The sequence below is a fragment of the Meleagris gallopavo genome, chromosome 1 (assembly GCF_905368555.1).
Source record: "Meleagris gallopavo chromosome 1, MGAL_WU_HG_1.1, whole genome shotgun sequence".
NCBI lineage: Eukaryota > Metazoa > Chordata > Aves > Galliformes > Phasianidae > Meleagris > Meleagris gallopavo.
Window position 1 is genome coordinate 45,575,509 of NC_139404.1, and position 144,179 is coordinate 45,719,687.

The 144,179-nt window shown below is 37.1% G+C and overlaps 1 long non-coding RNA gene across 2 annotated transcripts; it reads left to right on the forward strand.

The window, feature by feature from the left end:
• Positions 1–19,790: 19,790 nt before the first annotated feature.
• Positions 19,791–96,292, forward strand: LOC146545280 (uncharacterized). 2 transcript variants are annotated; one of them, XR_014883237.1, is made up of 9 exons: positions 19,791–20,430; positions 21,346–21,475; positions 44,097–44,260; positions 71,357–71,560; positions 73,851–74,037; positions 88,397–88,494; positions 89,725–89,804; positions 92,468–92,627; positions 92,733–96,292. It is a non-coding gene; the product is annotated as an uncharacterized LOC146545280 (long non-coding RNA). The 2 variants fall into 2 exon arrangements; XR_014883238.1 differs by lacking the exons at positions 19,791–20,430; positions 21,346–21,475; positions 92,733–96,292 and adding an exon at positions 25,771–26,170 and having other exon boundaries at positions 92,468–92,710.
• The last annotated feature ends 47,887 nt before the right edge of the window (positions 96,293–144,179 follow it).

Sequence of the window (144,179 nt, forward strand, 5' to 3'; positions counted from 1 at the left end):
CTCTTTACTTGAAAGTCCCTTATTATCATGTGCAGTCAAAGAAGCATGAGTATAAGCTTCCATGCTGTGCGTATAAATAACTCCTGTAGCATCTCACAAGAATTAAAACATGGCATTATCTGTGATAGCTGCATTAACTGGAATGGTTTTCCCAGGATACATTAACTAATAAACTTGTATCTATTTAAGAAAGAGTCTAATTAGGATACTTTTGTTACATAAAGCATACCACGTTGTTTATTCTAATAAAACCTACATAAAATAATGAATACGACATCTTCTATTTCATTATTTCTTCAAATGAGATGACTTAAAGGTAATTTCTACATTTTAAACATTTAGTTTCATCACATTCCCTAGCAATTCACTGACTATAATGCCTCAAATGTTTGCCATTATTAAGAAACATTTAATGTAAGATTAGATCAGTCATAAATATTTTATAGGGAGAAATATATTCTTTCAGGTGCTTTCTGATGCCTTTATGCCTGTAATTTTGTGCATCTGCATACAAATAAAATGGATGTTTCATTAGCATATTTTACTCCTACCACATCCTTCTGTTTTCGGTGAGTCAGTCTCAAAACATTCTGAAGACTTTCAATTTTGTTTCCAAAGTCAGATAGGTAAATCTCCTCTCCCTGCCAGTGTCATCTCGGCTGCTTTCCGTCAGATGACAGCAGCCTTTGTGGGAAAGTTATGGCTTTTCCTAAGTGACAGCTGATACCCTGTATTATTTGTAATGTGGTTTGTGCCTGGCACTGGGAGGGATGGATCCATCAGCTTCCTTGTTGGCAATGGGCAGGCAGTTGGAAACCACTGCACTGCCTGCCCTGTTGGTTCCTTCTGTAATTAAAAATTGAAATGTTTTCATGTTTAAAGTCAGAGTTTTGGGGGGCTATGAGTTGGAGATGGTTTTGCTTAGTAACTTGTATCACCCTTTGAACTATCACTGTTGGTTTTCCCTTCACAGAGTTTGCAGAATGGTAGTACCATTGGAGTACAACAGGTCAATCTGTCTATATCAAGCCAATGAAATGGAAAAGCAGACAGAAGAAACTGATTTTCATTTTTTATGGTGTGTTCTGGCAGGAATGCTACAAACATAAGCATTGTGCTTTTGTGGCTTGCAGTTAAATGAAAAAACAAACCAGTGTTTCTGAGAAAATGAGCCATGTTCTAGAGTTGGATTTTTGCCTACATCTTTTGCCTTTTGTAGCAAAGGAGATGTGTGCCACCTGCTTTTGTCCCATTAGGTCCATGTCCCTCCTGACAACTACTAGTATTATGATCAAAACAGCCATTCTCAAAGTTTCCCTCTCAGGGGCTTATAATGCACATCTGGGCTGTGATTTACCTGTGGCAGTAGAATATCCCAAGGGCTGGTGACCCCACTTCTGATTGCGTCCTTTCTTACAGCATACGGACACTAATTGAGGAACTGCTGATGTGCAACATGCACAAGAGCTGGACGTGAGCAGCAGCAACCTGGTGTGGACCTTCCCAGGCCATGGCCACAGCCTTGTGAACAAACAGAACACCTCAGAAATTTTGTGTGGTACAAATAGTACGCTGTGTGCTTTAGGGCTGTTCTTCACTGTGGAAGCTTAATGAGCTCGAAGGAAGTATAGTGTCTGTCTTGCAGCCTGTCTATTCCATTTATTTCCTTATTCTGAAGATAAAACAATGCTGTATGTATATTCTGTTATGATCATACATGAAGAAAATTTGTTTTGATCACTTAAAATGGAAATAATACTGGTCACTAAAGAGTAGTTTTTCAAAGAACCATTGAAAACAGGTTAACAAAATGGGATTAACCATTTTTTCTTTCTGAGAGTTTTCTCATCTAGATCTGTCCTTTGTTATCTGCAAAGTTGTGTGCATCTCTAAAATCAGTCAAGTCTAGTTTTGTTGACAGGCAATATTGTTCCTCATTTGGAATTTTGATTTGCTTCCTGTGAGATTTTGTGATATATAGTACAAGTGCAGTTATAATTTAAGCTTGAAAAATCCCACCCTCCAAGTGGGTAGAAGTGAAGATACTCTAAATCATGGGAATATTCCTCCATATACTATATTTTCTGGCTTTTCACTAGCCCTTGTTGGTGAAAAAAAAATGTGAGAAGCTTCAGATTAGATTGATTCCCCAAAGTCTTCTCTGCAATATGCTGTTTTCAATACCCACAAAATTTAGGTACAAGGATGTTAATGTCCCTGAAAGTTTAATTTCTTCTGTGACAACCTTAAAAAGCTGTGTGATGCACATACTACCTCATGGATGTCAGAGAAACAACATTCCTTTAACAATTAACAGAATTGTTAAGAAAGATAAGGGACAAAAATAACAACCCAAAAAATTGTCTTCTTTTGTGCAACATGGGATTTCAATGCTTTTAAAGTAGTTTCAGCTCTATACTTGGCAATAGCTCTTTTTCTTCTCTTTATTTCTTTTTTTTTTCTTTTAGTTTAGCTCTGTGTTATCCTTAATTGTCTTTACTAATGCAAACAGCAGTCCTCATTCAATGCATAGAAATCTATTATTAAGTTGTATGCATATGAATAATGCCTTTGCTTTTTCCATTCTGCTTTTTTGGCATGCAGGAATTAGAGTGAAAGAAAAAGTAGACTGGCAATATCCTTTCTTGCTGTTTAATCTAAAAACATTATAAAGTAAATGATATAACAGAATTTATTTCCTTTCAGCAATTGCAAAAAAAAAAAAAAAAAAAAGAAAAAGAAAAAGAAAAAGAAAAAGAAAAAAAATAAAAAAAAGCAAATACAATAGCATTTTACCATTTACCTCCTTTTTACACTATGTGATATACACAATATTTTGTATGTAGGAAAACCATTTCTTCTCTTCATACATCCTGCAGAAATAATAAAAACAAATAGTTCCTGAAGCACTTGCAGTAATGAAATCTTTTCTGCTGATTTATCTTGTGCTTAATTTTACTTTGGAGCATTGGAAAAATGGAAGCACTGATTGAAACATTTAATAGGTTTTGTGCCTGAACTGTCTCATGGAGGCTTCTCTAGTTGTTATGTTCATGCCACAGCCTGTCTCTTTTTAGGTTTGTTTATTGGAGGGTTCTCCCCTTCAGCAAAAGTCTCTTTCGACAATACCTGTGGGAACAGCATGTTTAGCCCATCCACCCCAAAGTTAATTTTCACCAAAACTAACAATTCAGGAAGTGACTAACAAGAGTGGCAAGCAAGCTGACAGAGCAAATAGTATTGACTGCATAAATATGCTCAGCTAGGAAACTGGGTTAAAATATCTTTCCCAAATAAATAAATAAATGAACCCCTAACTGTAGCTTAATGTTAGCTTGTAATGAATCAACAAAATTCTGCTGGAACTCAGAAACTTGTGACATAACTTGTTCTTAAAACACTCTTTTTTTTAGTGGTGTACTAGAAGCTGGAACTGAAGCAAGTGTGGAAGACTCTTCTTCTTCAAATTCTTTTGGAAATACCCCAACATTTGACTCTCTCCTTTTATGGAGGTATGATGAGGTAAGTGCCTTCTTTCTGGTTGCAACTCCCGTCTTCATTACTTAAATTGGAGGAAAATATTATACAGCGTTTGAGCCCTAAGTTGGGGATTAGCAATCTTGTCTGTGATGATGTTTGTTTGCATCAGAGAAGGGTAACAAATACAATTAAGAGAGCTCATAACTTTTGGATTAGTTTTTTCTAATAAAAGGACATATTTTTGATGCTGAAGTCAGGAAATGAAAAAGTGCAGGTTCTCATGGTAACACTTGGTTAGCTGCTTCACACTAGCGACTTTTTTCCTGTTTCTTGTATGATGCTAACATGCTTTGCTCTGCGTGGAAACAATTACCTTTCTTGCAAGACATAAGACATACATTGACTTCAACACACTGTCTATAGTTGAACACTTAATAGTGATGATTAAATGATGGAATGTATAGCTTAGCTAAGTTTAATTAGTAGAAACACATTTTCATTTCCTGAGTCTTGATTGTTGATGATATTGATGTAACCTTAATTTTAACTGTGTGTAAGCTTTGCAATGTAACTATAGAGCAGCACATCTGAAAATTCTGAAAATGTCATCAATTGTGATTGAAATGTGCTAGACTGTGTACCCACCAACACAGAGCGAAGAAGACAAGGAAATCAGCAGTTAAGCCATTTGATATCCAGTGCTTCACTCAGGTCTGCATCTCAGCCATCAGCTTGTCTAAGTTTACTATGCACTTGTCCTTTTTATCACCTGCAATTACCATTCACCAGCGTACTAAAAGGGAAGTATAGAGCTAGCATGTCTAAACTAAATCTGTCACATGTTTCAAGTATACTCTGTATATTTCTGCTTGTGAGTTGTGCTGGCTAGTGCAAGCTAGAGAGCAAAATCTTGTAGCAGGGTTTTTTTTAAGTGCTTGTCTGGATTTTTCTGCACTTTTGAGGTCTAAAGAGGTATCCTCAGCGTTGAGTGTGCTGCCCTCTGCTGCTGCGACTTCTTCTGAGAACCACTGCTCGCTGTGAACATTGCTCACTCAGGTCAGGAACCTCTTTGCAAGAGCAGAGCTGGTGGCAGCAAGGTCAATTCAAGGCCAGCGGGTGAAGATCAGCAAGATGCAGGCATGCACACAACAAGTTCAGGCAGGAACTAACAGCTGGAGCTTAAATATCTCTCCCAGGCTGCTGGGCAGATGCAGGTTTCTTGTAGCACTTTTCCCAACCTCACATTCACAGGTGCCCACAGGTTGGCACCATGACCAAAGCTAACTTTGAGCACAGGCAGCTAAATCCTATGAGGAATGAGGGGAAAAAGCTGTGGGGTGTCACTGTACCTCACTTAGTGTTCTGACATAGCCTCTGTTGAAATACTTAGGTTATATATATAGAGTTAATAACTCCCTCTGCCTTCCCTGCTATGAAATGCAAGAGTTTGGCCAGGACATGTGGAATTGGAACAAGTGGGAAATTCTCCCCATTAGTATTTGGCTCTATCAGGTACCTTTGAAAATCATACGGTGAGAATTCCTATCATCAGCTGAGCAAACTTGGATCTCAGCACTGAAGAACTGGTGGAAATTCTGGTCTTAGTGACTAATGCTGCTAGAGGAACAGGAGCAGCAGTATTCTGTGAGGCACTGGCAATCAGAGGTGAAGGCAAAAGCTGGTCATCTTCTGAGAATGCCTTAAGATTCTAAAGTCTTGTAATAGAGTTATAGCGACTCTGGAATTGCTGTTTGGATCTCACAAAGAGATCTTCCATCTAATATTTGACACTTTTTCTGATGCCTGAAATAGTAAATTTTCTCTTCTTGACGTAAGTTTCACAAACTGTAATAAAAAACCTAACTAGTTCACTTTTCATTTGTCATCTGTTCTCTATAAGAGTTGGGAAACGGCTTTGTTTAACGTGATGAGTGAATAATTGAAAGACCTTGCTTCCTTCCCTCATTAGTGTGCATGCCAACAGTATCTGATCAATAAAGACAGCTACATTTGTTTGTTTTTAAGGAATAACAGAAAGAAATTAGGAGAAGTGTTTTTTTATTTTTTATTTTTTCCTTTTTTTTTTTTCCTTTGGAAAATAGATTTTGATGTGACCTTATTAATATTTTTCATGGAAGAAGATATATTTCAACAAAATAATTCCAGAAGTTCGAAGATTGTCTAATTGAAAGTGAAATGAAACCAAAAGGTGCCCTCAGGACTTCTTTTGGTCTTTCAGATTGATCATCCAGTATAACTGGTGTTGGAATTTTTTAATGTTATTAGGGTGATCCATTTTATTTCTTAAAACTAAGCTGATGATTTTCCTTTTTAAGCAAAATGCATATTCAAGGAAGGAAACAGATAATATATTAGAAAAGGATTGGTATCCTAGACCTGTTATTTGGTCTCTTTCAGCTTGTGAGAAGGACACCTGCAGTGTTATATTCAGAGACATTTATTCACTATCTTTTTATTCTTTGCTCAAAGATCTAAATTTCAGTTGTCAAAACTTTTTCCTTTCAAGTATAGAAATGGAAAACTTAAAGCTGAGAGAATAACCTTTGACTTGAATTTAAATGCACATTTTCAGGGATTATAAACTCAAATCAGTCTTCTTTCTGTACAACAGATTCTGCAGGTATAATTTAGAAATTCTTTTCACAGTCAACCTTGCCCAATCTTTAATCTTTTTCTCTCACACACAGAGAGTTATAGAGGGAGTGGAAGAAGAAACCTCAGTACTCCAGACAGAAAGATAGTTTTTGTGTTGACACCAACTAGCATTAATCAATCTTTTTTCACCTTATGTCAGTTGGCACACCTTTGGCAACTGCTGCTCATTTCCATCCTTCTCTAACAACAAGTTTCTTACAACTAGTTTTGTTTTGTGATAAACACTTTGGCCACAACCTACCTTCCTTTATCTGGGCACGTTTTAGAATTCTTGAAGTGTGTTTTCATTTGAGAAGAAGAGATCTCAGTGAAAATATAGTGAAGACACCCGAGATAGATGTTGCATGGCTGTTTTGTTGTGAACACTCTCAGAAGAGCTGTAACACTAGAGGTATATGTGTCTATTTTTTATCTGTGTCTATTGTAGATAAATTTGTATAGTCCTGTTTATGACTTACACATACACACGAAAACATGATCGCTATGAACATTTTTTTTATACATAAGATGCAGTATTCTCTAATACAAAAGGATTCTGAAACCATGGTTATTCATAAAGTTCATTAAAAGGGAAGGAACAGAGAGGCCAATGTCTTTAAAGGCACTTAAGAGAGTTTTGTTTCAACAACCTGCATCATACTTTGCGTTCACCTCCGGAAAAGGACTCGGTTGCATTGGCTGGTGTTGAATATCAGACAGAAGGTGGCCTTCACAGATGATGTGATGCTATTAATCCTCAGAAATCTTATGTTCTGGAAGGAGACTTGCTCAGCCATCCAGCTGCAGTGCTACAGTACTCATGCAATACTTCCAAGGTCTAGAAGACCATAACAAATGTGTTAAAGTGCCTATAGAAATGACATATAAATGTCACTTGCTGAAAGCAATCGAACAGTTCTTTTTACACGTGCTGGAAAAGAGCAGGGTACAAGAGCAATTCAGCCTATCATGCATGTACAGCTGTGATGTACTGTTTTAGCATACCAAAGAACTCATCTTGGCCTTGTCTTCCCATGCATCATAATGTACACTATCAACCAGCACACACATTAAAAAGGAAGAGAAACAAAACCAAACCACAAATCCCTCAAGGTCAGTCAGTCCAAATAATGACAGGCAATACAATTGATTTTTTTAATATCTAAACAGAAAGGGAGTGGGCAAGCTCTTATTATGCCATATGGCAGCCTGGCTATGATTTAAGGCATTTGAAATTAAGTCTGTCTTTTCAGCTGTACATTTTTACTAGGTCTGCAGAACAGGTCAGACAGCATGAACAGTTGCTTTTAGTGGGATCAGGGATGGGACATGAAGGGTGAAGTTCTTTGTGCTGGCTTTTCAGTTTGAAATCATCCTTTGAATCCTTGTGTAGAACAATAGCAGCAAGTTTTAGGTGTTTTCCAGATGAGATATTGGACCACATGATTCTACTGGTGTATCACCGCAGAGAGTCTGTAAAGGCAGCTTCTATTTAAAGATCTCTGCTCACTGCACTGGTGAAGAACAATTATGACTCTATAGGAATTTAATCTTTTTCCTTCTTTCCATCTTTGCATGCCCTTAAAGACAGTTAGAAGATTCTTGCCGTTTTTATCACCCAGACAGTACACCACCTGTTCCTTTTTGGATTTACATTATGTGGAACCAACACCTTATTTAATATGTAACCAAAAGGAGATTGCATTTCTATTTTTTTCTTCGGTAACAGAAGTAGTAACTTACTTTTGCCACCTGCTGCCTTATATGTGTGGGTGTTCTTGGCCAGTTCTAGAAACTGGATGTTCATCAGTAGCCAAAATCATGAAAGGCTCAGATACTAGAAGCAGGCTCTAAAGCTAATGATCTTTTCCTAAAGACTATGGAAAACATACTTTGCAACCAGTTCTGTGAACCTAGTATGTAATTTACTTCAATACATACCAGTAAATTAACACTTCCATGAGATACAGAATAACCACAAACATGTTTGGAATGAGGGTTATTGTTGACTAAAAATATTGGAGGTGTGATTTATTATTCTTGATGTGTATAGCTCAATTGCTTAAACTTTTGCTTTAAGGCAGTAAATAATCCACAGTCCCCCAAAATATAGGGGGACTTATACTACTTAGAAGTTAAAAATAAATTGCATTTGATAGAAAGGAGCAACGAGGTAATGAAAAACAAAAAAAGAGTTTTAAAATGCCCTTCCTAATAGTTTTCCATATGCATTATTTTCCTCTGTTCCTCTTTTTTTTTTCTTTTTTTTTCCTTTCTTCTTATAAGCTTTGTTATCTGGATCTTTAGTTCTTCCTGTTTCTTTTTTATCTTAGCTGCTCTTTCAGCAAGAGTTTATGGCCTGCAGGCCAATTGTCTCTTTCTTCTTTAATTATGGAAGCTGAAGGCCACTTTGTTTGCTCTGAGTGTTTAACTGAAGGAGGACCATGCATGCTCTTTTGTTGCTGTCCAACCTGCCAAGTGTATGGTGTACTGCATAGATGGGACCACTGCTTCTTCGGTTATTTCTTTTTAATTGGCATTCTGGAGCAAAGGGGGAACCAATAAGGAGATTATAATACTCACTCATTGGTTTAAGAAAGATTGTGATGGCATAGACTAATTTAGTTTGTACAGAGCATATACTAATAGTTTTGCTTTTACACTGGCAAAATACATGGAAACTGTTTTTTTGTTTTTTTGTTTTTTTTTTTTTTGTTTTTTTTAAGAAGAGAATTGTAAATCTCTTTCATCTTTTCCTTACTAATGTGTTTTTGTTCACAGCCTCCTAGCCCACCTCCAAGCTTACTCTTTTATCACTAATTAATGTTTTTCTTATAAATTTATTTTAGTAGAATTGCTTGTATGGTCACTGCGAACTAGTTGGTTGGCTTTTTCTATGCCATCTCTATGAATCAGTCGGAATGACATTAGACAGTAAATATCTCTATTCACATTCTAGTCTGTGTTTGCCCTTGTCTAATGTATTTGCCTAATTTGATATCCGAATGAGTCATTGTTTTATAAAAGGAATGTCTTTGAAATTATTAAATATAGTGATAAGACTTCTAAGCAGCAAAATGTGTTTGAACTGCTTTTATAGTATTTATGCTAAAATGACACTGAGATGCTCCAGTTCTACCCCAAGATACTTGCTAATGTGGTAGTGGGATTGGGCTTGGCTCTGACTTATCAGATCATGCATATCTTATGAACGAGTCATGAAGGCAAACTGTCATATATCAAAGCTTAATTATTTCATAGACTTATCTTTCAGCCATTCTTCTCTGATCTTCTCATACCAAAACGCAAACATTTCCTGTTGTAATATGTTTTATTTTGCCAAGAACAAATCAAATGATGCCAAAGGAAGCTGTGGATGCATTTTAATGACAAAATACAAAAAGGAATGTGATAATTAAGTTATGTTCTGAATATTGGTTATAAATTATGTTGTCTCATGTAAGCACTTGGGGCTTCTGTTTTCTTTTTCTTCCTACTGCATCATTTTTTTCTTTCACGATATTGGAAGCTTAGCTGTGTGCAGAGATTTTCTTATCTAAGGATACCAGCTGTTTACTGGAGGTTGAAACTAGTTGTTCCTTTCTCAATCAATGTCTGTCACGAGGAGACAAAAATGTGCATATGACTTACATGATTTGTTTTCATAATGATGAATGTAGTTTAGTTAGGAAATTGATTATAAAAATAGAAACCAGGCTCTGAAAAGCAATTTGAAGATACGGCATAGGTCTGTTATGATCATTTTAAGGCTAATGAGTATATTTCACTTACATAGTTAATCTTCTCAATGTCTAGCAACAATGTTAATGTGGGAAGCTCATGTTGAGAGTAGAATGCATGCTTTGCTGATATGCACCCAAATTATATGCTAACTATTTAACGTGTTATTTCCATGGAATGAATACATAGAATGCAAATGCAATATAAAGCCAAGACATTAATCTTCTTCAGAACACACAAGTATCATCATAGGAGTGCAGTAATCTCATTTAGACTTTCTATGGATAATGGTGAGAGAAGATTTTGAATTATTACCAGTCTAGAGGCATGTGCAACAGTTTGAATAGTCAGGTTCTATCAGATCCAAAGTACTCCTGTACTGCATTTCAACTCCCAAACTTGAAATGTAATAAAGTCTGGATGAAAAGGAATCTTCCTTGTATCAAGTGAGTATTGTTTCAGAGTGATATCTTCCTTGTATGAAGTGAGAATTGTTAGTGTGATATAAACAGGCACTGTACTGTGCGTCACACTGTTCCCTCACTCCTTACAGAGCATCAGTTTTGCTTTTCTATTCTGTATTAATTCAGTGTTTATTTTACCAATAAACTTTGCCTGAGCAGAGCAGTTACTTCAGATTCCCTCCAGGCTTTGATTACTTTCTCAGTTCCCTGCTGCCTCCTTTGATAGGCCTTCTACCAAATGAGGAAACAGAACAGGTGTAATTACTATTAAAAATAATAATAATAATAAAAACAGTATATGTTAATTTGCTTCTTAGCATCTCTCATAGGAGAGTTGTAAACTTTCAAGTTCTCTTGGTTCAGTATGGCCTTCAAAGAAGATCATCTGTGATTATTTTGCTCTCTTGTCAACTGTAAGAGGGAGGGAAAAGAGACAGTTACAGCAGTCCTATGAAGATAGCAAAGCAAATTTTAGAATGATGTCCTCTTTCTGTGATATAGCATGCCACAGAAAATCAGTATGGAAGGGCCTATGTTCCTGATTTGAGCTTTATCAGGATATGCAAAATTTTACTATTTCATCTTTTTACTTCCTCTGACATATTTCCTCAAAATATGTCACAAAATCCTCATCTCTAATTTGGAGAGATATGGATTTCAAGGGTGGACTATTCAGTGGATAAGGAATGGACTGGGTAGTTGCAACCAGAGGCTCTATATACAGGTGAAAGTCAATGATCAGTGGTTCCCTATAATATCTCTCCCACTGTCAATGGAACAATGGGATTGAGTTGTACCTTCAGCAAGTTTGAAGACAACGCCAAGCTGAATGGCGCAGTTGATACAACAGAAGGAAGGGATATGGACAAGCTTGAAAAGTGGGCCTATGTAAATCAAGTGAGGTTCAACAAGGCCTAGTGCAAAGTGTTGTACTTGGGTTGGAGAAATCCCAGACATGAGTACAGACTGGGAGAAGATCTCTTTGAGAGCAGCCCTGAAGAGAAGGACTTGGGGGTTCTGGAGGACAAAAAAACTAGACATGAGCCAGCAGTGTGTTCTTGCAGCCCAGAAGGCCAGTCAAAAGAGTAGGACAGCAGGGAGAGGAAGTGATTGTCCCTCTTTACTGTGCCATTGTGAGTCCTCATCTGGAGTACTGTGTCCAGAGCTTCCAGGACAAGAAAGGCATGGCGCTGTTGGAGAGAGTCCAGAGGAGTGCCGCGAAGATGAGCAGAGGGCTGGAGCACCTCTCCTATGATGAAATACTGAGGGAGCTGGTCTTGTTCAACCTGGAGAAGGCAAAGCTCCAGAAAGATTTCATTGTGACCTTCCAGTACTTAAAGGAAACTTACAAAAAGATGGAGAATGACTTTTTACATGGTTTAATAATGACAGAACAAGGGGGAATGGCTTTAAACTAAAAGAGGGGAGATTTAGATTAGATTTTAGAAAGAAACTCTTTACTCAGAGTGCTGTGAGGCACTTCCACAGGCTGCCCAGAGAAGCTGTGGATGTCTCATCCCTGGAGGCATTCAAGGCCAGGTTGGATAGGGCCCAGCTCACGGCAGAAGGTAGGATGAACTCTAATGTCCATTCCAACCAAAGCCATTTTGTGATATATTTTTTAATAAATATGCCAACAGCTCAATGAAGAAAGCTTAATTAATGAGTATTTTCATATCTCTAGAAGCTAAAAAGTGTACATTACCAAAAGGTTCAGTTTTCTCAAGGAAAATAACAAATGACTACTACTTAATTCTAATTCCTAAATATTTTTGAGAAAGTTAAAATAAATACCATATTACATTAGCTTAGAAAATGAATCTTAGAAAAGAATCTGTCTGTAGATTCTTTTTTAGGCTAACTCTTTCCTTTCAAGAAAACCCCAGCAATATTATTGGTCTTTGCATTTCTTAGATAATGCAGTCTATACTGGCCAAGCATTATTTTGAGATACTTGGATGCACAGCTTATGTAACAGATATGTAAAATATGAGTTACGTTGGAATTTTTTCATTAGTTGATTAGTTGATTGGTTTGTATTTTCAGTTCTTGTAATCTTGTTTTTCCCAGCTCAGCATAAGACTACATTGGGTCCCAGGGAAACAAAGTTGTGTCTGTTGTAAAAGAGTATGGGCTTAGCTATTATGATAGCCATTGCACTTAACAGAGTTCTGACAAAGGACCTTGTGAGGAGATGCGAGTGACTGAAGTGAGAGATGATAGATATGATAGATCATGTTTCCTTACATATTAGTTCTTGCCATTCTTTTACATACTGATGCCTCTAAAACAAGCTGAATCTTCAGCTTTGCTTTCAAACAAAGGTTGTGTATAAAAGAACTTAGAGTTGTCATACTAACATTTATATATTTTCTTTCCAGCACAGTGCCACTGTGGGTGTGTTACATAAATTGCCACAATGGAGCGTATTTCAGATTCTTTAGCTCAGAGGCCATCTGTCACTGGAAGTGGCACTTTTACCTGCTCGTCACTTCTGTAGTAGTGTGTGCTCAGGACAGAGCACATCCAGGTGAAGTTAACAAACAGGGCAGTACTACATACAGCTGAGTTTGAAAAGACTTAGTAATCAAGTCACTCTTTCAGATGAGAGCAAGCATCACAAATAGATCTCTCTTTTTATCCAAGAGAACACCAAGTGCTTTCAGCTTTGCTTCAGAAAAGAACAAGCTAGTTCCCTGAGGGATATTTTTCTACTCAGAATCCAGCATTGCCTGTATAGGCACTTCTCTTCGGTGTCTGATCTGCAGGTAATAACAGAACTTTCTTAAAGTTGTCTTAAGTCCTGTGATCTAGACAGGATTCAGTGCTTTCATAATGATCAGTGCTCATCTATGTCTCCTTCTCAGCATTTCCCTGCCACCTTTGTATTTCCTTGAATTCTGAGGAAGTGGAAGTGAGCCAGGGCATGTTGTCGAGTGCTTGTCCTATTATTATTTGTTTGGAATACTTTTTTTGGCTTGAGAATATGTTCACATTTATATGTTTGTCTAACTTTTCTTTGTTCCATGTTTAATGCACTCTATGTAAACTGCTGAAGGATAAATTTAACAGTGTGGATGTGTGCTGACAATTTGCTCTATGAATTCCAACCATGGGTCAGAGATTTTTCTTCCTAATCAGTGACAATGTACATAACCTCTCTGTCTACTCTAAATGTTCCTGTCTGTAAAGTGAGGTTTTGCTTGCCTGCCTTACAGGCATGTTGAAGCTTAATTAGTGTAGGTAATAAATGCTAAGTATTTTTTAAAAGAATCTAAAATGATGAAGCTTGGATCTTAATTCACAGCTTTTATGGGATAGGGTTCTGTATTGATTACCTTAGATTTTCACAAAGTCTGTTCTGAATTTAATAAGGGATTTAACAAAAATAACTCTTGAAAATGATAGAGATTCTAGTTAATAAAAGCTAACCTGTACTTGCAGTACACTAGTCGAGCTGTACCCTTATTCAGAGTTTTCTTGAATGGCATGGACTTTGAAATGTAAATGTTGTATAGGTATTTCCCTTTTGAAGTATATATGCTTATTATTTTAGTAAGATATGTTTTTCTTATGATATTTTCTTAATTGGTTTTCTTTAAGCTCCAGTACAAAGGAACAACATAATTTAAAATCACACTGATTTGGCATTTTTTCAATGTTTCTTATGTAAAAACAAATTACAAGACTGGATTCCATTTTACTAGACTGGGAAGACAAAACAAAAAATGTTGAGGTTTTGATTGGGTTTGAGGGGGTTTGGCTTTGTACCTCATCATGTTTAATCAGATTGGTATCAGCTATGAAAGCCTGTCTGTCCAAGATCCCTCTCTCTCCATTGTTTGGAAGACCAGTGTTGTCAGACACCATTCTGTCACACTGCCCTTCTGCTGCCATCTGTCGCATGGCAACAAAATGTAATGCGATGTTGGTGGGAAGGTTCAGCCTTTACTGTCATACCACAAACATCTGCATTTGAAGTCATACGCCAACAGAATAAAATAGGAGGTATTACTTTTGGAGCAGCTCTCGCACATGTCTCTAGAAGAGAAGTTATCTATGTCTCCTTGTGTATGTAGAATGTGATTTTCTCTTTTCTCTGTTTTCTTCTCGAGACTATTATATACTTTGTGCTATTACGCTATGAATTTAAAATTAACCTTACATTAATCAGAGATTCCCAGTTAATTTCTTCCATGGATTCTTCCAATCTAAAAGTTGCTTAAAGCTCCAGAATGAGAATTTAGCTGAAAGTGTCATTATTCTGCTGTAATGTATGTGTCTTTTGTAGAGTTCAAAAATTGTCTCCATATGACAAAGAATACTATTGGGAATGACCTTAGGACTTCGGAATTCCCCTAGGAGATAAGAATTATCATAAATCTCATTTTAATCCATGCTCTCATTGGTAAGAACATTTTTTGACCTTGTGCACATGCACAACAATATGTAGAAAACAATAAATAAACTAAACTCATAATCTCTCAAACATTATCCTCACCGGTGAAAAAGGACAGAGGAACAAATAATATGATACATGTGAATCATACTGCTGGATACCCTTTTAGAAAATGTTCAGATGTTATTAAGTTAAGGGTTTCAAGTATGTATATTTGTTGATGTACCAGAATCAGTAGTTCTTGCTTTAGTACACGCATTGTGGTAACTATGACAGTTTCATTCACAGCCATCCTAGATGGTTGTACAAAAGTAGTCTTGCATCCCTATGTAATGCACAACATAGCTTAAAAAGAGTTCCTCTCTTGGTAATTAGCTGCTGATTTCCAAAGAGGAAGGGATGCCTTTCTGCCCTGATACAGTTGTTAGCTGCTGCAATAGTGGAATTCAGATCAGTTGTCTTTTAGCAAAAATTTACAATATCTGAAAATGACTGTTTAAAAATGTATGGATAACAAATACAGGATGATTTTCTGTGTAGCACAGTTATGTGTCTCCATCTATTTGAAGAGAAAAGAAATTGTGCAAATTCTCTACCGAACTGGCATAGACAATAAGTTATGTCTTTGATTCAGAGCTGGCACTCTTTAGATGCATCTGATGCTTTCACTCATTAAGGAAGATTTCCAGCAAACATCAACAGTTTTATAGCCACATATTTTAGCAAGTTGAGAAGTCACTGAAAACAAAGCAGCAAAGAACTTTTGTATACTTTAACACTGGCCCAGATAAAGTGCATACTTAAATGTCCTCTAAGAGCTTAGTTTAGCTCAGAAAGACTAGTTTGACCTTTCAGGCTGCATTTTCTGTACCTCGGTAATTTCTTTTCTTGTTAGGAAAGGAATGACTTCTTAGATTCCAATTACTGCACAAGAGAAACATCACTGCAAAAATCTTTTTTTTTTTTTTAATTTTTATTATTTTTCAGCTATATTTTTCAAGGTCTTGGTGTAGAGCTTTGATTGTTCTCTCTCAGGAAATGACAGACAACAGTAGGTAGGGAAAACCTGGTGCTATGTAAGTCTGTACTGTGTAAGCTTTGATGCTAGCTGGTAGAAAAGATGCTACTGAGTTATAGCACTAGTGGGTAAATAAGTCAGGTTTCCATTTTATAATTCAGTTCTTAATTGACTGTACTGGGAATGTACATTTTAAAATATTTTCTCTTGTAGTTCACATCTCATGGTGAAGTGCGGATTTTTTTGTCTTTGAATAAATGCAGTCACTGTTTGATGTTGAGAATTCCTCATGCCATTCTTTCATGGGAGAAGGAGATTCTTGGGAAGCTGCGCAGAGATATGCAGGAGGATCCTGGATATGCAGGAGACTTGCTCTTTTAGGAGAGAGTAGCATATTCTTTCCCCCAAAGAAAAATTAGAAAGATATTAGGTAAGAAAATGATGTTTCTTTCTCTTTTTAAGGAGATGTTTGTTCTGAACTATGTGTCTAGGGATGACACTGGAAGGGTGTTTTTCATGTGTGTTGTGGGGTGGTTTGCAGGTTGATGTGGGGAAACCAACCACTGTAGTCTATTTCTTTGGCTCTCTAGTCTATTGGTTCCCCCCACCCATTCTGGAGAATGGGGAGAATGTTCACATTGCTAGAGAACTGTTGAAAAAGGAGAATTCTCTTTAGATTTTTTTCCTGAATATTTTAATGAATTATTGGAGTCTAAAACTATTTCCTTCTTCTGCTTAAGCTACAAGATAAAAAGTATCTTCATGAGGTATGTGTATGGAAGAAGAGAAGGACGTCATAGTCTGAACTTGGCCTGTTTTTCTTACTTGTTGTAATAAATGAATGTACTGGACATCCATCAGCTGGATGACTAAAGAATAGTTTATACTAAAAGAGATTTAACTAGAAGAATATAGCAACAAATATTTACTTCCTTTAGTTAGCTCAGCTGTATTTTCTCCAAGGAAAATATGCAGAACCATGTGTAAAGGAGCATGAAATCATTTTTAACTTAAACTGTCAGTTGACTCTTCATTTCAAATGCCCTATTTAGTCCCTAATGCTTAAGAAATGTTTAGTTTGTGTTTTCTTTCTGCAAAAAATAATTTCCTGGGGGTTTCCTGGTTAGGGAAAAACAGTGGATAAAATCAGAAATGTTATACAAGTCCCAGAAAATCAACTTTATTGTAAAAATTACAGGAATACTTTGAATATCTAAGGTATGTATGGTTTGGAAAGAAGGCACTATTAGAACATGATTTAGTGTTTGAAGACAAGATGAAACTGGTTTCAAGGCTATTCATATCATGAAAGCCAGATTTTTAATACTTGCTTTTCTGGGACAAAACATTTTTTTGTGTGTGTGTGTATATACATATATATATATATATATATATACAAGGTCTGCTCTGAAAGTAATGCCTCCTATCTTATGATGTCAGCCCACAACATCAGAGTTGGATGTTAGTGGTATGACAGTAGAGGCTGAACCTTCCCACTAATATGCCGTTACACTTTGTTGCCATGTGATAAACAGCAGCAGAGGGGCAGTCTGACAGAATGGCATTTGACATGGAAGTGTGTAAGATCCAAGGTTGTGTCACTGAATTCCTCAGTGCAGAAAAAATGGCACTCACTGGCATTCAGCAATGCTCTCTGATCTTTTATGGAGATCAAACACAACAGTGGATGTGAGCACAGTGAGGTGGTGGGTGGTGCATTTCTTCAGTGGCAACCATGACTGTGGGTTACTGGTGGAGATTGTTACAGCCACGGCATGCAAGCTCTTGTTCATCACTGCTGAAAATGCACAGCTAATGGTGGTAACTGTGTTGAAAAAGAGTGCTCTGTAGATGGGAATTTGCTCTTTCAAATACTGTTATTGTGGAGTTTGTTGTAGTTTTCATGGAAATAAAGAGGAGGCATTATTTTTGGAGAGACCTATGTATATTTATTGGCAAGTTATTTTTACTTAACAATGATATTTCTCCCTACCTCCTAGAATGACTCAACTTTGTGCTAACCATATTTTCTTCTTAAAAAAAAAAAAGAAAGAAAGAGAGAAGTGACGGTGAAAAATTGCAATCCTGTCAGAAAGTTTGTCCTTGAATCACTGTTTAGCATTTTTTGTTGTGAATATTTTTCCTCTACTGGTAAAACTACCAATGATGTTTATCACTGCAAGCCAGATGATGTTGATTACTTCAATACAGTGTTTAACTGGTTGATTAAATGATCCTTGAGATGTCTGTGGTGGAAAATAGGTATGAAGAGCGGGTCCAGGTTCCTTTGGGATTGCTAAAAATGATTGTTCATTGGTTGCTTACAGAGAGGCAACAGCAACTCCAGGAGCTCAGCTAGCCAGCCCACCTTCATATCCCAGGGCAGATCAGATCAGATCCCAACAGAACTGCATCTGTCTGTATTGATTTTTGCAAGGACCACTTGTGGAGCATGTCAGTAATCAACAGAATCTTAATAACTGTCTGCTTTTTATTTTAAATCTCTATTGGTAATCGATTTACATTTAGTTCTTCACTTTCACCATACTGCAATCTCTTTCTTCCAATAAACTTTATTGACAGCAAGTATTAACATACTTTATGCTCGCAGTTATTGCCTGTTTAATGGATTGGTAGTGCCTAAGAGCAGGTTTTAACATTCCAACAACAAAATTCAGTTCCATAACTCCTCTCGTAAACAGATGACATGAAAATAAGGATTATGATAGTTTGCCGTGGATAATTAGTTTGGAAATAAATAATTCACTCTCATGTTCAAAACAAAGTTGCATGATTTTTATCTTTTTCCTAAATTAGACTGTACTGCACTAAATTAACTATACTGCATTTTTTAGGGTTTTGCCAATTTTGTATAAAAAAAAAAATAAAGGTAATGCAAAATTCACAAGTAAAGTCTATCAATATCATGATTTTCATAGTCACCATGAAAATTTCCAGTTCGAAAAGTTTTTGTAATATATCAGTACATTATATGAATTTGGTCTTTAATAACTTTTAATAAGTTAGACTCTGACCTACAAGAATAGGAACTCCCATGAGAGTGAAGCAACTGGCTAGGATTAGCTGTGCACCAACTTTCTATTAAGCTGATTGAAAGAGAGGTAGGAAAATACCATGCTTGCATTCTGTAATCTAAAGACTCCATTTTTAAAGGCGTGATAACTGAATAAGAAATGTTTGCTTAGCCGAGTTCTGTTTTGTTGAGAAGAAGACTGTCGCATTTGTTTAGCAAGGGGTTAAACAGAAACTAATCCTTCAGGCTTACTTTGAAAGGTGGTTATCTTTCCAGCAATAGAGAGCATTGTTTGCTTTGCCAGAAACAGTGTAATTGTTCCTTAAGCCAGTATGTTCTCTGACAGAACAAACTTATTCGAAAGAGGAAAAATATCATTTGCATGCGTGTTTTCTTTAAAAGATTCAAAAAATGAGTGAAATTGCTTTAATTTATCTAACAAACAGGCATCTTACGTGAAATAAGCTCTGTTAAAGGTTTTTATTAATAGATTATTTTGTGTGTGACCAGTTCCCTAATAGAAGTTTCATAGGTTGTGGGAAACAGAACAGTAGTGTGCTTTGCTCAAGTTAATTACATGTATTCATTTGAAACATTATTCTCCAGTAGTGTTTGGGACAAGAAGAGAAAACACTGAAACCTTTTTTAGGCAGCATTTATCTATTTCAATTATTTTTGACAGTGTGTGTTGGTGTGTGCATTAGCATCAGTGCTTTTGTATCGAGAGTCGGTAGCACAAGCCTTTTAAGGCACAAAGGGTAGCAGTACTTCAGCCAATCTGTGATAAAAGGGAAAAAATGAAATCACTATGGAAACTGCAGGAAGAATCTAAAAGCTTTCTTTATAAAGTAAACGTCTGATGTTTGTGACTGCGGGGGCAAAAAATTCATAAATCTGTACGATGCTATCATTTCTGATTTGTTATCGCAGCAAATGCCAAGTCTAAGCAGTCTGACCTTAGCCTTATTAAGTGCTTTCTTTTCAGATACAGTTATTATTTGACAATAGAGAGACTGCAGTGCTGGAAGGGGGAAAACTAATATATTTAAAATGTGTGCGTGTCTGCGTGCATGTATCTGTCTATCTATCGATCTCTCTTTCTTTCCCTATGAAGCTTACGGAGCTGCGAGCACTGAACGTGGGAACTTGGACTGCTATTCTGAGCACATTTCAGAAAACTCTGTTGCGTCCCATTACGTGCCTGTCTTTGATCTCAAATTGAAAATCTCGGAGCCTCTTCCTCCAATCCAAAAGCAAATAAATAGCGAAAGAAAGAAACCTCTCTCCTCTCAGCACGTAGGGCCTCCAAGACTGAAAAATGAAGGTGACAGTAATAGCTCTGATGAACCTGTTTGGACAACAGACAGCAACAAATACCTGTCTCTGTGGAGGAGTTTAAGAGCACTGCAGAGATCCTCAGACAGTGCAGAGCCTCTTGGCTTACACAGGCCACTGTCTTTCTCTCCAAACAATACCAGCCAAGCTTCCTCCATACCTACAACTGAAGAGCTGCAGGAACAGGACAGTAACTAATACAGCTTTCAAATTTGAATCTCCTGGTCTTATTAAAAAATAAGAAATGATAGAAAGAAAAAAAGAAAAGAAAAAGACATGAATTCTAAGCAAGATGAGGGATTTGGTAAGTATTTCTTTTTCATTTGTTGCTTTAGCCTGGAGGTTACTTTTAGTCATGTGTAACTTGCAAGTAGGATTAGGGCTTTGAATGAGTTTGTGGTTTTGGCTAAGTTTTTTGATTATGGAAAAACATGAATGTCTGTTGCTGCTTTCCCAACTTTGTTAGCTTTTGAATTGCTTTGTCTTGTTGCTTTGCTGTAATTAGTCTATTAGCTTTGCAAGTCTGATGTTTTAAGATGCTGAAAAAAGCACTGGTATTCCTAGGCTGTTTGAATATAAACATACCCAGTGGTAATACACATTACTAGATATTACTCATATATACACATTAAAAGACTTTAATTTAATATTTGTTTTAATGTTTTAGTTTTAAAATATTGACCAAAGCCAGGTACGTACTTTCCAACTACATGGCTCAAGCTCTGAAAGTAGTGTGAATGTTTTAACTCACATTGAGAAAGTTAACACATGAAGATTTAATCTGTGACAGATGACAGCATGAAATTTTTTGGCAATAAATGAGAGAGATCAGAAGAATTCCTGGTTATATTCAAATTTCATGGTACATTGGTGAATGTTGCTATAATATGTACTTACGTTACTAACAGTAAGGTTTTTCAGGTGAACAGTAGAAAAAGAGAATATAATTCTTGTAAAAGCAGGTCAATCTTTCTGTAATAAATATAAATCCTAAGAAAGATATAGTTTGACTTATTGGCTTCATTGTAGCTTTTTATACATATAATGGAAACCAATTATCTGTGGAGAAAATTTGACTTTGTGGAATGGAATTAAATTACTTTTTAAAGGCTTCCTTAAACAGCACTAGCTGGAGGGAAGTCCAATAACATTTTTTGCTCTGAATCATAATGACTTTGCTGCATCAATAAATCATATTGTATTCTGACTTTTATCAAAGATTCTGAGGAAGAAAACTACACATGGAGGCTTGAAGCTGCAAGGGCACTCCTGACTGTTTTTTCTCCAACCAGCTACTTTACTCATGGCCCTTTGAAAGCAACAATTCCTGTGATTCAGCAATTGAAACGGTAGGTCCACATGGGCTTTGAGCTGATGAGAACTACTGCCAAATTCCTGATAACAGGTGAATTGTCAAACTGGAATATCTGTAATGTAGTCTGCCTACTTAAACCAGAGGAACTCTGTTCCTTTTCATCCCATTTGTATTGTGTTTCATTTTTAGGAAAAGTCTGATTCAAGTTTATTTCTTGTCTTGATATGGAACTGTGTACAAAATTGATTCTAAAAATAAGCTTCTAAAATTGTTTAATTTACTCTCTAATTCACAAATATAGCCTGTGGTTGTAATTCACATACCAACAGCTAGGTAAGTGCTGGGGCTCAGTGTTCAGTGGAGGGAGGTTTTGTGAAGTGTGTATTTGGGATTCAGAATCTGAAGAGTTACAAATGAAAAGCCTTATTTTGAACCTTGATTCATTCTGCTGATGTTAGCTCTAAAGTAATTGTGTGCTGAGGGGAGAGTGGGTTTGGAGGGGTGGGGGGAGTACACTGTCAACTACCTATTTTTCCCAACAGATCATGTATCAAAAGTGTAATCTGTGTGAGGAACATGAAGGGGTGAAATGCATCTTTGATGCTAGTTTCCTATGTTGTTATGTAGAATGTTTGTAATTATCTTGCTGAGTCCTAATCCCTGACATTTGCTATCACAAAGCATCTAGTGGAGAATGCAATACTCTAATTAATGTTTCTGTGAAAAGAGTCAGGGGGAAGAAAGGTTGTGCTGTTTTAGCAGAGCATTTTCAAGAAAAGCGATTTCATTAATGATATAGATGTAAAATGTTGGGAAGCCTAAGGACACTTTATCAACTGTAACACCTCGTTGTTTTCTATGACAGTGTACAAATACAGTTAAGCATATGTTAATTGTAAGTTATTTTCTAAACTATGTACTGTACTTTCCTACAGCAGAAGCAAAATAGGCACTTGTTCCAGTTTAAATATTTCTACAGCTTGGTATTTCTTATCTTATGTTTTTAAGTATTTTCTGTGATAAATAATGCCTAGTTACCACATTTAAAATACATTTATTAAAAAAAAAAAAAAGAAAATATCAGTGCTTTCATATATCGTGTTTTACAATGACTTTTATATGAAGGAAAAGAAAATCAAAACAAAGTCAGTAAAATTTGAATTGCAGCTCATAAAGATTGCCTTGTGCCATATTCATTTGTACAGAAAACAAACCACAAACAATGTGAAGCTGTAAACCTGATTTTTGATCACAGTGAGAAATCACTTTTTATAGTTTGTCTGCAAACTAAGGCAAAAGGTTAATTGAGGTTATGTGCTGGGGTACTTGATGTATATTTCACCTGTATAGCAGTTAGTTACTGAAACTTGTGCTTTTTTATATCTGGTATGAATAATCTCTTAATACAAAGCTAATTACTAAAGAATTATTAAATTGATATTTCTGAAGGAAAATGGGTGCACAGTGCTGGCACGTGGCTGTGTTCACACAAGTGTGACTGTGTGGATTGGCTGAAAGGAATTACTACAGTTGTGTGGTCACAAGCAGTGTCCTCAGACACAGGTTGCTATGCAGGGCAGGCATGCCTTTCTTTCTCCTTCTGAGAAATCTGTTCAAACTGTTCAAATATCCTATCTTATATGAGATGAGATATTCAACATTGTGCTCATTACACGCACCTTGCTTTTCCTCCCACGTTAGCAAAAGATCTGTGCCTTGTGTGCATTTCCTGTTAAAAGAGGAACAAACAAACAAACAAAAACTTAGTGCTACTCAGTATCAAGAAACTTTGCCCTTTAGAGAAATCACATAGCGCACGCTTCACAGTAAGGTGGCTGCTATCAGCTATTTGTGGTAGACTTGACTGGAAGGCAGGATCATCTTGCTGCCAAGAGGGAACCATCAGAAAGTGCAGAAGGTCTTTGGAAAGTATTTTTCCTCCAGTATTGTCTCAAAACCTGAAGAAAGCTGTTTCCCTCACGGATACAGCCTGGGGATGATTCCAGCAAAAACGGCAAGGGTTTCTGGGGAGGAAGTCAGACACTCATAGAAAGCACAGATTTCTCCGTCCTCCCACATGGTGTCCAGCTCACGTTATCTCACTGTGGAAAGTTTTCCTCCTCATTCTCTCACAACCTCTTGTTTTTTAATAATGTGTTGTTTTTAGATGGCGCGTGCATTTGTGTAGCTACCCAGCTAAGAGGCAATCAAAACAACATTGGAAGATCTGTGGGAGACTCCATTCAGGGCAGAATATCCCAGGGTATTGCACTGAGCAAGGCCTCACTAGAGGCTGACACCAGATATGGCCATGCTCAGAAGCCTCACATGATCTACAGCTGTGCTTGAGACCTTTCTAAGGGCGATGTGGATGGTCCCCACTTTGCAGTGCTGTCAGCATGGTGGAAAGAGTAGAAGGGACCAGGCTGTTTTCCGTGTCTGTTGTAGTTGTGGCCTTGCAGCCAGCTTGTCAGCTGGCTTGACTCCGCCAGCACCCAGCAGCACAGAGGCTGCCCAGCAGGCAGTTCCTCAGCAATTTTTAGTTATGTGTTAGGTTTTAATGGCCACTTTTACTGGTTTGCCTGAAAGAGAAAGGACAGAGATGCAGAATGCTTCAGAATTTGTAATGAAATCATATTTTATTGAAGAACACCATTGATTTGTAAATATATTTTTAAGTTAGAGCTTTCTTTCTGCACGATGCTAGGCACTTCTGTAAGGTGATGAGGAAAAAGTACAGTCCAATGGATATCTCAGCCTCTAATGACTGATATTCCCATTGACATAGATCAGGTACTGTGTGACAAAACAGCAGCAGGGTTTGCAAATGCTGAGTCCTCCTTCTTTAAAATGCATCTGCTGGTCCAGGGGTACTCTGCTGCACAGAGTGCATTGCCCTGAATAACACTGATTTGCTTTCTTGCTGGTCTGCTCATTTCCTTGCTGCACTGTAAGAGCCTGGAAAAGCACTGAATGCCTGGCAGTTTTGTAGAAGTCTAACCAAATTCTCAAAGAATGAAGAAAAACTTACTCTGAAGCACTATAAAATGACCATTGGCAAATTTTCAAACAAAGCACATGCAGATTTTTATGATGTTACTGATAAAATGATTATTTATGTAATTGTTGGTGAGGCTTGTCTGAATTGATAGCATCTGCCAGGTTAAAATATGGTTTTTGACATCATGTCTCTAATTTGCAATTCTGTTAGCAGTCTGGTTATTCAAAACAAACCCACAAATCTGTATTTCACAAATCACATTTTATTGCTGTGGGAAAAAATAATGTTGTAATCTTCTACCATCACATTTCAAAAATTGCTTTAGAGCAATCCAGCCAACCCACCCAAAAGAAAGTATGCGCATTCTACTGCAACCTGCTTGAAATGAAGTAAGGACTGGCTTAGAGTGAAGAAGGGAGAAAAGTGTGTTTAAAACTGAGGTATAAATCTAGGCTGAGCTTATCCAATATTTAACCAGGACACGGAATCTTTAGTCCTTCAAATAATAACACATTACTTGCTAAAAGTCAAGCACCAAGCATAAATGTCAGGATATTTTATCTAACAGCTTCCTTGATTATGTTTTTGTGAATACGTTCTTAAGCTCCATGTCTTACTAAAGAAAAATCTTTTCTGTGTAAGTAAAATCAGCTTACAAAAAAATAAGATCATTGCAAGACAGGCATGAGTATCTGCTTCCTCTGGTGCCAACTAATTGGCTGGATATGCCCGTGCTCTAACACACTTCTGTGTCGGAGACCCTATCTTCTCTTCCAGTCAGTGCTGAAAACCAATTGCTGGTAGAAAATCACCCTGCCTGTGATGAAGCACTTGCACTAAACTACTTGCTTTTTTTTTTTTTTTTAAATAACTGAAGTATTTGTGCAAAAATGAATGGTGTCTCTTCAAATTCTTTTATTTCCTTGTGAATTATGAGAATTCAGAAGGTGTCAGAGCAGGAGTAATTTACCCTACAGAACTGGAATCCTGTTTTACAGCTGATGTACTGTTGCTGTATTGTCCAACACTAGGCTAGATCAGATTCCAAAATAAAAATCAATGCCTCTAAATGTGTATAGGATTTCTTCCCATGTACGTGAAACCTGAAACACTTTCCTTAACAGAACCAGAATGATGTACCAATGGTCTCATGGTTGTGTTTTTTTTTTTTGCCTTCCCTGCCCCTCCTTCTCTAAAGCAGAATGAGACCTTTGTAAAAAAGTAAAGCACTAGTAAATAAAGAGTTAAAATGAAGGCAGGCTCACTGGTTTGTTGAGATCTGTCAGAGTCTGAGTGGCTGGCTACATATCTGTCTGAGGAACAATAGCTACCTGTATTCTGCATGGGCTGCTGGGCAGGCACTAGCATGCGGGAGAAGGTCTGCCTCTGCTAGAGCCTCGCTAGTGGGAATCCCTACTGACAGCCCTGCGTCGTGCTGCGGAGGGGGGGAAGCAGAACCTTCTCTGCTCGTTGACGAGGGACAGAGCTTTGATCGCTCTTCTGGAGCCCCGGCTTGGCCCGAGGTTCAGATCCCCAGTCCCAAAGTCAGCGGGGTCTCCTTGCTCCCGCACGCACCCACTCGCACACACCCCTTTGCCGGCAGAGCCGTGTCACGGCTGTAACTGAGGCACACAGCAATAAACATAGCAGAACCAATCTCCATGGTGGCAAGAGGGGGCACTGGAGGTGACAACAATGGAGAAGGATCTTTCTGCTGACAAGTTTTAGGTAAGAGAGACTATTTATACCCTCAGACGCGTATTTTATAGCCTTCTAAATAAGTTAGAAATTGTTAGCTTTCAGATGTGCCAGGTTATAGAAGTGTTTCAGTTTACTGTGGTATCCAGGCTGTTACTAGCTTGTAAAACTGTGCTTGCATGCTTTGTGTTACGAGACTGTTTGCAGGAAGCAGGCAGGGGTTTTGCATAGAAGCGGTGGCTACTATAGTTACGTTCTTAAAAATAAAGCATTTCTAACATTTGTGTTTTTAAAAGTATCTATGAAGATGTGTTTTGACTGAGTTAAAATTATGCTTAGCTGTAATAGATGTCCATATGCAATAAAATGCTGTGTAGCTGATAGTACACATGCAGTATTAAAACAGTGCTCCCTCAACCCTAATTTGTAATTATTTTTACACTCTTAACTGCACTGGGGTCAGAGAGTTTTAAAAATTAATGAGGTTCCCTGCTGAGTTCAAATAGTATAATCTACATGAGTTGTTGCTGCAGAGGACTGAAATTATTTCTGCATATTGTTATTGTAGGTGTAGAACTCTTATTTTAATCTACCGCTTGTGAACATTTTCTTTAAATGTCAGTTTAGGCAAGCTGCAAGAAGAGGGGAATGATTATCCATTTTTAGTAATGACAAATTGTGTGCGGGAAAAACAGGGCATAGAAGGACAATAAAATTCAAACATTTGTGAGGTATGTTTTCTGATCTACATCAAATCTGTGTTAGATTCCTGCAGCTGTGTGCAGCGTTACCTATTTACAAATAACTGCTGCTCTAAGGAGAGGAAGAACAACAATACCTGCTGCTTTGTGTACAAAGGATGTAGTTAGTAGACTGCCTATGTGTTAGCAATGTTAAAAAGTATTGTTGGAGTACTTCAAAATATATATGAGAGAGAACAGCAGTAGTGTGAAAAGAGACAATCAAAACAAAATGATGCACCATGCCTTTTCCTGGAAATGCCGGACAGATAGTATCATCGGCGCTCCTGGAAAGTTGAATTTGCTGAATATCCTCAAATGGATGGACTGGAAAGGAAAGGGGGAGGGAGCTGTTTACTATGTGATTTCCATATTGAAATAATGACAAAGTTTCATCCCGCAAGATTTAAAGCATTGTTTATATTTATTATAATCTACAGGGCATTATGTTTAAATGGGAATCATTTTGAAGCTGAACATACTGCAATCAGCACTAAAGGTGCCTTGCACTCGGTATTCCATTTGTAAGACCCACTCTGAGCTTCCTGTGATACATTGTCATGTAAATACGGTGCAGCAAGGGAAAGCGGCACTATGGAGATTCAATTTACTTTGAAAGTTGTTCATTATGGAAGGGATGAATGTTATTTATTTGATGTGAATCAAAGGCTAGAAATGACTTTTTCACTGTGAAGTCTATTGTGATGGGTGCAGCGTGATCTAATCTTTTTAATTTTGGCTTTCACACCAGTGGAGATGAAAAGAGATCTGAGCTCATTTATTGGTTGCTAAGTCTTACTGGAGGCCTAAGTACCATTCTTGGTTGCTATGGCCAATCTGACCTCAATCTATGCAGTTTTAGGGACTTAGCAATCCCTTTTTTATTTAGGAGCATGTACCTTGATTTATGTCCAAAATTGTGCCTGAATGTCTTTGTCTACAAGTGATAAATGGCGGTGTACAATTCATCAGCTCTTACAAGTAAACACTGCTGTCCCACTAAAAATATGTTTTGTTCTGAGTTAATGGTATGGAACAAGCCAGTCTCCACGAACAGCTATCTTTTATTGTAGAGAGCCTCTGAAACTTGGAGCAAAGTGAAGGAAATTGGCATTCATCTTCTCTTCCATTAGCATTTCATTTGTGCTCTCTAGTGATGAGACTGGATGTCAGCTGACAATGAAAGGCTAGCATTCTGTTTCCCTGCTTGAATATATAATCGTTCAATTATGAATTTATTTATTCTGTACAGATATTAAAAAGTCAGGAATGCAATTTCTCATGCTGTTTGTCTGCTGCTTCATTATTACTAACTGTAAAAACATTTGCAGTCAAATAAACTGTAGCTTGGCTCTAGGATATTCCCAGTTTCCTAGACAAGTTCCTTGTACTCAAATAATGTCAGATATCTGCTACTATCAGACATGTCCTGCTTGTGTGGTTTTTACTGGCACTTAGTCTTTCACATACATTAGACTTTCTTTTGCTATGAACTGTTCTAACAGGTAATTAAGAATGTAGAGGAGTTTTTAATAATCTGAGCAGTAATAATTTTGTTGTACCAAAATTTCTGGTAGTCATTTATAATGTACATACAACAGCAGGTTGTAAAAATGAATACAAAATAGCAGAAGCTATTTTTTAATGAAGTATTAACAAAAAAAAAAAAAGAAAAAATATGAAAAGTTTGTTAATATGCTTTCTACTAAATTGGCTACTACTCCATGGAGAGGAAAGTCAGATAAATTGTTTATCTTAGTACTTGACACTTTACTGCTTGAACAAACAAACAAACACAAAGCCATTTGCTTCTAAATATTGCAGAATATATTTCTGCAATAGAGTTCAATGTAGCTAAGCAGCTGTGGAGCAAGAATAATTCAGTTTGCTCATGTTTAAACTATTACACTTGAAGTAAAAGTGGTATTTCCCCAAACCTATTTTTTTCATAGCTTACTTTCAAGAATAGGATAAGAGCAAGCCTTAGGATTTTTATTGAGCCCACTGTGCCATTTTTTTTTGTCTTCCCCAGGTGACTTTTAAAAATTTGAATCTACAGTGGTGACAGATTTTCTCAGTGTACTCTGTAGATAATAATTATCAGATTAAATTCTCAAAGAAATGGAATTTGCAAAGCTTTTTGGAACTACTGAGCTGCCTTTCAGTGTTAGATTGATAGCTGAGTTTGCAGAGGCAGTTCCTTGGGGTTTGTTCACAATAGTGCTACTGCTTCAGCTCTTTGAAGAGCAGCAGTTATTACTAGCTATTCCTACTTGTTTAAGCGACAAGTGACAAAACTAACCTGGATGTTTCTCTTGAAAAGGTTCTTTAGAATAGTCAGATGTTCATATACTGGCTGTTTATTTACAATCAGAAACTGTTAAGCAAGTACTGCTCACTTTGCAGGAGACTTTTTTAATTTTTTATTTGAAGGTAACCGGAAGAAAAGACCTATAGACTACTGGATGTTTAAAAAATGATTTTGAAAGAGAAATCCTAGAAAAACACGTAAAAATACTAAGATTGTATTTATTTTGTCTTTGACATTATTTCAATGCTTGGTGTTTGTTTTAATAGAGTAAAGAAAAATAGCTAGTTTTTTAATTTTATGAAAAAAATAATTTGATAGCATAATGATCAAATAAGTTGTGTTGAATGGTACATATATTTTGTCTTATTTACACCAATATTTAAGTTAGCTAGTTTCAGCACACACAGGCAGGCACTGCTTTTGGAGTAAGTGTAGAATCAGGAGACATTCCTTGTCCTTGTTCTTTTCAAATTTTGGTTTTCTATATACAAACATAATATCTGAAACAGTTTCTTTGGAGCTCTTGAATTAAACTTACAAAAGGAGAATACAGAAATTATGTCTTCTTATTTCAGTCACACATAATACAACAGCATTAGCCTGCAAAAATATCAGCGCCATCTCACTGGAGAACAAAAATGTGAGAGAAATATATCAGTGCATTTTCTGGGACTCTCTTCAGCTTATGAAACAAGTTTCCATTACTGGTGTTACAGTTCAATTTTTGTAGCAGATTTTCCATGTATTAAACATTATGTAAGAAAGATGCATGAAATTGCGAATTGTTGCAGGAAAAGAGGAAACCTTTTTAAGCTTCTTTTACGCTGTTGTCCCCTGTGAATAAAGTTAATCATCATTCTTTCTCATCAACAGCTACCTTATTGACTATCATATAGTACAAGTTTTGAAGTAAAGGTGTAAGACTGGAGAAATCTCTATTTCTTCTCCTTAACATGCATGGTTTTGCATGTAATCTTGTAGATAATTTGTAGAAGGTTTGGATATATACAGTGTAACCTCCTTGACAATATTAACTAGTCATATCTTGGAAGAGAAGTAGGAGAAGAAATTATAACACATAAATTGATGCCCATAAATCTTTTTTTTTTTTTTAATTTCCCTCATGTTCTTCATGAGATATGCACACGTTCTTTTGCATGTACCCAGTGTAAGCTAGCTGTGACATGTAAAGCAGGTCCATATTTGTTTGCATTTTGGATGAAGTTAAAACTGTGTATGAATTAATTTCTTGATTCTACCTACTTGGTATAGGGCTACTAATTTATTCCTGTGTCTGTCCACTAGACTTCAAGTACTTGTCTATCTCTTGAGATTTCTCATTGATTTAAATATCATGGGAGTTGGAAGTAGAATCTGAGTGACTTGGCTGGTTTTTATTTTACTTGCACGAAAAGGCTTTAAAGTTTGATGCCAAATGGCAGTAGCTAAAATCTTTTTAACATCTGACGGTATCACCAGCATATCATCCATCTTCTCCACTGGACATCTTTCCTGTCTTTGATATTGTCTGTATATCACTTTACAGGCAGAAGATGCCTGAGAACAAGTCACTGGAGTGAAATAATCCGTTACTCAGTATAAGTCTTGCAGACTAATTGAGAGAGGGGTCCTATTAAAAATAAGTATTAAAAATATTAAAGATATTATAAATAAAGAGGTAGTTTTGTAAGTAAGTCCGATTCTGAGCTCACGATCAGCCTTAATTTTTGGCACCTCTCCTGTTTGTTATTTAATTTTGTGCTCTCATAACTTCTAAGATTAATATCTGTGCTTTTATATATAAGTGTAGTGTGTGTGGTCAGTATACATTTTGTGAGAATTACAGTTTTAAATAACATCCATTTTGTTGAAATAATAGGGCAAACAGAATGAAACTCTTAAGGTTGTCTTGAATATTGTTACCCGTATTGTTTGTTTGCTTTCAATCAATAGGTTCTGCCAGAGCCTGGCTGAGTGAGAGCAGCGTTCTTTGTCTCTGTGCACCAATTTCATCATCTTCAATCATCCTGATGATACTATTGACCAATGATGTCAAATGTTTTCAGGCCCCAAACACTGAGTGATGTGTGGGTCTCCATGCCAAATGTGAGAATGAAGCCATTGCGATCTCTTTGGCTGGAGACCTTCGGGGGCAGCTGCTGAGTAACATGACTCTACTTGAACTGAGGCCCGAGCTGTCCCACACTAAACTGCACGCAGATGGCTGCTGGGATCACCTGGGCGAGTCCTCACTTGGCTGCCGGGTGGCTGTGTGCCTGGAGCAGCCAGAGCTTTTGAAGTAGCTCAGCTGACCTGGGCCTGCAATGCCCCCCAGAAGCACTGGTCCTCCCTCCTCTTTGTTGCAGAAATGACTTCTGAAGCTCGCAGACCAGCTGAAAGCTAATCTGTCTTTTCTTTCCTTGGTAGGGTTGGCTTTCAGGCAGATCAATCGCCTGATCCAGCTGACTGCATGGCTGCTCAAGCCCCAATGCAAGAGGCAGCTGTGTCACACCATGGTTTTGGGGAGGGCTGCTCAGCACCTTGGCATGTGCAGGCACAGGACATCTGTGAGCTGGGCCACTGCTTGTGGAAATGCAGATCTGGTGCACTGCACTGCCCACCTTGCCTCTAGGCTGCCTGGGAAAAGAGCCACTCACCTCAGTGGTTTCCTGAATCAAATACTAATGACTACTGGGGTGATTTTTTCTTTTATTACTATTTTTTCCCCTCTACCTTTGCGTCTTGATAGGGTTCTGATACAAATTTTCTTGCCCGAGTCTGGAAATATAATTTCTTGCAAAACCACATAGATTAGCCTATAGATATGTCTCCTAGACAAAGATACTATTCCCATTGAATCCAAATAAGCACTAAGACCCCCTTGATTCCAGATTCAGTTTTTAATGCTGTCAGTGCTGTTCTCTGAGTAAACTGCAAGCAAGCTGCTGAAATGAGTAGGCTACGTCTTCCAGAGGTGTGTCTGATCTCTGTGGGCTTTTCTGTAGCTCATCAAGGTATATCCTTCAGCTTCGTTTGCTTTTATTCAGTCTGCAGTTATTGATTACATGGATTCCATCCTTCTCCTTTAGAGAATCAAGTAAGTTTGCACTTTCATTTCTTGTTGGTAATTCCTCAGACACTTCCTCAAAATCATCTTTATCTTCAGTAACAGCTGTCATCCTTCCTCTAGGCCTCTGGCATCAGAAAATGGTAGCAGTGTATTCATTGCTGATGGCACAGACTTGAATCTGAAGAAATTCATTTTTGCAATGTTATTCTCAGCTTCTGGCATTACATTTTTAAATATTGCTGCATAAACTATACTATTTAGGCAGCAGTGTCATCTGAACCAATAATCCGTATAGCAATCTTATTTTCATTACTTCTTAATTTCATCATCTCAAAATCTAAATTCTGTTACTCCTCCAGGAAAGCAGAGAACTGAGGCCCCAAGGCCTTGACTTGGCCATCAACTGAAAACTGTTGTTTTGGAAACAGCTTCTTGATGAAAACTGCACCAGTCTACAATTTGTCATTTAACTAGTACACTTACCTAAGTTTCCGTAACTGAAGAAATACAGCAAATTAAAACAGGGAATGTGGTGAGGGCACTAAGTTTCTCTGTCAAACAAACACATTCTTATCTTAGCATATCTCAGTAGGATTGTTGCATTGTCCTAGACAGGAACTGCACTGTCCTGTACCAGGAAAACTGATATGAGAAGAATTTGTTTTTCCATCTATGATGAAAATGCAAATTCACACTTATCATTCAGTGAAATGTGAAAGGCATTAAAATATAAAAATCCATATTACTGGGCATTGTTACACCACAGATTATATCTTTGAAATGTTTTATTGGAAAATAAATTATTTACTGCTAGGCCAAAGAACACAATTTTAGATAATTGCTTTCTGGAAGAAGGAACTATTAAGTGCTTTGAACACAAAATTTTGCCAGTGTAAATATATGTATACTGATATTGTCAAAAAGAGCAGTTTTCCTGAGAAGGACCTTGAGATCACTGCTATCTGTATTCAGTGTATTGATTTCAAAATTGTTACTGAACAAAACTGACATTCTTCTTTTCAGTTCATCACCTTCCATATCCATGAAATTCACTTAAAATCTAATATTTGTACTCACACATTCTTCATATCTAGAAATCCTTCACAGCTCTAGATATTACAAAAGCCTGTAATGCATAATGCATTCTTGCAGTATGGTACACATTTTGATTTTCGGTTTGTTCTAGCATTTCATTAAAAACTATAGATATGGAGCATCTGTAACATGCATTGTGGGCGTATCCCACTCACATGTTAATCATGTATGTTATGCAATCCCTTGGCCTACCCACACTTACCCAACCTCACAAGCTGTTCTGTAATGTATAGTTTGATGTTTTAATATGTACATGTTTCATGCAGAGCTTGAGGCTTTCATCCAGAGGGAAAATAAAATAAAAAAAAAATCAATTGTATTTCTTCTAGATTGTCAGGTGAACTGGGGTGCTTTGAGAACATCTCTTGAATGGAAACGGTGTGGAGGGCCTAGTAGGTACAAAGAGGAGGAATAATGTTCAGGTATTATTGCAGCCTGTTTCAGACACGTAAGGATAGTCCCTCCTTTCTTTTGATTTCCACAGATTAGATTTTACCACTTCTTATTCCACAATGATTGAGTGTTTCCATAGGCTCCCTTGTTGTTAGCAAGTTGGTAGCTGCCTTTATTGTGTTTTTGTATCCATAACCAACTTCTCCCTATCAGGGTATGCCTGAGAGAAGATGAGATTTATTTTAAGAACAATTTGCTCTAACTGAAATGAAATTAGGTGTGGTTGACAGAGAAACCATACTGAGTGACTGTCTCACTGAACATGCCTGCTCCTTTAGATCTGAGGAATTCACCATCCTGCAGTTTTTAGCAATCCCCTTGGGCAGTCTGTAGGGAATAATACTTTCTCTTGCTTTTGACTAGTCAGTTAGGGTCACCAGATGACTCATGACAGTCATCTCAATGTCACTTTTTTTGTATTCTGATAGGGATAAAGGTGGTGCAAAAGTGGCAGCAGGTTTTTATTTTTAAAAAGACAGCTGGTCATTAATTTGCATAACATTTAAATAAAAATAATGAATAGCAAGTACTTTCCCTCTATAAAATGAATGATTGACATTGGAAGGAGCTTTCTTTCCAGATGAACTTATTAAATAGAAAAATAAGGGTGAAAGGCCTTCAAAGTGTATCTTTTCTTGGTACACATAAAGCTAAACAATACTACTGAATATTCACTGTCATGTGTTTTTTTCCCCTATAGTCCTTCCCTGAGGAATATGAGTGGGAACCCCCACTATACTTTTCCAGAAACAGAAAACATGGTCCAATGAGTGGAGAAGTCTTCTGTTTAGTAGACAACTGCCTTTTGCTACTCTGATAATGTACATAAACACCTTCCCCTATTTAAATGATTTTCCAACTTTTGCGGGTTTTAGTTTGAGGTCTTCATCCCAACCTACCTATGAATTCATCTGGGTGTGATGGAGAAAAGGGAAGAGCTTCTGTGGAAGCAGCTGCGGTTTGGACCAGCTACTGCTCCAGTCTGGTCAATATAATATAGGTGACTTTTCTGTTTTATGTATCTGCTTTCTGTATAGTGAGACCAGCATCACAAGCCTTAACACTTAAGCAGTGCTGCTGCTATCATCTACCCGCGTGTCCAACGGGGTTTGGTATTGACTGAATTTGAAGACTTTCTGATAGAGGCAGGCAATGCTGCGCTGATGGTTTCTATGGAAACAAGTGTGAGATGAGAAGCAACTAATAAGAGCTCAACTCAGCCAGCTCCTGGATGGTGATTTAAAAATACGGACTTTTAAAAATAACCCTTTACCTTATTCCCCCCCCCATCTAATCTTTGTTTCTGAAGAAAGGGATCAGAAAGGCAGTGGGTTGCTAGCAGCAATGAATGAGAGCTCTCACTCATCTCTTTCATCTGTTGGCTGTCATGCAAGAGCTGTAAGTAGCAGTTTACTAAAACTGGCTGCGGGCTTAGAAAGCGTGTAGTAATTGTAATTTTGGACTGGAAGAAAACGTGAAAGGCATTTTAAAGGTGTACTTCCATTCCTGTTTTCATCCCTTTGAATTGAATGACTTCAAGGGTGGCACAAAGGCACTTTCTAAAGCGTGCAGTTACACTGGATGCTAACTCTGTCAGAATGTGTGTGTATCTTGCTGCATGCAAAATACTGTTTTGTATGTTGTACCTGTATTGCAAACAGAATCTAGGTCTGTTATTCCTTTTAATCTGTTTAGTTCCTTTTTATTCTTCCCTCCATTGACCTTTCATGGACAAGTTCTGACTTGTACACACATAATGATTCAAGATAAATTATGTGACCGTTTTTTTCAAGAAAGATCTTGGAAGCAGGTTATTATGTATCAGTGAAAAGGGGAAATATTTATTTAAATGGCTTAGATTATTTGTATCCCCAAGGATTTAGGAGATGGAAATTTCTTATATAAAATTGAAAGCAGATACAACAGGTCATAGATGGCGTTAAGGATGAATTTAGTGCATCCAATCTCATGCTGCATTGATTTTGCTGTTATTCTATTAATCTGGCTCTTGGCTTTTTGTGTTAACCTTTATAAAACAGGAACTAGATCAGATGGTAGCTTAATCAATTTTAAAAATCCTGAGAATTTTAAACAAAAGACATAGTGATGCCCATGAGAGATAGGAGCTCCAAAGCTCAGCATTAAATGGCAGGTTCCATACTTTCAGATGCTGAACCGGAAAGAAGAATCCGGATAGGTTATGTTCTTGTGCATCTGTGCAGTCTCTTCAGGCTCAGCCATCCCACCCCATCTCGTCCCGTCCCATGCCATTTCTGTGGCTAATGCTTTGGGAATCCTGGCAAGTCTTGGGTAGAAGTACTGAGATGCTGCCTTCTCTGTCCTGCTGAACTTGCACAGAATTGTTTCCTCTCTCACTGTTGTAGTCTGGAGTGCTATTAGCTCTCCACAGCCAGTAGTCCATCTGACAGGCATATCTGTGACCACACTGTGTGATGTGGTTACTGATGCTGAGAAATAGCTCAACAATCTGGGGTAACTCAGTGATCTGTCAGAGGTAAAAATGTCACTGGTGAAAGTAATTCAGTTCTGTGGAAAGGAAAAAAACTCCTGCACCTCCAAAAATAATTCGAAAATCTCTGTATGTCCCTAAGTGAGGGCAGAAGATATGCTTAAATATAGGAGAAAGTTAGTTTGCTGGGAAAGGCTGTGTTTTCTGTGCCCATTTAGTAAACATTTTTTTACATAGGGAAAATTTAGTTACTTTAGACAAATATTAGCAAAACTGAAGCTCCCAGTTATTGTGTATGATGGCAACAGAAGGAATTTTAATTTACCTCCAAAAGCAAAACTTAATGGATTTTAAGTTTACATTTTACAGTCATTACAGTCATTTCTAATTTTCTGAGGTTGATTTTTTTTTTTTTTTTTTTTTTTTTTGTAGGGCAGGAGGAGAAAAGGGAATAGGGAGGAGAGAAAGGAGTAGCTATGGGTTTTTTTAATTAATAGTAATTTAAGTATGAGCAATTTTCAGCATCTTAGAATTTTTCTAAACAAGAAGAATGTAGTTACTACCTACTATAAGTTTTATTTTTCCCTTTGAGGTACTCCGCATTCCTCTAGTTGACTATAATGTACTTAAGAGTAGTGTTTGCAGACTTAGAGATGTAACACATGCTGATTTGTCCTCCCAGAGGCATGGTAGACTCACTGTGCAATTTTTGAAATACTGTGTTTGTCGCTATTGAAAAAATTGAAAACAACGTTAGTTCCTAAAAAAGACTACACACGTCAGTTTCTATAGTTAGCTGTTTTTTGCACGTAGACAGAGGTATGAATGTAGAATATTCATAAAAAATGTTGAGTGCTGGAATTATTTAGACACCATAACATTAGAAAGCACTTTACAGTAGATGTTTGCAGTTATCACTATGTTCATAGTAACTGCCTTCCTCAGCACTGTGCTCAGAAGGACTTGTTTGGGGTCCTTCTTGGAAATGCCAGGACAAAAGTAGGGTTATCCTACTGGCAGTTCAGAGAGTAGGTACTTTCCAGGGACACTCAATGACGTTTAGTCTTGCAAGTGTGAAAGATCACCCTGGAATTTGACCAAGGTACTTTAGCTCTTTTTAATTTTTTAGCAAATAATAGACTTTCCTGTATTGCCTTTTAAATCTTCTACCAAGTGACAGCAGTGAAAATATTGACGGAAGGATTGGTAGACATACCTATCCATTTATTGAAAATACCTGAGACTTTCTGGAAGTCTTGTTTTTATTTATTTATTTATTAACACTAGTCACCACAGCATCTGAGCATGATTTATTGAAATAGTCTTTTTTTTTCCTTTTCTTCTTGTTTGCTATCCTTGCTGGCATGAATTAATGTTGAATATAATATATTTAATGATGTTTATTAATATTTAGACTAGTCCAGCTGGCATGAGTCACACTAAGGAAGAAAATATAACAGTTTTGGTATAATTTGCTTAGATAGTAGTGTAATAGGTCCTAACACATGTCTGTAGAAATGGAAATGCTAACTAATGACAGTGCTGTCGCAGGACACTTCGGGGGTGGAAGCAAATATTAGCATTTTCTCTGAATGTTTCTTTGGGAATGAAGAATTAGAAAGCAATTTTACAGCCTAGGTTCTGCTTCTTTGCTGTTGTTTTTTTGTTGTTGTTTATTTTTGTTTGTTTGTTTGTTAATCCATGCTTATGAGGCTCCCTCTATCGCTTCACCAATTTCATTGATCTTCTGGAATGTTGCTGTCATGTGGGGTAGTGCCTATAGAGGGAGAGAAAAGTACCTTGAGCTAACCCCACTTATCCCTCATATTCTCATATTATTTCTCTTCTGCGGGGACATCTATCCATGAGTATATGATATCCATCCATGAGCATTTGCAACTAGGTTGTTTCAGACTGGTCAGATTTGCACTGTTTTTATAAAAGAATCACTGATGATAGAGATGAAAAGCAGCCTGACAGGTGGATATTCCTGTGTGATTTTTTGTTTGTTTTTCTTTCTCTTCCCTATGAGTAATCATATCTTTAAGTGCTTTTTCCACTGTTTAGCTCTAGATGTTCTTAGAAATTTTACTTCTTGCCACGAGGGACGGGACTGTTTCTTAGCTTAACACATCTCACTAACTGATGGTGTCTTCTACTGTTCAATCTTAATTTTTCTATTCTTAGTGTTATTTCATTAAAATTAACATACCTCTGTGCATCACACTAAACATCTAATGAATCTGCTGAAATACAGACAGACAACTGTGTTCCAATGGCCATTGTGGCCAATGCTCAGTTAATAACAACTGTCTGATTTAAAAAAATGTTGTCGTGTTTTGAAACTTTGCCCTTCTCCATCAATTTCCATTCCTTTGATTTTGTTCTTTTTGATAGGGCTTAGGGAAAATGCACTTCATTTCTGTGGAGATTTTATTTTTTTTTACCACTTTTGAACAAGATCTTGAGCCTCCAGCTTTCTTGGGACTATATGGATAGTTTGGGCAGGTTACAGTTACATTAAAATAAAGGAATTGATTAGCAGGTGAAAGGTCTTCTGAGTGTTTGTTTTAATGCTCACAAATACTACACCTAATTTAGAAACCAGCCATAGCTAGATACAGATGTTAGTACAAGAAAAGAGAAACCGAAAGCCTTATGGACCAAAGTGATGTATCAGTCATCTACTGGAGCAGTTCTGGATCTTCTGCAAGGCATTGGGAGAAAAGAGGTTTCCCTGAAGAAGAAATTACCATTGTGTTCACAGCAAGTGAGCAAGTGGGAAAAAAAATGAAACAAAGGAGAGAGTGTGATAGAGAGAGAAGTGTGTCTCCTATGGCAAATATGTTTGGAGCTGGCTCTTTCCACCAAGACTCTTGCGGAGAAGGCAACCAAAGAACATCTATTTAATGTTTCTTTTGGCTGCCCAGTAAAGGCAAGTTTTGAAACCCTTCCTGGCAGCTTGAACCTGGGTTGTGGAACTCAGAGCCAGAGGACATTAAGGGGGACTAAGTTTTAAATCAATTAAAAATGAGTAACGTCCATGGTGGCTGTAAAATTCAACTGTTCAGATGTGACCTGCTCCTATCAGTTCTCTGTAAATCATTGATTTGATTGAAAGTAGGAGGAGTATGCCCTGTTCTTACATTCTTCCTAAACAGCCCGCTCTGTGTCATGGTCAAGGACAGCATCCTTGACTAGTTTTTTGCACATTGGAGGCTTTAGATTTTTCCTTTGGATAAGTGAGGTATCTGTTTCAGGGTATCCTTAAATAGATTTTCACATGATATTATTGAGGCTCTGCTCTGGCTTGGTTAAGGAGGCAATAATGCACAGATGTTCAGTAGGAATCTGTAATGAACAGGGAGGTCAGGTCTTCCACTAGTGTCTTCCACTCTTTGAACAGCTTTGCAGGTTTCTGGTAGAAATTGAATTATGAATTTGCCATTGCAAACTCAGCTTCCAGAACAGATGCGACTGATGTTTCCGCTTCGTATATCTAGACACAGTATGCTGCAATATTCTGTACTGCTTCTGTGATGGTTTGTGTATTTTAAAGTTATATCATAAACAGCTTCTTTCCATACTGGTAAAAATAGAGTACTTTGGTTGAATAGACTGTGTAGATTTTGATTTCATATAATTAGGGAAGAAACAAATACCAGAAGTTACCTCTTACACTGATTATTTTTCTGAGGTTTCTTAATAGATGGCAATCTCAGACACGTTTGGAATTAGTCCATTATAGCATATTTGAGGCTTACATTTCAGGCTTATGGTAGTATGTTGATTGTTCATGAAAAAATGTGTCCTACACCTAGTGAATGTTACTGTGTAGGTCTTCAGGATGAAATGAATATTTACAAGTGCACCTTAGTCCATTCTCCACTGCTTTTAGACTCTTCTAGTCTTCTTTAGTGGAAGAAGTAAGATAAACCTGGGAGAAGCTGGTGGAGGCAGCGGGGGAGTGAGGAGAGAGATTAGCAGTGCTGAAGAGAAGTAGCTATTTGACTTTTCTTTAGAGGCTTAAAATTCCTAAAATATTTGGGTTTTGAAATCTGATGTATTTAGTAAGGAGAAAAAATGCTAATGATTTTCATTTATGGATAATTCTGTTTTAAGTTCTCTTTTCCCAAGAGTAGCTTTAAAATTGGTGCTATCTATTCCAGGAGAAGAAAAAGCAAAGATTGCTTTCAGATTGGGGGTTGGGACTTTAAGTAAAGACAAATCCCTGAAGAGCAGAACCACTTGTTCTGTTTAACTCTACCTTAATTGTTTTGAAATGTTTCAAGAGATGTTATTTTATGAAATATCATTCATCACATAAAAATGCATGTGAAATTATTTTTAGAGTATCAGTCATAGGAGTTCCTTAAATTACTAGTTCTCAATTCGACTTGTGCCAAAAATTTTCATAAATTGTTGGATGAGCATTAGTTCTTTGGTGAAGTAGCCAAATCATACTGAAACACATATGTAATTGGAATTATATCTGTTCAGAATAGTATAATTTTGATGGAGTTATCCCAGGTGTATACTGCTTTCTCAGGTTATATGCCTTGATCCCAAACTACTGAAAAATATTTTCTGCTTATATTAAAAAGTGTAGAGATATTAGAATTCCAAATCCTAGGAAATGTGTGTTTAATCTTTTTTACAAATCTTCTTGGTACACAAATGCATGTGATGTGTATTCCTTGTCTTCTAGCATTCCAGTAGCTAATGAAAACTGTTAAGAAATATCACAATCAGCATTTTATATCTGTAAGACAAAATTCAAGTGAGTGAAATATATAGATTTATAAGGTGTAAGTTTATATGTTTGGTCAAATTACATATTTGGTTCCTGAAAATTTGTCCTCTCTCTGGAAGAAGAGCTGAAAGAGTGTGCATCGGTCAAAAAAAGCAGAAGTTCCCTAGTACCAAAGATCTTAGCATTTTCACAGCTCTTCCCAGCTGGATTTCAACCTAATTTGGCACACATATCATAGTTGACCTCAGACAGAATAATTCAGATGTTTGAACCTCTTAGATGTGTAGCCAAAAGCGAGCTGTCTTGTTGCATGTATTTTTAAACATCTGCAAGCTGAGCTGGAAAGCAGAATGCAAATTCTAGGACTTGAAGATACCTGTGAGGTTATGAGAATCCCTTCAGGTCTGTGGGGAACCCTGGAGCCTATGAACACATGCTTTTTCAGACACACTCTATTTAGAATTTTAGTATTTGCTTTTGTTTCTATTAATGCAAGCACAAATGACAATAGATGTAGCTCATCAATAATTTAAAAGTAAATGCACAATCTGACATAATATCTTTTGTTGAACCTTTTAATGCATATCTCATGAGGACTAGAGAAATTATCTCCTGCAGCTTATATTTCTGTTATATTCTGCGATATAAATAATTTACTGTTCATGTATGCAAAAAAAGGTTTAATTTGGTAGCCAGTTTTTTCTCTTAGTAGCTCTCTTTTACTCACTGAAGTATATTACATGGACAAATGACATTTGCAGTACAGCGCAGAGGAATTCCCATGCCACTTAGTTTTAGGTAGGTAGGGTCTAACTCCTCCACTCATGGTCACTTGGGATTTAGGTGGAGAGTCTGAGGTTAGCATTTTGAAACCATAGGTAAATGAAAAGGTATCCTTATTGTTTTAGCTTGGTTGAATATTGTATATATGTCCTATTTTCACAGCACAGTATTTTTTTGCTTGAGATGTTCCGTTCTCTGACCATGATTTTTAAACACACTGTGGGGATGCTTGCATTTCAACAAGGTGTCCCACACTCACCAGTTAGTCTTTTGAGGCAGAACTGAATTCTCTAGACATTGATTTTTCAAATGCTTAAATTGATTGCAGTCACGTGTTTTATTCCAAGAAGGGAACGTTTGGTCCTTTATAAAGCCCCCATCCTAAAGCACTCAGTGTGAAATCTGTTGATAGTTTCCTGTGGAGGTCATTCTCATAAACACTTGCTAGTTCAGGATTCTCTCTGTTACAAAAACATGTTGCTGCTTTTTTTTTTTTCCTTTTCTTTTTCTGCCCAAAATTAATGCCCACCCTCTTCCATTAGCTTTGCAACGAAGTTGCATTTCAGTGGCTAATGAGATGGCACACCTCTAAAGTGATTCTTAAGCTACTCTCAAAGCTTTGAAAAGTTGCAAACTGCTTTCAGAAACATTACAGACAGTGATTAATGCAAAAAATGTCTCTCAAGGTAAGGAAATAAATGTATGCCATTATAATTCAGTTGACTTCTCATCACATGCTAAAACAGCACCACATATTCAGTAAGTTCCAAACTTCCCTTAGGTTTGCTCAGTCCCAGTCTATAAGGTCCTTTGCGACAAAAGCAGAGGTGGAGGTATAAAATTACATGAAATCCTACATGTTTGTGAATTCACTTAGCATCCCCATTGAGGATTTGCTACTACTATGTGTTTAAAGATGGAGATGCGCTGTCATCTCTTCATTGCAAACCCTCTTCTTCAGAAAAATCTAGTGCTATTATTATTGGTTTTCTTAAAGTATTTGAAATAGAAAAATGTGTTAACCTGGGAAAATGGATTTTTTCGGCTTTGATTCTTACAGAGGAACATAGTGGATAGCTTCAGGAGGCAAAGTTGCCATGTATATTGTTTCATATAGCACTGGGGTCATGTGTGCCTCAGTATCTTCAGTTATGAAGCACACAGCACCTGCTTCTCTGAATAGTGACCTCACTGATATTATTTGACTGAGCTATGCTTGATAGCCTGGCAGTGATAACTGAGCATGGTATTTTTGCAGTCAGTGAACACGAGGATTTGTGGTTTTGATCTTTTTCTCATCTATGTCATGGGAATTATCTGTCTTTTTCCTCATGAGTAAAATGCTAGCCTTGGGTTTGGAAGCCTCAGGTGGAGTAAAAGGAGAGAAATAATTGAGTACCACCGCATAAATCAAAATATCCAGGAACAAGATTCAAACAGAAATTCAAGTGCATACTGCAGTACCAATACTGCAATCACCATACTTAGGAATAATGATTTGGCACATCGGAAACCCGTAGTAGGAGATGACCTTAGGTGCTAAAATTTCAATTGAGGGTGGTATGCTGTATTAATTTTCTGATTACGTGTGTTGTAGTAGGTCCATACACAAACATCTGATCAAGAAGAAGTCTATTAGAATGGCACTCTTATATGGCCAAAAAGAAAAAGAAAAACAACAACCATTTATGAAAGTTGTGTCACATTTTGGAAAGTGCTAGTGACCAACAAGGCTGTACATCATCTGGGAAAATGGAACTTCTCATAGACTGACAGTTCTGCAATATTGAACTGAGAAGCTACTGCCTTAGCAGTCTTTTAGGAGAAGGGACTCAAGGCAGAGATCTGTTGCAGTTTTTCAGAGAACTGTAGCTGTTCATTTCATGTTTGTTTATGTTTTTGTTTTTTTTATTTCCTCTCATAATTGTGACATTTGATTAACTCAGAAGTTTTTGTTAGTGTCTTATGATAAGGTAAACTGTTTGCCTGCTTAAGTGTAGAGGCCATTAAAAAACTAATTTGTCTATAAAGAGAAGAAAAGCTTGATTCATAACAAGCTTGAAAGGAAACTGTATTCTCTGTGGAAAAAAAGAATTAAGCAGAGGACTATCAAGTGAAAGCTTTAAGTTGAGTCTAAGTGTATTTGGCAGGATGGCTGTTCTGTGAGTATATTTCTGTCATGTCTTAACATTGTGCTTGTCACAAAGCAGCTCCAGCACAACTTCAAATGATGATGTCACCCGTGGTGTGGAAAACAAACTGTATGCTTTCTGTTTCACAGGATTTGCTGACAGAGCCCCAAAGTTGCCAGAGGCCATCCTCGTTTTGCCACGCGCTCTTTCTGCAGATGGTTGGGGCTGGTGGGGCAATCGCTTCCCATCCAACGTGGCCTGCACCTCGAGGGACTCCATACCAAGGGCTGCAGGCCTCCGGGCTGAGACACAGGTGTGTGATAGCGCAGGGAATGTGACGTGCTATTGATTTTATGGTAATGTTTGACACATAGAGTGGGGGTCACATTCTGGTGTCAATTACCCTTAAGACGTGCACCATGATACAAAATGCTTACCTTCCATGGAGTATGCAGTCTCATGCTAGTACGCATCGTTTTAATTTGAAGATTTTGAAATTTTAGACTGTCTCCCCCTCTTTCCTTTCAGCATGGCCCCAAATAATTATTGAAGTTATAATATAAAGGTAATTTTTCTGCTTTCTGTTGCTTTTTGTGGGAGTCCCAGTATAAGAATAAATTCCTGGCTGACTAGCAAGGCTGAATATTTAAGTCCACTCTCTGCATTCTGTGGCACCTTGCCATATCTGCCTCAGTCTCTCTGATGACTTTTCAGTGAAGGCCTAGTTTCAGACAGTATGTATATAAGAGAAAACACTAATAAATAAGTTCACCACTCCTGATAAACAATTAGTAATTGTCCACAATCAGTCAAGTTCTGATAAAATGTAAGTCAGGACTCCTGCTTGATGATGGATATACATGTACATTTATTTACAAATTCCAGTATGTATGTTGAATTTTGATTTCTAAGCTCCTAGGTTTCATTCTGTTACAAGCTGAAGCTTTTATTTGTAATTTTATTGTCAGTGAAAACTACATGCCTTGTAGCTAGACTGGAATCCTCTATTATTTTAGCCAAATAATGGTACATAAAGGGAAAAAGACTTCCCCACTCTATTCTGTCAGCGTATAAAGTTTGATGCTGTGGGAAAACTCTGAGATTTGCAGAGAATTTGCTTTGTTTTGGTCTGCTACTGAAAATGACAACTGTAAGCTTCACTGTGCAGAATGCTGTCCATGGAGAGAAACATCTTATTATCATATTTTATTGCCTGACAAATAATTCATGTTACATGAAATAATTTGATTGTTGTTGTTCTGAGCTTGAAGGCAGGACTGGAAGAGTCTAGGGCATAAGATTTTCATGGTGACTGAGATAACCCATAGTTACATGAGTTGAGCACAGCCCCATGCCTGTAGCTCGGGCATGGGATGTCTGGGATGAGACTAACTCTCACTGAAACTTCTCTGGAGATGTCTCTTCCTGCCAGTAGTCTTTTCCTTCTTGTAGATTATAAACAAACAAACAAACAAATAATAACAAACAAACAAAAAAATCGAAGCCAACAAACCAACCAAAGAACACAAACCTCAACTGATGTTCCAGGTTTTATGACAGGAAGTGTGCTATTTTCATAAAAACAAATATGTTTTTAGAAGCAAATCCTTTCCTTTGGCTGGAAAAATGATGATGTACTTAACACTTTCAGTTTTCTTTGTGAGCTATGGAAACATAAAAATGTATATTGTGCTATGATGGTGTATCGTGTGTTTTAACCTTAAAAAAGTTACTTAGTCCAGTCATGCTAGAGTAACCAAGAAACTTTAGAAATACCAAATTTGCAGATTAATATAGACTGATTCTTTTTAGACAATACAGAAACAATGACTTGTTTGCTTAAACTCAAGTGGAGTTACTTCCTAGTGTTTTTCTCAAGTTTTGAGCAGGTGATATAGTCCTGCCTTAAATAACACAGATGTTTGTCAAACATCTCTTCTCATTACATTCTTTTCAATTACTGCATATTGATTTATATAAGTGACTTTTCTGGCTCCTTTAATGACTACTTCCTTTTCTTGCTGTGTTGTCTTACATAGGATCACAGGTTAACTATCCAGCCACTTAAGTGATATTAGTAATGGGCTAGAGATATACTGAAGTATCTATTTCTACACTGAAATATCTCCAAAGTATGTTAAAAAAAAAAAAAAAGGAAAAAAAGGAAAAGAATTACTCTTTTCATTCTTGAAGAGATACAATACTGACAAGAATCACTGTCATTAAGACTAAGACAGTGGACAAGTATCGCATGAAAGTATGTTAGCTTTTCATATTGTACCATACTGTAAAATACCACTCTAAAAACCCTCCTCCTTGACCCCCCCAAAAAAAGAAGAAAGAAAAAAAATAAGAATTATAATATGGCTATGTACTTTCAATGCTATTTGATTCACAAATATTTTCATCTCTTTTCTATTAATCTGCCAAGTCTAGAAAAATAGAGATCATAATTCAGAATAAGTTACTGCATATGGTTTTAACAGGGTTCTATTCTAAAAGTACTATTTATTTTCTTACTGGCGAGATGCATTCCAGGCATAAGTTTAAATGTTAAAGCAATCTAATTGAACAATATTTTTATATTGCTGTTGAGAACATATGATATTTTTCAACAAACTCTAAAATTTGTGTCAAGTTTTGGTTACACAGAAAGTCTCTTATCCAACTTTTATTTAATAGAATTCTCTGGTTCAGCATTTTTCAGAGAAAAAAAGAAATCTTTAACTTTTTTTTCTTTCTTCACCAAGGAAAAACAGTAGTGAGAACAGTAGAAACTTTATCTGTATCATAAATTTCTTTTCTGTTCATAGGAGGTGCAAATGCCATTTGTGTCAGCAAAGTCATATTGTGGATTATAGTTTGCTTGCAGTTTCTGATACAGAAAATTATTTTAAGGTGCAGTTTAGGCAGTGAGCCCGCAATAGTTTATTATGTTGTGTATTTCTGTTGCTTGTTCCTATTGTGCAGGTAATGACTTTGGAGGCGGAGAGTAAAATGAAATTCCCTGTTGAGTAGATAAACATCCATTTATTACTGCTTCTCTAGGTGCCAAATTATAGACTAGTTGATAGTGAGAACCTCTATCAGTTTTTAGCCTTTGACTCCAGATGAGTGAGATAATCACATGACTCATATCTCTTCCAAAGAAAAAGCACCTCTTCAGAAAGAGTGGTTGAAAGACTGTTGCTGCATTATTAATAAAAATAGAGGCAACACAGAATCCCTGATGTCTCAGGATGATGAGGTGAGACTTTGAATTGTCCCATAGGAAACAGCTTTATTTTATTTATTTTCTTCCAACAGGTTTTGCATTTTCTTTGTTGCCAGAGGCAGCTGTAATGCTTTCAAGTGTGGAGTATAAAATGCAAATAGCAGCTTTACAGCTGATAAGTGGTTAGAAATGTTTGGTGCCACAGAGTGGCAAACCTGCTTGGAATGTGTTAGCTCATACACACATTTCTACTTTGTAATGCACCAGTTTAGACTTCCTGGGTAGCTTTGGCACATAAGGAATAATGTGCAGTGATGCTCACACTCTGCTGATGTCAGTGCTGGCAATGAGGTGTGGTTAGTATGGTACTTAGGGCAAGCACCAAAAAAGTGTTATTACTTCAATTATGTAATGTAGAATTAACAACTAGGAATGCTTAACTTGTAATATCAGCACTTGTATTTTGAAAATTTGGATTCGGTGCTGTAGCAGCTCTGCCCTACGAACAATGACTAGTGAGTTCGTCTGGTAATGTTCAACAAGGGGATTGATGACCCCTAACCTGTGTGAGTTACAAAGAGCTTACAACTGCTTGTCACTGATATCTCTTTCAAAACGGAGAACTTCTCTTCGCAGTGTATTGCACTTATATTTTTTTTTAATGGAAGTAACTTAGTTCAGGTGCATGAACACATCAGGTTTATTTCTGTGCCCTGTTTTTGAATACCAACTCAGGATGACTATACATGAAATGTCTTTCAACCCATTAAGTACTTTGCTACTTCAAAAACAGCTTGCATTCAATAGATGATGCAGTATTCACACCAAAAGCAGAGTGAAAATTATAAATCAGTGAAGGTTTTTTTCTTTAAGTAATGTTCATTTAGGAAGATAAATTTACTTATTGCCTTTTCAGTGATTTTATTAGTAAGAACTGCTTATTTTGAAACCAGCAGCACTCCTTAAGTGCTAAGTGCAGTAGGCAAGCACAGGTTTGGTATATGGGCAGTAAAGAAATTAGTGTGGTGGAAGTTAACACTGTACTGTTGTACGTCACGCTCCTTTAGCTAGTCTGACTTTCATGCAAGTCCAAAAGAAGAGAGCTGTAAGGACCAGCAAGCCAGAAAAACTGCACAAAACCCACAGTTTTAAAAAATTAGGGTTCTTTGTGTGCCGAATAAAAGATTATTTAAATTCAAATACATGAAAGCTTGCTGCAAAGAGGAAAGGAGTAAACTTTCCTATTTGTCTGTGGGGAATCGGACAAGAATTATAACGGGCTTAGATTGTAGTGAGGGATATTTAAGTTAGGCATTAGGGAAACCTTTTAAAGGTAAGGTTAGTAAAGGATGGCATCTGATTATTTGGAGATACTGTGGATTTTCTACCGGAGACTTTGGGAATGAGGCAGCATCCATCACAGGCAGGTTGGTGCTCCGTGATGGGAGAAGAAGGATGGATGAGATGGCATCCTGACATTACTTCCCATCCTACCTTACCCAGGTCTGATTTTACGCTGTTCTGGGGATTCAGTGAGGTCCGAAAGTCAGAAACAGCTAATCTGCCCTAAGCTGTTTTGTAGTTGTACACCTTATTTTACCCCCCGTTAGGACATAAGATATAGCTCTAATATACTTCTCACCAGTAAGTTTCCATAGATTACTTTTTACGAGAAGGGTGTTAAGAGGATAGTCAAATCCAAACGAGATTTGTATTTGACTTGTGAAAATGCAGCTTGTCTCTTTAATACTATTTAAACCCTGATTGTTGTGTTCTTTCACAGTATTCTTGGTGCTTGTGTTGTGAATTAAGTCTTTTTTATCATTTGAAACAAAATTTGCATATAGTCATTGGGTAAAATTCAACCTCAGAAATTCATGGGTTCAGTTCCAGCTTTATTTAAAGAGGATTTGATAAGATTAATTAAAATGGGTGTTGTGGAATACCCTTCTGGTTTTGTTTTGTTTTGTTTTGTTTTCTTGAATATAGGAACATAAATAAAGTCTGAGTTTCTTTATTCTGAGTTTTTGTGGCATCACATCATGTCCCACATCAGTTAAAAATTTTGTTCTCTGGAGAAGGTGTTATTTGCAACACAATCCTACAGTGTTCAAAGTAATATAAATTGTCTGGTCACAGCTGATGAAGACATTGTTTTCTAGAATGGATAGCAAAGTTCATCGGAGCATTAAGGATGGTATTCTTGTTTTCTCACATGTAGATACAGTCTAGACACTTGAATAATCAGCAGAGTCATTAGAATGTCTGCCTGTAACAATACCAGTGTTGATGGTGAGAAAACAGAAATATTTCTTGCTCATCATTCTGTCTTTCACATTTGTCTTAGCAACTGACTTTTCTTGCTTAGATATTAATTTGCCCTACTTATAGTTTGTTTTTCCATGCCGTCTTTTCAGTTTGATTCAAGAGCTGGAATGGGAAAATAGTTCTGGAACTGCATTGATGTATGTCCACTGAATGATAAAAGAATTAAACTAATACTCCACTGTCTTAATTAATTCTGTTTACATCACTGAAGAATAGAAAAAGCAAAAGTCTTTCACAAATGTTTATTCCTGCCTGCTCTGAAATTTGGAAAGACCAATGCAGTCTATCAATGCTTTTTAAATAGATTGCATTCTCAGGCTTAAAATAGAGCGGTGGTCTTTCTGAGTATTAAACAGTGGCTTACATGGCTCCTGCTTCTCTTAAATCTGTTCTTTAAAAAGTACAATTAAAAGTGTACTTTTCCTGCTGCTGTCACCATGCATTTGTTTTATGGCAATTTGAGAAGGGAAATTTGCTTTGAGTCCAACAGGATGGGGCTGAAGCGCTACACGTGAGAGAGAATACATTCTAGTGGGTTTTTAATAGATTGAGAAAAAATACTGTTTGTCTTACAGAAACAAGTAAAGGGCCTCCTGTGACACATAAGATTTTGTAAGCACACTGAACTGGCAATCAGCTAATCTCCAGTGTCAGAATGATATCAGTAATTGGATCCCCTATGAAGCAGCAGCAGTCAGTGGTGGGTGGATTGTGTATGCGCAGTTCAATGGAGGCAGCTGAGTTCTCTGTGCTCAGCTGTGAGGTTGTGGGAGCACAATTGCAACACTACCTGGAGAATTGAGGCAGGTTTTTAATTACTGTTTTATTGAATTATTTGGTATTATTTCTTGCAAACGTGCAGTGAAGCACCATTTGAGAATACTAATTTCTACTCCATTAATCATGGATGGTAGCACCTCTGTTGCATGCTTGTAACCTGCTAGTGTACTTTAGTTTTACATCAATCACAAAAGATGCCACACTTACATTTTTATAGTTAACACAGATTTTTGAGTCAGAAATGACTTTTTAACTGTATTTGTGATGTTATGATTGAAAGTCACAGGACAGATTTCAGCTTTACAGTGCAGCACCATGGGAATGCCTTGTTGTTTGAGAACAAAAACAACCCAGAATGTAGAAGGCAGAAATACGAAAGGATTTTATTTTTTGTTCTGTTTGTAATGTGTAGGCCTATTTTGGTTCAATTAATCATCAAAAGTCTCTGTTCTTCTGTAAGTATTTTCACCGAGAGCAATAACTCCTACAAGACAAATGTCTTGATATTTTTGAAAGAGTGTTTTAAATATGTATATGTATGGTTTTTGCATCTATTTGATGTTTAAATTAATTTTAGACACAGACATGGATGTAAGGGATATAAGATGCTCTTTCTCTCTTAACTGCCTCAGTCCATACTCCTGTGAAGTAGTCTAGCATGTTTTTCAAGTCAGCTATGGCCGTAACAGGACAACTTTTTAAATCACTGAAGTGCCAAATAAAGCCAAGCCTTTGAAACAGTATGAAAATGGTTACTGTCATGTGATGTATTTAGCATCTGTGAAATGAACAACAGCTTTTGAAACTGATTTTCTTCCAGTTTTGACATAATTTCCCCTACCTCATCACCTGCAACTGTTCCTGGCACTTGAATGAGTCAGAACTCTCAGAACATGTTTTCCTATCTTATGTTAAATCTGAAAGACCTCAAAGTAAGTCTCTGTTTGAATGATTTCTCTTGAGTGGAATTAGAAATTGAGAATGTCCCTGTGGGATAAGCAGGGGAAATAGGGAATTTATGGGCATGGGAATATACAGAGGGAACATTTTAAGTGAGATTTTATTTATAATAGATGATTGTGTGTTCTACATTTTAAATCTACTTTAATAACTTCTTATGAAATCAGCTTGGTTTTGGTGTTTGGCCTCCAGCTTCAGTGTCACTTTGTTTCTTACTTTGCAGAACAGCAGCAGACGAGTAGGGGTAGAACGGAATTGAGTGTTCTCAGTCATGTGCCATAGCTGTACACACTAACAGAAGAAAGCTGTTATTGCGCACAGTTTAAGAAAGACTAAAATGACTTTTTAAAAAGATGAAGGAAGGCTAGACAAAGCCCAGTAAGTTTTAGTAAATTCTGAGAAGGCAAATTTTGATCTAATTTGATCTAATTGGGCATAGAAAAGACGGGGTTTCTTCATGACGAAGGGAAATTCAACTGTTCCTGAGGTCACTCAACACAGTGTTTGGGTTTGGTGTTTTTTTTGAAGTATATGTATTTTTCTCTTTCAAACTATTAATTCATTTTTCTTACATAATGTTTCAGAACTGTGTTGTAGAAGTTCTTTAACCAAAATCATTTACTACATGGTGAGCTCCATCACACTTGTCTTTTCTGCCCTCTGTAGCTAAATAAAATTAGCTGTATTGGTCTAATTTTATTATCTACCCAGTGAATGCTACACTGTGTAAAGCCTCCTCTGTCAGACTTCTTATGAAGCAGAGCATTTCTCTAGCCTACCTTTTCTGGGATGCTCCCAGTGGAACATTGCTTCAGACTTTTAATTTTTCTTCTTCCTTTTCCAAACTCCTGCTTTCGCAGATGTAGTTATGTGATTTCTTTAAAACTTGTTTTTTTCCAAGCCACCGTGGGCTGCCTTAGTTTCCCTAGTCTTATTTTTTCTCTCCTGACTTTCTTCCCTACTTAGAGCAAATTTTCTCTGAGGTGTTTTCTGCTACAGCTGCTTTTCAGGTTTGCTGAGTACTGTTCTTCTGGCCTATTTTTGCAGATAGTGAGAAGTAATAAAATCATTATATAAGAAAGTTGAACAATTACATTAACACTCTACTTGGCATCAATATTTGTCCTTTTCCAAATACCCTATTTTCTTGGTGATCTTTTTCATTTTCTGTGTAATCCCTGTATCACAGTTTGAAGGTCTTAATCAGATCCCAAATTAGCAATTAGCATTTCTCTTTGGTACAAATTTTTCAACAGTTTTAGACATAAGATTCGTTCTTTCCCCTGATTTTTTTTTTTAACGTGAGAAATGCCATTTAGGATTTACTTTACCCAAATATATATTTTTGCTCCTGCTGTTTCTGGGGCCTGGTGTGCAGTGAGACAGCTTCTTCATTCCTGATGCTGGGTTTCTCTGACAGGCTGCCTTGACTAATTGGTCTCTGCCATTTTCTTGATCTTTATCTCCTTCCTCTTCCTTTTCCATTTTGAGCAGACCCTCACTGAGAACAGTCCACAGGAAAGTGCTCTCCTTGAGCTTCTGATGACCACCTCATGCATGGTGCTATTATTAACAAAACAAAAGTGAAAGTCCTTATGTGGGATTCATGGAAGTACTGAGGAACCAAACTGTGAATTAAACATCTCCTGCCTACATTTAGTCTAAGAAAGAAACAGAAGAATGATGTTTTTGAGGCAGCCTTTAAAAAAAATTGAGGACACTTAAGATTTGGATGTTATGTTTTCTTTTAAAAGAAAAAAAACTACAGTGAAATAGTATGATTTCACATTTAGTAGGGTAGTAATATTAAGAACTGATTTATCAGTTAGGTATAATATAATTATAGTACTCTATTCTCACCTGTTATACATCACTTTTAGTGTCCTTCCACTCTTCAGATTGATTAAGTGCATACAGTAATAGATGGTATTACCAATGTTCAGAAAAAGGAAGTAAGTGGCCATGAGTTCATCTTGTATTTGCTTGCTTTGCTCAAATTTTTATTCACTTTGAAATTTATAGGGTGTATATAATGTGTTTCATTATATTATTTTAAAAATAAACATTTTCTGGTGAATTAAATGCCACTGTAGAGCAGAAGAATAAACTTTATAATGTGTAATTCATGTTGAGAATTCTCAACAGGTACAGAAGCATAGAAGATATGATGCATTCATATTTAAAGTTATGCTCCCTAAAAGGGTACTGAGCTCAATACAGGAGCAGCTAAACTGTCTTGATGCTGCCCCATATAAATGTCCTGAAAGAATAGTATATTGGTGTTTTAATAACTAGAACATTCATGAAGGAATGAACAGCAAGTTGACTTTCTTTCCCCCATTTTCTTTTTTCTTCAGACAGACATGATCCAAAATTAAAGCTTTTGAGGCATCTTAGGTGATTAAGGGCCCGGAGCATCCTGTATGAGGAAAGGATGAGTAACCTGGGTCTGTTCAGCCTGGGGAAAGAAGACCGAGTGGGGACCTGATAAAGCTTTATAAATATCTAAGGGGAAGTGGGAGGCAAATGGATGAAGTCAGGCTCTTCTCAGAAGTCAGCTCTTCTCTATCTTGTGATAGGACAAGGAGTAATGGCCTAAAACTTGAACATAGGAAGTTCCATACACATGCAGAAGAACTCTTTTATGATAAGGAACAGGCTGCCCAGAGAGATTATGGAGTCTCTTTTACAGAGATATTCAAGACTCATCTGGACCCCTACCTGTGCAGCCTGTTGTAGGGAACCTGCACTAAAGCCACCTTGAACATTTTGTCAGTAATAAGCAAAGCAAAAGTTTTGTCAAAAGAGTTTACTAAATTATGGCTTTATGTGGCTTCTCAATTTCCCAAGGAAAGAGATTACAAAGTGCAAGGTACTATTTTTTATGGCATATGTAGCACTTGTTCCTGCTCAACACCTGTAACTGGGCAGATAATAACATGATGCTTCTCCTTGCAATGCTTTGTTTAGTCTTGAAGCTAAAGATAGCTTCTGCAGCAGAAATACTATTTATTAAGGAATTCTAGAGGCTTAGAGAAGATCAGGCAGGGGGAAAACATCCTTTGAAGGTGAAAGAAACAACAAAAATATCTATGTTCATTCTGTCATTGCTTTGGTAAGGAAGAAACTTCACCATTTGGTGTTTCCAGGTCAGGCAGCAAGAAACTGATAACCTTGTTGTTGTCTCAGCTGGAAGCGAGTAAACTGTTAACTCCATACTTTTTCTGCCTGCTGCTTTGCTATGTCCTGATGCATTCAACATTGTGTTTTTCTGCTGCACCATATGTCAAGTCAATGTTCATTTTGTCACATTCTCTACAAAGACATGAAACAATTTATTTTCATAGATTTCGTGATTCTTTCTTTGGTTCTTATTTTCCATCTTGATACCTCTGCTATGACTTTTGAAGCTGGTTGATCAAGCCTTGATCTTGTTGCAGAAACCAAGCTATAATATCTGATACAATAAGACTGCTCCGTAACCTCTTTCTCCAGTAAGAATGAAAACAGTTTATGTGCTCCCTGTCACACTGGAAGTTGTGATAAGGACTTATGGGAATGAGAAAGAAAGCAGGGAGCTCCAAGAGGACTGGTGACCACCTCCTTCACCCATCTGTGATATAGGAGGAGTTGAGGTCATACTGATGAATCCCTCTGTGTAGATACAAAAGAGGCAGCAGATGGCCTTGCTGAAGTTTGTCCCTTCTGCTTAGTGGTGGTGGTATGCTTCTGTTGATCTCTATGAAAGCTGTCCATTTCCTTGTAATACTTTTGACCAGAAGTAAAGATGATGAGGAAATAGAAGGCTTGGACTTCAAAGAAAACGTGTTTTTATGTCTACAACTGAAGATGAGAAGAGAAGCTTAGGGAGGAGATGAAAGGGTGTTGCCTCATCCATTTTGACTTCCTGCATTTTCAGAGCAGATGTTTTCCTTAAGAATCTAATGGGTAAAATCCTGGTGTACAAGAACTTGTTATGCATCAAATATAACTCTCAAGACCCCTTGACTTCAAAACCCACAACTGAGTAGGCTTAACTTAAAATGAAAAGAGTTAGCACTCTTTGTAAGAGTAAATAAAGCAGACTTAGGACAATCTGTTCTTCACTGAAGTTTGTCACTGCTGCGGGTATGTGTGACGACCTTTGCTGTTATTCTGCATGAAGCTTCAACTTAATACCCCCTGCAGAAGAAGAGAGTAGAAATGGATGCTGTGGAAAACCAAAGACTTTTCCTAAAACTTCAGTATCTCAGTCTTTAAAGGGCATACTATGTAAAGTATCTGTCATAATTGTTCTTAGAAAAGAAGGTGAGATTTTGAGAGGGAATTAGAAGATTGTTTAGATTGGTTATGTTTTTTTATTTAATATTGTATGAAGCCTTGTCTGTTGATCGATTAATTTTATTTGCAAATGTAAAGGGAGGGGAATAAGGGGATTCAGAAGAAAATCTATGTCATGTAAAGCCCTTCATTAAATTACTGAAATCAAAATCCCAACAGTTTTTATTTGGTCACTAGCAATAAGTGAAAGGAACACGATATCTACTTCTTGGTATTTTGAATTTTTTATCTGAAGTCAAGAAAAATGCATTTATAATGCTAAAGGACACTGTAGGTGTAAAGGAAATTAAACTGAAGGCATCCTTTATTTAATGGCCATGACAGGTGCTTATGGTAAATGAGACCAGATGCTAAGTGGATTATCCTCTATTTTGGCTGCACGTTAGTTCTTTGACTTTTCTTCCTGTACTGTTTATACTACTGCAGATTATTCATTAACTTATATAGATGTAAAATCATGCCCTTGCATCATAATTTCAGTGAGTCTTACTAGCAAAAATTTTCACATAGACCCTAAAAGTCTTTAATATTTCTGAGAAAGCAGACTGATACGATTGGGCTTAGAGAATTACGAAGAAGACTTAAAAGTTTATAATAACTCTTACAGATGGTATTTGTATATAAATGTGTTTTTTTTTAATTTGCTAAGAACATTTTTGCAGTTTAGTTATCATCGATGACTGGGGAGAAGAGTAAAGAAGGAAAGCCCTCCTTCACCACTGCTGTTAATTCATTGGTCTGTTCTGTGGGTTCAGCAGAAGTTCTTACTGTTCGTATGGAAATGACTGAAGAATATCTGTGAAATTGAGAACAACCATCTGAAAAATTACTGTATTCAGTAAAATCTAATTTCCTTTTAATACATGCTGTAGGTTAAAATTTATACCCCTTTGTCAGTAAGCTAATATAGGAGTTGAATTGGAAATACCTTTCACTCTTAAGTGGGATGGTGCTTTCAAAACTGTTTGAATTCCTCATCATCTCCTACAAATCGTCTCTGAAAGCCCAAGAAAAAGTCAATGGAGTATTTCTCTCAGGGTCCACCATACTGATTACAAAAATATTCATACTTAACATTGAGTTTATTCTTGTCATTCCCCAAAAGATCTGCATGAAGCAGATCTGGTGTATACATTCTCATGGAGCCAGCGACATTTGCAAGTACTTCCAGAGCTGGTAAATTCGCAGTCACATTTCCTCTGATCTGTGCTTTGCTCTTCTGACTTAAATATACAAGCAATTTCCAAGATATAGTACATGCATTCTGTAACATTCTGTCATCTTTTCTAGTAACCTTTTAACTTTCCTACGGTGAATTACAAATGTTTGCATTCACACAAGGCATAAATATAAATGTTGACAGTGTCATGCAACAGTGACTTCTGTCATTCATGCCAGCTGTGTGGATCTATATTGTACAATAGTAGTTGGAACCTGGTGATAGAAAAATAATAATAATAGTACAGTGGGCTTTTGGGAACCTGTATGTTTGTGTTGCCAAATTTCTATAGAGTTTGGCATCTTTATTTTATCTCATTTTAATGACTTGGTTATTTACGAAATGCAAAACTTCTGCAAATTGTATTACTGTTTCTTTTCTACTAGGCTTGCAAAATTTTGTTTTGTTATAAGTTTATTTTCCTTTTATTTAGTTTAGGAAACTCAACCTGAATTTTGTCAGTCTAGAGGGTGAATTCTTTTACAAATGAGTACAAATTTGGATTAAATTGCCTATTTTGGGAGAATCTCAGTGAAGTCAGCAATCCTCCAGTTTCTACTGCAAATTTCTGATGGCTAAGAATTGGTTCAGGGTTAGCACCATTCTCATTGGAATGAGAACAGTAGTGGCAATATAAGTTCTAATTTACAAGGATATTTTTAAATATCCATGACAGAACAGTGAAGGCAGTAGGAGATACAGAATTTCTTCAGTTTCCACCTTGTTAGAGACTTCTGTTGCCTGATTTTATTTCAGTTCTGTGAGTAGAGGCAGGAAGGTGTTAAGTTGCCTCCCTTCTGTTCGCCAGTGTTTGAACATGAGTATTGGACTGTTCAGAAGATATGTAAAATTATTGATGTCCTCAATAGCCCTTCCTTTTACTCTACAATGCTATTTTGCACGTTATGAAAAAAGTGTTGTTACTCTTTTCCTCTTTTTCCAAACAGCACCTGTGTGATGGGCTCATTTGCTCAGTCTGTGGAATTAGAGCATGATTGCATTTCACCATGAGCAATTGTCTGGCTGCATTTTCAGGCATTTAGAGGAGTGTTCTCTTTGCTGCTCCCTGATCTGATAGGTACCTCAGGTTTTAAAATTCACGCTGTTGCAGCTTGCTAGAAGCTTCAGGCAGGTCACTGAAGAGTGTCCCACTTACATCCAACCCAGAATCAGGGCACCTTCTGAGGAATAATGGAGTTAAGAAAGGAGACAGTCTTTTCTTGAAGCTTTGTTAACCTTGCATGCCGGATGAGCAATGTGGTGATAGTTTTCATGCTAGGATTAGCTGTTGTTTTCTATAGGTTTCTGAAAGACTTCCGTGAAGTAGAACTGAAAATTTCTCCACAGTGAAGAGAGTCAGAAGTGGTCCTTCCCAAAATGCAGCAAGTTAAAAATGAGCAATTAGCAGATTAGTGATTTACTGCCAAAACTTTTTCAGGTGCACTTGGCAAAACTATAGCCTTGCAACAAAACTCCACGACTGTTGCCACCCCCTTTCTTCCTGCTGTTGGCAGTGGGATGTGTCTGTTGTCAGTGATGCTCATGTGCTTCTAGAAGGATGGATAATTGCAGCTTGTGTGTTGGGTGCTGTGTTTGCTGAGCCCTGCGACTTTAAAGAGTTGTTTATTAAACCAACCAAACAAGGGAATTAAACAGATTATAGGCTTATCGTAGAGCAAGTGAAAGACAGAACGCGCGTAATTGGAAGGAGGAGTGTTTTGACAGCTTCTGCAGATGGCAGCAGACAGGAGGGAAGATTGCATTCCTAGCATGTAACTTTTTACCAACAAGGTTCAAATAATTTTAGCAGTTCTTTTGAGGATATTGTATTTGTCATGAGAAGTATGATTGAATTTTTTTTATTATTTTTTTTTTGTAGATACCAGCTATGACACTTTCACTATTTTTTAATGGTTCAAAAAAAAAAAAAAAAAAAAAAAGTTCTGAACAATGCCATTGTGAAATTTATGTACTCATTTTTGAAGCAATGCTTTGATTTTTATTTATAATACTGTGTTCTCTGGAAGTATCAGGAGTTCAGTATTACCTCAGAGCCTTTGCTCTATTTGTCACTTAGCAGTCAACAGTGCTTTCATATTCAGTATCATCTCTGGAGCAAAACATTTAAATATAAGATTATATCAGATTTTTTTTTTTTTCCAGAAACATATATAATTACAAAAATAACACAGTGAAGAAATTCTTTTTGCACATACTTTTTGGCTTTTGTCTTATTAAAAAAAAAAGAAAAAAAGAAAAAAAGAAAAAGATTTCCTTGGGGATTTGCTTGTCTAAATCTATTTTCTCTCTACCATGTGAAATGACAGGCTATACAAAATGCCCAAGTATTAATTTCTGTGGCATGTCTGTATATTCATCTGTCAACCTTCAGTGAATTTTCTGGTTTTCTATTAGCTTGTCTCAAACTACTGGCAAGCTAAATTTCTCTAACAGGCATCAATTCACTGCATTAAATGCCTGTTCTGCCCTGCAAGATGTATTGATTATTTTTTTCTCAGCAAAGTGACAAATACCATTTTCATGACAATAATAGAGATTGATTACGATTTTATGGAACAGAGAAGGAGCCAATATTGCTGAGAGAACCTTGGGGCGTCTAAAAAATTAGAAAAAAAATCGTTTGAATTAATAAAGATATTAATGAATTCATCTGTTGCTGATGAAGCTGAAGCATTTTTGATATAATGAAAACTATGGTAAATGCATGATCATTTCTGAAGTGTGGCAAGCTTGAATGCAGTTATACCATCTAGTGCCTGAAATCATTCAGAGAAATGCTTATAATCCATTTTGAATAGTTCAGACTAGAAAGGACTCAGAGATCTATTTTTCTACAGATTTAGGTACGTGTGGTCATGTGCAAGTGAATGCTGTAGTGCTGTCTTCATCAGTGAAAGCTGAATCTGAAAAGCTTAGGAAATATTACCAGATTTTGCTTATGAGTATTTTAAACCTGAGAGAAAATAAATTTTTTTAGGGCTTTTTTGGTTCGTTTCCCTTTGCATCTTATGTTATCTCCTTTGCTTGAAGTACAAACTGTAGGTCAAAACTCTTTTACCCTTGTTCTCTTTGTGTATCACCTTATCCACTATTTAAATGAAGCTGAACAGACAAAGTTCATAGACAAAGTGACGTTTCAATATGAGACTGAATATCTGAATTTAACATGAAGTTGGATTATTCATGACACTCTATCAAGGAAATTGTAAAAGCAGAATTCACTCTGGGTACAGTAGCATTTACAATATGTATGTGTTTTTGTATATTGTCTTAAAACAAAACCTGTGTATGGAAACTTTCCTGTAAACAGGGTTTCATTTGTGTGATGTGACTGTAAAACTCACCTGTCTTATTCAATGTGATTGCCTTTATCAATTTTAGTACACTTTTAACTTCAGGAAATATATTTCCCTGATTGAAGTACAATTGAAATACTTCGATAAGAGTATAACGGATGTGAAACTTTCAGACAAACTGAATGGTGAGGTGGAAGAAAAAAATTACGCTGATAATTGTAGTCTCTCTGAAATGGTACTATAGTTTGCATATACTTTATTGTCTGATCTTCTCCTTCAGGAAGTATGAAGAAGAATGGTGTAGAAGTAGGAAATTGAATCCAGTGAGCTAAGTTTACAAAGAGAAGCCAGAATGATATGCAGAACTGATCAGTTGTATCTGCTGTACACATAAATCATCATCAGAACGACTTGAAAAATAATTGTCTTGCCTCACAAAAAATAAATAAATAAATAAATAAATAAATAAAAATTAATGAATCGCGCCTCTAATTTTCTGTAAAGGCAGAACAAAGTCTGGTTTGAAGCCAATTGCAAAGAAGTTTCAGAGTTGTGTGCAATTTATTTATTTATTTATTTATTTATTTTTGTTTGGCATACTTCAAAGTATTTTCAGATGGTTTTTTTTTTTTCTTAAAGTTCTAGGTTGAACTGTGAAGCTTAAAAGGAATTTTTCTTTCTTTTTAACTTGAAAGAATCAGATAACGTATTGTTTTCCTTCTGCTGAATCTCTAGATGTTTATGGGGGGAAATCTGTTTATTTTAGAAAAGGAGATTGCAACAGCTGACGGTTTCTTATTCAGATTAAAAGCAAAACAAACATGTAAATAAACAAGCACATCCTACGGCAGATCTTGAATAGAGGTTAATGATTAAGATAGCAACAGAGCCAATTTCCTCACTTAACATCAGTTTTGAACTTTTTTCATACTGCCTTTTCATTTACATACTAAATATTTTCATTGCAAAAGTTACTTCAAGAGTATCTAAAACTGTTCAGGAGTATTTAAAGATAGAGGAAGAAAAACAGTGCCTTCATTATGAAAAGGGATGGCTCTGACCTTTTAAATGACAGCTGTAGTACCGAAGCAGCTGGGGAATCAGGGTGAAATTTTTCAAGGTGGCAGCTCTATCTCAGGAGAAATGTCTTTGGAATGTCTCTATAGAAATGGTTGCAATTTAGTCTTAAAGTGGTGTGATTTTCACATGTGCAGTAATATTTTATTAATGGTGTATTCACCAAGTTTTTTGGAAGAAAAGTTGGCTAAGCCTCTCCTTACATATCTTAAGTGGTTTCTGCAGGACGTGCACCTGGGATCTGCAAGAGTCCTGGTGTCATTCACTGCTGGTTGTAATGTGTAAAATGATGGGCTTCCTCTTGATGGTGTGCTAACAATATCTGTGCTCCAGGAAATCAAGGAGTTCTACTGTTAAGGATTTAGGTACCGTCTTAGTTTTCTTTCTGTTTTCCTTCTCTTGAAAAGAGAGTTCTGCCCAAACTGGATTGAGAAATGCTGCAGATAACCTTGCGCAGAGCCGAAGGGGATCCAGCAAGGACTTAGAGCAGCCACAGTGCTGCATGAGCATATCAGCTCTTCCATTGGCATCATGTTTGGTCCTCCAACAGGTGCATCAAACTTGTCTGGCGCCTCAGCCGGTCACCCTGTTCAAACCCATTTGAATTTTATACAGAAGTTACTGAGAATTCTTGCTGCAATACTCCCTGAAGGAGCTGCAGTGATGATGAAGGACCAGGGATACCCCATGCCCTCCTGCATACCTCAGCCTTGCTCCTGAGCCATGGTGAGTTTCATGCAGTACTAATGGAGTGTCTTTCCACAGAGTGGAAAGCCTTAGCCTTAGCACCTGGGTCAGACTATGTCCACGATGGTGTTGTCCAGCAGTGTATGAAAACCAGTGACATATTTCATTACTGTTTTCTGGTTCCTATGCTGCAAAAGCCTGGAATATAAGGCTTAAGAGTTTTTCTGTTAGCAATCAGTGTAATCTTACCGGTATTGTGCTTCCACACCATTTTGTGAAACAGTATAGTTCAGTGGCCATAAAATGGCGTCAGCAAATAAAATGTGCTCTGTGACTTTTTTCCTAAACAAAGTATTACCCTGATTTATTTATAGCAAAGTCATTCTCTTTGACTGCTCGAGGCTAGAGGAATTTTAGAAAAGTTGTTTTAAATGTTATCCACATCTTGAACGTATGCAATCAGGAAGCAATGTATTACCAATGAAACAACACATAAAATTCCTTATAGGAATACTTGCTGAATTTGCTTTTAATGTTCTCATTTTGGATTAGTTTGCTGAAAGAAGCACGTCGAAATCTGACTTAACGTTGTATAATACATACTCATTTTTGCAACCGATTTTGTAAATGTAATGAGAAATTTGAAAATACTTGCTTCTTATGATAATTTTCATTTTTAAATACAAATTCATTTAAAACCATTAAAATTATATATAATGCTGGCAAGCGATTGATGATTTTAATTATCATAGCGTTTGATATTTTTTTAATATGTTATTTTTGTATTGAAATCTTTGAGAATTTAGCCAGATGAACGGCTGTGGGATGAAGCCCTACTTTCATGCAGTAGGTGAAGGACTCTTAAATCAGTCTTTGGAGTTATTTAACTGTTACCAATTACTCCTGCATTGTAAACAATCAAAGTGCTTGTATCTGCAGGCAGTAGATAACCTGCAAATCAAATAGATCAGCTCTGCCCAGATCCTTGAAGAGATTGTCCTGTCAACTAAAACAAGAATAAAAGACGTGATTGTAAATAACATTCATGGGACAAGCGGGTTGGTAACATTCATTTAAAAAATAAATAAAGAGCCACCTGTAGCAAGCAGCTGATGTTAATTGAACATCCAGCAGAAAGCAGAGCCTTAAGAAAATTCCAAACGTATATGTTCAGTCAGCTTTTTTTTTCCGATTAAGTTATGGTTTGCTGCCTTCTGATGCAAGGATTTCTTTTGTTGGTCCCTTGCAGTGAGGTGTAGCATATAGTTCTGATCCTTTCATAGGTTTTCCTGGGCTCCTTTGAGTAATGAAGCGACTGAATTGAGAGTGCTTGAAAGTGTAGTGCTACAGTTTTTTACTTACATAAAGGTTGTGCTTATGGACCACAGGGCTTTTACATTAGTACTAGAATCATTCAGATTAGTAAGTTTGGTTCAATTGCGTTTCTTGTCTATGAATGACTTTTTTTCTAGTTTTATTTCTTGTTACTAAAGATAATGAGAGGAAAGAAACGAGTCATTGCGTATCATTTTTGATTGCTGAAGTGCTTCCACTGCAATCTATTTAATGAACAGGACAAGAAAACTGAAGATTTAAATGTTAGACTATTTAACACGGCATCAAGTAATACAAATAATATCAATTTTAGTGACCTTCAGACTTATTTAATACTGCCGTACTGTAGTTATTAGAGCTTTGACCATTTAATATGAGTGATGGAGTACAAGAAGACGTCCCAAAATTGTCCTATGGTGACAGATATTTTCATTGAGAATCCTAGGCTGACCCTGTTGTATATTCATGACTGTGTTCGTAGGTTAGGTATGCACTGAGCCTTTTTCTTTTATTTCAAGGGAATGAGAGGGTTGTTGTAGCAATTTCTTTATATCACTTTTGACAGAAATATTTGGGAAACAAACTAGCTGGAGAGAGAAGAGCAAATCTGTTAAATGTCATTTTCTTGTATCGACTCTTCTTTTTTTCTCCTAAAGATAGCTATTTAGTGCATTAGTGGATTTCTTTGCCCTTCCAGACTGGCTTCCTGTAGGTTTTACTGTGAAGTAGCAGGTGTACAATTCCAAAGTGTCTTTACAAGTGGCTCAGCAGGGCTTCCTATGCCATACATTCACTGGAGACAGCTCATCTGTTTAATCCTTATGTTTTAGTCAACCTTTCTTATTATGCGGACAGAGCTCCCATGCTCAGCTGGATTTTGACTCTCAGAATGAATTGATGGAGCTCTTTGATCTTTGCTGTGTATTGCATCTGTTTCATCTTTCATCTTAATGCATGATCTTCCTAACTCCTCGCTAGTGATTTATTTATTTATTTTTTATTTATTTTCCACTTGAGTCCATCAGTTTTACTTTGTTCCTTCTGACATGCCTTTTTACGTGCTATGAACTTGTTTGTAGAACTCTTACTTAATCATAGTTAAGTTGGTATGGGTATTTAAAAACACAGGCAAATATCTAGCCAACAGGTTTTATTTAGGGCTGGCACCTAGCATCTTAGAGACTTGATCAGAGTTGTTACATGAGATTTATACATTTACTTACAAACTTGAAGATTTTTGTTCCTGGTGAGTGTGATAAATGAGGGAAATATCAAAGAATAAGCGGATGTCACAGTATATACATTTGGAGTAGGCTGTTACTGGGTATTGAAATCTGAACTACAGCAGCACTGGGCAGTGCCAATATAAAGCAGTGCTTTTTTGAAATGTAACACATGAGCATATATTGAAGTTCATGCCTGCTAGGGGTACTGTCTAAATTTCTATTCAAAATTAGCGGCTCCTTAGGTACCATGAAGCAGGGATAATCTGTGGGCTTATTCTGCTTCAGGCTGTTTTGATTAAACCTATTCAAAGTTCTAGTTTTTTTTAAGTGGAAAGTTACTGTTAACTTACCTTCAGTTTAACTGTGATAACTAGTGATGAATTCTTTTCCAAACAAAACTTGGAAAGGAACAATTTAGATGATATTTTTATAGCTTAAGGTAACAGTATCAACAAAGCATTTTGCAATGGTATATTTGATTACAGCATTTACGCAAGAGAGCTTAAATTCCCTTCTCAAAAAGATTTAAATCAGTGTTCCATTTTTGAGTGACAGTAGCAATTTAATTCCTCTAGTGATCATTAATGCTAAAGTGGAAGCGCGTTTTCAAGTGAGCGAAGAGCTTTTGGTCAGCAACAGCTAAAATCTCAAGGAGTCCTTGTTCATAAGAGGTTTGATATATTTTACTGCAATGCAGCATCTTTAATATATGGCATTGCACAAGGCTATTTCTTGTTTTCATCCATAAACCGGTCATATTTTTGGCTTAAAAATGCTTAGGGAATAGGCATCATTTGGGTGCTTTTTTGTTTGTTTGTTTGTTTTTTGTTTTGTTTTTGTTTTTGTTTTGTTTTGTTTTGTTTGTTCTTCCACAGGAGAAGGCTCCTCATGTGGAACTTCTGCTTCCCTGTGTGGTGGAGCCTGGGGCAGTTGATTGTTGTGTGCTGGAGAAACTGGAGGAACTTTCATGTGGGACTGGAGAGGGATTGTTGAGTGATGCTTCTTTGGCCAACTAAGTATGATCATTTTGGTCACGTTGCACAGGAATCCTTTGATATTTTCCTGCAAACACAATCTTATAAAGTGGAGGGGAAAAAAAAAATAATAGAAGACGGTAATTTCTGAGAAATTGCAATATTTTACTTTTGAGCTTGCTGGGATTTATTTAAAAAGAACACACAACCATGCAGAACAAACTTGAACATGCAGAAGATTAGAGTATCCATGCTGTTCTGGCAGCTTGGAAAACTTCAGCAATGTATAACACAGCCATGTATTCCTTATCACAAGAATTTGCAACGTTTGTTTTGGAATTAGTCTCAAGAAATGAGTAACATTTCGCTTTGTTTCATGGTGACAAAGGTAAATAGGAATGTACATCACAATAATTTACATAATGAAACATTAAAAGACCTTGATGTTGTACAATGCAATTGCATCTGCTGCTAGAAAATGTATTTGTTGCCTGTTATAATAAGTATCTATCTTCCTCCCAACTATATTTCTCTTACTGTTGTATTTTCTTTCTTTTAGCTACTGCTTGATGTAAGACTCTATAGGAGCTTGCTGTCCTCTGACACTGAAAATAGTAACGGAGATGAAATAATAACGGAGATAGGACATATATGAAAGAAACTGAGATTTTGATGAAAATGGTTGCACAGTTGACCAGCTTGTCTTTTATTTAAAATTATTATTTTACTGTATTTGTCTCTGGAGTTACAGCTTTTTAACTGTTCTGAAACGAAACAGGTGTAAAACATTATCTGTCAGGAAATAAACTAATTGTATTGAAAGCATCTCATTAATGCAATCTGAAAATTAATGGAATCCTGAATGCCCATATTGGGCAGTTTCATGATTTGAGATCTACCTTTGGAAAATCCAGACCCAAAGCATTAACTATAGTGACCACTTTACTTTTATTTAAATAATAAATAGGTAGGCAATAAATAAAAATCCTACCTATCATGTATTTTAGGTTATTTTGCTTTGTTTGGAACACTATGCATTAGAAAGGCTTATATCTATAAGGTACTAGAGTTTGATTCAGCTACATCATTAGTATTTTACGTGCTTTATTTTTGTTCAGAAAACAAACATACTTTTAGAATACTTTGATTGAAAACTTCAATTGTAAGTGCATTTTTTTACTTCTGGAAAAAAAAAAAAATTACTATATGACCTAATGAGATTGCATTACTGTAACACAGCAATATGTTTTCACCAACGTGTTTTGCACTCATTTTTATCTCCAGAGCAAGCATTTGTTGAATTCAGATGTCATTTCTGTGTTTCCATGTGTCTGTCTGTCATCCCATAAGCATAATGAAATTCGTTCCAGTTTAGTGCAGGTAAGAACTTTTTGCTTTAGAAAAGTCTTTTTAAGCGCAAAATAGAGAAGGAATTTCTGCACACTAGTTTCTTGCAAAATGGTGCCTTCAGGGAAGAGCTACTGCCAGCTTCTGGAGCCCTGGGGCTCCAATGTCTCACTTGACCTAATGAGGCCCTCTTTGAGAAGTTCCTTTGTGTATGGAAAAAAAAAATCTTTCTGTTAAGACAATGCAAGATTTTCTTGCCTTATCTTCCAGAGTGATGGAATGTTACTAATAAAATTCTTTAATCTAGAATTGTGCAGCGTTGGCATTCTGAATGTGAATGAATGACTTGCTTTCTTTTTAATTTTTAGTTGTTATTGTTTAGAAAGATAGAATTACTTTGGTAGATTTCATTTTACTCTTGACTTCTTATTCACATGAGATTTGCTAATTGCCAGGTATGTTGTCATTTATCTCACTGCATTCTTGGGTTGATTTCTTTTTTTGTCATTCTGTGTCACAGAAGTTGCCGAATATATTGCATTAAGTCATCCTGACATTTATTGTACTAAGTAAGCCTCCTCCTCATGGATAGGCAGTAGTTGGGAAATAATACTGGGAAAATTACTCTCTCTATGCCCTTGTGCTTTTGCTAGGATACCTGCTACTGAACTTTGACAAAGATGAGATGTTTAGCTACGAGTGTGGGAGACAATATTGGTGAAAGAAAAATCGCTTTTGGGGCTTACCTAAGCGCTGTTTAGAGCAGAAGTCCTTGACTCATGTGTACTGATGATGTTATATGGGAAGAAAACTGAACCTGTTGATCATAATGATTGAGAAAAAAATAGGCTGTTACCCCTTTTCTTCTTTGATCAATTCTTAGAATATACAAAAGGTCATTTTTCTTACAATGCGTTAATATTTCACTTCTATTCATTCTGTTCTAAGAATTGACACAACATGTGGCCTCTTCACATCTGCCTTGAGGAGCTTCCCCCTGGAGAAGCTACACATGACCTTTGCAGACATTGTTCGGTGCTGTGAAACTTTACGTTTTTATTCTATTCAGTGAAATACATGTACAATTTATGACAAAGGCAGACTCTTGATTTGCGCTGCTAAAAATACAGTAAAATAAATCCGTTGCTATTTTTGTTGGGTATGACATGCCAAAATGAGAAATTATACCAGAAGCTCTCTGTCTGTAGCTACATATGTTCTTTCTTGGAATTAAGAGGGAATCAATCAGTGGGTGAGGGGATTTGTGGGTTGTTGCATAACTGAGCATCTGAAGCTCTTGATTTCATGAAGAGGTTTACTGCAGGAGGACACTGTCTCTCGTACGCTTGCTCTGCCATGTGTGATTCCTTAAACTTGCCAGCCGGCATCTGTGCACTGTCCTGCATTGACTTTGTGTAGTTGTATTTGGCCTTAGTTTCTGTGTTCTTGTCACCAAATGTACAGACCCTCTGTTTATTGGGAGCCGCTGAACATTAAAAAATAATGTAAAAGCCCTCTTCCTCACAAGGTGAAGAATATTTCTTTCATTAAGCTGTCCATTATTTTAAATGTAGAATTTACATCTAATATTGTATATTTTCACTTATTTGTTTTAAAGAAGTACTGAGTAGAAGATGTGCAAGGTTTAGAGTACAACTGGAAGTTTTATCAGGCTGACATTTTTAAGGTATATGTAATTTAAAAAGTAAGTTGGCTAATGTCAATCTGAGACTGCAGTGCAATTATGATGGTTTATCAAAACATTTCAGAATATTCTTACAGGTGTAATTCATGTTATTGGGTACATCTCCCATAACCTTTGCAAACTCTGGTGCTTTTTTTTTTTTTTTTTTTTTGCTTTTTTTTTTTTTTTAAACCGTAGCCAATTCATAGATTAATAGAATAATTCAGTTTGGAAGAGACCTCTGGAGGTCAACTAGTCCAGGATCCAGCTCAAAGCAGGGTTAATATTAAATTCAGATCAATTCAGTACCCTTCGTTATAACGAACAGACAGAGCAGTATATCAATGGACCAGTCATTCCACTGATGTCTAGGTATGGAAATGTATTCTTGCCCAGTAGATATCTATCATACCTGTATCCCTCATCCTGGTGGTGACAGAAGTGTGCACAGATGACCAACCTAAAAGCTGAGAGTAGAGTAGGGGAGACTCATTCTATGTCTTAACACAGCGACCTCTGAAGTAAGGAGAAAAAAAGTGTGAGAGAAAAGCCTGATGTATTTATTGAAAATTTGAAAATGTACAAATATAAGTGCTGCTCAGGCACCAGACTTTATCCTTCTTTCATGCTGCAATTCAAACTTCCAATTTGGATGTTAGAGACTATCCTGTTTGTTTCCCAGCTGCACCAGCTCAGATCTGCTCTGTCAGCTTAGAAACATAGTCAGGTCCATGCTGGTCGCTGGCTGGAGATACTGCTATAGGCAGGCTTATATGGCTGGTTTGATTCACCTTCTGGAATCAATTTTTACTCAGCCTCCTATTCCTATGTACTTTCCAAGACTCTCCCTCATTTGCTATATATGATGATTTCGTCTTGCCTTACACTCTGTCAGGATATTAGGATCAAGACTACTTCTTAATTTTTACATGCTATCGATAAAAGCAAGATCTGATTTGAGTAGAGCAATAGAAATGAGAAAGAATAATGTACAATGGTCTTCCTTAACTTCTGAGTAGAATTCTCTTTGTTGTAAATATTTTTACAAAATGAATTAGTCATTCTAGCTGGGCTGGGACTGATTTTTCTAACAGTGTCTGCCATTGCATTGACAACAGTAGGGTATGAAGGCACTTGAGATAGATCTCAACTTGTTAACAACTAGAGTTTAGGTAGCAGTGCAGAACTGGTGCAGTCTTCAATATCTGACTGAGAAGCTGAGAGAATACTTGGTCAGTCGCTCAAAATGACTGGATGGAGGGCATTACATTTGAGGGTGAAATTTTCCTGCCCTCATCCTTTTCAACGTATATCACAACTAATTGTGTGTTTTGACCAGTAACAAATATTGTAACCTTTCTTCTATATGGCTTTGTAAGCTTTCTAAATGAGACAGTTCCATAAAAGAAAAATTTGACTTTTTAAAGACAAAGCAGATTCTGGCAACACTGTAATTTCAAGAAATGAAGTCAAGTATAATTGATACTCCTACAAGCTGCTGTTTTCTGACTGTTGCTATTTTGTTTGGTTCACAAGAAAGTGCGAAAATTTTATCAGAATTGTATGTGATAACAAGGAAGAATGTATTGTTTTCAATTAATTTGCTAAAAATATAGTTTTTTGTTTTTGTTTGTTTGTTTTTAACGCTGTAAAGTTGGGAGAATCATCTTGTTTAAGAAAAGATGGCACAAATGAGTAAGTGTGGTGTTCTGGGTAGAAGTTTTAATATGAAACTAGCCTTAAAGTGAAGTAAATGTAGGATCACATTACCTGACAATATATGGCTTTAGGAAAGCAACCATTAGTCCAAATGCTTCGTTAACTAGAGTAACACAAATTTAAAAGTGGGCATAAAAATGTTTGCGAGTTCTTATAAATTAGAATTAGTTGACTACCGCACTTAGCTTTAACTAAGTAAATGGAATTGTCAGAACGCATTTCAAAATTACCAAATTTTGTGCTGGAATGCTTGACTGTGATGGCATTTCTGCTATTGCAATGTTTTTTTCTACTTTATATTAATTACCTTACTTTGTTGTGTATTTGGTTTATATATAAAAAAGTCTTGCACCACCAACACAAGATTGTCAAAAGTTGCAGTAAATGAAAAGATGAAGTGTTGTTTTTTAGAGCAATGTTGAAATTGTCTATTGGCTTATATTTTGTTAGCATGCTTTTATATTTTGAGTGTATTATATATTTGCATTTTTAACCTTTTGAAAGTGTAGGCTTTGCTTGTTGGGATTTATAGACTATCAGACTTGTTGAGAGGAAGATGTATACAGAGAAGCCTTTAATGGTAGCTAACTGCTTCTGTGGGCCCAATTAAGACTACCCAACTGTGAAACTCAGTCTCTGGAGTATCGGTGCAGTAGGCTTGCCTGGATTTTTTGAGGTGGAAGGGAAGGAGGATTGGAATAAGGGAATATCCACAGAAGCTGTGCAAGAAAAAAAAGTACTTTAAGACCTAGGATAAAAAAAGCCAAACCTCATAAAAACAGAACAATGACCAACCCTCAAACTTTTAGTATGTGGTATTAAATAAAGGCTGGGGTCAGCTTTATGTATGTGCCATATTTTGGACTGGAAGCCGTAGTAGCTGTGCCTGGGATCTGGATGTGTTGCTGGTCCAGAATCAATCTTGTCTTCCTCAGAAAGCAATGAGAGATAATAAGTACTATTCACCTGATTGCCTTCCTGCTCTGAGACAGCTGGTGACGCTTGTCTTCCTGATAACCAGGAGTTTCAGATCTAAGGCAGGGATAAAGAAATGCTGGGAGCTTGCTGAATCTAAATTTGACAGTCGATGGCTGTGTAGAGGGTCAGGAGGGATAGAATCTCTGACACGTATAAGAAAGGAACAAAATTTATCTGCTCTGGTTGCAATGATTAGATGTCTCTTTGTCTGGCTTTCTTACAGTGGATGATTGATTGTACCCGCCAGCTGGCTAATATCATAATTAACAAAGTTGCTACCATGTCTGAGAAGTTTAATCGAAAAAATTGCTGGCAGTATGATACCATTGTCACAGAGATCACAAGCACTGCAGTGTCGACTTTTGTACTGTTGGAACCGCAGGACTATGTAGATGTGCAGAGAAGTCGTTCACTGGGATAACTAAAGGTATGTTCCTTTCCCCACACCTTTCTCCTGTGTCTGTGCACTTGAAAAATGTAGTGAATGGGTCTTTGATGATATCTTTCATTTCAGGATGACATATGAAGCTATTCTGTTGTATTTTAAAGCAGTGGCAATGGCAATTTCAAATGTTTTATCAGTGCATCGAAAGGTAGATAGCCAAAACTGTAGTTCAGTACTACTCACCTTTTCTAGGTGTTCTTCGCTGTCTTGTCAGACGGTTTTCAAAAAAACAGGGATGCAATATTTTTCATAGTTAATTTTCTTAGTCGTAGGAATTATAAATGCTGTTGACAGCTTATATTGTAGGAACTTGTAGTTTAATTCAGTTTTGTTCCTTTATGCTTCTTTTCACTCAATTCTTCAAGTTAGAATGCAATTTGAAAGGCAGAAGAAAAGAAGGAAAACCGTCTGCTTGCATTTTTAATTCAGTCTTAGGATATCCTGTTAAAATATTTGTCTTTACATATACATAATTGTGTGTGCATTTGAAATGCGAGCAGCGTCAGTTCCATCGGCTGGAAAGCCTCTTCATAGCACTTTTATAAAACATTGCTTGAGAATGTTACTTATTCCTTTTGCATGTTTCTGTAGTTTTCCAAGTTAAAAATGACTCCAGTGAGCTCATCTTCTTTGCGATTGTATTTTACGTGTGTGTGTGTTGTGTGTGTGTGTACTCGCTCTGCGTGGTAGTTCAGTTTTGCTCTGGAGTATGTGTTGAAAATGCCAGCCTGACATATCGCTAATGAGTGTGCATATTGACAGTGACGGGGGCGTGTGTCTGTCTGTGTGCCATATATTAAAACAAAAAGAGGAGAGAGACGGAGACAGAGAAAGACAGAGAGACACAGAAGGAAATATTGGGATGGGAAAGAACAGTTTATTTACATTACGGTATGTCATAATGTTATTGTGGCTAAAAATCCATTTTAAATAGAAATGAGATAGCATTTGACAATTCCTTCTCTCTCTCACAGGAGTTAATATGACCATGTTGAGAGAGTAAGCAAGGACCATTTGTTTTAGTATTATTGGTTATTATTTTGCTCTAATACTGATGTCTATTTGGTGCTAGATTCTAAAATTTGGGAAATGAATTCTTTGCATTGTGTTTCAGTTCTGTAATGAGCTCTCCCTGAGTTTTCTGTTGCTCTTCTTTGTGTCTTTACAGGTAAAATAGTTTTGAGCATTCAGATGAAATTGTTACAGTAGATGTTCAAAGGAATGCTTTGCTGTATAGCTAACATAGTTGATGTTTATTTAAAAACAGCGTATTTGGGAGATGTACTCTTTTCTATTATACAATTCACTGTTTTGAGTTAAATAAGTATATTGCTTTGAACTGATGGAAATGTCATAGCAATTTCAAACTAATCCTGGCTTGTGTTTTTGAAAAAGAATTTGCAATTCTCAGTCACTTTAATTTCAGATAAATTATTTTCAAGTAGTAGACCAAATTGGAAGTGCCAACTGAAGCCTTTTTTAAAATTATTATTATTTCTCTATTTGTCAATAGTCTATGCCTTAAAAGACAGTTCTGTTTTGAGGAAGAAATACTTTTTTTTCCAGGCCGTAAAAATATTTCTATAATCATGATTATTGCTTCTATCAGTAATATATTCCAGGTTTTAACTTAGCCTCCTGAATCTGCTGGTTTTCAAGAGGTGCTAAGCAAAATTAAAAATCAATATTTTGTTTTGAATGGAAAATGCTGAGAACAGTGGCAAAATAGATTAGTATTGTAATTGCAGACAATAGGGAAGATTAAGTTACTAAAACAGTATATTGTTATTCTAAACTAAACCCTGTAATATTTGATGTAATTGAGACTGTGCATTGTTGGAACTCAGTTGGAGTATCAAACGGTTGTGAGGATTAGAGCAGACAACTAAAGCAATGTCAGATAGATGTGGCTGGATTTTAACAGGATTATCTTCTGAGATGTGTAGAAATGAGCTCTTGTAATAGTTTCAGAGGAATTAATAATTTTAGTAAAATGTTAATGGCAGATGTTCTAATATAAAGAGTTAGAAGATTAGCGATGCATTCTTTTGCATGGAAATAAGAATATAATAAATGTCCTGCAGGTGACTGAAGCTGCTGCAATTTTATTGGAGATTAAAGTTTGATTGACCTTTGCTGAGGTGATTAACCCTCCTGAAATTAAAAGCCGGTGCTAAATTATTCTGTCCAATTTAAATGCAAACACAGAACAGTGCGCTGTGTCATTCAAGTGTAAGGGAAAAAAATGTTTTAATTTTCCTTTTGCACTCAGCTGTGCTTGCAGAAGGTGCGTGACTGTGCTCTGCTGGAGTTGCCCAGTGGCATCCTGCCTCTGCTCTGCTCTGCTCATCGCCACTGGAGCAGCAGTGCGACACGGGGACGCCGAACCTGGGAGCAGCTGCCTGAGACAAACCTCGTGCAGGGATGACAGCAGAAGCACATGGAGCCACGTCAGTAAGGTAAGTCGTAGGAAGAATAATTGAGATGCTTTATCTCCTGGTTTTGACCTCAAGCTGGCTGGAATGTGTGTGAGCAGTAGCCTAATACAGGTGAGGGGGTTCTGCTGAGCCTGAAAGACAGCTTGAGGGAGCTGGGCTGCTTAGCTGTGAGAGCCATTGCGGAATTAGATGTAAAGAGGCATGTGTTACTTTTTTTTCTTCTCCCTGGCCTGTAAATGTTGGCTCTATAAGCATGCAGAAATGTGTATTTTGACTGACAAGCACTTCCTTGAGAGCAGCTCAAGTGCAGGTGCGGGAATGGTTGCACCACTTGAACATACTGATCCCACTCCTTCAGACCACGTGTGCACATGTACTTAGATCTGAGCCAGCATGAGTAGGATCAGACCGTGGGCTTAGTAATTGCCTGAAGACTGTGGGAGATTACTTGCCGGTATCAAGTCATCCAAATAGTCTTTAGAGTCACCGTGTCTCCGTTTTTGAGCAGACATGGAGAACCTAGCAATCTTTGAATTAATTTGTAATAGATTGCGTGACTTCACAGTGTGGTTGGTAACTGCATGCACACTGTATTAGCTAATAATAAATTTTATAGACCTGAGTGATGTGTTCACTCTAATTTTTTTAATGGATCTTTCATAAAAAATTGAGTATCTTTAAATTTCTCACAGATGACCTGTCTTGCTTGTATCTTGTTAAAACAAAACAAAACAAAAACAAAAACAAGAATGCTAGATTTTTTTTGTAGTGAAACAGTTCTGCATTTCCCAGAATAAGAGGTCGGTGTGTTATTATAAAACGGCATACTTAAAAGCAGTTCTTGAGGATTGCAGTGACTTCAAGAGCTTAAATTTACACTAGCTAGAAATACTGTAGTTGGATTCATTTTAAATTTGTATGTTTCTGTGGCTTTTGGTGAGTAATGATGGTTAAACGTTCATGACAAAATAGCAGAAAATTCAAAGCAGGTTAGTTACTTGAGGCTGAGCTTGCATAGAAGTACTTGCAGAATCACTGCCTCCTTCCTTTGTCCACTAGCCCAAGCAAGGGGGCAAGTGGGACAGGTCTCAACTCAGGAATGCTCGTGGTCTTTGGTACAAAGTGTTCTGCATCAAGCTACATGGCACTGCATCCCAAGACCGCTTCTCTCTGACTGTCTGAGAAGTGATAAAATGGCTCTTTGAAGCTTTCTTCTTGCATGCCAATAGCATCAACTTTGGGACTTGCAGAAGGGCTGCTTTCTCTGTTTGGCTTTGAGTGGACTTTCTGCCTAGTAAAATTCCCTATTTTATATAGCCACAAAACATTAAAAAGACAATGAATGTGCCATTTGGATTCTATATTCTTATTTTTCATCAAGAAAGACTTCATATTGCATATGTCAAGGCAGGGAAGTCCAAGGAATTGTAGTTAAGTAATTAAGGACCCTGCAGTTGTGGCTCACTTCTGTCTAGGCTTTTCATTTACACTTTAAACAGCCTTCAGAGAGATGAGCTGCTGCTTCTGGGACCCAGTGAGGAAAGTGAGGAGTAGATAAAAGCTAAACTTGTGGTGGAGTGACCTAAATGGAACAGCTGGCAAAAGCATAGAGGGGGTTCTCCAGGGTACTGAATTATACCTCCAGGCTTGGATTAGTGGGATGTTTAACAAAGAGATCCATTTGCCAAAAGGATCTCTGCCTGATTTTTAATTATGGAGATAGCACTCCCTTCAACATTTGTAAATTACTGAGCTTTTTTCCTGTAGTAAGGTGTAGAGTACTAATTGTTGGCTTTGGGCTCTTACTTCTGCTTTCTTCAAAATACAGTTTTTGCACTGTCTGGATTAACTCTATAAATACTGGAGAAATGAAGTGTTACCATAGCTTTTGTTAGGAAGAACAAGATGCATTCCCTATATAAAAAAAAAAAAATATGAACTTTAAATATGTATATGTTTGTTACAGTGCGAAGAGTGCTTGGAACATACTTTTTTAATAAAAATTTAGAAAGCCAGTATTTCATAGGATCTTTTTATTCATAATTACCCATCCTATTTTAGTTAACTATAAGAATATATACATCACCCAGTATTTTTTTCAAATTTTTGCATCTCTCCATCTCTATGTATTTTACAGTAGAGCAGTGCAGGAGAGGAAAAAGAGTGGGGCTGCTTGTGTGAGAAATTCCTATTTTACTAGCCAACTTTTGTATGACTTTCATGCTACATATGCACTCTGCTATATTTTATTGTTGTTTAATCTTGCCACACATTTATTATGACTTCACATAAAATAAGAAAGATGCAAGAAAGTATGATACTCTTGGACTCCAGAATCTGTTCAAATGGTGGTGCATCAGGACAATTCATGAAGTAATAATGTAAGCAGTACATGTCTTCGGTGAAAAGAGGCTCCTAAATGTGTTTTTGTATTAACTGATATGGGTAGAATAGACAGGAGAATGTAGTAAAATATTTCTAGAAATTTAGTAGGCATATTTACTAAATCTGATTACTGTAGGCAAAAAAGTGAACAGGGTGATGGAGGGAGGCAAGGATGTTGTTGCTGTACCCTTCCTACAGAGTATAACATGTAGAATATACAGTTGGTCAGTACACCTTCTGTTTTGCTCTTTCACAAAAACATTTATCAAGTATACGAAGTTCTTCTAGAAACAATTTACGTAAGATTAAGGAATATTCACTCTATGTCAATTTAAATATGGCATATGAGAGACCAAACAGCTGCTTAGCCTGTAGTATGACACAGCTAATTTTCTCTTGCAACAGAGAAATTATTACATCATGTCCCACTTGCCCAGCCACAACTGCACACAGAATTACACATATTTCTAGGTTGACCTAGTGATTTCTTTTAGAAACCATCTTTTTCAACATTCCAACATTTAACTACATTAGCAATAGTCATTGTGATTATTTGAAAACACTTCAAAAATTTTTCAATATTTTTTCTGTAAGTTTTATTTTTCTTCTGAACTCTGTCAATATTCTGCTCTGCCAATAGCTAAATGAAAATTGGAGGCATGGTAACCTTTAACTACAGTATATGTTAAGCATTTTCCATATATCTTTAATGACAGTACAAATTACGCTTTTCTACTTAGAAGAAACTTTCTAAATAGTGATACATGCACTGTAATGTGACCACAAAATACACACCAAAAGAACCAGGACAGAAGATGCAAGCTGACTAGTCTGAAAAAACGTATAATATGAGTTTGGAAGTAAAATTATTTTGTCTTATTTATTTGTTATGGGAATAATAGTTGGCTATAAGCAACGAAAATGATAAGTTCCTTTTAAGCTTCTTTTAAAAAAAATCAGTAATTACCTAGGTGATCTTTTAATCAGTCTTACAATTTATGGAAAATTAGCTACAGGTTGATGATGGAATTTTTACCCAACAGACTTGTTTAGCTTTATGGAAGTGTGGATAAAGAGAACTGAATCTGAATAACACAAATATCTCCATATGAAAACTTTTGGAAAACAGTGACTGATCCTTCATTCAATTTATGTACTGATGAAAATTCTGTTGTAAGTATACAGATTGTTATATGGCTTATATGGCGTTAGTATTTTTGCTTGTTTGCAAGTTGCCATAAAACTTGGTAGGTCAAAGTGCAATGTTTTAGAAGTATTTACTATTTTACATTCTTATAATAAGTAGGAAGATAAATTTCTAGAAGCCTTTCTTTAAAGTAGACTAAAAGATATCTTCTTTGAAGAAATTAAATTGAAAATTAAATGAGGGAGTTTTCATTAAAATTTGCCTGAGTGAAAATGAGAACTTGGACTATCATGTTCAACAGTTCAAAAATTGCTTGAGAAGACATGAACTTTTAAAGTCCTGTCTGAATGATCACTAAACTTTTAGTCAGAATTGAATCCACTTTTCCATGTAGAAATGTTGAGGCAAACATTTATATGAAAAGATATAGTCCAATTTCTGCAAATACAGACCAATTAGTGAGATTTAATTTAGTTATTTGTCACTGAGTATGCATCATGTATATGTTAGAGATGATTTACCATTATTTCCTTGTCTTATTTGCAAAAAGAGACTCCTACTTATTGAAATATTGCTGAAGAATCTAGCTTTCCCCACAAATTACACACTTTTTGCATAAATGTGCCTAATTACCTGAATTCAGTTTTGATTAGCAGTGTTAATTGATGCAGCTGTGGATGGGCTCTGTTTACCTAAATTACCATGTGCAAACAGCAATACGTCTGAAAGTGAATATGCTAAACTGAAAATACTAATTAGCTAAGACAGATTGTTATTCAAGTCACATCTCGGAGCTTTTTAATGAAAGCCTGAATGTGTCAGGGCTTTCTGATGTTCAGACAGAAATGTCTATATTACATATGATTTCTAAATTTAATTCATGGGAACAGATGGGATGTCGTCCGGGATTCTTCTCCATCACTTCCAGTATTAATGTGAATATTTTACTCTACTGGAGACATTTTTGTGTGTGTGTGAGAGAGAGACAGAGAGAGAGAAAGAGAAAGAAGTGTAAAAGAGGAGGGAGGAGCTCATTGTGTGCACTGACAACACGCCAGCCAAGAACAGCTCACTGGTCTATTTTTCACTGACATATTTGTAAATTATAGCCACCTACTTTCCAAGAATGAAGATAAACAAACTATTTTGCAAATTTAATAAAGCTAGATAGTAGGTGCAATAAAACCAAATAACAGAAAGGTTAAGCATATCACAGTAACAGAGAGATCTTTCACAGCAATACATATTTTTCTTTCTGCAACTATAACAAAAATGCATCTACTTTTTATAAAAGAGGAGGATTGGATTTGTACTTCTAAATTTTGCAGACAGGCTTTTAATTACATTGAACTGTGCTGCAAAATAAAATGACAAAATGGTTTTCTCAATTTTATTGAGATCAGGTATTCAGATAGAGTCTGAATCACTCTTAATAGTTCTGTTGGATGAAAAACTGTAAATATATTTGAGAGTAGTAGAAAAGAATATTTAAAGCATATACATTGGCTTAGATGTTCTTAATCAAGATCAGCAGCTGTACCACATATGCCTATTCTTTGGTCTGTTTACTCTTTTGCTCTAGAGCTTAAATATTCAGAGGTCAACTGCTCTGTGAAACTCAGTAATTCCATCAAAAGCTTTTCCCACATGTCTTGTCAAAACGCAAAGCAAGGATTAGAAATACTGTGCCTAACTATTTGTACCAAAATAATGGTTATAGTTGTAATGTTCTAATTTTCATATTTATTCAGTTCTTGCATAAACATTAGGTAACATTTAAATGTTATAGAAAATGTTTGATTTTTTGACCTGAATTGGTCATACTCTATTCTTGTGTTGTGTGTATTTTGCAATGGGAGAACTCTTTTGGATCTACTATTCCAGAATCATAGATAACATAATGAATAGAATTCAGTCTGGTTACTTAATTTCGAGAATACAATACTTTCCTTTTCAAAAGATTCAACAATTCTGTTTTTAGTAGCCTGACATGTAGAATAGATTGTATTTTAAACACTTTTCTAAACTCCTAAACTTCATACCTGAGTCTTTTAGTCATATCTTCTTGTACTTCACTTGTGTAGGCTTTTCTGGTGGAACATACTTCTAAATAAATCAGCCACAGATATCTGCATTGTTCAGCTGGCAATTAACTCTGGCCAGAAAGAACAGCAGTACTACACATCAGTTTTGGACCACTTTGGTGAAAGAATTTTTCCATTCCCATTACTGTTGCAAAATGAAAATGATTCAGTATAATTAACTGTCTGTCTCTTCAGTCCAGACATCTGACCTAGTAAAGAGCTTTTGTCTGAAATAAATCATATTTAACAGAATTCTTGAGTCAGAAAATGTCATACTAGACCATTTCATGGCGTGTAGTCCTCAGCCTTCAGTAGGGCTTGACTTTCTTGTGCAAGGTGTAGCTGAAAGAATAAATGAGAAAGAGAAGAATTATATTCTAGGGCGTAGAAGAGGCAGAGACAGAAATCCATGCTAGTTTTAGGAAGCTCTGGAGGTGCTATTGAGTGACAATACAGCTGTGTGTCTCAACATGGTTTTCATGACAAAACTGAAGCATAGCATGGTATTAGCTACCATGAAACAAGTGAACTCTATCCCAGTCAAAAACATAATAAAACTATCCTCAAATTTGGATGAAATATACCTGTGAAACATACTTAATACAAATTGCAGACTTGCATCAAGGGGGGAAGAGAAGAAAAGGAGATTCTAACTCCTCCTTGCTCAGTACTACCTTCACAGGGTTTACATCCCCCACACTGTATAGTGACATTAAAGCTGTGTGTGATTAGGGGGAAGCCCATTGAAGAATAGAAATGGTTTCCAGCTCCACTTCTTAAATGTACCAATTTTTACTAATTGCCTTGCTCCCTACGCAACAGTTTATATCAAATTCCATTTTACTCTTCTACAGTAGAAAGATCAGTGGCTATAGCAGAAAATCTCTCTTCATCTTTTTCTTAAATTCTTATGGTCTTTTCTTTCCCCACATGCAGTCTATGTTATTGTAATTCTTGTAATACAGGGTTGACTTGGAAAGAAGGCTGAAGTGCTGTATTTTGTTGGATACTTCTCTGTGAACACATTGGGTGGCCACACATATTCAACTGATCTGTTTTGATATTTCTGCAGGATTTAAGATCTCTGCTGTTGCCAGCTCAGTGCCGTGTTTCTCATCTTCACATGTCAATACTGGGTCTGTTAGCTACCTCTGATTTGTCACGGTGATTCTCAAAACAAGTGGGATGGTATCTCTGTATTGGAAAAGAGGCTGCAAATCAAAAGCATCTTATTTTTGCCTTAATAAGTAATATTTGGCATATTCATAGATTAGCTAATGTAATATGATGTATTTTCCAGATCTGATTTTCTTTGGTTCTGAAAATGTAAGTCTAGAGAAACAGCTTGGTGTTCACTCACAGGACAGCAAAGTTCAGTTTCTTGCATGAATCTTTTTATAAAATCAGTCTTAATCTAGGTCAACTGCACAATTTCTTGTTGCTAAACTAAGTGAATATATTTGTTCACCAGTAAATCTATACAACTGAAATCACATTAATGCTTCCTACTGTAGAAGTTAATTGCACAATATTATGCAATTAATACTAAAAAAAAAAAATAAAATAGGAGAAGCATTTATAAATCTTTTTTTTTTTTCCTTTATATTTCATGTTCTGTCTCCGAGTATCCATTACTCTCTAGGGTCTATGTTTCAGAAAATTCCTCCTTCAGGCATCTGTCAGAGTTGAAGTCCATTAGTCTCTTCCAGATGCCTTCAGTTCCCCTCCAGGTTTCCTTTCTCTTATAGTCTAGTTGCTATTTTCACTTTCACTCTGATTTCTGTTTTCGTACAATGATTATATCTTACCTTATCCTGAACTTCATACCTCTCTTCGTGCCTTTCTCCTTATTGATTTTTTTTTTCTTTGATAGATTAATAGAAAGTGTTAATCTAGTAGACCACTGTAGACATCTAGAAATACTATGCTCAGTGATGAATAATGTTTCTTAAAAGTCTTATGTCAGCATAGATTTCAAAAAGACTTGCAATCAATTGCTTAATGAACTAGTCCTGTAAACTTCTCCAAACGCTTTTCTCTGCTACACAGCCATCTCTTTTCCACCTGGATTCAACTTCAACATACTGCTTTTCATCTATTAATTTAGTTCATATCTAAATTACAAATCATGTGTATGAAAGAAAAAGGAAAGCACAATAATCATGTGTTATCTGCGGACTTCATTAAATAAAGACTGATCACCAAAAATTTATTATTTATGTTATTTTATTAACCTCGCTGTCAGTTTGATTAAGTTGAAAGTTTTTGTCTTCTTTCCTTTTGTTCGTGCATGTTCTCTACTTATTTTTACACCATCTCAAGTCTTTGTTATGGTGTTTCCTTCATCCACTTAGGGCACTGATCATTGAATCAGTGCAACTGCAACCATCTTTTAGCAAAGATTTTGTATATATGTTTGTTTGAGCATGCATGTGTGTCAGTATGCATATGAACATATGAAATATGTGTACTTGTGACTGTTTCAGATAAAATCGTGCTGAAATGAATAAACCCTCAGATAACACATTAGTACCTACTGATGAACTATTTGAGGTGTCAAATAAGAAGTAAAATAAGCAATGTGCATGTTTGCATTTCATTGGGATTCTTTCCAAAGTGAGTATACCTGTGCTGACTAACATCTGCATGCTGGATATGAATCAATCCGTGTGCGACACTTGTATGTCGTGATCAACTAGGACATCCAATTTGTGTGACTAAAAAATGCATAATTTTTGGATCGTGTCTTTTCTAAGCCTTCAAACTCAAATTGAATACTACATGACTAAATAAAAATGTGCTAAAGAGCATATAAACTGATAAAAAGAAATGTCAGAAAAGTTGTGTTTTCCATAGTAAAAGTGTGCTTCCATCTGTATTTTGTATATTCATATGCATGCACAAAAGGATTGTCCATCAAAATGTCTGTACATAGGAATTTCATAAAAACTCTCATCATTTTAAATTTTTTTTTTTTTTTTTTTTTGCCAATTCCACCACGGAAGATCAAAATTTGGAAGCATCATCCAACAGAAAAAGGACATAATGTGTGTGATTTTGCAAGTCCTTGTAAAAATTCTTTTTCTCTGTTAGATGCGTTTTTAAACTATGCTTATTAGTATCAAGAGTAGGATCAGGTCATCTTTAAATCAATTGCTATTTTAATATTAATTTTCTCTCTGGGTATGATAATGAAATGGTACTTTTGGAAAGAAGGCTTATCCAGATTCTTAATGGAACAAACTATTTATTTTCAGGTGTTGAGATCTAAGATGTGGAAAATAAAATGTTGATATTTTAGTTACCTGGCTTTTTCTTTCAGTTATATTTTATAATTATCGTAAAATGTTTTTGCTGTGGTTATACTTCATGCTTTAGACCTACATAACACATGAGTTCCAAAATTTTAGGCACAATCTCAATTCTTTTTCTATTTCTTCATTATAATACAAACTTCAATTGCTTGCCTGTACAAAATATTTCTTTGTAAGCTCACTTCCACCTCTTAAAAAAAAAAGGTATGTGTGGATGAGGGATAATAGGAATTTTCGGGACAAATCATTTCTCTTTCATTTCCAACTTTTGCTTCATCTGAATTGTCTGCAAGACAATTGAGATAACAAGCTGAAGAACTTGGTAGCTTCTAGTTAGCACTACCATGTGATACTCCCATTTGGGGGGCTCCAGGCACTACAGCAATGAAAATGCTTAGAAATAATAATAAATTCATCTAAATAGGACGTTATGAAAGAGTGATATGAAGCTATTTAAATAACTGAAGTACCATTTTAAGCATTGCTCTTGCTTGTCTTTAACAAGTGTAGGCAAACAAACAATAATGTCATAAGACTGTCATGGATAGCTGAAAACCAGTCAAAATGCTAGAGACTTAGTGAAAGGCATTTCAGAGCAATAGGCATATCCACTCTTCATTGTGTAGAACCAAGTACTGTAACTCTTTGGTAATAATTATTGGTTCTAGGTCCTACTTGTAATATAAATTCTATATATTTACAGACATACATGTCTTTATATCCATATGTTAAAAAAAGGAATTTTGGTTTCCTTTGATGAAAAAAGGAATCCAGGAAAAAAAAAAAAAAAGTGCATGTTGGTTTTGTCTATTTTTTTTCTTCTATGTTTCATTATGTGAACTTTAAATTGCTTGATTAGATTTCGGATAATATTAGGAATTTGGCTGTATCTCCTTCATACTTCTGTAGAGTAGCCAAGCAGTTTACTCACCCATATGTTTTTGGTTCCAAAATAAATTCTACAATATATTCTACTATATATATAAAATTGAATTATTAATTGTGGTGTGTATAACTTGGATAATATTCAACCACACACTGAAGAAAGATTCTTTCTGGGCATTGATTTAAACATTGCTTAAATAGTTGGAAGGCTTAATGATTAAAGCGTAATTCCCAAATCATTAAGGACTGTATCTCAGGGAACAGTTTTAAAACGATTACTGGTTGGAAAGATATATTTACTTTTCATCTCATAAAGACAGAGGAGTTCACATATTAACAGCTGTTGATGACATGATTGCTCTCCACATGATCAACTAACATATTCTTGCTGAAATACTGAGCGAAAAAATCTGTTATAAATTCTTGTACATATATTTATTTTAGAGATCCTTTCATTAGTTAAGCAAAATAATTTTTTTTTGTTTCTTTTCATTTAGCACACATAAAAAGTTATGTTTCTATTGTGGTGCGTATTTTATTTGCATTTCATTGTTCTCAAGCCTAATTTGCTGGAAGTTAACTTTAATGATATTAGAGCTGGGAGCAGAATCAATGTTCACAACAGAGAATTTGGCAAGATGGACTTATAAATCCACTTTTTTTTATATATTATGTCTTTAAGGGGGAGTAACTCCTTTTAAGAATGAGATGATATTTAAGACATAAACATTACATCTAAGTAAACTGAAGTCTTTCTGTAAGAGTGTTTTAATTGTTCCAAATTGAAAAAAAGAGATGGGTTCAAATTCTGTACGTCACAAAGTAGATTCTAAGATGGAGAGCATTATTAGTAAATGTTTAACTGATACGCTATGAAGGGTGCAAGAAATGAGCTTAGCTTCCTAGTATGATGTAAGATATTAGAAAATTTTCTGTGTTGTCTTTGAAAACTTTTGTATGTTGAGTTAGATACATAAATAAAGAAATGAAGTTAGCTAATTCATTCAAAAAGGAGAGCACCTGTTGAAATACCAATAAGTAATAGAGCCAGTAGCTATCAGCTACCTCTGCTTGTTGGAGTTAATCTTAGTAATGATTCTATTCTCATATCAATCTCTCAAGCCTTTCCTTCTCTCGGTAAAATAGCTACCCATTTCTTTTGTGTGCGCTAAAGAGATGAGCAACGTGGCCTGCTGCAGGTTGAAGTGACAATGGAGCTCATTTAAAACTGGGATTGTGTCTAGAATGTGCTCCTACACAATCTTTTTTTCTTTCTTATTCTTTTAATGGGCCACAGCTTGGGCATCTTTGCTGATAAAAATAAAATTCAAGAGTGCCTGGACAGTCTTAAGACTGTGTATAAAAGAAAGGAGAATCCAGCTCCCTCAGGTTCGGTGAAGGTTCTGGCTGTGGGTCAGAGCTGAAGAATGGGATTTCACTTTTCTATTAGATGTATGAGGAGAAGAGACTTTGCACCAGAAATGAAGAATGCTGAAGCATTCAAATTAGTTTATGGAAAATGGACAGGACATACTTGTCTTGCAGCCTCATAGGGATACACATTCCAAAATCAAATAAAATTTATTCTTTGGAATTCCATTTTTTGGTTGGCTACAGTTAAAACCACATGTTGAATGGGTTCCAGTAATCTAATGTTCACAAGACAAAAGTAGCTACAATTTATAGAATCATAGAATCGTTAATGTTGGAAAGACAACAAAGGACATCTAATTTGACCATCCACCCATGCCTGTGACCATTCTAGAGAAGTCACTCAGTGCAACATATATTTATTTCTTGAAAACTTCCAGGGACGGTGACTCCACCACCTCCAGGGGCAGCCTGTGCCAGTTCATCACCTCTTACTTTTTCTGAAAATAAATTTTCCCTAATATCATTGTTAAGTTACAGGACTGGAACACATTTATTTTTAAATTTATTTTTAAATTTATTTTTAAAAATATCACAATCTTCTGCTCACATACAGAAAGAAAACAGAAAGGAACTAGATCATAGCTGTGATGTACTTTTGTTGCACCAACTGGAATTCCAGGTGGACCCTAACCCTGTAGACTGAAAAGATGGAAAGAAGTGTAATTTCTACAACCAAACAACTTATGGTTGAACAGCAGTAATACAGTTTAAAAATAAATTCTGATTAGATACAACTCGAAGTCCCTCAATTTTCTGACAGATGTATTTTAGTAAAGTAACCTTATTGTTAAATAGTGAGAGTTAGCAATAGTTGGAATTCTCCATAATTCTACCACCAGCATGACAAATATGCATAGGAAGAAAGCAATCTGACATAAAGGAGGAGGACATTGCCACCGATATATGAGGGTTAGATAGAATCAGTTTGATTTACTCTGGATAGAGGTTCAAGAACTGGTTGTCTTATCAAAGTCCCAGTTTCTCTCACATGTTAATCTGGCTCAGATAGAGCAAGAAAGATGTCGTGCACAGTGAAAATCTTAAATGCATTCTCCTAGTTTTTTAAATGGTCTTTGAATGCTGGCTGATTTGAGAGAAGGAACAATATGTAAGATCATACAACATCACCTGCTGTTATTCAGGAGATGGGAACAATAAGGAAACAAAAGCAGTAAGGGTTTTGCAACAGTTAAATGAGGTGTCTTATTACCGTGTTGTAAGTGGCACCAAAATATGTTGGAGGAATATTCATTGGAAAACTGAGTCTCTAACATTAAATATTCTTGTCTCAAACATCTCCTATTTTCATAATCCGTAAGATGTGTGTTACTTTATTTTTGATATTTGGGGGCTAAAAGACTCACAGGGTTCATAAGTTAATTTTTAAGATTAGGATAACAGAACTTAATTTCTCTATAAGTCTTTCTTCTGGAAAAAAAAAAAAAAAAATAGAAGCAAAGACGCTGTCTTGATAGCCCAGAAACTGGATGGTTTCTTTGTATTTACACATTTCTTATCTTAAAATATCAAATTATCATTCTGATTCAGTATCATCCTGAAGATGAGACAGTGAGAGCCTGATTAATAAAAAAATAAATTTAAAAAGAGTTGTTGAGTGTAAATCTATTGTGTTGTTCCCTTTCCCTACCATCCTTTCCATGGAGGCAGATTTGCTTGTCTTCTTTTTTGAAACCATCAAGAATTGTTGAAGATATAGTTCAATGAACTATACATCTTTTGTACTGGGGAACAGTCCCACTTCAGTTGCAAATATCAGCTTTTGTGAGTGGAACATTTCCCCATGCTTTTTGTTCCCCTCTATGGCTAACACTTCCTGATCCTTTTACAGCTATAATGTTCTGGAGGAGTGAATATATATATGCAACAATTCTGCTGAAATTTCTTCTTACTCTGAACGTATGGTGCTTAAAGGGAGGGAATACGACCATACAGAAATGGCTTTCTTATCCAAGTGGAAACAGTTTTAGTCATCTTTCAGACAGGTTCCATAAACATAATGCAGTGGAGGAAATCATAGAGCTATACTTTAATGGCCATTAAAATTGTCTCTGCATTGCATTCAGTGTGAAAATACAATGAATACCGATGTTTGTGTTATGAATGGAAGACAAATGTCTTCTGAGTGAAAGGAAATCTAATGTTAATTAAACTTTTCTAGGGGCTTGGATGGATAATTCTGCTTTTGTGTTGTTAAATCTCCTTTGATTTTAATTGCATGACAAAAAAAATTGACTGTTAATGTAATGTTAGCAAATGTTCAGATTGATTGCAAGCCTCTGTGTATGCTAAGTAAAATAATTAAATGCTTTTAATTGAGGTGGTTTGTTTTGTTGATTCTTCTTTTTTTTCTTCTTTTCTTTTTTCTTTTTTTTTGTGTTGGCTTTTTTTTTTTTTTTTTTTTTTTTTTTTCCACAGGACAGCCACACTGATAACAAAGCTTTTACTGTCAGTATGTTGAAGGTCATTCTATAATCTGTTCAGAGAGAGCTGCTTCCCTTTAAGTGAAAAGAAAAATCAACTGAGAATACCTAAAATTGTTTAGAAAATCCTATTACACTTACTGAATTCCAGTCAGATTCACACAAAATTCAACGAACTCTCATATCAAGTATGAAAAATTGTAGCAAGTTTTCAATGATATGCACAATTTTTTCCCCTTTTTGTGCCTGACGTAGACAAACAAGGCACTTGGTGAAAACAAAGGACAAACTGAAATTATTAAAATGTACCTAATACTGTGATATGTTTTAGAACTGGAAACAAAGGTAGGACATGTCTTACACATCTGTCTTGTTTCCTTGTGCATCTGTCTGTCTCTCCACAGCAAGTCAATAAAAATGATTAGAGCTGGCATCTCACAAACGTACACCCTTAAACCATGAAGAAATAATACTGTGAAGGAAATTTTTTTTCTGACCTTTTCAAATTACATCCAACTGCCTAGGGAATTTCTCAGTGACTAGAGGTAATAAGGTTCAATCCGTTTTGCTGGTTGGCTTCAAATTTAGCTCCTCAGAAGCCCTAACTTATCTATTCTTTTTATCTTGGCCTTGGCATCTATTCAGTACAGTAATCCATGCATCTAATCTACTTTTTTTCTCCCCTCTCAGGTTTAGCTGGTGGATCACATTTTGAAATCTGCAGCCATGAAAAGACCTCCATTTATTGCACCCTTCAAAACGAAATATTAGCATGGGAGGCTAAGCTGGTATGTTGCCTTTGAGAGGCTCTTGTTGAATTTAATTAGCTTTTAGATTTCATCTCCATCTCACATCTCAGCTTTCACAATATCGTGTGTAGTTTAGGCTTCAGTGATTTTCATTATTTAAAACTTTTCCAACTTAGCTGTGCCACTTTTGCTCCATAGAGTATTGAGAGAGAAAAGTTTGAACTTCATTGTCTTAAATTGATTTCTGTTTAGTTTTTATGACATGAACTCAGAAACAATTGAGACATATTCTCCCAGTAAGTTAGCAAATCAGCCAAGTGAGAAAGTAAAACAGGTATTCGTGCATGTCTTATTCCTCATTGTACTCCATGAAGCAGAACTCGAAAGAGGTAAAGAATATCTTTTGCAAAATATTTATTAGAGTATTTTGATGTAGCCCTGTGCAGAAGGACCTAGGTGTCCTGATGGATGAAAAAACTGAACATGAGCCAGCAGTGTGCTCTTGCAGCATGAAAGACCAATGGTATCCTGGGCTCCGTCAGCAGAGGGGTGGCCAGCAGGTACGGGGAGGTGATTGTCTCTCTCTACTCTGCCCTCCTGAGGCCCCTTCTAGAGTACTGTGTCCAGGTCTGGTTTCCCCAATACAGGAAAGACATAGAGCTGTTGGAGGGGGTCCAGAGAAGAGCCATAAAGAAGGTTAGAGCACCTGCCCCGCAAAAGCAGGCTGAGGGAGCTGGACTTGTTTCAGCCTGGAAAAGTCTACAGGGTGACCTCCTTGCAGTATTTAAAAGGATGTTATAAAAAGGACGGGAAACAACTTTTTACAAGGACAGACAGTGATAGGACAAGGGAGAACGGTTTTAAGCTCAAGGAGGGAAGGTTTTGATTGGATGTCAGGGGGAAGTTCTTTACAGAGGGAGTGGTGAGGTGCTGGAATAGGCTGCCCAGAAAGGCTGTAGATGCTCCATCCCTGGAGGTGTTCAAGACCATGTTGGATGGGGCCCTGGGCAACCTGGCATAGTACCAGATCTGGAAGTTGGTGGCCCTGCCTGTGGGAGGGGATTGGAGTTTGATGATCCTTGGGGTCCCTTCCAACCCAAGCCTTTCTATGATTCTATGATTCTATGGTTCTATGATGTCAAATACTTTTGCTTCTAGGAAAAAAAAGCAACACTTTCTTTAAAACTCAGTATAAAAATGATATAACGGGGCATATACAGTAACTTACATCTTTGGATGTCTGAAGTTTTATTTTTATGATTTATGCAGGGTGTTATGGAGTAATGACTTCAGGTTCTGCTTCAGAAATAACTCCATGGCACTACGAGGAGAGGTGTGAATGAGAAATGGTAAGATCTTGGTTGTTAAATGTGCAAAATCTTACTTACTCCCCATATAGTTTGGACCTAGAGTCTCCTTTCATTTCAGGCAAAGTAAAATCATTAAAATTTGCCTTTACTGCTGTAACTTCCTCAGAGTATTATCTGTGTTTAGTTATACTTGATGTGCTATTGAACCGTCTATAGATTACTGAGAGTGTATGCATATCAAAAAGCACCTGTAAACACTTTCTTTAAATCTTGTGAGAAATATTTAGGAAGAGATATGCAACTCACTTTATATATAGGCTCAAGGCAAAACAGTGCCTATAAGGAGTTTTGCTAAAGATATGTGGTAAATTTTTTCTTTTTCCTGAAACCATCTTCATGGTACTTTGATTCTGCTTTCTAGCATAAAGCTGGATAACGTACAGAACTGAGAATTTATAGATATTGTCCCTGTATGGAAACAGGCCCTTAATAGTACTATAATGTTTGCTGACTATCTTAATCATTTTTCACCATAACCATCACTTCTAAGGAAAGCTGTCTGTCACTACTCAGGATAAGATGAGCTGTAGATGCCACCAATTTCATTGACCTTGACTGTTCCAGCTGAAACAAAATAGGTTCATTTTTAATCATAACAAATTGTTCACTACTGAGTGTTAAAGATAGGATATTCACTAATCTGAAGGCGAGTAGGCCAGTAACTTGCCTAGAGAACAACCACTAAGTGGTTGAGAATAGCTTTCATTCAGAAATTAATTTAAGGGAAACAGGGAGACAGTCTTCCACATTGCTAAACCTCATTTCCACTGTTCTTTGATGTAGCACAGTGTCCTAGATAGTGCCTTTGTTTTGGAGGTAATCTGGAAGGATGTATTTTGAATGTACAAAAACGTACAACTTTGCACAAAATATAGCCTTTTTTAAACAGTAAATTAACTGGTGAGATCTCTCTCCTTTAAAATAGTATATATAGAGTGTAGTCAATTGAGTTAATCTTTGTCTAGATGTTCGTTTACTTTCACATCTTCAAAGTTCTACTGATACGTATAGTCACAACACAGTAGAATAGATTTGCTCTTCATTATACACAAATTAGGCTTCTCCTGGAATTCCAGCATTTGGCCTCCAGATAATGGAGACCAGCAACTCAAAAGCATTCATAGTTTGTCAGGACTCCCAGAGGACTGAGAAATTGTTCATGTAGCAAGGTTTAGCTTCACAAAGTCATATCAGTGTTGTTGATTTTGTTCATATATCTTCCTGCAGTATCTGCTTTGAAGAATGTCTAATAAATGCCACTTCTCTTAGTCTTTCAAGCAAAAATATGTAAATAAGGATGGGATTATTCTCAATGAAAGTACGATATTAAGATAGTGGCTGTGTAAACCAAATATATTCTTGTTTCTAGGATTGTTACTTATTTGTAATTCTGAATGCTGGACCAAAGTTGTTCAATCCATTCTTCATATATTTCTACCATTGGATTTCAGATCATCAGTACTGAAATGAATTTGAACTAATAAGCAGAAAAGATTTTTCTTTCTTCTTTGTCTTCTCCTTTTTTTTTTTCAAATGCAGTTAACCACAGTGTATTTTGCATAAAGGCAATTATGTGGAAATACCTAAGTGTTTGCATCTCATTTGTTGGAGTGTTTTTGTACCAGTAATTATAAACTATTGACAACAGTTGAACAAAATGTGTTGTGCTCTTGGAATGTTGTTAAAACCTTTTCTTTGTCAAATCCAAGTGTTCTGAATCACTGACAGTCCTAAAAACCTCAGAGCTGTATTCTACTTTGTGAAGACTGGGGAATATCAAACTCTTCTCTATAAACTATTTTTCAAGTCAAACACAGTAGATTATGTTTTATGGTGAAAAGAGTAATAATACAAGTCTGAATTTTTGTCTGTTTTAATGTCTTTGTAGCTTTGGCTTCTATTCTATTCTTTCTGATTTTTTTATAAGTTGAAAGTCCAACAATAGGAAAACAAAACGGGCACCAGGGACAGGTATATGAAAAACTGTGTTTCAGATTTGCCTTTTTTCCTCAGTTCTCATAAAATATCAAATACGGCTATATATCACTATAACAAAGCTTTATGAAAATTCTGTAGATCCAGTCAAAATAACTCCCATTCACACATCAGTGGTGTTGAAATGGGAGGTTGCATTGTGCACATCAAAGAGACTGTGTGAACGTTATTGATACACCATTCCTCATTGCTCTATGTTATTTATGTTTTCATCATTAGTCTAGAAAGTCTTAATAATTAGCTCTCTAATTTCCCAGAAAGAATGTATTAATTTATTGGACTAGCTGAAGCAAAAAGTAGCTGATCTGGCATTGTAGGTTAATAGTATAGAACAAAACATACTCATAATCATTTGAGAAAAGGATTTGTTCATTCCAGTTTATAATAAAAAGTCCCTTGCCAAAGTGACTTAGAAAATAATGCATTCAGACTGAGTAGAATTACCGCCTAGCAGATTCTATTTATCTGTAGCTTAAAAAGCAGCTGCGTTTTTGTAAAAAGCAATGAATGTGGCAGTCCTACTTAAAGGTAGAAGAAAAAGAACACCCCTTGTTTTGTAATAAGGGGATTTTCAATTTAAAAGAGAGAGCAAGCCTGTTGTGTGAAGTATGGTTATTACATTCGCTGTATTCTATCTCACCCACCAGGAGGCTAATAACGAAGGAGTCAGTGAAGGAGACCAATGCCACGAGGGTTATCTCGCAGCCCCAGATGCTGGATAAGTTGGAAGAGGCAGAATCGCTTTTGGATGACATTCAGGAAGGCCTTGAATGATTATTTGGGGAAGAAAAGACTATTCTTTCCAAGGTAAACAGTCCATTGCATCTGTCTGTTGGTGCTGGTGGTGTAAAAAATGTTTGTATAAGTGCCTATAAAATTCTTTTTTAAAAATGTTTCTGTTTTTTTTTTCAGGTTTTTTTTTTTTTTTCTCAGTGCAGCAATGATCTTTCAAGAACCCTTCCTGAGACAAAGGATCCACTCCACATCCAGCCACACCTAAAGAAATGCTTTGAAGGAATTGCCAAGCTCACTTTTAATCATGAGAAAGAAATTACCCACATGGAGTCAGCAGAAAATGAAAAAGTAGAGCTCGTGCTGTGAATAATTCCAGCAAGTGCCAAGGGGCTAGTTGAGCAATGGCTTCATGAGGTGAATATCTTTAGCTCTTACTTAGGGTTTACTTACTGTATAATCATTTTCTCTTTTAGGAGCAATGAATATCATAAGCATATTTCCTACCTAAACAGCCCTTTGAATATTTGTCAAGATGTTGACAGATTTCAGCCTTATTGTTGTTATTTATTGCAGCTAATATAGCAACTGCAAGTGTGCAAAAATTAATTTTAATAAAAAGCTCTCCAAGTCAGGCTGTCAGCAGGATCTGTGTCTGAAACGATGTTTGTGAACATATGTCTGAGTCTACATGTATGTGTTTTTGTGCTTTCATTGTGTAATGTCTATAGTAGAGGAGGAAAACATTTTAAAATCAATCAGAGAAAAATAAGATTTCAAATGCATCCCATCCTGTACAAATATGTTCTGTTATATTGGAGGGATTCTATTTCCAGTGTCTTTTAACAAAAGGGAAGAGAAATTACGTCACTGATAGCATTCTAACCTTTCCCCTTGGAGTCTCTCATCCAAATTCATTGTTTTCAGCGTGAAATTAGTTTGGTGACATTTTGTTGTTGCTACTGTTATTTATTTCATTTAATCTTCCTTCGTCAAAGGTTGGGAATGGGCTCTTTTGTTGTTCTTTGTTTCTGGGCCAAAAGCCTTTCACCTACACCTCCCTTTCTTCTAGGGCAGGACTAGCCCTGGGTAGGCAGGAGTTAACAGCTAGTGAGATGGGGCAGTTGGAGGAGACTATTTCCATCCCCAGCTGATTTGCTAGACTCCCTGGGTGCCAAGGAACAGTGAAGCCTGGTGCAGGCAGTGGATTGGAGGAGTTTTTTTTTCATTATATGTTGCTTTTCTGCTGTCTGATTGAATAAATTTGAGCCCCTTGAGCCATCTTGTGAGGCCTTGTTTCCCACTACACTGAGTTGTGTGGCAGCAATGTGCCAGACTGTGGCTAAGCCACTTATTACAATGACTTCGTGGTATTTGAGATGCTCCATCAGCAGTATCCTTTGGAGTAAGGGAGGAAAACATGACAGGATTTAGACAAATAAAAACCCTTCCACCCTGTTCTCTGTCATGTGTCTAGCTTGATGTTTGGACAAATTTTCAGCACAAAGTTATCTTCCTGGGGAAAAGTTTTTATAAAAAGCTGCAGTGGGCAAATGGCAATTTTGAGCTCCCCAGGAAAAGCCTAATTCTCAGTTACACTAAGCCTGCAATATACTTTTTAGTTTTTGATTTTTCCCACAAATGGTAGAGATTTGGGGATGTGAGCAGCTGTGTTTATTTTAACACATCTCATTTAACCTTCACCTAAAAACAAATTGGAAGGTTTGGGAGTGCATTAATCTGGACCCAATTAGTGTCTCTTTCTCTCTCAAAAGTGCAACCTGAGATTAATGAATATAAACTAGAGTTTCATATGCAGTCTTTAAATCATTTGCATGTTTTATGCATGATAATTGAATTTATTTATGCACTTCCTTTCATTTAATGATTTCTTGCTCTTTTCTATCCTATCAACATCATATTATGCAAGAAACTGGATTTGGTAGACAAGAAAGAGTAGCAGTATATAAATCAAACCTGAGTTAATTTTTAGTTCTAGTGTCAACAGTACATCACTATTCATTTTGGTATCATGCAAGGGGGTTCTTGGCTGGAAAAATATAAAATATTTTTGGTGAAGGCTTTTGCTTAACAAGACATTTCTGATGCAGCTTAGTTTTCTTGCAAGTGTGCAAGCAAAATTATTTTCAAATGGCAGTTAAATTATTGTATTGACTTTTCAATGACCCTGGAGACTTGTGTTTCAACTTGGCCAATTAGTAGTAATAAGAAGATGAACAGTAATTACATTAATAAATAACTGTTTTCAGACCAGGATCTCAGTATCAGTCTGGCTAAGAAAATAAGGGCATATTATAATTTGTATCATTTTGTCTTTGATTGGGAGTAATAGGGACTTTGGAACTATAGTAAATAGCTCATAGCCCAGACTGTAGGTCCTAGGGACTAGTGAGCCATATCAGCTAGCACTCTGTGGTAGTAGCTGTTTCAGTGCCATAAGTAGGAAATTTTGCTTTGTTTCTCTACTTTAGCTCAGATGTCTTAAAGATTTCTTAGTGATTGTCTCTGCATCTTTTATAATGCATGCCAGGGTGACACCATGGCAAAGACTTTTAATAAGATGCTGGTAGTGGTGCTTTCAAAGCCTTAACCTATACCAGATTCTATTTTGTCTTGTCTTTCCTTATGTGTTGAAAGATGTATGTGGAAGTGACATTCTTCTGTGGTGTCTTGTCTTTTATCAGTGGATTAAATGGTTGTGTCTTGTGATTGTTTCTTGATTCTCATAGGTAGGAATGTTTAAAGGCTAAAGCTCTGTTACTTTGTGATGTAACCATTTCAGTGTGTTTCTTGTCATTGAAATGAAGTTTCAAATGTTCAGTAATAGCATGAAATTATTGGTTAGTTTTGGAGTGGTGGTGAAATCATGTGAAGAAAATAAGTATTGCATCTGATCAAGATAAATTCACTCTAGTGTTTTATGGCTTTTTATTCCTATGTGATAGTAATAAAGTCTCATGTAGGGATGGAAGCCATGAAATACATTGTGAAAAATCATCAACTCAGATGGGGCCATCAGGATAGCATGCTGTAGTTGCAGAGTTATTGAGAATGATTGGAAGATGATTTAGTATGCCACCATGTTGACTACCATGTTATTCATTTTGTTTCTTCATCCCTTACTCATGTAGTTTGATGAGAGGAAATCAGTTTCTAATGAGCTGATCCATCTTCACATCAGTGTTCAGTGTTTATACTGTTCATACATCTTTCATTTTCTGCTAAAGATAACACTGTATATGAAACACTAAGCTAAGAATTTCATGTATATAATTAAAAAATGCCAAAATGAATATCAAGAAAATCCAATGAATTCATAAATGCTTGAAAATTAAGGACAGAACAAAGCAAGGTCTACGTTATTAGCTAGTGATCCAGGTTCTTTATTTCCATGTTCAAGAGCAAATTTGAGAGATGTTCTAGGGATTCACAAAGAATTCTCTTTCCCCACTTACTTGTCTTTGTGAAAGTGCATGATCTTTTCTCATTCTGTAACTGAGATAAAGGCTAATAGTGCTGAGAACAGAAAACAATCCCCGACAATTTCTTTGTATTGCTGCCATTCCACATAGTGCCTTACCACTCTGCTTGGCTCTTGAGTACCAGTTTCCTTTAGGAATATTTTTGAGTAGCTTGTTTGTTCTGTTACAACTATTTACAATTTTTATTCTGTATTTTTTCTCTGAAAAATATACTAATAAAACTATTGATTTTTTGTACTTTGACTCCTTCATTATTTCTCTCCTGTGTGTTTTTTGTTTTTTGTTTTGTTTTCTTTTTTGTCTGCTAATAAGTACTTTCTCATTATAGTTACTCAGGGCCTCATTTGGTGAAAAGTTCAAAAAATAATTAGGAAGGAAGTATATTCCCCTTCCTCCCCAACCCCCAAAATTTAGATATCTAGATTAAATCAAATAGCACCCAGAAAAGTTGGTCCTTGACAAATTCACAGGCACAGTGTGGCAATTATTTCAGTCTTTGGCTTACACACGTAATGTCATGTGAAGTAAAATGTGTAAAAATTTGTAAAAAAAGTTACTTGCAGACTTCTGTTAGAAAGCAAAGTATTTGTCTTTTATGCTTTAACAGAATTGCTTCCAAGAGTATCCACGATGTACTGCCGAGAGAATAAACCAGTCTTGTGTTTCAACTTTGTATATGGTTAAGATAAAAACTGTCTTCATCATTTGCCCCCAGATGTTTTCAATGTTTACTTTGAATATGGTGATTACTCACCAGAAACCTGGAACAAAGCTCTTTAGACAGTTTCAGGTGTGCATCTGTATTCTTTTTCTCAATTTCACCTAGTTTAATGGTAGATGGCAGTTAAACTCTATTTTTGTCACTCCTGAACAACATGCAATTCATCGTTACTGCAGAGAATACAATGAAAAATGCAGTCCCACTTGCAAAGTATGCTTTCAGTACTGTATTGTATTTTCAAAGTACTTCCAGGTTCACATGTCCTCCAAGTTGTACTTTTAAATGCAGAGCCAAATAAATGGTTGAAGGTGAGATCATAAAGGAAAGCTGAGCTCTCTTCCTACATGTCAGTGCCTGTTTGGAAGGACTCAACTGACCAAAAATTAAGTGCTCAGTTTCACCAGTGCCAGTAATCCTTTTCGGTTGTTTCCTTTGCAGTGCTTTTGGTTTCTGTGAAATTACACAAGTTCCATGGGAATGTGGTAAATAACGTATTAATTGTTAACTACTGATGAGAATCCAACTCATTTTCCCATAGTAGATTTAGTTCTGCAGCAGTGAGGGCAAGTTAATAAGTATTATGTATTCTGTCAGAAACTACACTGAAAATGTAATGTACGTATTTTTGAATATATTGATGCTGTTTATAATCCCTCAGATAATTTGGTGTAAATAGGTTGAACATCTTGCTTTTTTAGCATAGCATAAACCTCACCTCAAATGACTGCCTTGACTTCGGATAAGAATAAGGATTGAAGGGGAAACAAAGAACTGGGTTTCAAAAGACAGATTTTATCACTGGGGCCACTGTCATACCTGAACTTTTTGTAGGAAACATTTAATAGTTCACTACTGTGAACTGTTTGGAGAAAAATATATGTGGTTTCAAAGATCCAAAAGAGGTTTGCCCGGTAAAGAAAAAATGATTTATTTCTCCTCACCTCTGTTAATTATACAGTGTTTACCTGACCTTTTGGTCACTGAAAAGGACTTACTCAACATAAGTTGAGGTAATGTAAGACTTGGCTCTGTGTTGTGCTAATGTAACTACTTCCTGTGTGCTGGGAGCAAGGTTTCCTTGGAGCATGAGCAGGACCTGTTTATGTCTGCCATAACAAGGGCAGTCAGCATACCTGAAGGTTTCATCTTCCAGCAGTTTTTTTTATCCCATTTGCTTAATGAAACTAGGCTGAAATTTTAAGCATGCTTTTTTTGAAACTGCAAATTAAATCACGAAGTGGTGGAGTAAAACATATAGAAAGAAATGCCAGGAAAGTTGCAATCCTCTGAACTATCATTAAGGTTAAGATATCTCTGTAAACTAGGCACCTACATGCACTATTTCACTTTGGTAACTTGTTTTGGTCTGTCTGCGGTAGCAGCTCCACTGACTTCAGTTTATAACCAAGTGCCAACGGGTTTTTACCCGTAAATTATTGAGCAATAATATATCCTAGTATAGTTACATCTTAAATATGTTTCTGTGTTTCTAATGTGTTTTTCTTGTGTCAATGAAGATGAGAGAATAGGTTTGGGATTTATTTTGTAACAGTTCACCGAGATAGCGTAGATCCTTCTTTAACATCTTCTTTCCATAGAACTTTATTATTGCTACTCTAATTGTTCTTCCATCTGCCTCCAACGTGGAACTGATCTGTTTCTGTTGTTTTTGTGTTTTTTTTTCCTGAGCAAGGGATATGCTTTCTTACAAATCCTGTGACATGATATCAGAAATCCCTCTTTGAATTGTACGCTATTGTTATAAGAGTTTGACAATCAAGCCTTACGTGACATCTTGCCTTGATGACTGAGTGTTTTTCTTGTCAGTGTCAATTTGTGTAAGAAGAGAGTGTGTGTGTGTGTACGTTTAAAATGCAGTCACTTGTCAGAAGAAAGCAAGGTCTTGTCACAACGATGAAATGTTAAAGTTACTACTTGGTTTAATGTTTTGCAAATGTCCATATTTTGTACCTTCTTTATTTATTAACAGCCTGAGTCAAGAGCAAGGCAACATGCTTCTTATGCCTGGCACTACTCTAAATAATCTTAGGTAGTGTACCAGCTTTCAGGAGAGGCAACCTCTTTGCAGTTGTGGCAAGATGGATTTTTTAAGTCTTTCTAGGAGAATGCAAACAGCTTGAATGTCACCTGTGAAAGTGTGTAAGCCTCTGAAAACAAGTATAATGTGTTTTCCAAAGCAAGGAAATAAGATGAAGGGTAGTTTTATTCTGTCAGAGCCACTGTTTTAAATCAGCCTTCAAAGGTAGCATCATGGAGAATAAATAACAGCAATTAAATCCTGACGTATGAAATGCTTTGTTAACTATTGGGAAGGCTGTGCCACTGGGGTAAGAAGAGAGGTTGGCAATAGCTGTCTAAAAGTAGAATCAGAGATGTTATTTCTGGACACTGGTGCTTACCTGTTCTCCTAGCACTATCATTGCCTTGCTGATGGAAGCATCAGTTGACTTCATCCACAACACTATGCTGGACTTTGGAAAAAGAAGCTTAGCATTATGTGACAAGAAGTCGAGGTGCTATTTCAGTTGACTAGTCAGAGGTAGAAGGATCTATGTACGTAGAGATAAGTAAGTTTTTCTGACCAAATAATTCAGCATCATTTTAATTCCTAGGGTTAGCTTGAAAGTTGTCTTGTCAATGTGGTTGATTTCTTGATTTCTCAAGAAATATTTTACACAATGTATTTATTACTTTCAATCCTTCTCCCTTATACTCTTTTTAATTACAAACTGTCACCCATAAATTGATCATCTGGCAAATGTTATGTGAGTTTTGATATTTCTCTCTCCCTTTATAACATGGGTGGCAATTGTTTATGGTTTGAGTTCAGGCTCCATATTACTACTTACTTGCTTGAATAATTGAACTTTTCAAGAGGATTTTTTTTCAGGTTTGAAATGAAAATGCTTTGCTTGTACCTAAATTTTTAGTTGATTCGATCAACCTGAAGTAGCATTTTGAAGGAATTAGCTAGGTTACTTTTAGAACTCTAGCAAGTAGGAAAACCAGAAGAATCATTACAGAAAGCAATAGTTCACTCTTTAAAATATTTTGGACAAAAAGCATTTTTATTTTTCTTATTTCATGTATGGTTCCAAGTCTTTATGCTAATTCTTCCTGTCCCCACAAGGAAATGCAATGAGGAGAACGCTTTCTTGTTTTTTCAACCCTGGAAGCACTTGTGCTCCAGAAAGACATTGGAAGGGGAATGCAAGGAGATATCCCAGCCCGATAAAATCTGAAGACCAGCTGTAGTCAATCGTTACCAACTTGATGCTTACTCTTTGGCTAAAGTTCTTGAATTTTTGAAGAAGCTGAGTGCACCCTGAGGAGTTCTCAACTTATTTCAGTTCATTTCTGCAGGATGCTTCTTCTATCTTCTATCTGTTAGTCTTTGTCCAGTCTTTGTCCTGGGAAATACGAGGCAGGGGGACAGATAGAGGTTGGTAAGCAGCAGAGATAGAGAACCGAAGAAAGGATCAGTGAGTTAAAGCTGCATGACTCTGGATTCTTTCCAGCCCTCCTCTGTACAGATGCTTTTGTAAAACTCACTATGGCTTCTGAAAGGAAGGTCGCTATTCATCCGGCCACTGAAGGAGATCATGCTAATAGGCTGCAGGATCACAAAGACACTCACCCCCTGCTGTCATGAATGCAAGTCAGGCTTTGTTTGTTACACTGAATGCTTATTTAAAAAAAAACAAAAACAAAACAAAAAAAACCCACAAAATCTGTAGTGCGGATATATATTTAATGGAGTTTGTGATTCTTTCCTGTGAGCATTTCAATTTTAAAAAATATGGAGGAAAAACAGATATTGTCCATATTGTTACTGGTAAATATAAGTGCATCTCTTTAAAATAAAACAAGATAACACTCAGAAAAAAAAAATAAATCCTGAAAATCTGTATGCAGAACCAAACCTAAAATAGTCTGATTTAAAATTAAGGCCTATTCAACTTAAGCTGAATTTAGCCATTTTTACGCAATAGTAGTGAATTATTTTGGCTGACAATAAAAGTATTCTCAAGTTTTCCAAAGCAATACAATGCATCTAAATACTCATCAAAACTTTTTTTTAAATAACATATTGATGTTTAACTTCACATTGATGAATTGGATATGTGATTTCATTAGGACTGCTAAAAGCAAAAATCTGCACTTTTAACAGCTCTGTCAAATTTGTCCTTTGAGAGGGATAGAAAAACACAGTCTACAACATAAAAAAATGTTCAGTGTAGCCTGTTTCACATTTTCAGATCTTAACTGGTGATAATCTAGGATTCTTAAGAGCATTAAACTCAGTTCTGAAACAAATAATCAAGTTTGAAAAGCAAACATTATAAAGAACTGCTATTTGAAACTATAGGAGTTTGGGTACTGGTATCAGAAGCGTATAATGAAACTTCTATGTAAATCAACAGATAGAGCCTTCCTTTTCTTACTCATGAAGGTTATCTCATGAAGACCCATTTTAAGAAATCAATTTCTTATTGTGTGGAGATAATAGGAACTTTTTGAAGGATATAGTGTGATAAAAATTAGATTAAAGCAGTGTTTGAAGTGACAAATGTAAACATCTCCTGAGGTACTGCAAGCTGTATTCATATAAGATCACAGCTGCAAATAATTTGAAAACTAAATTGTATTTTTACATCAACGTGGTTAGACAAAAATTACTTATTAAGTAATTGCTATTGTGACATAAGCTTTATGCAGTAGCTGAATTACTTGGCACTGTTAAAACCTCAAAGTACCTTGGGAATTTACCACATTCTTTAATTTTCTGATTGATTAAATGGATTATTTGACATTTTGGCAGAGCTTTGAAATCACAGCATAACAAAGACTCCTTTCATTGCTCATTATTTGTTCTCTTCATGCTTAGTACAGATTCTCTGAAATGAAAGGTTTAAGGTGCTTCTTTCCAGGGTAATTTTTGTTCCAGTTCACATTTTTACTAGCAGTGTCACATTTCTAACTCAAATTCCCCTACTGAGTAAATGCAGCTCCTTATAAGACAGTGTAACCTATGGAGATATGTAATCTGGAAAACACTTTTATATAGCTCACAGTGCAACTGATGCAATCAGCATGGCCAGTTTGCTATCACAGGCTCTTAACCCATACAGCCCTGGTATTTTCTAGGCCATGGAGTGCAGGGCACTGCTCTAAATGGTGGGTGTTTTGTTCAGTCCCAGGGGGAAGTAGGCAACATAATGCCCCATTTTGGGGCACGGCTTAGAGACAGCCAGGTAGTTGAAAGGCGTTTATCAGCTTGATACCAGTGAATAAATAGATTACCTAACTGTATGTCATTACCAAGCAAAAACTGGATGAAATACTCCTACTTTGGAGGAAACTGCTTGACAAAAGCAGCCCATGAGGTTACGTGGAGTGGTGGTGACTGTTCTGCTCCACACTGCTTCTGAAACACAAATTTGGTGAAGGTAGGTAGCAAGTACATACAAGGGCTGCTACAAAAGTAATGCTTCCCATTTTATCGTGCCGGACCACAGTGTTAGAGATGGATGTTGGTGCTACAGCAGTAGAGGTTGAACATTCCTGCCACTATTCCATTACACTGTGTTGTCGTGTGGCAGATGGCAGCAGAGGGGCAGTCTGATAGAATGGCATCTGACACAGAAGTGTATATGAAGCAAAGGTATGTAACTGAATTCGGCCCTGAGGTATTGCACCTATTGGGATTCATCAACACTTGATGAGGGTTAATGGATACCAGACAGTGGGTGTGAGCACAGTGAGGCAGTGGGTGCTGCATTTCACCAGTGGTCACAGTAAGAGTAGGTCACTTCCACAAGTGCAGATTTTTACAAGCAAAGCACAAAAGCTCTTGCTCATCCGTGGTGAAAAGGCAGAGCTAATTGTAGTGACTATGCTGTAAAATAGTGTTTTGTAGCTGAGAATTTTCTGTATCAAGTGACATTACTGCGCTCTTTGTATATCTTGTATTTTCCAAGGAAATAAATAGGAGGCATTACTTCTGGAGCAACATAGATGAAGTGAGACCATTGTATTGTATTCACCCTTTTCAATGACAGAAATTATTGGCAGTGCTGAATAGGAGAGTTCTATATTTTTTCTAATAGTGCAAATGCAATTGAGGTGAATTGCCTTGGCATTTGTCCCCAGAGGGGATGGTGTGTCCTCTCTCACAGCTGTGAACAGCAGTTTGGGCTGCAAAAGCACAAGAACATGGCTCCAATAATCCTGTCACCATGGCAAGATTTCTATTTAAAAAAAAAAAATCCCTTCAATGCTTCTATGTAACTGATGGAGCACAGATCTCCAGGAGAAAGTAAAATATTTGTGCAGGATTCTTTGAGCTCTAGATGGGGTCTCTGAGACATGGTGGGTTCACGAAAAGCTGGGGCTATTCAAACTATTTGCTATTCTTAAAATACAACTTTCCCTGCAAACCACCACTTACTATGTCCTGCTTAATCTCTCGTGCTTTTCAAAACAGATATGTACTTTTGAGTGGGGAAAACTGGATTTCCAAACCTTGCAAAGGTGAAGCTGTGATTCCTTCCATTTTTCTATTCCGAAGGAAGAGAGAAGGCTGGGGGGTCCTATTCAGCCCTCAAGCACTTAGGGATGTATTTCCAAGGAATAAAATTCTACTCACATCTAAAAATCCCAGTTTGTTTCCACATATAAGAACTGGTTCAAGAGTGATGCTCTCATCTTCCTTTCCTGAGAGCAGGAGCAAGATCACAGTTAATAGCAAACTTTTTCTGAGGCTATAGTTTGACTGGAAGTTGTATGGTAATAAAATATGTCCCAAGTTTGGCAATTTTTCAAGCTGAGGTAAAGCCAATGTTTCTGATAGTTCTCTGTTATGAAGTGGTCAGAGCTCTAAGATGAAAGCAATCTAAGTCTATATGTAGCCGTAAGTTTACTCATCTGAAGTTGTGATTCTTGAAATCAAGATTGTGCAGTGCTTTCAGAGAATCACAGAATCATTAATTTTTGAAAATACCTCTAAGATCATCTAGTCATCATATGACAATAATTGCTTTCAATTGCTGGTGCCTTGTTCAGGCTAAAATTTTATATGCCTGGAATGTTCTCCATGCAGATTTTAAAACAAACAGAAAAACTCAAAACAAAACCCCAGAACCACAATCCATTTAGTGAAAAAAATATTTCAATATCATGCTGGTAGTTTGGTGTAAGCATCCATATGTTTCTAATGATGTTATCTGCTGTTTCGAAAAGTTAGGAAACAGCATATGCAAAATAGAAGAAAGGAAAGGTGCCCAATTCTGACTTTAGACAATGTAAAACACAAAAAATGTCAAAAGGAGATGTATTCTTTTAAATGTATGTAGTCCAAGTTTTCAGTAACACATTAATTTTATATCCCACTCTACGTAATAAACCCACTGGCAACTGCACTCAGATCCTAGCTTTCTCCACTCATCCACCTATAGAGGAACACCATCAGACAGCAAGATTTGGGAATTCCCACTTTGGACATCCCACCTCAATTATGTGGTGTGAGAGAAATAAGTTCAAGATCTTTACGCAAAGTCTTGAGCATCCTAGTTGCTCATCAGCTAAATATGAAAATGTGACCACCAGTACTGTCTTTGGGATGTGCAGAAGGCAACAGCTTGTTCATGAAGTTTAGGAATAAGGAGGTTCTCAGGACCCAAAAGGTAAAGTGCCTAATTCCTAGTGAGCACATAATTGAACAGAGATTTGTGGAAAACAGTGTGATTGTGCAACTTGTAAATAACATGGAATCCTATTGATTAATTATAGCCTATCTCTCAATGCACTCTTAACTATTGAAGTTTTAGATATGTGCTTGAATTATGGCTGAGGTAAATGTAGATGGAATGATTGCAGCTTTCCAGCTATCCCTGTGCATACTTTTAGTCCAATGCAAATAGGAGGAAACGTGACTTAGCACATTCAATGAAACACATCATGCCACCTCGATCACTTCAGTTTACATTTGTTGTGAGCTGGCAGCAGTTTCTGAGGCTCATCCTGACTGAGGCTCATCCTGACTTGTGGGACTGAACCTGGGGCCACAGCAGAGCATTGAGTGCAGACGTGATTCCTGCATATGAAGCAAGATTTAGCTGTGACAGTCATTACTGGTTGATTTAAAAGGAAAGAAACCAAAACCCCCAAAGGTTTTACATCTTACCTATAATGAGACCATACAGCAGTTTTATTTAATACAGGACTGCTTAAGCCATGGCTCTGGAGCTAAAGTCATCCCCTTTGGGCCATGTATCTGCTTCAGCTCTAGAAAGAGTGAGACCCTCCACTTTCATTATCCTCAGAGCAGTGGCATTTATATGATCAGCCTTCTATCCTACTTAGAAAGCCCTTGCTTGAGCACTGGTCTGAGCCCCTTTGGGCAATGTCACCTTGTTGTTGGTTTAGTTCTGGCTTTATTTTGTCATTTTTATATTATAATAAAGTTTTCTACTACCCTGAAAATAGCTTATAGTGGGTGGTAAAGTTGTTGAAGAAAGGTGCATGATTTTAAATCAGTATAGCCACATCAATATTGAATGTGCCACATTTAAATTTTCTACAATTCTAATACTGTACTGAGGCCTGACATTCATGTTAGCTGGTTACTCTGCCATAAAAGTTCCAGTTCCTTTACATTTTACAGTGCCTACCACTAATTAGCTCAATATAGAAATGCATGCTCTATCACTACAGTACGGCCTTAGAGTTAACCAAGATCAGCATACATACCACAAGTTTTATTTAAAGTTGACAATAATGTTTTCATTGTCTTCTGCAGTATTTGAGTTTGAAAGCTCTATGGGTTGGTTCCATCCTGTATAAGTGGTAGTTAATGAAACCTTTTATTAATAAAATTTAGATAATTACCTGAGTAATTTTACAGACAAATAATTCAGTAACATGAAATGATTTATTATGTTTTTAATGATGCTCTTACTCTCTTTAAGCTGCACTTAACATATTAATTGCAGGCTCTCAAGGGACTTGTGAAAAGTTATTTTAGTGATTACGTTATTAATTCTCCAGGGACTGTTTTGGAATAGTACCTACAGAGAGATTCAAATGTCAAGATAATGTACAATATTGTCATTGAAAGTTTTTTATTAAAAAAAAATAAAAAAATCACTATAGGATTTTTTTATGCTTCTTTTGTTCTTTGGATTTTTTTTTTTTGTTTTGTTTGTTTGTTTGTTTTTGCTTTTTGCTTTTTTTTTCCCCCTATAGAATTGAGGCCACTTCAACTCCCTTGATAATGAGTCTCTACCTGGAATCAAGATAGATGTTGTGTGTCTTCCTAGTAATCCTGGTATGAAAGTACACCATGTCATTTGATCCTATCTTCTCCTGTGACAGTTCCAACAAGCTGCAATTCTGTCAGCGCTGTTAATATGTACCACTACTTTACTCTGATAACATCTTTTCTGTTGATGCCTCAGTGATGTCTTTTGCAAATGCAGAATACAACAGTCTTGCAAGCAATTGTTCACTCAGAGTTATGTGCATTTGATCTAGGGTTAGGTGTGAGAACAGTGCCATCTCTTCACTATTTGACACCAAAGGTCAAAAACCCCTGTGATGTTGGGATTATTGGTACCTGATATTTTTTTAGACAAAAACATGGAAATGCTGGACTGAAAAGGTTTTCTGGTTGGTTGACTGGCTGGTTGGTTTGACAAATCTATGATTTATGAAAGGCAGAATTTCCTGAAAATCCTGTTTGGGGCTCACTGATGAGTTGGTTCTGGACAGTTGGTGACAATTCTTGAAGTACCGATACTCTCTATTGTGATTCTATCCTGCAAAAATCTGAAAGCAAATACTAAAACAATTACAGCTTCTTTTCCTCATCTGGCTAACCTGTGATTCAGATAATTCCTATGAGGAACTGTCTAGCTGTTGGCAACTCTGACTGCAGCGTGGCAGGTGGAACTATATGATCTTCGAGGTCCCTTCCAATCCAAGCTATTCTATGATTCTATGATCTGTCAGCAGTGCTATGTCTTGCCACATCATATTCCACACAGAGGAAGAGTGTAAATAATTCTGAATGGAAGCAGAGGGAGGGAAATGTGCAATGACTTGTAGCAGATATTGGAACTGCAGTCATGCACTCTGAAAGTCCAGGTGATAACATTTCCACCTCAGTCCTGCACATTTTTCTGATGTCTCTCTGGATCAAGTTATAGATAGTGCTTAGGTGTCTCAATAGTTTGTGCTGTCCTACCTACAAATTATTCACATTCTCTATATTTTGACCTGCCATGTAGCTAGATGTGCAGAGATATTCATCCCACTTGAGAAAGTATGCTTTCTCCTTTGTCATATTACTATAGCATGGACTTCTCTGGTCTTAGGTTTTACGTTGGTGAAAATTCCATCTTCTCCAGATAAAAATATGTAGTTCTGAGAAGCAGTGAGTATATTTTATAACTTCTAAAATTTCTCAGATGTATTTTTCTCTACACAGAATCATAAACAATATTTAGAATACTGTAGCAAAGATTAGGAGATTCCAGCTAATACAGAGCTGATAGTGACATTAGGAGAAGTTTCAAAAGATTCAGCAAGAAAAATGACACTATAAAGCAGCAGCATGAGGAACATTATATGTAATTCATTCAGTAAATATATAGATCACCAGTGGCATGTGCTAAGGTGAGAATGAATATACTGTACTTACATCATTAGAAAAGCTTAGTAAGTTTGTGTGTAATGGTTCATTTGGGATTATCCCAGGTATGTGGATATTTATCATGATATTCTTGCATCTATGTCTAATACAGTAAAGAGATGTGCCTCTGATTAAGCTAGGACAAATTTTAATAGCTGATAACTTGTGTTTAGGTCAATAAATCAAGGGAGCCTCTCTAGCCAAGCATAAAACATCAGACATTGTAGCTTGAGAAGTAACAATATTGATCTCTCAAAAAAGTGCTAGGAGGGAACAGCTAGGGAAAGGCAGAAAATCTCCAAAGAGATGGGAGCTGTGTCAATTTTCCAAACCCTTGCTTAAAAAGATTGACTACAGCAGATAAAAGAAGATAGAAACAGATCATGTATTAATTGTCAGATCGTGAATTCCTGAATTGACTTCCATCTACTTTCAGGTGGTTTGAGAAAGACTCTGCCCAAAACTGAATGAAGAAAGAATGAAAATACCATTTATGATATGTTTCTTTCAATGCATCAACTTGCTTGTGGGAATATACTTGTGGGAATGTGCTAACATGGGAGTGTGCAGAAGTAGTTGTCCAGAAGACAATCTGCTCCTAGGCTGTTTCCCGACTGATTGATTGTGACTTATCTGCTGATTTTCCTCTGCTGCTGTTGAAAGTTTATGAGAATGCTCTTGGTGGGGAGAACTCAATGATACTGAAATGAGGAATAAAGATCACCATGAACTTATACCACAACAGATTAAAACATGAATGTAGGAAGTAATTGAAGAGCTGGTGCATGGAATTATGGAGGGGAAAAAAAAAAGCCTAGAAGTAGCCTGGGATGCAAATAACTGATTTATTCTAAGGATATCCATGTTTATAGCAATGTAGGATTGTTCATCTCAGTGTCTAACATAATACTGTGTTGCATTACTGAACTGTGTTATTTTCTCATGAACCTCTTCAGCTATAGCAATATAGGTTGGATTAGGGGAAAAAAACTTCTTTTTTCCCTCTCAGCCACTTTTCATCTCAAGGCCTCACTTTGTCTCCCATTTTTTATGGTCTCCTCTTGCTTTGCAGTTGCTTTAAATCAGGGACAACTTGGAGGAGACTGCTGAAAGCAATAAAAGTACACAGCAAATAATAACACTAAAGAGAGTCTTGTTTTCAAAAATGTTATTTTCTTTGAAAACCTCTCAGGAAGCAAAATTGGATTTCTTTAAACAACATTTTTGAACAAAATTAAATTATTTTTTTCTCTAGTGTTTGGCAAATTACCTTTAGGCATTCTGTTCAGCAGTATTTTTTCCGTGAAAATTCAGGAGAGGAGTTGCTTCCTGACCAACTTACCCATAAAACTATTAGTCCTTCTGACCCTGGAGAAGAAAACTGGAAATAGAAGTATAACATCTGAGAACTATTTCGGCATTTAGTACACAGAAACTTCAATTGATTCATGTTGTGAAAATTTATATATAATTTATAGCTTTCAGCCAGGAGTATTTCTTAGCATGCCATGTGCATTAAAATATTTTGAGAAGTGATGAAATTCATAAGAATTTGTTCTCCTGATAGCCAAATCCCTTTGACATTCAAAGGGACATGCACAAGCACGAGAAGTGGGCCTATGTGAACTGAATGAAATTCACTATGCCAAGTGTGAGACGTTGCTGTTGGGTTGGGGCAACACCAGATACGTTATTAAGGATCATGGTTTAGTGGGCAAGTTTAGTGGTAGGTGGATGGTTGGACTAGATTCTTTTCCAGCCTTAAAGGTTCTATGATTCTATTCTGTGATTCTATGTATGCAAATTAAGAGAAGAGCTTAATGAGAGCAACCATGCAGAGAAGTATCTGGAGGTTCTGGTGGATGAAAAACTGGATGTCAGCCAGCTGTGTGACCTTGCAGCCAGGGAGGCCAACAGTATCCTGCACTGCATCAAAAGAGGTGTGGCCAACAGGATGAGAGAGGTGATTGTCCCCCTCCACTCTGCCCATATGAGGCCACATCTGTAGTACTGTGTGCAAGCCTGAGCCTCCAGTACAAGAAACATGTGGAGCTGTTGGAGTGGGTCCAGATGATCAGAGAGCTGAAGCACCTCTACTGTGAAGAATAGCTGAGGTTGCTGAGCTTATTTATTTTGGAGTTGAGAAAGCTCCAGGGAAACCTCATTGTGGCTTTCTAGAACTTAATGGAAGCTTATAGTCAGGAGAGAGATTAACTTTTTACATGGTAAATAGTAATAAGACAAGGGGAAATTATCTTAAATTAAAAGAAAGGAGATTTAAGTTTGATGTTAGGAGGGAACCTTCACTGAGAAGTTGGTGAGGCACTGGAACAAGATGCCCAGAGAAGCTGTGGATGCCCCATCCCTGGGAGTGTTCAAGGCCGGGTTGGACATGCTCCTGGGCTGTGTGATATGACAGGTGGCAGCTCTGCCAGTGGTGGTATTAGGTGACCTTTCAGGTCCCTTCCAACCCAAGCCAGTCTGTGATTCTATGATATGCAGTTGCAGAATCATTCTTGGTACTTCATGAGGCACAGTAATTCTCATAGGACTCCAAGAGCTATAAAACAAGCTCTTACAGGGCACTTCCTTCACATTATTCTGATAAGAATTTCTGATGTGACAATCTATTTTTCCTGATCGTTTTTACAAACAAATATTTGCGTGGTGAATCTTGTTTCTCCAACTCTCACTGGAGTAAATGAAAAAACTGAAAGATCATTTCGTTAATCATTGTCACTGTAATTGTCCATAATTTTTACTCTTCTGCTGTCAATGTTAGAACTTCAGACAGTTTTCTTTTCTCACTTTTTTCCATTCTGTTGGATAGTGTGATTGATTTAGTAAAGATTGCTGCCAAGTCCTATGAAAATCTTGACGAAAGCAAAATGGGTTTGACACAGCTAAAAAACGTTGTCCGGCTTCATCTTTTGAACTAGTCTTTCCCACACAAACAATGTGTAACAGTGTATGATCAAAGATTTGCAAACAAAGACAGTAGCATGGATACCCTGGAGAATTCCACTTGTGCTGAATTCCATCCTACCTTACATTGACAACTGTGCACTGCAAGGTTGGTGGCAGGGGAGCTCATGGAATGGAAAAGGTGCTGGAACGGGTTGCCTAGGGAGAAGGTTGAGTCACCATCCCTGGAGATGTTCCAGAAATGTTTAGATGTTGTACTAAGAGACATGGTTTAGTGGGGAAATATTGGTAGTAGGTGGACAGTTGGACTTGGATATCTTCCAACCTTGGTGATTCTATGAAAGGCACAAGAAATGTACACACAGGGAGGCCTGTCATCATGCCTTTGCTCCTCTTTCACTTACATGCTGTGAGAAATCCCAGGTCTTTATGACCATAACAGATACGTATAGATATAATAATGAACAGATATAGCATTATGCTATGATGCAGGACTGGTCTACACATTGTGTGGCAGAGCCTGGGGAGAAAAAACTAAAGCTCTTCCCACCTATATGTGCACTGTCATCCTCCCCAGATCATTCATGACAATATTCATTCATGTTGAGATCTTCCTCTATGAAATAACCCTATATCTGTAGGACATGAGCATATACGGTTAGTGAGCATGGTGGCGGTGGGCTGATGAATGGACTAGATGATCTTAGAGGTCTTTTGAAACCTTAATGATTCTATGATTCTAACTCATGAACAACAAAGCCCCAGCTGTCAGCTGTGCTTCCAAACAACCAGATTTCCTTGCCTCCTCCAAAAAAAATCACACTTCTTCTGAGACAGTTAGATTGGGAAAGAGTTAGAGAAAGATATTGTTTGTAGATTTTGAAGATTCGGATAAAATAATTTGAACTGAAGGGGTAAGGGAGAACCTGGACTAATCCTTCTGAGAGAGATGAAAATTGAATGTAATGAAAGCATTCTGTTGAATTTCTGTAAAAATTTCCGAAGGATAAAAATTACTTGCCCTTGGAAATGTATGGTAAATTGAAGTTCTTCCTTCAGAGGAAGTTATCCACGTGCTATTATTCTTGTGAAAACAACTTAAAAAGATATTAATGAACAGGAATTTTACACGAAGAAGACTACAGACTTGAATATTGTATCGGTTTGCCTCTGCTGCAGGAATGTAGATGAGATTTAAAAGCTGCAGTAATTTATGAGCTGTACTTAGAACCCATAAAGAGATATCTTGGATTCAGAATTGTTTCATTCCTGATGTGATTTAGAAGATTAAACTGTCATATTTTAGCACAGATAGATGGCCATCATTCCTATAATTAATCATGTACAATAAATTCTATTATTTAAAAGATACTTCATATAAAAGTTGGAAATATTTTTTATATAATGCAAAATGAAGTAGATTAGTTAAGTTTTATAATTACATTTTCTAGATATATGTTGATTTGTTTCATATGCAGAGGCTATTTACAAAATAATCCAATATACTGAATGCATACTGCAAAACAATATAGTAATGAAGTGTTTGCTAATGACTTCAATTTAAGGATAGCCTGTCTAATAGCTGAGATAAGATGTTACTAAAACAGTGTGCTAATGATTTGAAAATTGCAACAAAAATTGTGTTCAGTCTATGATGGGTTGCCAGCATAATTGTGCTAATAAATATCCAAGTCAGCCCTGATTTTCAACTCATACCATGATTATTAGGAGTTTTAGGAATCAGAGGGGGCTAAATAACGCTGTTGTGCTCACATGAATAGCATCTTTGGTAGCACAGCTCATTTGAGTAAAGTGTGCAAGAACACTCTTACTAGACAGCAATGCCATAAACTTTCAAAACTGGATGATCAAAATTGCTTAACTATGCTCCTTGAAATTCTCTATCCTGCAGCTCTGTATATATACTGTCCTGAATATAAGTTTATGTATATATATATATATATGTGAATCCATTGCTACCTGTAACTGTAAAATGTCATGCGTGTAGTGATGCTGGTATCATCTTTTTATATATTATTTCAGTGTTCAAACTCTCATAGAGGATAGAGGACAGCTGAGCTGTTTTCTTCTCTGCCTGCATGGCACTGAAGCTTATATGTTCCATTCTATGATTCTGTGATCCTTTATGAAAACATTCTAAAAAGGTGCAAGTTTCTTCAGAGGAATGGCCCTAGGAAGGAATGTCCTTTGGTTCAATGGCTCTGTTTGTTTTCTATGGGCCTGCTTATGTAGTTTATGCAGTTTAAACAGAAAGAGGATAATATATATTTACTAGATTTTGAGACAGAAATTGAACCTTAATTTGCTGTTTTCAGTTAGTGGCTTCAGCATGGAGCCACCCCAGAGGAACCTTCACTTTGACAACCAGGTTGTGAGAAGAGGACTGTGTATTGTGCCTTTGTGACCACTGATGAGGTGTTGGCATGGGATGGGGTTCAGCGGCCTTATCAATACAGAAAAATTTCCTCAGGCAAAGTTCCGCAGGAAGAGTTTTGTCTGGTTGTGCCATTTCACAGCTGGGTCAATAGTTATAACAATATGAGAATTTATGCACAGAAACCCTCGAAGCTTTGTGCACAACCTCCTATTTCAACGCTGATAAAATTTCAGTCTATATTCTTCACAAAAGGCTGAAGCTCTGGCAGAGAAAATTTTTCTTTCTTTCTGAAACAGAATGAAAATCTGTGTGCAGCTACTTGTAAGGTGCAACACTTGAAAGCGTTAGTCCAAAGCTGAAGATGTGAAAAACAGTTTATCCTCCAGCTTTCTGACAAGGCAGGAATTAGATGTTCCCCCTGCTTTTTGCTTCAAGGTAAGGCAGTGAACCAGCTAACCTCATGTCAAAAAGTGGGGGCTGAGGCTGCCTCCTAAGGCAGCTTGTCTAGGATAAGTGGTATACAAGCATATATAAAGATATATAAGGCATATAAGGATACCGTGCTGGTGAGACCTTGGAGGAAACTGGGAAGGTGTGGAGGAAGGCAGATGCTTTTTTGGAAGAGCAGAGGAGTTGCAGGGGCAGGGTGTGCCCCTGGTGTGCCTGCATAGTGGTGCAGCCCTCCAACTGCTGACCAGGAGGGAGCTGAGAGCTTCCTGGCAGCTCGGAGCTGTGCAGCTGCAAGCCATGAGGAGCAGTGGGAAAGGACTACACTGAGCTGGAGGTCAGGGAGAGAGAAAGAGGCAGGCTAACTAAAGAACATGGGAGGCTTAATTCACTTGGCTTGCTTTCCCCTTGCAGCTGTTCTACTTCAGGTTATTTATCGGGACTGAATTCTTTCATTTACTTCATCATTGTTGTCCATAGTTAGCTTGCTTTGGGGTTGAAAGGAGCTAAGAGTCAATTATGTCTTGGGGAGCTTCTGAATGTTTAAAGCAGATAGCTGCAACTCCTACTGCTCACATCTAATGAGGCCAGGCAGACAGCTGCTAGCCCCCGGTCCGGCGCGGGCCCATGGAAGTGGTCCAAACAGCCAAACAAAAGGGAAGGAAGGGCAGCACGTCAGCGGGACTTTACAGGGATTCTGCAGCTACTGTGCTGTTTGCTTGGCTTCTCTGCTTGTTCTCAGCCTACCCCTTTGCCCTTCTGGGCAGGGATGCATCTGTACGCCTCACATTTGGGGGACCCTAATGTGGAAGGACTATTTCAGGTGTCTTCCAGACACTGGGACTGTAATGAACAGCAGTGGGCCGCAGGGGTGGCACTATGTGAGAGCTCCAGCTAGCACTTATAGTCTCAGGCATTGGTCGCTATCTGCTTATTTTCTGGTTCTAACATCTTGCCTCTGCTCATGACTGCTTCTGCTAACGCATGGTGATATAATGACGTATAGTGTACAGCATCAGTTACCTCACCTCTGCTTCTACTTCCCAATCTGTAGGACTGAGCTAGAGAGTTCACTTTGCTGTTCACCTCCTTTGACTCCCTCTGCCTTGTATCTTAGTTAATTATCGGTAGACAAAGCCACACTTGATGCTTTATCAACTAGAAAGACTGAATTAATCAGCTTTGTTAGGCAAAGGTTACAGCAAGGGGGTGACCATCCTATCCATCTGTTCACTCATCTCCTGAAGAGTAACCATAGCAGAACTCTTAAAAATCCTATTAATGGATTATAGGTCAATAGCCTAGACACTCCGATATCACTGCGAGCAACTATGGACAAAATGTCTGGGATTAATGGATTTTCTGAAGACTTTTATAACGTCTTTTATAGATATTTTCCTCTCAAATGCTAATATGTTCTGTAAGTAGAAAGAAAATGGCTTTTTACCACTGTATTCCCTTGATGTGGCAAAGCAAAGCAGGGAGGTACCTTAAAGTATATAAAATGCATTGAGTTGATCAATTCATATGTAAAGTTCAAGGAGAAAACTTTGGCCTTTTGCCTTCAGAAGTAATCATCCAAGTCACAGAATTATCTCATCTTGACGCATGAGGAGTCTCATGCATTGAAATTCAAAAGTTCACCCAATTTACTAGTGGTGATAAAATTGGCAAAATGTAGTGGAGAAGCATCAGACAATTTGCTGTGCGGCATACCTTGCTGAAGCGAATCCAATCTCCCCGAAATCCTGTCTTATAGAAAAACGTTATATGAGTAGGCTCAGAAATTCTGTCAACTTCTTTATCCTTTAATTATAGAAGCTTTCTTTCATTCAGAGGTGTATTGCAACCTATTCAAATGTTAGTACTCTAAATACCGTGTTTGTGCTTAGTTTGCAGTAAACATGGCTGTGTGACAGGGCGACCATTTGTCTCTGTTCTTTCTTGCCTTGACAGTTAGACTTGACATCTCGAATTGCTGCAGCGTACACTCACATCCAGAATAGGGCACAAAGGGTGCAGAACTGTTTATTGAATCTTTTGTCCCTTCTGTCCTTTATTTTGCAGCATTGAGGAAAGCAAAATGATTAAATAAAAAAGATTTATGCCAATGCTGGGAATTTGCTGCTATTATCACTGCTGAGATATCGTTTGAGGTTTGTACCCTTCCCCATTGTTATTCTGTAAAAATGAAGGGATCTGCAAAAGCTGAGGATGACTGGTCCCAATAAACAATCCTCATAATTTCTGATAGAATCGGTAATCACAATGTTTATTATGTTTATGCACTGGAAATAACAAAGCATCATTTCTGTCTGGATTTTTTCTTTCTTTTGAGTGTATCAATACGTGTGATTACTAGGAGAGCAAATCTGACATTTCAGTAGGTCTGCCAGTTTCCTGAGAATTCTTTGCACTTCTTCCAGGCTCTCAGAAAAGGATTGAGTATTGTGTCACACTCTTTTGTCTCTTAAGATGAAGGTCTGGGCTCTTGCAGAGAAAGATTTTCTCCTCTGTGACGTGTATCCCAGAGGAAAGGAATGCTCAGATCTCCTCTTCTAGAGCTCTACAATGAGGCTTCTTCTGCCACCCACAGAAAAAAGAAAACAAAGGAGTTCCTTCCACCCTTGCCCTCCACAGTGAGCTGGGCTAGCAGACAACCCTGAAGGCAGAGAACTGGAGAACTGCTTTTTTTTTTGTTTTCAGCAACAACCCCAAAAGAATCTGGCAAGCAAATCTGGGACTGAGGGGAGAAACTGAGGACACCTGTCTGAAGTGGCAACAGCCCCTCTTGATCACAGCAGCAGACCCAATGAATGAGGGCAGCCACCATATACCAGCACGATGCAGGCTGGGTGCTTTGGGAGGTGCCTGATCCAGGAGCTGAGCACGAAGGCAAGATTCAGCTCTATCGTGTGAGAAGCTCTCAGCAGGGCTGGCCAGGCCAGGTTCAGACAGGGTGCTGGCATCCCGTGCCTCCTTATTGCCCCAGCTGAAAAGTAAGCACAGCCAGAGAAGCACTTAGTTCTCTTTACTCCATGTGTCACTTTAAAACAAAATATATCAGCTTGCGAGCATTTGGACATCTTTATGAAGGTCAGGATTTACACACGAATTGTCTCTGAATATCACAAATTCTTTCCTGCCTTCTCATTTCTGGGAAAGCAGATGTAAAGCCTAAGGGATGAACAATACAGGTATTGTCTGAACATTCTGTGTAAATCTTCCTTGACCAATTCCCCAAAAGTTGTATCAGCAAGATGTTTTGTTTTGTTGGTGTTTGGGGTTTGGTTTTTCTTTTTTCTTTGTTTTTAATCCAAACCCACAGACCTGAATTGGTGTTTCTTCTTGCTGCTTTCACATCTTTGGTGGTGTCTGTCACACATTTAATCTGAAAACCTATGAGTAATAGTTTGGCGAGAGAGTAAGACAAAAAAGAGAAACCTGCTTGTAAAGGAAGATAATTGACACAGTGAGAGTCCAGGCCAAATCCCCTCCACAAACAGTCTCACTGTAGTCAATGTGATTAGTTGTGTGAATAAGGCAAAGAGAATTTGGCTTTTGCTCTAGTCCCAGCCACCTTTTATCGTTGGAGAGAGAGAAAAACACCATAAAATTAAATAGGTATCATCCTCCCCACATTCCTAGTGTAACTATTTTAACTGGAATGCCTCATAAACAGATAAAGGCACTCCTGAGCTTTGGGAAGATCATTTTTTAAATGACCATTTAGAGCTGGATTATGGTTTTACATTTTCACCTTGGAGCATTTAAGGGCTGTTTGGGACATTAAACGCTAACCTATCAAAGCCTAAACAGAAAGGCAATGTTGCTTGCGGTCGTACAGCCCACTGAAATAATATACTGCTGCTGCTGTTCATACTTTCATTTGTGGAAGCAAAATGGTGATTCAAGAACGTTTGATGCCCCTAAAACTCTCACAGCAGCTGGATATTTTACATTGGTTTCTATAATATTCTTATGATAACGTTCCTGTCCCGCAGGGGTCTGCTTGAATATCAGAGCACTCATCTTTTTTAAGTTTTGCATAATGTGAGATATTAAAATTAAGGCTGGTGTTTACTGTTCAGTTCTTATACACGTATTCCCACATTCACAGCTAGATATTATTTCCCTTGGAAATGCTTTCTGTCCCTGCCAGTTACTGAATGCAATCAGATAGCATTGCGTGGGCCAGCATACCAATTAAGTGCTATGCCTGGATGTGTGCAGTTTCCTCCATCAGCAGCTTGATGGTTCATCAGCACGTAAGCAGTGTCTATTGATAAGAAGAAAGCCTGATTCCACAATGGGAGCAGAATCTATTTCTTGAAAATGCTTTAAGGATGCATTTTGAGGAGGAGAGGGGAAAAGGGACAGACAACACGTAAAACGGTTGGAAAAATGAAACAGGAGGAAAGATTAATGAAAGCAGAATCAGAAAAATATTCAATTAGAACTTGCAGGCCCAGTCATATTACTCTGTGTTACTGTACATCTTGTCATTATCCAAATCTGTTGCTAAACTGTTGGCGTTTGTCTTCATTATGCAGTAAAATGGTATAATGAATAGTTACAAACGTGATGGAGAAAATGCTCTGGAATTATCACAATTCCTGAGAATAAAAAATGCCTTAATTTAAATTATTGGTGTGCAGCATCTGCCAAGTGCACAGACAGATGTGAAGAGTGGAACGTGATTTTGTTCTGATGCAGCCTTCAAAGTTTCTGTTCCACTTCAAAGCAGTTTTCAGCCTGAATCCTTCCTTGAAAGCCAGTGTCAAGCATATGATACAACAGAGAGCGGCGTTTGACATGTTTCTCAGCTGAGAGGATCTGTACAGCCTGATATCTTAAGTCCAGTTTTGGAGACTTTTGCAAGCAGCACTCCCCCATATTTCAGCTGAAGAGCTGGTTAGTGTAAAGACTGTGACTTCTAACAATGAAATGAGGTGGGAAAAAAGCTGCTATCTCAGTCTACTTAATTAGACATAATTTACTCTTCAGAAGTGTTCTTATTCACACTGCTATGTTAACTTTCAAGCTCATTTTCACATTTGACTGATTATTATGTTCTAGAAAGACAGTTTCAGGGTACTTAAACCCAACATTTGGCCTACTTTGAAACTGTGAGCTTGAAATTCAGAACCACTACATAATAAAGAATTTTATATTAGTATCAGGATATGAATGAATATTTTACTAAAAGTTCAAATAAAATCATAAATAAGATGAAAATACTATTTCAGTAACCCAATCTGTATGTGTATTGACTTAAATAGAGCTTCCTAATGATGGCAAGGACTGTCCACCCAATGTGAAGTGTAAGCTCTCAAATTCATTAGGAATTGCGAGTCGTAAAAATAATGTGTTTTGCAGAAGGATCATGAGAAGTCATATGATCTTTCAGCAGGAAGTCCCGCCTGGAACTGGAGAAAGTTTATCAGCAGGCATTGTCAAGTGCCTTTGTTTCTCTGTCTGGAGAAATGGTAGGAGGAAGGAAGCAAAAAGGAAGGCAGGAGGGGTTACCTTTGCAGGGAGTGTTCTGGCTAAGCCAAAGTTTGTGGATCACTCAGCGTCTATCACAGTGAGACTGAGAGAAGTAAACTGTTTGAAACTGTCCCTCATGGCTATAGTGCATGGCACAGCATACTAGTAATGCAGTGCATGAGAAGCTGTTTTCTACCTCGTGTGTGAGAAGTGAAGTACTCGAGTGGAAGTTTGTACCTACTGTTCTTACTAGTTTATCTTGTGTTTATATTTTTATCTTGATTTACATGTGTTACTTTGACACGAGATCAAATATTTGGACGAGATTTCACTTCCATATAAGTATCACTCTATATTGCATTAGAGTTAATGACATACAGTTATCATTGCTTCACTGTGAATGGCAGCTATATTTTAAATGCATAATATGCTGAAGCTGATAGGATTGCATCTATCATTCAAAGGATAATGCTAGTCTTAAACTTCACAATTGCTGTTAGATTCTTCGTAGCAATATTTCTCTGTTAAATTGCACATTTGGAACCAGATGGCTCAGGAAATTGATAAGATGATACCAAATCTCTCACCTCTCAGTCACTGTTGGGTTGAATCCAGCCCTGGTTCAGAGCAACTAAAAGTTGCTACCATCTGACAGCTGTTTTGTGGCTTAGATGTTTCCAAGTGGACAGGTGTCTGCAACACACACACACACATTAAAAAAAAATCATCTGCACAAATAGGGGTTTGCAGAGGAGAAGAGAGTTTAAGGGCACAGAAAGCAGAGAAAACAGAGTAACTTCTCTGAATGTTGGATATCCGTGCTGCAAAATGGAGTCTTTCTAGAGATGCCTAAAGTATCTAAATTCTGCTGTACAGCTTTTGTGCATCAGTGCCTTTGAGTAAGCTTATAAAACTTATTTACTGAGTTCACCTAAATGCGTATAAGATGAAATGCTATACAGTTTTCCCTCTCTTTGAAGTAAAGCTCTGATCTTTTGCAGCTTACGAGCTAGTTCTCTGATGAACAAACAGTTCACTACAGAGCCTGTAGAAAGGAAACAGTGTAGAAACCTAACGATAGTTGGATGCCTGGACTGAAGATGCAAGATGATCTCTCTGTCTTTTTTAATTTTTAGCATAGTCTGATGGATACAAAGGGAAATAATGGCCCCCACTGTATGAATAGCTCCAAAGAAGATGATTAATTATTGGCAGGAACTGTGTGTGTATTTGCAAGACAGATGAGGGGTATGAGACCTAGAACAGGTCTTACTATTTATCTTTAATGCCAGGTGGAAACTTGATGCAGTAATTCATGTGGAAGGATGAAACATGGGAGGGCCATGTCTTTTGATACTTTTGCACAGACAGCTTGTGTGGCTTTGAACTAGGCTGTGTGCTTTCATTTCTTCATTGCAGAAGAGAAAGGATAGCACTTCCCTTCCTAAACACAGTATGTAGTATGCTTAGGCTTATGTATGAGTGCCACACAGTGACGACCCACTAGGAGCTCTGGCTCAACAGAATAAGGTCTTATTAGACCTCTTAGAATAATTAGTTATCATGCATGGCTACTTTGGCTTTGCAATAGTATTTTTATTTTCCTTCCTCTTCCATCCATCTTGATCATGTCCAGTGTGGTGATATCATTCCCAACCCACAGATAAACCAGCTGTGACTATTCTATGCCAGAATGCTGGGTTTGGCCATTGCTGCCCCAGCCTGAGTGGGTCCTGCAACTCTGCTTCTCCAGTAGGAAGCGGGGACAGAATGTGCCCATAGTGCTTGGTCCACACAGTTCAACACGTCTGGTCTCAGAGGAAAAGTGTGACATTCTTACTAGGCACTTTAAGTGGAACAAGAAGCAAAGTAGTAAGTGTGGCATGAAGAAAAACGTTGTACCCTTCCCAGCCATTTGAGTATAATTATGTACCAATTAATTGAAGAAAATAACATCTGACATTGTCAGAGTTCTGAAGTGTCACATATTTAGACCCCAAAAAGAAAATGAGACACGTATTCTTTTTAATTAAAATGTTATCAAGCGGTGCTGTTGACCAAGAAACCCATTAACAATAATCTGCTTTAGTAACAAATGAACAAGTCAATTTATTGAACTAAGCTAAAAAGCTAACCCAGTAACAACTGTCTACTGAACACATATTTGATCTACCAGCTTCCTCTGATTAGCAGAGGAAGGTGTTCTATGAATATTACAGGTTATTTTTCTTCCTCACTCTTAGTAGCTGGTTACAACTTGTAGTAACTATCTCCACTGTGCAATCAGCATTTGCTCATCAAACCTAAAAGGGAACTTTGATACCAGATCCCACTTAAAAGAAAGTATTTATAGGGACATCAGTTGCCAGGAACCATTATTTTCTTTTCTATTTCGGCTGTTAAAATCTCTGTACATTTTTCTTGGAGATTTGGCAATTTTGCACACAAAGTCTAGTGCACAAGATTTGGGAGTTGAAATGAAGGCTGTTTGCACTGAAAAGTGATAGTAACTGCACCAACTCACCTTTCTTTTTGAGTTAAATTCACTAATCCATTCCTTTTGGATTGATTATTGTGTGCTAAGGAGCACTATAATGGCCAGAGATTTCATGAGAAGAATTCTGCTTTCAATATAGGCGTAAAGCTGGCAATGACAACATAGCTATTGCTCATGGTACTGGGAGGTTTGACGCACTTCACCTTGGCCTACTGTCAGCATCAGAAAGAAAAATAGTCCCCTATGTGGCTCTAACCTCTGCCCAGACTAAATTTGTAGATGCACCTGACTGTTCAGTGGAGCCAATCTTCATCCCTACAATAGTACTGATAATCACCTAATCCAAGAAAATCCCCCACCTTCTTTTTGTTATTGTTTAGTGAAAGAGGTTAAATCCTTTCCTACATGATCAATAACCATGGAAATGCATCACCATTCTAGAAAGACATTATTTCAGATTGAATTCGAATAACATTCACACAAATACAGCGAAGTGGATTTATTCCTGTGTTATGCCCACATGACAGCACTGCTGTGGCTTAGTTCATTTTTCAGCAGCAACGAGTCCAAAGTTTTGGATTCTTCCTGAATTCATCAGTAAGCAGGAAGCACTGGTTCTCTTGGACGTATCTTAACATACCAGACCCAGAAGCCATCCAGATGTCTTTCTAAAAGCTCTGTTTTAACAACTGTAATCCAGGACGAAGGAATTTTTGTAGTGATTCTGCCAACTTCTGTCTGACAGAACATTTTAGGTGGGAAATGAATCCTGTCAAAAAGGCACTGATGCCTTTTAAGTCCTACTGTGGACAATAGACATATCTGTCACTTACTGTTCAAGGGGCATGCTATGTTGAGCAAAACTGAAAGTCAATGAAATTTAGTGTGCTTTAGTCATTTTGAAAACAATATCCAACTTCTACTGGTCCAGAAGTTGAACTGTGAGTAGAAAGAACAACAGCTGTTATTAAAAGGGAAATGGTGGATGGAATGCTGGACATGAACCATCAATGTGTCCTCGCAGCCCAGAAAGTCAACCATACCCTGGGCTGCATCAAAAGCAGTGTGGCCAGCAGACTGAGGGAGGTGATCCTGCCCTCTACTCTGTGCTGCTAAAACCTCACCTGGAGTACTGCGTTCAGATGTGGAGTCTTCAGTACAGAAGAAACATGGACATTTTTGAGAGTGTCCAGAGGAGGGTCACAAAAATGATCCATGTAATGGAACACCACTCCTATGAGAACAGGATGAGATAGCTGGGACTTTTCAGCCTGGAGAAGAGAAAGTGAAGGGGAGATGAAGACCTGAGAGTGGCCTTTCAGTATCTAAAGGGGAGCTACAAGAAAAGAAGGAAGGAGACAGACTCTTTAGCAGGGCCTGTGGTGATAAAACAAATGGCTTCAAGCTCAAAGAGGGCAGATTTTGGTTAGATATAAGGAAAAAATCTTTTGCAGTGTGGGCGATGAGACACTGGATCAGATCGCCTAGTGATGTAGTTGATGCCCTGTTCCTGGAGACTTTCAAGATGAGGCTGGATCAGGCCCTTGGCAACCTGATCTAGTTGTGATGTCCGTGTTCGTTGCAGGGCAGTTGGACTAGATGGCCTTCAGAGGTCCCTTCCAGCTCTAATGATTCTATTACTCTATGATGAAAGATCGATGATAAAAATGATTTTAAAGATTCTCAGTTCTCACATTATGTTGGTTAACATGCTTTTTTTTTTTTTTTTTTTTAAATCTATATGTTTAGGAAGATCTACTTCATAATATGTATAGAATCTACTTCACAAATAGAATTTTAAGGGTTCTTCTTGCACTTTGCTATGAAGTATTTTGTAAGTTTTGACTGGAAATAAATGACAATTAAAGAAATTAATACAAAGAACTTAAAAATACGTTCTAAAAAGGAACTTTCAGAAAAAAAATATTGTCTTTTCACAATTTAGAAATAATTTCACTGGCACTAGAACATTTGCACTTATTTCCAAACTCATTTTGCAGTGAGTTGATGGTGGAACTCTTAAAAGAATGTAAACTCATTGTGTCTGATTCACAGAACATTGGCAGGAAGGATTCTTGAGTGTGCAAGACTAGTTTCCAAGCTAAGTATAACAGTGTCTTCAAATATTAAATGCTATGATAAAATAACATCTAGAACTTTATCCGCTACTTACTTCACTCACTAGTGTTTTGTGAGACACTAGTGACTTTTTACTTGTTTATAATTTTTGTACTTTTTTGTAATTTACTTGTACTGAAATTTTTGAAGGCCCTTTAAAAATGATTTTATATTTTAGAGAGTTATGATTCTATATCTTTTGGTATATTTTTGAACTTTTATTGCTTAATGTTTCTTTCCATGGGTATGGATGCCTGGTCCCTGAAAGGTCAGATTGCGTGGAGATTTGGCAATCTGATCTAGTAGAAGGCTTCCTTGGCTGAGGAGTAGGTGTTGGAACTAGATGAGCTTTAAGATTCCATCCAATCCAAACTATTACATAATTCTATGTCCTAATGCAAGCCCAATAACCAGTACATTTCTCATATATGTGCATTTTCATTTTAGGACCAACAGGTGGCTTCTTGTAAAGAATGTTGGTAGGACAGCAGTCCAGAGGGCCACTAGCTCTTCTTCAGTTTGTGTGGACAGGCATTAATCCCAGAGCTGAAGCCCTTCAGTTTCATCAGGATAGGCAATAGAGATGAGCAGCCAACAGTCCTGCCACAAGATGATCTTTAGTATGATGAGGCCTCCTGATCGAGCCTACATGGCCATAAGAGAGAAAATTTGACATAGGTAGCAGTCTGTGATATCAGTTGTTACTTCCAAAGCATGACAGGAGATAAGATTGGTTTGAACACATTGCAGATGGTCTTTTCCTCCCACTCTCAAGAAAGCATTGCCTGCTTAAGCCTGCTGGGCTATCACTTAGAAATAATAAGCAGAAGCAGAGATCACTGAGGGACCCATTCTGTTTATTTCATTTTTCTGTATTTTTATGTGCTAACTCAACAAGCATTTAGCAAAGACTCAAAGGACCAAATTAGGTCTTTGCTGCTAATCAATACTTGTCAAAAAGTTATGTAAACCCTGTAAAATACTTTGGACATGGGAGAATTTACAAAAGAACATCTAAGCTAGCCTGTGGTGGATTTAACTTTCAAGGGATGGATTTTTAAACCTTACATAACTAAGTAGGAAACTTGGATGCTTCAGTCAGTCACTCAAGATGTAAACGCCACTGATGAGAAACACACAAATATACTTGAAGGTCCAAGGTTCTGCCTTTAGAGAATCTTCAATTCCTGTATATCTGTTGCATAGCAATTCAGTAACGTGGATCAATATGTTAGGACTTAATGGGAGAGATTTTCTTAAAATAATGATAAAAGATCCTAGTCAACATAGAAAGGTTATAATCAATTTTTGTTTTCTTTAAGAGGAATGCCCCTCTGCATTTACATATATACACACATATAATGCATACTTCAGAAAACAATGGCTTTCAAAATTAGTTTATTTCAGTATAATCCTAGTGTATGGCAGGGAGTAGATGAGGCCATTGAGAGCAAGGAATAGTAATAATCAAATCCTGGTGTACTGGAAGGGCTCTGAAGTTGATCATTCTTACCCTGCCCCAAAATGTATCCTTGCTGTGTTAGCAATACAATTCTCTATCTTAGTCTTGCAGAGTAATTATAGCAATGTGGCTGTGGTCATCCACCTGTTTGCACTGTGACAACATGTGGACTGGTCACAACTTTTTTTATTTTTATTTTTTTATAACTCACAGAAGTGACAAAGCATGAAAAAATATGGGAACATTTTCTTCATAATTTTTTTAAGAATATGCATGCAATTTTCAGGGTTTCAGCAAGGAGAAGTAATCTGTAAACGCTCACTGGATCCAGGCACAAGCTTTCCAAACACTTTCAAGGGAATCATATGTCCACTTAGCTGTACTGAATAAAAACTACCAGTATGGAGTGACTGCTTTTATTATAGTAAGTCTCTATATTACCAAGAAAACAGCACCCAAAATGATAGTAAATATAAAAGTGTCAACATTCTCAATCATTCATACAGGCTGTGGCAAGAAAATATGCATTGTAACCATGATGAACTGGAAACAACATTACCAAAATAACTGGAATTTATTCATTACCTGAAAGAGTGGAGCTATTACTGTCTACTGTGATGGGCATAATTGGAGGTGTGTTTATGTTTTGAGTGAACAAAGGAAGTTCAAGATCAGGCATCCTGCAAATGTTCTTCTGAAAAGTGCTACTATTTGTCTTAGTCTTATTTACAATGTTTAAATATTTAGGTTAGATTCAAGCCAAATATTATTTTCTCTTTACTGCCAGTTTTGTTTGTTTGTTTGTTTGTTTGTTTTTTGTTTTCCCCAAGTATCTAGTTTTATCTGTGTTTGTTGTCCTTTGCTTGTTTTTGGTTTTGTTTTTTTTTTTAGTTTGTTTGCTTTTGTGGAGCTTCCTCACACTCCTTTTCTACTGGGAGAAGATATACCGCTTGATCATAACACCATCATCTTTGCTATGTGCAGCAAGCCTTGATTGTTGACTATCAAATCTGAAAATGGACAAGCTTACATTCACATACAAGTACCTATGTTGACCACCTGCAATTCTTAGGGAGACATCTGGTGTGAATAGATGATCTCAGCCCAGTAGCAGCCTCCAGTTTGTGATTTGTAGTTGTCTTCTGTGCTTTTGAAATTTTGAGGAGGAAATTTTTCTCTGATAGAGTGGAGAGGTTCTGGAACAGGTTTCCCATAGAGGCTATGCGTAGTGAAAATGCTAAGTCACAGCTTGAAGCAGTGATTGAACGTGTGATGGGAAGGCAGGGCCAACAACCCAGGGGAACATGCACCTGAGTGACCAGAAGGAGTGGAGCCAGGATCCACCCATTCCCAGACCTCATGTGAGGGTTGGCAGTGAATGGAAGAGAATCTTGCTGGAGATCCCTGTGTACTTGGCTTTCCAAGGGAAAACAGGTTTTTTCCTTTGTTTCTGTGTTTATAGCTGCCACATTTGAGCATATTTTCATCTGCTGCAACCTAGGACTTTGCTAGGATGTTGTCATTGCTATGCTTTTCATTGCACTACAGTGTTACACAGTGGATGTCCCATCTCTGGAGGTGTTCAAAGTCAGTCGATGGGATACTGACCCTCCCTGATGAGGGCCTGACCAAGTGCTTGATCTTGTACTCAACAACCCTGGCCATTGCAATGAGGTTGGAGCTGGGTGATTTTTGAGGTTCCTTCCAACACAAGCTCCTCTATGATTCTATAATTCTATAGCTTAGTGGCCTTTCTTCTGATGCATTGAAGCAACTACACTCATTTCTTAAAACTACATGAGAGAAGGTACATGAGTTTCTGTTTGTAAATTTTAACATCATATGATCATAAATTTAACATATGATCTTTATATGCTCTGTCTGACTGAAGGGTTTATCTTCCAGAAGATGTTTGGTTTATTCTGTCCATTTCAGGGCCTGGGGCAGCCTGGTCTAGTATTAAATGGAAAGGTTGGTGGCCCTGCTTGTGGCAGGGGGTTGGAGTTTGATGATCCTTGAGTCCCTTCCAACCCAAGCCATTCTATGATTCTGTGATTCTATGAAGAGTCAAAATTGTTTTGGCCGTGCTCTTTAACAACTTCTTTTGAATTTGACATTATCCATCATCAAGGTTAAATAAGAGAAGTGTTGCCTACTGCTATTGCAGTGGAAAGCTTTAATCTAAAATCAATATTGTTTTAAAGACAATTTGCTCTAATTGTATTGAGATGGAAACACAACTGCTCTCTCAAGTGAATTAGCTTTCTGTATATATGAAGAAGTTTAGTAAATGTCTCATCAAAAAAAGAAGACACCTCAAATTAGATGATTGGAGTTGAAAAGCTCCAGTTTGTGCTCCTGGCCAGCTGAGTTACATCAGTAGCTGAGTTCCTCATTTACAAAGAATCAGATTCTTCCCTGGTCTGTCTATCATTTCCTATTTACTTATTTTGCCATTAGTTTACACTTACACATAAATCAGTATCAAGGAAAAAGTATATAGCAGTGAAGTAAAGCTCCTGTCAATACATATTTTGTTCTTAATGCTCCGAGTTAAAGAATGATTTTTTCTTTCACTAATGATGAAATATAAATAGTATTTGTGTAGTGTTGGCTGTAACTCGTAGCTTATCTGAAGGGAGGTGAAAATCTTGACAGAAGAAACTTCTTTCTTATGACATCTAGTTTGAATAAAAATTTTGTTTTAATGGTAGAAACACACTGACAGATGAAGACATAATTTGCATGGTTAAGTGAGAAAGATGAAATAAAATCCGTGCATTCATAAAAGTTTCTGAGGCAGTAATGAATTACTTTACCTATAAATTGCCTAAATTTAACAATGAAAAAGAAAAAAAAGGGTTGGGGGAGGGGCGGAAACAAGGAAAAGAAGTAGTTAGTAATTAGAAGAAATTAGTTTTAGAGCTCTCAAATATTACTGTTTTCCTATGGGATCCAGAAAAGCAACTCATTTTCTGCAAGGCACTATCCCCTCCACAGGCAGAGAAAACTATTAAATATCTTGTCCAAAAGCAGAGATGTGCTCACGAGAAGACAACATTTTATTGTAATATGTAACCCAGGTTTATTAGTTGAAATCATTGTCTTACGGAAGTATCAGATATAAAGCAGACTTGCTCAGGCACAGCTACTTGGATACAGCAGGGACATGCTCAGCCATTCTCCCAGGTGCAGGAGTGAAGAGTATACACCTTAGCATCACTATGTTCTAATGATAATTTTTCCAACTAAATATGTTCTGCTCTGGTAGATCAAAAAAAGGATGTCAGCATTGAAAATCGCTAGCTTTAGTCACATCTAAACTGCAGTGTTCAAAGTTGGATATATGCATCAAAGATTCAGCCAATGGGAAAAATTAAAATGTGCAGTTTCTTACAGCATGACAGATGGGATATAACTGAATCTGTTGTCCACAAGTTTATTTTCATTTATTATTGAGTTTTGGTAGCAGGTGATTTTTTTTTATTTTTATTTTTAGCATATTTTAATAATCTGCCCTTGGATAGCTCCACAACTATACCAAAAAATCACTATTGCATTTCTGTATGCAACTTGTGGAGCTGATGATAAATGGGCTGGCAGTCTGATCAAAACAAAGCCTCGATGGAGAAACTATGCAGAGATTTTATTAAACATTAGTGTTTTTAGTGAACATTACACTTGAACCTAATCTCTTCAATCTCTGTAGGGCCAGAGGAGGAGAATCAGTGGAGAATGTGACTAAGTCTTCTCAAAAGTGAGGTGAAAAGGGTAGCAAGGAAACCAATTTTGAAATCAAATTGCTATACTGTTTAGAGGTACTGATAACCTGCTAATACTTCAGCAATAAAAAAGCAGATAAGCAGTGCCACCCCATCCTGTCTTTTCTTTGTCGTCTCATAAATAAAGAAGTGTTTTTATCTCACCGGATATTTAAAATGCTTAGACAGTCAGGGACAGAAGCAGAAAGAGTGGTGTAGGTGACACAGAGGCAGACTGTCAATTGAGACAGAGCTTTGGCAGGAAGAAAGATTTTGCAGAACACCCAGCTGTTTTTATTCCTTAGTGTTCCCAAAATCTTTTCAGGTTAATAAACATTAACATTAATCCATGTTAATATTAATGAGACATTCATCTACTTTCTCATTGTCTCAGCAGCATTTATATCAGATTGTCTGTTAACTCTTTCAGCTCTCATGGTGACTGATGAAGGACAGTCTTCTAAATTGCAGAAGGATTAGATCCAGCTCTGAAGCTTGATTTCTTGACCTCGAAGATATCTAATCCTCAGGTGAGACTTAGACCCATAATATGCCTTCTTTTGCTGAGTCTTCTCACAGCTCTCTCTGTGGTTTAGGAACATAAAAATAGCAGCAGTTGCCAGTGCAACTCCAAGTCTTTGAGTTCAGCTCCAGCCTCTGTGGCACGTGGTCTGTATGACCTTGGACATTCACAATCTCTCTGTACGTTATCCTTTCTTCTCTTTTGTCAGCTTTGATTATACTCTCTCCAGGGCAGAGGAGCCTGTTGCTTATCACAGGATGAGGGTATCCAGCTACTATTGTTATGCAAAGTTAATTATGAAGTAAAGTTATTAATACTAAATGACTTGCACTGGTGGAAATTTAGTGCTTAATAACTGTTCCCTATTTGAAAATGTATTCCCTATCCAGTCATTTTCATAGCAGTTTAAGGCAAAAGGACATAAAATTGAAACTGAATTTGGTGAGGAGGATGTAAGCAGATACTGTGCTTTTTGGTGGACTGAAGATGTTTATCCCTATTCTAGAACTTGAGCCATATCTCAGCTTCTTACACTGAAGTTACTCTGTGGCTGTCAAACAATCAGATAGTGCCTCCAGATTCACCTCCATCCTTGTGAAGCAGCAGTTCAGTGGATTATCACCACCTTTTCAGCCATCAGCAACAGCTGCCCTCCTCTGTCAGACATCTTTCCCTGAACTTCTGACAAGACTTGACCTTGGTTATATATCTGACTGTCTGGTTTTTGTGTTTCTCTGAACCTATTTCCATAGAGACCAGAAGCAATCTGTATATAGAAGGTGGGTTTTTTTATACATAGAAACACTTGCAAGGTTGCAGGAGGAGAGCATCCCTGTTTGTGGAGCTTTGCTAGACGCGCTTTTCAGTGACTGATTTTTTTTTTCTCTCATATTCCTATTATTTCCATTCATTTCTCTGTTGTGCAGCAGAATACACTTCTATGTAATTATTGGCAAACAGGATAGATTTGAAGAAAATATCAATCTCAATATTTGATGAAGTAGATGAGCAGAGAAGTGACATTCCCTAGGGCTCTAGTGCAGTTAAAACATGTAAGAAATGTTACTTCTCAGACCTAGTCGTGTTTGCAGCCCCTCAGTACATTATCAGCAAAAGCTGTGAGAAATTTTAGGGGTGGCAAATAATTGCCGGCCAAGTTGAGATGCACAATGAAAATAATGCACTGTCTGAGCTGACCTTCTTAAAAGTTTTGTTTTCTTTGATTAATGCATCTAGCAAATCTTAGCTCTTAATAATCTGCTGCTGCCACATCTGCAGGTCTGACAGTGTATTCCCATGCATGGCTGAGGAGACATTCAGACAACATTTTTCTGGAAAGTTAGCCACAGTTGGAGGGATTCAGACACATCTTTCAGAAAAGTTAGTCACAGTTGGTTGTTTGGGGATATTATTTCTTTTTTTATTATTATTTGTGGGTTTTGTTGTTTGTGTGTGGATTTTTATTTGGTCTGTTTGTTCGTTTTTGGTTTTTTTTTATTATTATTGTGCTTTCTGCAATGCAGCCATGTCTTGCTGGCAGTCAGAAGCATCTGAAAGCTACGTTTTTTTTCTGTTGTTGAAGTATTCATCCTGCATCTGGCATCTCTGCAACAGGGACTGTCCAATTTGTGAGTGGGCACAGTTCCATCAGAACAGACGGGGAGGAGTGGAGGCAGACAAAAGATCGTATGGAGTAGTCAGCTAAAAAGTGTGGTGGTGAACCTGATCAAGTGGCAAGGAGTTTTCTTTATTAGTTGCTTTTTTTTCCTTTTTTTTTTTTCCCCCCAAGAAAATCCTTAGCAAATTCTTTTACAGGGCACACAATTGACAGTAACACTGCGCTCTGAACGAATGTTGGGTTTAAAAACTGAGTTTTGCCTCCCCTCTGTTCCTGTGATTTCTTGTTCAGGGGATTAAAACAACAACAAAAAAATAGCCTGCTTTCTGTATTGGGTTTCCATGCCTGTGTCTGAAAATGCATTCAGGAGAACTCTTTTCTGTGGTCCTGATATAAAGGCTTATACAGGCAGTATGAAGAACTGATGTCTAACTCTGTAACTCTTCAAAGTGGAGAAAAGCTTCCAAATGTTTAAGCTAGTTACATGGCTGATTAGATTGGAGTCTAACAGGAAATTTAAAAATCAACCCCTGCCTCAGTTTATGTTATTACAGTGTAATCTGGGCACAGAGTTTAGAAAAATGTTTTATCTGGAATTGGCTTTTTCCTTTGTTTTACAGTATTTGTTTTGAGCTTTTCCGAAAACCTTTCTGTTTGAGTTGCATGATGTTAAGTGTCATAGGGCATACAAGGTTTAAAAAATAATAACCCAACTTTTCTTTCTTGTCTTTTTCATTTCCTTGCTTTCCTTTTCAATCCTAGCCAGGTCCATCTCCCCTTTCCTTTGCCCTTCACTAAGCAGGCACAATTTAATCAGGTTTAAGGTAGGAGAGAAGAAATTGAGAAAAAGGAAGCAATTCAGCATGATTACAGGCTTCTTGCGCATCTCACAGACAAAGTGAGCACATTTTGGGGGGATCTATATTTCCTCATATGACCTTGTAAGCCACTGTAAATTGTTAGGTCACATAATGTTTTGGGTGGACTATTTTCCGTCTTCCATTTGTTCTCGAGGGCTAGCTTTGTCCTTTCAGAGCTCTTGGAAAGCAGGCCATCTGCTTATTCTTAATGACTTACAAAAGCTCCCTTTCTGTAGGTTGTAGTTACCTCATTTTAGATGTGATCTAAATTTGTGTATGTGACTAGAGTTCACATTCACAAGAAAAATATGCACAATGCACATCTCTGCTCTGTGAATTTGACAACATAAATTGTGTTCCTTGTCACTGTATCTGGTCAGTGTAACAGGTTGTGTTTTATTATTTTTTATCACTGAACAGCTTTTGTTCAGAAAGGTTGCTAGAAAAAATGTCTGGAGTTGAAGGGAACTATCCCTGTGCAAAATCCTTTTTTGGTATAATGAATGTTAGAATTTGTCATGGAATTGTAGAAACTCCAGATCCTTGTTTATAACCACGTTAGGAGTGGGGTCTTTGAACATAACAAACAAAACAAAACGAAACAACAAAAAAAGACATTTCTTTAAAAGAAGCCTAAAGTTTTTATTTAATCACATTAACTTAGAGTCTATGATCAGAAAACAAAACAAACCATAGAATTTCAGTGGAGTTGATGGCACTAGTCTCACTCTTCCTTTTAATGTTTATTAACTAGTAGATTTTGCCAACCATGAGCTACAGAAGTATTGCCTCATATTATGTCTCAAACATAATGTTTTAAAGTTCTGAATCTGTATCTCTTTACTATTATCATTATTATTTTAATGCATTTCTCAGTTCTTCCAAAATTCACGATTGTTTGTTTGCTAGATTTTTTTTTCACTCTTCTGCAAAGAAAAAAATTGGAAACATAACTTGAGTGTACCTTTCAGGCTTAGAAATACCTGCAAATAAAACCAACCTGAAGCCTTTTAGGAAATGTAACAGAGTGGAATCCATCCTCTGTTGAAATCAAATCTGCCACTGAGAATATTCACTGAGAATAAATCTTCATTTCAGATACTTAAAATGAATTTATGACTTCTGATGGCCATGCATTCATGTGTGATTTTTTTTGAATGCTTGGAGCTGACAAATTCATAGCTTCTTTTAAAAGTTTCTTTCAGTTTTCCAGCCAACCAAAATAAGGATTTGCTCTCCATAATTGAATGTGAGAAAATGTGATCACCATAAGTACTTACCTTTATTTTTTCCATGTCATTCTCATTTTATATAGCTTTTGAGAAGTTATTGCAAGAGGCAGTGGAGTATGTTCTCTTCCACAGATACTGAGAATGGAGACTCCTGCTTTTTTTTGTCTGGAAAAAGGCTTTTTGTCTCTGTAGTCCAGCAAATTTACTGACTTCCTATTTTGAATGTTTGGATATTTGAGACGCTAGTGATTCCGTAGTTTTCAAACAGTGAGTATCAGTGCTGTTATGCAGGAGCCACTGAAAGAGATTTTATGTATTGACATTAAAAGCATAACTGATTTCAGATGTATGCAATATCATTATTAATAGCATATCTCTCCATAAATAGGGATGTTAGCAGTAGACTTCAAAGGAATCTGTTTTTCTTTTTTATATATATAGATATACATATTCTGCTGCATTTCTCTTCTTCCCTCAACTTTTCCACCAGCTCTACCCATGTATTTTCCAGGTAGCCTCAGATTATAAAGACTGCAAGTTTGTATTTTGCTATAACTGATCTGATTAGGGATGTACAAAAATTTGACGGCTGTAATTTGGAATTTACAGAGTTCCTTGTGTGTATTGCAGTCAACAAGGGAACAAAACAATTTAGTTTTCAGTTTGCATGATAAAACATCCAGTTCCATGGTAGTTATCTCCTGGCAATTTATCATATACATCTAGAAATAGTCTCATATGTTTTAGAAATACATGAGCTGTATCAGTTGCTACATAGAGATATCAATAGTTTCATATATATATAACTATCTAAATAAAAAGTATTCAAGAAGTCACAATAAACTGAAATAAACTTTCTACATAGTTTTCATTCCAGAAAAAAACTTGGCAGAAAATATCAAAATATTATTACAGCTCTGTTGATTTGTAAGCCCAGAAGTCCTGCCCATTGAAGACAGATTTTAATATGTTGTATTAATACAAGCCTAAGAAAATGAGATGTGGTCTGCAAATAAGGAATGTCTCCTAGCAGCCCATCAGCAACAAAGGAGGGGGGAAAAAAAATCATCAGTGCTTTGGAAATCACATGGGTAATGTTCTGGAAAGCACTCAGCTTGCTTCTATACATGGGGCAATATGCTGTGGTTTTCTTTCTTTGACTGTGTCAAAAGGCTGCAGCTCAAGTCTGTTGGCTTACAAATATGAAAGAGAAGACTTACACAGTACTTTCTTACAACACCTTTTTTGGTAGTAAAGAATATGCAGGTGAACAGTAATGACATGCTGCATTTGTGCATAATACATAAAAGGCAGGAATTAGCTCACAGGGCTTTTGTGACCAAGAGAGCTTGGCAAGTTTTCTTGGCATGAACTGCAAACCTTCTCAATTCAGTTTTCCACCCTTGGTCTTTTTATTTTGATAGTTTGTACTTGCCAATCAGCCTCTGCCACGTGCTGTCCTGGTTTATCACTGTACTCAGATTAAGTAGAATATTTATTGAGTAATAATTGAAAAAATGCAGCAATCTCTTATGGAAAGACATCTGAGTGTATGAGGTTTGTGCCTGGAAGTTAGAGACAGTAAATACAGTGGAAGTCACTCAGTGTGGATGTGGTGTTCAGCTGTAGGAGATCCAACTGTTCTCCTGTGCTGATCACAGCAACTTTCAGTGTTACTCTCAGAAGAATAATGCTGAAGTTTCAAGTAGAAGTTTGGATGATGATTCACATTCTTAGCAATGGTGGGGAAGAATAAATGTAGTGTCCTGGCTAAAGGTATGAGAACAGCCTTGTCACTGCAGTAAGGATGCTTCAGTTCACAAGCATTGATGAATGTATGGTAGCTTCCACAACCCATTTTGGAATAGATGCCATTTTTATTTCATTGTCAGAAATGAGATGGTGTCCTCTTTGTCCTCAAACTTTTGCTGAGATGTTGGAACCCTTCAGAGGGCAGATACCAGGATAATGGGGTGGAGATTGGCAGAGGATCTGTAGAAAGGAAAGATGAATTTTACTGAATTTGCCATACCAGTTTAAACCCATCCTCTGGAAGTCAGGGGCAAAGTGGTTGCTCATTTGAACAGAAGATGGATCTGAACTCTACGCACTTCTCGTGAGTTATGTGGGGTTTAGTTAACATTCTTCTGCTATTTCAGCCCAGCTAACAGCAGCTTTAACAGGACTTCTACGTTCTAATCTAGATGTTATGAGCAATAAAAAGGAATTGGAAATTATTTAGTATTACCTATAAATAATACTTTTACATTTCATCTTTTTAATCAGAATTTGCCATGTAATGTTGATACCTTCGAAAACAGAGCAGCTTTGCAAACAGTAAGTGGTAATTGTAAAACCACTTTCAGGTTCCAATTGTTCCCATTCTCACAATTTATAGCCTGGAAGGCAATTGCTGGGAACGTTGGAGAAGCTGAATCCCTTATAAGTCTAGCCTGGTTTCTCCTGAGTATTACTTTTTTTTTTTTTAAGGTATAGCTATTAGCCAGGACTATGTTTCCTTGAATGCAGCTGTCTAGGTAGTGAAAAGAATGGTATCATTTGTCAGTTTATGGAAGGTACTATAAGCAGCACAAACTTAAATGCAAAAAAAAGTGTGTATATTTTCTTTCTGGGAAATACAATAGGGATGAAAATGGCACCATTTCCACATTTTCTAGAGGGCAGATCCATTCACTAATTGTTATTTCTCTTTCAAAGCCGTGCTCATTCTTGCCATTTGCTCTTCTGGTTCATACTACCCCATACCAGCATCTTGCGCATGGGCTTAGAATAGAAAATGAGGAAAAAACTGTTTTCAGCTAATGTGAATACCAGCTTTTATTGCCTTTTTCAGGCACCTAAGATTTCTCATTACTCATTTTACTTCTCCTGGCCACCACATTAAAAAGAAAAAAGATGTGATTGGCTCTAGAAGTCATTAAAGAGCTTTTTCCTTAAAAAAAGTGTTGATTTTTTTTTTTTTAAATGAGCACTCATAACCAACCTGATTAGTGTACCCAAACTGTATGGCAGACGTGATAACACTTGTATTACATTCTGTGGTGAGTTTCAGAAATCTTAGAGGCTTTCCAATGAGCCTCTTTATCTTCTCTAGCAATTTTAACTCCAGTTCTGCACTCAAATGTCCTTGCTGCCTCCATCTGCACCCTGTGTCTGTCTAGTGAATGGCTTTGAGCAGTTCAGTCGTCCCCTCACTTTCTGAAGTAGTGAGGCTGACCCATTGACCTTTACATTGACCTGTTTGACTTTGGTCATAAATACTTTTGGAGCACTCAGAAGGCCAGATGGGATCTTCCAGGGGAAAAAGCAGCCAGCAGCATCCTCTGCCAGCTAAGCTAGTGGAAGAGGCACCAGGTGCCAGTAGGAGGCCAGCTTCTTCCAAGCATCGAAGGAGGGAAATGGGTGCCTGAAGGGGTGCTGAGTCATAGCACTTCAGTCAGACACCTAAAATAGTATCCTTGAAATTCCACCAATCTTATGCCAGTGTAATATGATATCCCTGCAAAGGTTAATCAATTTGAATGTTAATATCATTATTATTTTCGACCAGTAACGTTCAGATATGTGCTGTGCGCTTGTCCTCATCCAAGATTAACAGCATGACAAGGCTGAACTTTTAAAAGCAACGCACTTTGGAGAGCAGAAAAACGTCACAGCACTTTGTTTAAAAAAATAAACACCAGAAACAGGGCAAATGTAGACTTCTGCACCTGGAGATGAACAGCATGTATCAGTACTGGTTGGGGGCTGACCTGCTGGTAAGGAGCTCTGTGTTGTGGTGGACAAACAGGTTGGCCATGAGCCAGCAATGTGCCCTGGTGGCCAAGAAAGCCAATGATATCCTGGGGTGCATTAAAAAGAGAATGGCCAGCTGATTGATGCATGAGATCCTCTCCTTCTGTTCTGCTCTAGTGAGGCTACATCTGGAGTACTGCGTTCAGTCCTGGACTTCCCAGATCAAAAAAGACAGGGATCTCCTAGAGAGCACCCCACATAGAGCCACTAAGATGATGAGGGGCCTGGAGCATCTTCATTACAAGGAAAGGCTGAGAGACCTGAGGCTGTTTAGCCTAAAGAAGACTGAGAGAGGATTTTATCAACACCTATAAAAATCTGAATGTTGAGTGTTATGAAGATGGGGGCATGCTCTTTTCAGCAACAGGGTAAGGGGCAGTGGAGGCAAACTGGAACATAGGAAGTTCCATCTGAACATGACAGAGAAGTTTTTTTTACTTTGACGTTTACAGAGCACTGGAACAGACTGCCCAGAGAGGTTTCAGAGTCTCCTTCTCTGGAGATGCTCAAAACTCACGTTACCTCTGCAGCCTATCATAGGGAACCTGCATTAGAAGGGATATGGACTTAGATGATCTCCAGAGGTCCCTTCCAAGTTCTACAGTTCTATGGTTCTGTGATTCTGTGAAACATGTAGATCTCTAGGCCCATAATTTGCCTGTTTAATAATTTCTAAAGAAGCATGGACAGCAAATGGGCCAAATTAACAAGAGGAGCCAATGCTCTGCTTCTGTTTGTGAATTCTGTGAATGAGGTGACCAAATAAAAGCATCATCTCTGTAGATTGATTCTTGCAGTCTGGTTCTGGTTGGTGCAACATCATACTTTCAAGGAGAAAGAAAAAAAAAGAAGAAAACAAAAAACTTAGATCCCAGTTCACCATTCTGCCTGATTAATACTACTCTTTTAGTTATAAGTTATTTTTTTGGTGGCAAATGGTAGTCATGGAGAAATGGGAAAATGTGTTGGTGTTAGTGTTTCTTTGATCAGCCTAAGGCGAAGGAAAACAAGTATTTATTTTTCTGCTGTGGCTGCTATTGTCCTTGGGGACTGCTGAAGCTTTAAATCAGAATCCTAATTGGCACTTGGATAACCATGAAATAACAGAAGATTGAAAAGGAGCTTAAGAAAGTAGTTTCTGCATTTTTCTTCTTCCATCCTGCGCTGTCTACAGCATACACACAACAGGGATTTGGGAAGTACAGTTATCAGCATTAAATCTTACTGTGTGACCGGCTCAGACTTTGTAAGACAAGGCATCCCTGAGCAAGGAGGTGACACTGAAATCATAAACCTGCAGCAAATTACCCTGTGCAAGTGATTGGAAGTGTGACACGATTTGCCCTAACTCATCTGCTGGTGATTTTGCTGCTCTTCAGGTAAATCTGCAAGAGCTGTGTTGTCATTTACCATTTTAAAAAAATGGGGATAGCTCACCAAAAGTTAAAATGTTCAAGTGCTTGTGACCTAAGTACTCAGGAAGGATGAGTATGGGGCTGGAGTAAGAGAGTGTCCCTAGTTTGCTGGTACAGTCACATGTCCCCAGTTTAGGGCTTGCTAGTTCAGTGCAGCTTTGTTGACAGAATGCTAACCTATCTAGTGTCTTCTTCCACTGCTCTCCCATCTCTGGTGGATAATTTGAGTCTATTTTGAACCTGCCATGCACACTCAGACTAGCAGCTATCACATAACAGTAATGGAAAGTCTCTCCGGTCTGTACAGTGCCCAGAGCTTTTGAACCCTCTCTATTCCCCTGCTTTAGCATGACAAAGCCAGAACTGTCACAGTTGGAGCTGTCAGGCTGTTTTTGTTTAGCTGGAGGCATGCAGCAGTGATTTTTTTTTTAAAACACCAAGCATCTTCCACACCACATTTTTCAGCATTTAGTATGACTTAATTTCTCCATGATAGTACTGCTATCTACCTATTGAGAATTGTTCTTGGTGACAATGCATACCCTATTCTGGAGGGACAGCGAGTCTGGGGTAGATGTTCTTTCTTTTTCTTCTGACCATGCGAAGTGGGAGAAAGTGAGGAGGAGACTATCGATTTCTTGTGAAGCATTACAGCTGTTCCCAACTAACCAGAAAGCAAAAGCAACTTGAGCAGCATTGGGGAGCTTCTACTACACTTGGCAAAGCAGTTCAAAGTATGCCTGGTCATTACAAGAAGTTTTACTGGGTTTCAAATAATCTTCAGAGAATTAAAACCCAAAGCCATTGCAGGGTTTCCTGTTCTATGACATCAGGCTAGCATATGGCAGTTAGATACACACTGGAAGGACTTCAGATAAATGTGCTGTTTGTGCGTTTGTTAATTATTTTTACTTTTTCATCAGATGCAGTGTAAGTTATGCATGAAATTAAAAAGGTCCATACTGATACCTGAAGAGTTTTGTTTCAGTGATTTGAAAAGGAAAGCAGCTACACCAGAACAGCCTTTCCTCCTAATCTCCAACTACAACAATCCCAAGAAGGGTTGTTCGCAGTGTGGAAGATCTAGCATTTTAAGCCAAAGCTGTGAAATTAAAAAAACACAAATTTATAAGGAAAAGCCAGTACCATTTGTACATTGTTGAGATTGGACTGAACATCTGCTGTTTGATATAGGTTGTTTGCCTGAATCTTTGAGTTCTTTTCTTATGGCTGTATGAGTAGTTGTTTCTGTTTGAGGAGGCTGATTGTCCCAGAGTCATGCCAAGGAAAAGGAATTTAGAGTGGGAGTATGGGGTACAGCTATTGGAAAATCAAAGAAATCACCCACATAAGACCATTCCAGGAGTTTCCGCTTCCCACAAAGGATGGGCAGGTTGGTCTATGCCCCGAGAAGGCCATTCCTCTGCACACTGAGTCCAGTTCTAGAACATGTCTGCAATCATGCTCCTTTGGCAGTGTGTCCGTGCCCTGCAAACTTGCCAGCTTCCTCTGCAAAACTCTTCCCTCATTTTTTTTCTTCCATAAAATTGTGTGCAAGTGTGTACAGAAGGAAATAGCTGCAGAGATTAAGATAAAGCAATTAAATGTAGAAAATATGGAAAACAGTTATGGGAATCACTTACAAGACCTGGTTTAATGTGAATTCTCAAGTGTCCATATTTACTATAATTAGCTGTTTCTCTGAAAAGGGACTTAAAGCAGGTTCTGGTTTTCTTTGCACTTGACTAGATCATCTCCGTTATTCTCAGCATGCATCAAATCAGATGTGTTGCTCCTTTAATTTTCAGCTGCTGAAGTGCATCCTAAAGTTGGACTTTTGCTCAGTTCCCACTTTTTCCTGAATAGTTGCTGATAATATCAGTCTGGCAGGCCAAGGACACTGACACCTGGGCAACTTCCCTGACCATCTGGGCTTTGTGCATGCATGACAAGGTGCAAACTGCAAGCAAGTCAGGTGTCAACGTGGTGCAGTGTAGAGAGAAGAGAGCTCATCCACCCCTCTGTCTGTCTGTTGAAACTTCAAGAAAAGTAACTTGCCGTAACTTTTTATTTCCATTGTTTGGAATCGGAGCTGCATTTTGAATTGATGTTCCTTGATAGGGGACCACTTCAATAGGTCTAATCAGTGATCTGTTTTAGGGGAGGTGACTTAATGGATTAAACATACATTTATTTATTTATAGCATATTGTATGTGTATATATACATTATGCAGGAGCAACTTTGTTTTACTTCCAAATCTTTTTAACCAGAAACTTAGAAGCCACATGGCACAGCTGGAATGCAGAGTAACTTTCAATTATTCATTACCCTGCTTACATTAAGAAAATGTGTACCTTCTTTCATAGCAGTAGTGCACCTTTGAAAGAAGTAACAAAACTACTCGTATTGTCTATTGCTATATTAAAGAAGAAAAAAAAAAACATAACATTGCTATTGAAAAAAATAGATCTGTACTATGCTTAAAAAAATTTATACCTATGAATGCACTAATTTGCTGGAAACTTGGTTAAATACTTTACTTTTTGGCACTAGCTGTTGTCTGCTGCTTTGTGAAGTGATATCCATCACAGCCACTTCAACTTTTTGATGTTGCTCTTATATTAATCCTCCAAATGCTGCTGGCAGGGTTCTTTATGCTGAGTCAAGGTTATTATTATAAAAATTTCACAATTCTGCCAATGAGAATGAGATAGTAAGCCATCCTGGTAGGCTAATTTAGGTAACTTTTCAGGTATGCTTATTTAACAAGAGATGCATGAGAAATGTGAAAAATGCTAGCACTTATCGGAAATGCAAATGTGGCATTTGTTCAGCTTAATATGAATGCCTCTGCACCAGGCAACAACACCAGAAGTGCCAATTAGGATGCAGTCATGGTTCCAGAAATTCACCCTTTCTTTTCAGCTAATATGACATTTATGTGTTGGGTTTTTTTTCTTTCAAAGAGAAGCAGTGCTTCAACCTACCTGTGCAGAAATGCCAGGCTTGCTGAATTTTATTTTAACTAAAAACCTGTTATTGTGCCAGGCATCAATACAGAAGTGTTATGCCTGTAATGCGTTTTATTATGGCTAGAATTTAAAGTGCTGTGCCATATAGGTCAATCACTGTTACGAATGACAGCAGTTGTTATCTGCTAGTGAGGACAGCAGTATAATAATAATGTTTATTGCACATCATTTTTCAATGATTTTATGCTATCATTTAGGAGATGAATGAAATGGCTCTCTAGCAGACATGAATGTAAATAAATTAAACATTAAGAACCAGTGAGTTCTAATCATCTTTCTTTAAGATTGCACTAAATGGTTGCAATCAGTGAAATAGATGAGAGATTGCATTAAATTGCTCTTCCAGATACTACATCATGCTAGCTCAAACAAGGTTCACATGCATTGCAAAACAGCTCAGGTTGAAGGAGTAGCTGGAATGCCTCATAGTCATGCATTAGCTGAGAGGAATGCACTGGTCCCTAACACTGCTTAACAGACACAGAGCAACAAAGAGAAACCCAAACAAACAAACAAGGGAAAACCTGTGATGTTTTGTTCCTGAGCTTGATTTGTATTATAGCTTTATATCAATATATGGGTTAGGGGATTATGCAGGAGCACAGCTTAGGTAGCAATATTATCTCGGCTCTTTCACTCAGCCTCTGCTGCTCTGTTGTTTTTTTTCAGTTGTTGGTTTTTTTTTTTTTGTTTTTTTTTTTTCTTCTTTAGGATGCTATTGGAAATTCACACGGTATAAAGATGACAGGTTGGAGAATGATGGGTGGTTTGTTACTGTTGTGAGATCTATGAGGAGAGAATACGGATGCTGTGATATAGGTAGCAGATAGGCAATATCTGAGAAGCTGTCAACAGGAAATGCTAAGGCCAGGTTTTCAGAAACTGACCTCTTATTCTGCCAGCACATATACACAAATTAAATTGCATGAGCAGTTGGGTCACAGAGAGGGAGACTTCTGCATTCATCTGACCTCAAGTACAGGCATGAAAGTGATCCTGAAGTACGGAGGGCCTCAGGGTCAGCAAAAGGAGATTGGAAATCTGTCTCTCAGAGTCTTTAAATGGCAGCAGAGTGAGAACAATTAAAGCTGTGGTTGTTCAGTTCCTCTGCTGCCAATTGTAGGAACGGTATCTCTTGTATTGAGGGGTAATATGTCCCAGAGCTATTAAGGGTAATAAATACTCTTAGATAGAGCTTGTGCTAGGAGGAAAGGGGGACTGTGACATTTCCCATCTTCTGGGCTCACGACCTGTTGGACAATTTTACTGTTAAGAATTTTTCTCTTATTAAAAAATTATATATATTAATCCCTATTTCCAGTTTTTGTTCCCTCCCAGTTTGGAAGCGTCGACCAAATGCTCCTCACCTTCCTGTTCAGCTCTTTTATTTTCCATTCTCAACAGCTCACTGCACGAGTTGCATTTTGGGAGAGTTTTGCTGGAGCACAGAGAGTAGGGCAGAAGTTAGCACTGGCCAAACCACACAAGCTTTGATATTCGCCCTCTCCCCAAAACATGCCTTGAACTTGCTCTGATGCTCTGCTGCTGCCACTGAGAGATGTTGGCTGCACCCTGGATAAAAAAATGCTCCTTCTGGAGAGGTCGAACTCTGGCATTTCAATTTGTCTGCTTTTTTTGACAGCCTTGCCTTGATCTGTAGTTTTAGCCTATGTTCTGAATACAGACAACTTGGCACTCAGGCACCTGAAGATACAACTTGGCTTCTTTGAGTTCTGAAAAAAATTGTTAATATTCCTAAATCGCATGTCTTACCATTTGTTCATAGCATCAAGGTTTTTCCTTTCATGAAGAATGGTAAGAAGTCTGGGTACAAAGGGGACATCTCTTGATACAATTTTTTTGAAAATGAGATCTAAGAATGTGAAAATGCTAGCAAATACCTAAAAAATAACCAACCCTCCAGACAAAGATTTTGCCTTTTTTTTTTTCTTCATTTGTTCTTTCCTCGTACATATTGTTATACTTCTCACTATCCAACACACTAACCATCATTTTGGGCTAGCACAAAATGATTTGTCAGTGATTTGTTTTGCTTCGGGCCCATGTCAGACTTTGGTGCTGATCAGGGCTCTCAGGTGGCAGGAGCCATACTCAGTGCTTCTGTACCCAAGATGAAGAAATGAGAGGCAGAAAAGAGACCTGCTCTGCTCTCTGTGTGGTACACTTGGTGGGTTATCATAAGGAAACATGCCTTTTTTCTTGCATTTTCATTTCTAATTTTAGTATTCAATATCTCCTCCAACAGGAAAACCCAAGTACTGCTGAAATGTTCCTCAAGTGTACCACGCTGACTAGACTACTTACTTTTTTTGCTGAGATAGTGAATTCTTATTGAATACCTAGATGTAATATATCTTCAGTGAAAGAAAACAGTGACTGAAAGAAAGAGCTTCTGGATTTACTCCTTCCTAAGATCCAAGCTCTATGCTCTGTTTTTTTCAGTCTTTTCAGTGACTATTTAGGACATAAGCACTTTTTTGTTGTCTTTTGTTTTTTACTGTTGTCAAACTTCACATTCATTCTGTATCTCATGCTCAGCAGCAGACAGAAATCAGGGGCTCACATCCTACACAAATATCAGAAACAAACACTTGAGTCAATGTTTGGGTAGGTACCTTGTAATTGCATGCTCTTCACATATCAAAGAGCAATACCAAAATCTTTCTTTAAGTGCCTTACAATTCAATAAATAAGGCTTTCCATGAGATAGTTCTTTCAAGCCACAGTTTGAGACAAAAAGATTTTAGATTCTTTTTTGTAGCATTACTCATCCTCATGAGTGGGCCAAAATTTATGCAAGGAGCAACAAAGTTAACAGATGAGTTCTCCAGGTGCTTCAGACAGATGCTGAATCACCGCACAAAGGGGCAAATTTGCATTACTGTCTCATAACTTCAGGAAAAATGTTGTGAGCCTCCAAGTTCTACCCAGCGCTCCCTGAAAGTTACCTGTCATTGCCACATACTTTCTTGGCTCTGGCTGTCTGCTGTTTCCTTTTTCAAAATCCTAAAGTATCCCCATTAACAGTGCTTTTCTGAACCCAATAAGAATGTATTATCTAAATTCAAAGAG